This window comes from Macaca nemestrina, chromosome 2, assembly GCF_043159975.1.
Source record: "Macaca nemestrina isolate mMacNem1 chromosome 2, mMacNem.hap1, whole genome shotgun sequence".
NCBI lineage: Eukaryota > Metazoa > Chordata > Mammalia > Primates > Cercopithecidae > Macaca > Macaca nemestrina.
The window spans coordinates 201,557,276-201,701,454 of NC_092126.1; positions in this window are offsets into that span (position 1 = coordinate 201,557,276).

Sequence of the window (144,179 nt, forward strand, 5' to 3'; positions counted from 1 at the left end):
TAATCCCAGCACTTTGGGAGGCCGAGGCGGGTGGATCACGAGGTCAGGAGATCGAGACTATTCCTGGCTAACACGGTGAAACCCCGTCTCTACTAAAAATACAAAAAAATTAGCCGGGCGTGGTAGCGGGCGCCTGTAGTCCCAGCTACTTGGGAGGCTGAGTCGGGAGAATGGCGTGAACCCAGGGGGCGGAGATTGCAGTGAGCCGAGATCGCGCCACTGCACTCCAGCCTGGGAGACACAGCGAGACTCCGTCTCAAAAAAAAAAAAAAAAAAAAAAAAAAAAAAAGTATTATGAGGAATAATGTGGAAAAGAGTCAATGAAGGCATTGCTTTAAATTGGGTAGCCAAGGAGGACCTACACGAGACAGCCTGACTGATGAGGGCTGACTGATGAGGGAATGTCAACTAGAGCCAAAGCAAAAGCCCTCTGAGCAAAAGAAAGAGCAGGTACCGTCATACTTGTGGCTCCTTCTTGCGTCTGAACACTTAGAGGTCATTGTAGGGTCATTAATTGGCCTAATTTCAACATTGTATCTCAGGGAAATTGGGACCCAAAGGGTGGGGGGCGAGAAAGAGAGAGAGAGAGAGAGAGAGAGAGAGAGAGAGAGAAAGATGGGAAACAGCCAGTTGATAGAGCAGTCAGAAAACACATGTGTATGGGTGAAATTAGCCATCTTACATGGGTGAAATTCATGGCACACCAAAACAGTTACAATACTAACATCAAAGATCTCTGATCACAAATCACCAACACAGATATACAAATAGTTTTTAAAAATGAAAGACTGCAAGAATTACCAAAGTATGAACAGACATACAGAGTGAGCCCATACTATTGGAAAAATGGTGTCAATAGACTTGCTATTTCAGATGGTATTGATAAATATTTTAAAGCAGAAATCTTGTAGCTCCTGTGCGATTAAGTGAGCACACTCAGAATTGTAGAGAGAAATGGGAGATGACAGAAGGATACTTTCTGCTTTTTCTAAAGTGCTTTATTCTACAGTGAACCAGGGAGAAAAAATGACATGCACTTTTGCTTAAAAAGAAAATTCACAATATAAAAAAGAATTAGGCTTACCTTACAGATTTATGGTGCCTTTCAGAGCAAAATTATTAAATTTTATATGTTCATATTAAATAAAGTTTTAGAGTTTTCCCCTTCCATGCATTTAAGTCCTATGAATTTTTCCATTTTATATGACCTTCTTTGTGTCTAGATAGAAATAATTATATGGCTTATTTGCCTAAGCACTGCTTTTTTTCCCCTGATTTATTTTTTAATGTCTCAACTTAATAGATACATCAATAATAGGAATAATATACATTAAGAGAGAAATAATGCTCAGAGCCTAAGCAAACTTTAATAACTAATGAAGAAATCAAGGCAAAACAGTTAAAAAATAGATACTTCTAGTTGAACTGTAACAATGTCACGGCAACATTTTCTGGATTATCTCAATTTCATAAAAAGAAAAAAAAAGTTTTTTTCAATAGATGTCACAGGTGTCTTTTTTTTTATGTTTTCTGATACTTACGGCTTAAAATGTCCTATCAACAATTAAAAATTGAAAATGTCATTTTGTGAGGGCACTAAATGAAAAAAAACTAGTATTATCTTATAGAATCATAATTTTAATTATTAAAGAAGAGAATACAAGTACACGTTTTTCCTTCTGAGAAAAATACTTATTCAAACTTCTTTTTAAAGGTGTATAGTTGGGTGCTAGCTGATTTAGAATATTGACCAAGGTTATTTGAAACTGTATAATGTAAATTAAGGAAATTTGCCAAGCAGAATACACTTTACCGAATTTATCAGAAGTTATATTATAGAAAATTCAATTCACAAATTGAGTTTTATTTCGCTACATTTTTCAGACAAAAATAGCAAGTGTACAAGTGTCGATGGTTCAGAATAATAGATTTTCTTATATATAGTGCTTCTTTACAACGCCTAGTAGTGAAATTTTATAAAACAAGGTATAGATCACACCCCATCAAAAAAGTTTTCTACTCAACATGAAAAACTTAGTCAAATATATTTTTCCCTTTTTGAGGAAAATATATGCCTTTTTGCTAGATCATTTCAGACTATATGTTAGTTTTGATAATATACTTACTTTTAATTACGTTATATTAGTGACACTCAATCTCAGCTCTGCAAAATTATATGAAGGTGTTCCATTAAGACGTGATATTACTTTGTTAATTAATCTCCTGTGACAAAGCTTACAAGTGGAGATATTTCTCCTTGGCATGCTGATTCTACAAAATACCCTATCCTTCCATCAGAACTCTACAACTACTAACAAGCTTTGTCAGGCTCACTGTGTTTCTTCTATTACATTTTAAAATTTAACCATAAATATTATTATTGACAACACATTATAATTCTGAAGTGGATCAAATTATGAAATTCTATCTAATTCAATCACCTAAGGGTCGGATAATAGAGATTATGATTTTACTGTTAAAAATCCTTAAATTTATTTTCAAATTATGGAATAGAATGCTGCTATATATTTGAATCAAAAACATGTGAACCAAAATCAAAGATATATTACTTCCCCCCATCATGGAATCATGGAAGTGAAATTGACTAGGACGTTTTGCTCTGAGCATATATGTACACATCTGTACTACTGTAAAAATCAAAGCCAAAAGTGTGGATTTTTTTTTGTAATAGGTTCATGTTTAAATCTTCTATGCTCTAATTTTTATATTAAGGATGGAAAATTTTAAAGAAAATTGAGAGGTAATAAAAAAGTTGCAGATTACCTATTCAGGATAATAGTTATTGTGAATTATATTGAGAAAAAAATCATAATTTTGAATATGTCCAATCATGCCAATATTCAAATATGCATACATCAAATTAAGTTTCTCATTTATTTGAGAAATAACCCAGAACACAAAGTTAAAATACCAAAACAGAGCTCTAAATAAATGTGAGCATTAATATTATTTTTTATCATAGCTATCTAGTAGAAAACACACCATAGTCTTTCACAATTGTGATAGAATTTTTAAAAATGTTACCAGTTGTATAATTAATAAGAAAACATGTTTACATTTAAACATCTTAAGTATATCTACATTTCTTTATTATAGGAATTTCTTTATTATAGAAATTCCAGTTTCTAATTCAATATTTAAAGTACTTAGAAGTTGACATACCATCCTAAAATCAAAGCTTCCTTTAGGGAGGGTTGGGAGAAAGACTGATATTCTGCATTTTTGGCAGCATCCTAGGGTTCTTTCTTGAGACTTCACCTTAATTTAATGAGTTCTGACTAAAGTCTGACAATTGAGGGCTTATGACTCTTGGTTGCACAATTCAGGTCGGATTTTTGTTCACTTGACCTAGAACTTTTCCACTTCTATAGAAGAAATAAGAATTTAGCAGGCCTCTGCAATGAACTGAATGCTATGTACCCCCAAAAATCATATATTGAAATCCTAATCCCCAAAGTGATGATATTAGCATGTGGGGGCCTTACGGAGGTGATCAGGTCAGGCGTACACCTCCTTTATGAATGAAGTTAGTTCTTTTCTGGAGGAGGACTGGCAGAGATTTCTCATTTCATTATATGAGGTTACAGGGAGAAGACAGTCATCTGTAAAGAAACAGGCCCTCAGTGGACAGCAGATTCTCCCAGTGTCTTGACTTTGGACTTTCCAGGCTCCAGAAATGTAAGAAATAAATTTCTGTGGTTTTATAAACTACTCAGTTTATGGTACTTTGTTATACGAGCCCGAATGGACTAAGACAGAATCCTGTATATTTCACTTGTAGGAACACTACCATCAACCAGCTATGCTAGCTCTACATGCGCCAGACTCTTCTGATTGCTGTTTTCACTCTACCATCTGCTATGGTACCCACATTCTCTTTGCCTGCAGCAGCTGTGTGGTACCACTTGGCCCCTGCCACCTTGGGATCCAATTGCTTCCAATGCATTTAGGTTTCCCAATTCAGTGACTGAAGTTCCCACCGTAAGATCTTGACTGTAGAGGAGTGATCACAGAGCTCTACAAGGATGCCAAGACTCCTCTCACCAATTTATTTCTCACAGTATTGGTGAAATGTATGCCTTCTGGATCCTCCCACGGTGGTGGGTAAATCTTAAATGACGAATCTAATATTCCGATCTCCCCATGCCTTTGAATCTTCTGCTACATTAAACTAAGACAGGGCTGGCATTTCCAATTTGCTCACTGTGGACCACTTTTTTGGTTCATGCCAATGAATCAAATGGTTTTAAGCCCATTCTAACTCCCTGAGCTGCAATATTAAATACAGAGTCTCTACTTACTCAGCCCGTATCCGTAACATCAGCTGATCCAACTTTTTGTTTCTTCCACTATTATTCTTTATCCCTAGTGTGTCTGGAATTCGTGGGTTCTTTGTCTCACCCACTTCAAGAACAAAGCTGCGGACCCTCGCAGTAAGTATTACAGTTCTTTAAGATGGTGTGTCCAGAGTTTGTTCCTTTAGACATTCAGATGTGTCTGGAGCTTCTTCCTTCTGATGGGTTCATTGTCTCACTGGCTTCAGGAGTGAAGCTGCAGACCTTTGCGGTGAGTGTTACAGCTCATAATGGCAGCAGGGACCCACAGAGTGAGCAACAGCAAGATTTATTCCAAGAGCCAAAAAACAAAGCTTCCTCTGTGTGGAAAGGGACCCCAGCGGGTTGCCGCAGGTGGGCGCCGACAGCCTGCTTTTATTCCCTTATCTGCCCCCCCCCATCCTGCTGATTGGTCCATTTTACAGAGAGCTGATTGGTCTATTTTACAGAGAGCTGATTGGTCCGTTTTGACAGAGTGCTGATTGGTGTGTTTACAATCCTTGAGATAGACACAGAGTCACAGAGAGCAAGTTAGCTAGATACAGAGTTAGCTAGACACAGAGTACCGATTGGTGTGTTCACAAACCCTGAGCTAGACACTGAGTGCTGATTGGTGTATTTACAATCCTCTGGCTAGATATAAAAGTTCTCCAAGTCCCCATCTAGTTCAGGAGCCCAGCTGGCTTCACCCAGTGGATCCTGCACGAAGGCTGCAGGTAGAGCTGCCCGCCAGTCCGTAGTCGCGCCTGCACTCCTCAGCCCTTGGACTGTCCATGGGACCGGTGCCATGGAGCGGGGGGCTGCGCCCACCCTTCCGGGAGGCTCAGGCTGCGCTATAGTCCACCGCAGGTGGGGAGCTCAGACATGGCGGGCTGCAGGTCCCGAGCCCTGCCCCACAGGGAAGCAGCTAAACTCGGCCAGAATTTGAGTGCAGTGCCCATGGGCTGGCACTGCTGGGGGACCCGGTGCAACCTCTGCAGCCGCTGGCCCAGGTGCTAAGCCCCTCACTGCCCTGGGCCGGGGGTGCCTGCTGGCTGCTCCTGTGTGCTCACACAGGGCCTGCGAGTGCAGCCCTGGTTCCCACCCCCGCCTCTCCCTCCACACCTCCCCACAAGCAGAGGGAGGAGGCTCTGGCTTCAGGCAGCCCAGAGAGGGGCTCCCACGGTGCTGTGGTGGGCTGAAGGGCTCCTCAAGCACTGCCAGAGTGGAAGCCGAGGCCGGAGGCTGAGGAGGCGCTGAGAGTGAGGGCTGCTAGCACATTGTCACCTCTCACTAGTAGCCATTCCCACACATATTTTCTGGATTTGTCTTCATAAATTAGAACACTCAAGCAGTCCTTTTGGAATGTAGCATACCTCCTCATGTGTCACACTTTTTCTAGAAGAAAAGGAGAGTTGTGGGCATTCTACTCTCAAATATTTTCAAACTTTCAACATGAAGGTCTTCTGAACTAAACCAATATATGAGGGCATAGCATCTGGAAGCATATCATTTGGTATGACTTTAATTATTAGATTATGTTTATGAAAACACTTAAACTTGGTCCTGACAGGAAGGATAGAAATATGTCACAAAATAGTTTTTCCTTGTGATGATGTAGGTATGGATTCCAAAAACAAATAAACCAAAAATATTTGTTCTCTTCTTAGAATCCGCACCCAACCTGCTTCCAAATTGATAGAGAACATCATCCAAGAACATTTAGTTCAATTAAACAAACAGCAAGCATTTCTGCAGGCTAGATCACTCTTGAAACCATGCGGGAAGTGAGTTTGGGGAGTTGGGGAAGAGGGAGGCACTCTGGAAATAAAGCGACTAATTGATAGGCGATAATCTTGGTGACTTGTGAAGAACATATAAAATAATAAAGAAACAATGTGGACAGAGAGCAAAATAACTTATAGTAGACATTTTGAGTTGAGCCTTAGGGGCAGAGCCAGACTGCAGTGGATGGAGAATTTAGTATTGTTTCTAAGGGACAACCACAACAGAGACTGTGAGGAACTCAAGTTTGAAAGACACTTCTTTATGATACACTGAAGCTTGTAAGGAGATCTCATGACTCCAGTCCAGACATCTTTCCATTGCATTACCTGCTTCGACTCCTACCTATACAAGGAGAATATCTCATTTGAAGGAGAAAGAAAAGTTAATATATCCGATTATGACATGGTTTCTTGTACAACTAAATACTTCTTTAATCAGGCTATTTGTAACTATACTATTTTATATGATGTCTTCACTCTCAGAAAGAGGTTTTTAATCATCTGTTGCTCCAGTTAATTGCTATTAGACATCTGCTTTTGAATTCAAATTTTTTTGAACAGGTCACCCACAAGTTATGTTTGTATTTTTACCCAGGTAAATAATTTTCCTCCAGTCTTGTGGCACCAAATCATTAGGTACCCTGTCATTGCCTCTTATTACAAGAAAAAAAAGAAAAAAGAAAAACACATATGCATGTGTTTTATTTTGGGTTTCTTACTTCCTTGCAGCAACTTCTCATTCTTTTAACAAATATTTTTAATAGTCTATGTGTTAGTTGTTATGGCTTTTCACCAATATTCTGGGACTCGTCTCCTTCTAGGTTTGGTAGGATTGCATTCTCCTGCACAATTTGAAGTTTAGTTTGGCAATGTGACTTGCTTTGGCTAACAAAATATAAACAAAGCAATTGCTTTATTTTCAGGAAGACATTCTAACAACCAAACATGAAATCCCAATGTCCTCTTTCCTGCCACAGAGATTTTAAAAGCATGTGCAATGATAGAGTCTAATTTTGCCCAGGACCTCGTGTAATGCCTGCTTTTAAACTGCGGTGTGAGTAAGAGACTTTGGAACTATCTGCTACTAAAAAGACTAAACTTTGTACATGGAGGAGTGTTGCTCACGTGAAAAAAATTCTAAAATATGTGGTACTGTTTTTAGTGATATATTGGTGAGGAATTAGATAAAATGTGAAGGGTAGATGTAATAGGATTAGAGTTTTGAAGTAATAAAATATTGGATAAAACTGTTATATTTTGTAACTTAGAAAGAAGATCAGCCTGTAGCTCTAGAAAATGGCAGAAAACAAAGCATCTGCATTTCACAATGTTTTCAAGAAATGGATAAGCTCAGAAAAGACTTGGTAAGCTCAAGAAGGCATTGAAGGGATGGATAATATCAGGGTATTTCAGGGTTGAAAGAGGCAACTACTTCTCAACCCCAAAAGGTAGAACATAAAGATGAGAGGACCATGGATCTAAAAGGGCCTGCTCACAATTTTAGAGTTGCAGCTGAATTTGATCAAGGAAATGGCCAATAGCCTTACTAGTACCTCTTCAGATTTGGTTGTGTGGTATTCCTGAAAAAGGACCCAGGATATAATCCCAAGCAAATACTTTGAATTGGGGAAAAAAATGCTCTAGGAAAACTGACAAAGCCTATGGCTTTCCCACTGAAAAACATTATGCTCAAGGTACCTACTCATTACTAAGTCTAACAAGAGCGGATAGGGTTAAGAAAGCAAACACACATCACAAATTATGAATAATGCCTAGAAAAAAGAACACTATTCGGAAAAGAACAGTGAGCCTAGATTTTGACACATGGAGGTCACTGGAATATACTAGACAAGATTATTAAAAAGGTTTTAGAGAGAGATTTATTTATTTTTTTAACAAAGAATTAGCAGCCTCACAGAAGAGACTGATTATTTATAAGCTATAGTGAACCATGTAGTTCAGAACGTGGGCTAAGAGCTCAGGGGCAAGATGGTCACATTTGCCAATGCCTATTTCAGTTACAGCCAGAAAAATAACAGAAAAGGATGAGTTGTTAGAAGGCAGAACGAGGAGCCATAGAGAACACTAAACAAAGAAAGTTCTGTCAAGAAGTGGCTCAGGGTCTACTCAAGATACTCTCCATCCAGAAGATGGGGTTCCTCACAATGTCTATTCATCAGGATGTCAGCATTGTTACTTCCACTGTCTGTATTGTGTTTTCCTTTCCTTTGTCTGAATGGGAATATTTACTTTGGTTATTTTAGTATTACATGTATTTTGAAAATATAATACTGATTAGGCTATTAAACCTATCTGCCTACTCATTGTCTGTACCTAAACCTTGATATCAGTGGGAACAAAACAATAAACATATTTACTGATTGAGCTAATTAAAATCAAGACAATACATTTCAGTAGAACTCAACAATGCCTATTTTCACACTTTATGTAAGTAATTATTATTTTTCCTTTTACCTCGAACACTACATACTTTCTCCAGCCTCTTGCTGTCTGCTGACAAGAAAATAAACACAAACAGAAGAAAAACCTCCATCTTCGCATCATAAAATTTGAGTAGCATTTTTCTCACTCTCTCTTTCCTTTATTTTGTTATTACTGATGAATTGCCCTTCCCTCTATCAAAAGTTGATACCCCACTAGGCAAATATCCTCCCTCTCTCCTGCATCCGAAATTTCTCTCCTTCTACTAAATCATTCCTATAAGCCTTTAAATATCCAATATCCTCCATCTCCTCTCCACATATGTTTTCAATCCATATTAATAGTAAGCATTTTGAAGAGTTGTCTGTAATTCCTTTACTTCCTCATTTCGCATACTTGCTCCAGTTAAGTCCATATAGACTTTCATTCCACCTCTCTGTTGAGACTATCCATATGGACATAACTAAAGAGTCCCGGGCTGAAAAGTCCACTTGTCACTTTTTTGCTTTTTCTTAATTGAAATCTCAATATCAGTTCACTCATTTTATCATATATATATATATATATATTTTTTTTTTTTTTTTTTTTTTTTTTTTTGAGACAGAGTCTCGCTCTGTGGCCCAGGCTGGAGTGAGCGGCGCCATCTTGGCTCACTGCAAGCTCCGCCTCCCGGGTTCCCGCCATTCTCCTGCCTCAGCCTCCCGAGGAGCTGGGACCACAGGCGCCGCCACCGCGCCCGGCTAATTTTTTGTAATTTTAGTAGAGACGGGGTTTCACCGTGTTAGCCAGGATGGTCTCGATCTCCTGACCTCGTGATCCGCCCGTCTGGGCCTCCCAAAGTGCTGGGATTACAGGCGTGAGCCACCGCGCCCGGCCTTATCTTTCTTTTTTATAACTTTTCTTCTCTTGGCCTCTGTCACATCACACTTCTCAGATTTCCTCTTACCTCCAGGCACTCATTCTCAGTATCCTCTCGATCGATTCTGCTTCTCTGCTTGATCGCTAAGTGCTGGACCACTCCTCAGTTTTGGGCCTCCGTGTCTACTGCCATGCTCCCAACTAGACGATCTCATACAATCCCAGAGCTTGATATAACATCCAGATATGCTAATAGCTCCCAGATTCATGACTCTAATCCACACCCTTTCCACTAACCCTGACTAATACATTTAACTACCTATTTTATTTTCCTATGTGTATTTCTAATAAGCATCAGACACTTTATGTAGAAAAAACCAAAATCTCATTTTTTCCCCAACCAAACCTGCTCTTCTCTCAGCTTTCCCAACTCAGCAAATAATACCGCCAACCAGGTAACGCTCTGGACAAAAGCCTAAGGGGTTACCTTAACTCCTTATTTTTCCTCACTTTGTACGTCCATTCAACAGCAAAACCTATTGACAGAGTATGCACCGAAAACATATGTTAAACTAATCTGTCTGATTCTTGCTACCGCTATTATCCTAATCCAAGCCTCTATTATCTTTTGTCAGGTCCATTCCAGGAGTCTCCTAATTCTGTCTAATGCTTTCCTTCATTCGGTTCCATCACAATTAGTATCAGATATAAATACATTGCTCTGGCTTTTATAGCCCTCTATTAAATTGCACGGCTTGTCTGCCATCCTGTCTCTTTTCCTTGCTCAATGTACTCCAGCCACACTTTATTACTTTTTTTTCCTCCTACTCCTCTGACACAACAAGCTGTGTTCTTCTTCAGTGCCTCTCTACTCGCTTTTCCCACCTTCCATCTCATCATTATTCAGCTCTACGAAATATCAATTCCTCAGAGAGACTTTTGCTGGAGACCCTAACATAGCCCTCACGTGGCAATCTCTATCACATAAACTTGTTTCTGACGTATTTTCTTACTATCTAAAATGGTCAGTTTCACTTGTTTCCTCGTGTTTGATTTGACGCCCCACACTTGACTGTGAGTTCCCAGAGGTCAAAGACCTCTCAGTCTTTTTCACCAAATTTCTTCAGTGTCTATGTAGTTTGAATTTTATTTTAAATGCGTATTTCTTGATAACGGGATGGTTTGCAGATCTTTAGTACTGTTTTGTTTCAGTCCTTGAATTTCTCACAATTTGAGCCTTTCTCTGTGCCTTGATTCCTTTCTAGACTTCCATGTTTCCTGTCTACATTCTACTTCCATCTTTGCTGACTAGCTGCTTAGCCCTGGCATGAAAGTTCCTTTCATTGAGTACAACATAAAACCATCAAGAAAATAATTTTGCCATTTAAAACTGATAAGCAAGATCTCAACTTATTCCTGTTTCCAAGTCTTGTCCTAATTTTTGTTTATGCAGCAAATGAGAGAGAAAAGCAAGAAGGGAGAGGGAGAACTGAGTTTATAGAAAAAGCAAATTAGAAAGCAACTCAGAAAAGATGACAATAAAACTATTTCTATGAGTTTGTCTTAATTCAGATATTATTGTATCTTATAGGACATTTGTCAGTTTCTGAATCTCTATATCAGGGCCTTCTTTTATCTCTACAAAGTCAAGAATTTTAAAAAATATTTTACATTTGATTTTCATAATTAAAATATGTAACTATGTGAAAATGCTAAATCACAAAAGCACACAAAGAAATTACTTAGACATAATTGTTTAAAACCTACTACACCAGCACTATAACTACATGTACAGGACATACCTTTAATTTTCAAACATATACCTATTTAGCTAGGCCTATGTTGACATTAGAGAGATACGTGTTTGTAATAGTAGAGTTGATCTTAGTTTTGTACTCTTATTAAGATTTTGTTTCCATAGTAAACAATGTAATATAGTGGGAGTAGACATAGTTCCACTGTAAAGACATAGTCATCTAAGAGAAGCTTTATGACGCATGTTTTGGGTTAAATGGGTACCCTTGTCTTTATACCTAAGCAAACTGCTATCATACTAGCTTTGTACACAATACAAAGATTCCAGTACAACTAACCTTTAAGTTAATCTCAGAAATGTCCATTTGAAAATAAATACTTTAATTAAATGTTCTACTTTTGCCAACAAATGTTAACCAGCTCATTTCTTTATAAAATAGCTATCCTTTTCAAATATCTTTTGCAGCTTTGACCAAATCAAGGACATCTTGGCCCAGAACCACGGCTCACAGCCATGTTTATACATGTTGCTGACAAGGCCAAATGCATGCAGAGCACCAGGACAGAAGCAAAGATGTTACACAGCGAGAATAGGACATAGGATGAATTTTAGTGAAGGAATTTCATTTGACATTATTCTATTTTAGATTTTTCCTTTTGAAATATTAGAAAAGAAGTAGCTTTGCTGTATTAAAGGCAGTTACTTAGAAGAAACTCTCTAAATACTTAAAAAAACTTTTTTGACAATGATACAGAAAAAAAGTCAACATTGTCTGAAAAGCATTGAAGGTGAAAGGGACCATAAATTTAATTGCAAAAGAAAGTGTGACTGGGAAAATAAATCAAGGTGAGGTAGTGAACAAATTCTTGGATCACAGAAAAGAACCATATCGATATTTGTAAGAAAGACAGATGATACAGGAAAAGAAATGTTTTATATAATTATTGATACTGGATAGACATAAGGAAATAAAAATCCAAATGAGATTGTTATATTTTTTCAATGGATTAGTGACAAATTTCCTAGGTTTAAGAAATAAAAACAATTAAATGTCAAATCAAAAATTTGGAAAAGGAATATCAAGTTGAAATGAAATGAAATAGTAGTTGAAATGAAAAATGAAATACAATTTTGGACACAGCATTTCAACTTCAACTTAATGTTGGGGAATGAGGGAGAAAAAGCTGACTTTAATACAAATAAAAGTGGAATTTTAAAATGCCTTTATAAAGATTATGTGTTATTTTGCTACATAATTGATGAGAGTATAAATTGGCACAATTTTTGGATCCTTATTTGGCAACAGATGCCTAGAGATATGAAACCAAACATTTTTCACTATGCAAAAAAGAAAACCATTGAAAATATTTTCATGAAGTTATTTCCTCCCCCAAACAATATTTTCACCTTTTAGATGACAAGTATAACTGCAGAGGTGATTCATCTAGAGTATTAAAAATATTACTGAGCTTCATAGCTGCCCAAGAGGGATGCAGAGTAAACATTCTTTAAATATTTCCCCTTTTACTGCAGTACATATTTCCTTTAAAAAAAAAACTGTAGAAAACTATTCATCACAAAAAATTTACTTTGTCTTTCACAGATAAGACAGAGTTAAATAAAGGCTACTAGGAAGAATGAATAAACAGGTGTGCCTCTTCCTTTCTTTTCCTTCTTAACTCTATTTTCTTTTTAACTTTACTGTCCCATAGCCACCCCTGAACTTGGTGGTCTACACCGGATTGATACTGAATTGTTGTGATGGAAATGTATGCTTAGCCAATAGTTTAGATAAATTATATCTCCCATGCTTTCTCTGTTCTGTCCACAAAAAGATATTGAAAAATACATTGGCCACTATCTTCTTACATAAAAACACAAGAAGGTAAAACTCCCCCCCACCAAAAAAAAAAAAAAAAAAAAATACTCTCTAATACTCTCTAAATGTCAATGCCACATTTTCTGAGTTCATTTTGTATTTATTCCTTCTCTTTCTTCTTATCAAAACCATAATATAAAATAGTAACTAGAAAACAGTCTCAATGTTAACCTCCACCAAAATTTTTTTCTCAGCATAAAACAGAAATATTATGGAATTAAAGTAGTTCAGTAGGGTATCTTAGAGGAGATAATATTTAAATTTAGAAAAGAAAAAGTGAACAAGCATATTGAAGAAACAAGTTTCATAGAGCAGAGCCTTAGTCCACTTTCTATTGTTATAACAGAATACCACAGGCTGGGTAATTAATAAAGAAAAGAAATGTATTTAACTCACTGTTCTGGGGGCTGGGAAGTCCAAGAGCATGGTTCTGGCATCTGGTCAGGGCCTTCTTGCTAAATCATATTATGGTAGAGGCCAACACATGGCAAGAAGGCAACAGCACAAGAGAGAGCTTCTTTTTATAACAAAGCTATTTTCTCAATAACAAACTCACTCCTGTGATAACAACATTAATCCAGTCATAAGGGCAGAATACTCATCAATCCATTAATCCATTTATGAGGGCAGAAGGATTATGTTTCCAACAGGTGAACTTCTGGGGGACACATTCAAACTATAGCGAAGAGAAAGTACATTTAAAAAAAAAAATAGTGACTTTTAAAAAAACTATTTCCTGAGAGGCAATCAGGTGCTAGAAACTACAATGGGATGATATGCTTTTTGGTGTTTTAAAGGTATGAAAGGCCAAATTATGGAGTATCAGGAAGCCAGTAGTAGAAAGAAGGACTGAAACATACAAAATAAAGTTTCTGAAAATTCTTGAGGAAGAGATAATAATACCAAAATATTGTATTTGACACTATAACTAAGGTTCACAAACTATTGCCTGTGGGTCTACTCTGGTGCCTTCAAGCTAAGAATGCTTTGTACATTTTTAAGTGGTTAAGAAAAGAAAAACAATATTTGATGATGTGAAAATTGTGTAAAAATCAAATATCAATGTCCATAAATGACGGTTTTTGGAACACAGCCACAATTATTTCATTATGTAGTATCTGTGGCTGCCGTCACACTACCACAGCAGACGTGAGTATGTGAGCAGTGAGTTTCAGGTGTTTCCCAATAAGCAGGATCATTTCCCCCCTTTACTCAAATACTAGGCAAGTTGAGAAATAAAAGAGTAAAGCAAATGATACTCTAAGAATGTGGGTCTATTAATTAGTAAAGCTAACATTGGAGAGTAAGTCTTACATTTTTGGGCTAGTGGAAATTCCTAACAATGGATCTCATTTTAGGAATATTTATGTCAAAAGAAGTACTGGACAATATAAGCTCCCATTTCGGGGGCAGGCCCCTTTTACCACATGCCACAGACCATGGCAGGATATACATTTCCTTTAGGCAGCTATGTCCCAAAGACGAGGAAATGAAACGATCACAAGCTCTTTACGCCATTTTCTTATGATAAACTCAGCAATCAGCTAAGTGAATCCTACTTTCCAGGGGAGGAGAAATCACAGAAGTAGGAAGAATGTATGAGGGGTTTTTTTGTTTGCTTTTTAATCATGAGAATTGAAGGACTGAGAAAGTAATACTCCACTCCAGCCTTCAACTTTTTTTTTTTTTTTTTTTTTTAACCCTCTGGCCTTAAACAATAAGTCAATTGCCAACCACAGCTACGGATGTCCTCTTCACAGCAGCACCACACTACTGGTCTCAATTTATTGCATTAGTCTGTTTTCACGTTGCTAATAAAGACATACCCGAGACTGGGTAATTTCTAAAACAGAGATTTAAAGGATTCACAGTTCCACATGGCTGGGGAGGCCTCACAATCATCGTGGAAGGCAAAGGAGAAGCAAGGGCATGTCTTACATGGCAGCAGGCAGGAGGGCTTGTGCAGGGGAACTCCCATTTATAAAACAGATCTTATGAGACTTATTCACTAGCATGAGAACAGTATGGGGGAAACTGGCCCAGTGATTCAATTATCTCCACCTGGCCCTATCCTTGATATGTGGAGATCATTACAATTCAAGGTGAGATTTGGGTGGGGACAAAGCCAAACAATATCGTATAGACAGTCCTGTCCCTACCTTCCTTGATTACAAAAAGCTAATTCACTGTGGCTCCTTTTGGTATCACCAGTGCAAAGGATAGATTTTACACCTAGAAGGCTTTAAAATTTCTCAGAACAATATATTAATAAAATTAACTCTTAATATTTCCTGTGACCAAACTTTATATTCAGCCCCCACACTATTTCCTGTCCAAAAGTTTCTAGCCAAGCTGTCTGACAGAGCCTATCTGAGATTTTATAAGCAATGAAATTAAAGACACTATGACAATATTGCCACAATATGTTGAATAAATAAACTTTTGATAATAAATTACCAGGAATAAAAAGGCTGCACAATTTTAATATAAAACTCCTCTCTTCATTATCAAATTCCCAGGGAGAATCTAAATTCTGAAATTATAATTCCTCATGAGTTAAAGTCAATGTGCCTGTTGTTTGCACTCCCAAGAGTCAATATCCCTTGCCTCTTCTGTCTGATTTTTTCCCCTGTGTTTCATATCTTAATTATTTCAATCACTTATACTCTCATCTGTCACACTAGAAAACCGGTAGTTTTTACCATCATCTATGACACATTCCACAAATTTGATTGTAATTATATCTCCTAAGTCACTCTTAAATGAAATGTCCAGTTCTCCTATTTTACTTGTTACTCACCTAGGGAAAACTTTTATTGACTCTCAGGTGAACTACTGTAAAAGCTTCCTTCAGTTCTCTTGCCTTCAGTCTCCTCTCCTCCACTTGTCATTTACATTGGACAGAAATTATACCTGATTTGACCACATCTCCTATAATAGAAAGATCTTCTATATAAAAGGCTAAGTGGGCCGGGTGCAGTGGTTCACGTCTGTAATCCCAGCACTTTGGGAGGCCGAGGCGGGCAGAACACAAGGTCAGGAGTTTGAGATCAGCCTGTCCAATATGTTGAGACCCTGTTTCCACTAAAAATACAAAAATTAGCGGGGGGTGGTGGCGGGTGCCTGTAGTCCCAGCTACTTAGGGGACTGAGGCAGAAGAATTGTTTAAACCCGGGAGGCAGAGGTTGCAGTGGGCTGAGATTGTGCCACTGAACTCCAGCCTGGGTGACAGGGTGAAACTGTCTCAAAAAGAAAAAAAAAAAAAAAAAAAAGCACATTTCTATTTTAAAAAATAAAGTATCAACCCACTTATAAATAATTACAGCGGAAATAAGCTTTATGTATGCATGCATAAAATTGCATAAATGAATCCTTTAAGTACCTGGAAACACCAACAGTTTCAGTGATTTCCTCTGGGACAAAAAGATAGGAAGACTAATCTGGGGTGAGTGAATATAAAGGGGAATGTTCTATGTTATTCTACACAATTCTGCATTATTTAATTCTTCTAATAACAGAATATTGCTATGCATTGTTTTATTAGAAAAAGCAAAAAATGTCTGTAAATATGTAAAGCAACAACAGTGTAATAAATGTGGCATCTGTGTGAAGCCATGTAAGACCCTAGACACAGAGTCTAGGCAGCAGGCTTTCCGTTGCTCTGAGTGTGAGGTGGTAAACTTCTTGGTAGGGAAGCAGCAATGGGGAGTGAAAAGTGGTGTCAGAGAAAAGAGGGCAAAGCAAAAGCATATCCGCAATGGAGAAATGCAAATCCATCACCCAAGCTTAGCAGATAAAAGAGAATTAAACATCAAAGTTTACTTCAAGGTTTCCATCTTGACAGGAGTGATGATTTACAAGTGACATGAATGGTGTATATATGAATTAGACGTGCTTTTCCAGGTGATAGTTTTATTTTCATCTTAACTTGCTGAGTTTGAGGTAATGATAAGACAATCAGGTAGAGGCATTATGTCAGTAGTTAGAGTTGCAACCTTAACAGCAAAATATAAGGTGGGAGACTTCATATTGAGTATAAAGGAAATAGCTGGATTCATGAGTCCTTGTGGGGGAAGGAGCAGGAGACAGGACCAAAAGGCTGAACATAAACCTCTAAAAAGAATTATGAAAGGAGTTGAAAGGTAGCAATAAGAATAGAATAGATAAAGAATGTAGAACATACAAAGAACTCAAAAGAAGAAAACATTCCAAGCAACGCTGGAAGATCAGCATATCAGATTTTACAGTGATGTCAAGGATGAGTGTGTACAAAAAAAAGTCCTTTCAGTTACATAAGAAATAGTTATGAGTGATCTTAGAAAGAAAAGTCTCTGTAAATGTATATTTTCCCTTTTAGGAAAAAAAAATAGCCTATATTGTACAAATCAATATGCTATACCATATTCAACATACATTCCATGAGAAGAAGCTAGTACAGGCAAATGATATGAGCAGGTGATAAACAGACAGTGAAACACAAATAGCTATCAACTATATGAAGAGATCCTCAAGCTCATTTATAATCAGAGAAATGTAAATTACAGTAAAATAATTTACCACTTTACAACCATCTGATTGGCAGAAACTGGAAAGTTGAATAATAATAAGTATTAGTGGGGATGTGGAAAAACCAAACCAGCTTAATCTTGCTGAAGAGCACTCTGGCAGTACTTATTCAGATTAAAACTGCATATATCCTATGACACAGTGTTACTATTCCTGGTTATACAGCCCAAAAATATTCTCCCACGAGACAAGGAAGGAACATTTATGATGATTGTATCCCTCAAGAGAAATGAGGTGATGTTGCGGTAACTTCCACATCCCTTACACTTGAAACAACGTAAGTCTGATTTTTGTTCCCACTGCCAGTCCGTCTCAGGTTGACTCTGCTTGTTGTATTCTTCTGAGACTGATGGAGTATAACCCACCTCAATCATTGTCAATCATTGTCAGTCATTGTGAAGAGTGGAAAGATAAAGATCTGGAGGGGTCCAACACAGCAATTAAACACTCAAGGCCAGAAGTAATACATGCAGCCTTGGCCCACACTCATTAGCCTGATATATATGATCTTAGAAAGAAAAGTTTCTGTAAATGTACATTTCCCCTTGTAGGAAAAAGAAATATATATCATAATGGTCTAAACTGTACAAATCAATGTGCTATACATACATATACATATATATTATATATTTTATATATATATATATAAAATAAATGGTCAGAGATCATCATTTTCCTCCCATGTATTTATATACTGTGTATTGTGGACTGAATGATTGCATTCCCCAAATACACATGTTAAAAATTTACCTTGCAATTTGATAGAATTAGAAGGTGGAGTATTTGGGAGGTAATCAGAATTAGATGAGGTCATGAGAGCCCAGCCCTCAGATGAGAAAAGTGTCCTTATAAGAGTCCAGAGAAAGCTTGCTTCTCTCTGCCCTCTGCCAAGTCAGAATACAATGAAAAGTTGGCAGTCTACAATCCACATCAGACAACAATACAGGGAGGCATACAAATTTTAAGATACATAACAAACACATTTGAGTGAGTCGACTATGGGGTACAGAAAGGAGATGAACTTTGGAATGGGGGGAAAAGCGATAAATTAAATGAGTAAAATAAAAGGTGTCACATACTGACCTTTGATGATAGTTGCCATGAATGGAGAAATATGAGGTGCTTCACATGTGGTTGTTCATGAAAATTAAGAAGCTTATATGTAATAGAAGTTGACATGGTTTGGCTGGGTCCCCACCCAAATCTCATCTTGAATTGTAGCTCCCATAATTCCCATGTGTTGTTCACAAAAATTAAGAAGCTTACATGTAATAGAAGTTGACATGGTTTGGCTGGGTCCCCAACCAAATCTCATCTTGAATCGTAGCTCCCATAATTCCCATGTGTTGTGGGAGGGACCTAATGGGAGATAATTGAATCATGGAGGCAGTTTCCTACATATTGTTCTTGTGGTAGTGAATAAGTCTCACAAGATCTGATGGTTTTATAAGGAGTTTCTACTTTAATTTGGCTCTCATTCGCTCTTGTCTGCCACCATGTAAGACATGTCTTTTGCCTTCTGCCATAATTGTGAGGCCTCCCCAGCCACGTGGAAATGTGAGTCTGTTAAACCTATTTCTTTATAAATTACCAAATTTGGGGTTTGTCTTTATCAGTAGCATGAAAACAGACTAATAACAGAAGCCACGGCAAAACTTCAGAGCATGTATCTAAAAGTAACTAGGCAAATTGAAAACCCAGTGGGGAAGGTATTATAAAAAGCATTCTATAAAATATTGCTTGCCTATTAGAGTGAGAAACATTTTGAAAATGAAAGAGAAAATGTAGGGTGTTTTACAAGTAGATATAGGAACTGGGGTTGTGGTAAAACGGACTCATCAAGTATTGATAGGTGATAAGAGAAAGAAAAAAGATGGAGATGAAAAGGAAATGCAATGAAATTGATCCATGTTTAAGGAAATCCGTGCCTTTTTTGTCATCTTTTGTGGGGGCAAGTTTTACAAGACAGGAAAATGCTAAGAATGATAGCTCAGAATAAGACTAGTTATTATAGGCAACTGCTTATTAGACATGCTAAATCAAGAAAGAGTATTAATTGCTGTTCTTAGTTTTTAAAGAAACTATGCTTGCTAATGTAGACAGATGTGAAAGCTCAACACATAACGCACGTGTTCCCTACCACTTGCCATAAAATATAGGCTCTCCATAATGATTTGGCAATAACTTCTACCTTCAGGCCCGTCTTCATTTACTGCTGATCCTTTTTGCCTCCTTGTATTTATGACGTTTCTTCTCAAAATGAGTCACCCCTGTCTATGATTTGATTTGTGTCAGCAGGACCCATCTGCTTGTCTGTCCTCCCAGAAGTGAACAATTATGTGGTGCTATTTGATGAGTTTGAGCCTGACCTTAGACTACAGATGCCCACCTTGTCAGCACTTGAAGCCTCCCTAGCACTTCTCCTGACCCCTACCCCTTCGACATACTCAAACAGGACAACAGACCAAAACTGCCTGGGGATCTTCTCTCTCCTTCTCTTTCTCTTGTTACATGTTCAGGTCAGAAGCTTCAGTGAGCATGCATATCAAGGTGGTGGCTGCCAGAAACTCATAGTCACATTTTTAGGGAAACTGCTCATAAAGATCATTCTTTACGTTACTTTACTTTATATAATATTGTGACATTTTTTTAAAAGTGCTTTTGCATTTGTAGGAAGTTCCTGAATTTCCCAGTTAAATGAAATAAAATTTTAAAAAAGTTAAAATTGGCAAGTTGGCACAATTGCAGTGTTGAAAAGCTGAAAGTGATTTTTGTGGTTAGTCAAAGTTTCACAGTTCTCTTTTGGGAAAAGCATGACCTCTATTTTATAGATCCAGAACTTGATGCCACATTAGAAATATATTCAAAGGCAAGAAATAGTAATGAGAGGAGGAAGGGCAAAAGGACACAGTTAGTGTCATGGGCTTTTAAAATAGCCTATTATTTACTCAAATTTTTAATAATTTCACATTGCATTAAATGTTTGAAATAAAACTTACTTGAGTTAATTCTAATATTCATGGAGACCTTAATGATAATTTATTAATGCTTGGTTCACTTTTATTTAGAACTCAAAATAAATTGACATCATAAAATATGCTATTAGCTAGAGATGCATATGGTTTGGAGAGAAGATGATAGTAAACATTGATTTTTGCTGAGGTGAAGATCAAGTTAAAAATCAATCGATATTTGTTCATTTCAACAAAATCTTAATATTACCAGCATCAAAATCCGGTGAGTGTGATTCTTCAATCTTTCCACTGGAGAGCCTATGAGAAATACAGCAGCCCCTGGGGAACTGAGAAAATTATTTCTCTGAAACCTTCTTGTATCCCGTTTTGGCCATCTTCCTGCCTCCGAATGAATAGAGGCCTGTCCAGTTTCCTTGGCCGGGAATTAAATGACTAGGCTAAAAATGAGGGATGTCTTTTCTTTAAATGTCCCCTGATTCACATTAGGAGGAATAACTCTCCTTTTTGATAACTTACAAAGGGAAACAAAAATTGAAATGGAGTACTATTGAATAAACAGTGAAGAGTAAGTCAGTCATGTTTTCATGTGCTTCCTTTAAATCCTAAAGAATTTTTAATAAACCATTGTTTGTTAAATCATTGTTGTATCATTGTTTCAAAAAACTTTTAATAATAAACTATATAAAAATTGATGAAATTTTTCCCACTATCACTACAGCAGTATTATTTAATTTTTGAAACTTTAAATTATTACTTTGATGTTTTTATGCATTTTTCAGATATAGATTGATAATTACCCCCATTAGATAACTACTTTAATAATAGAAATCAATTTTTACCTGCTTTTAAATTTTTCTTTCTTCATATTGACAACCATAAAGTCACTCAAATTTCACAGAAAAAAATGTCAACTTTAAAAATAAGCAAAATGCACCACACACAGGCACACAGGCACGCACACACACACACACACGCGTGCACGCACACACACAGGCACCCACACACACAAACTTACAGACCAAACGGGGAGCATCCCAGTGTAAAGCTACAATGCCCTACCACGTGAACTATGTTTTTCCTTCTGTACACTTCCCTTCTCATCCCTTTTTGAAAAGAAAGTTCCAACAATTGATTGTGAAGGCATATGCTGTGACCAGGTGTTACCTGTTTATTAACATAAGAGATACGTCAAACCACAAAATGTTAGAGTTAGAAGTTTCCTTATGTACCTGGTTTCGCCTGCTCCTTTTACATAAAGAACGCATTCAGAAAAGTTGATACAGCCATAGAAAAGATGGAAGAGCTGGGAGTAGACAGGAGATCTCTAGTACATAACTTCTAAAAATAAGGGCCACAGCTTGTAGCTTGCATAATTTTCCAAACCAGAGATGAAAACTTGAGGTCAAATATTTCTATTAAAGAGAGATTTTGAAAAGGTGGAGAGACATTAAGAAAGGAGAAAGAAGAAAGAAGAAATTAAGAACAGCTGCTAAATTGTGATTGGAATTAATCAAGAATCACCTTGATTTTTCCAGTGGTGGGCAACCAATCCGGAAAAACAGAAAAATCTTGTTTATAGTTTCATGTGCAGTGATGTTGTTTTTCAGCCCTGTCTCCATCTTTGTCTTAAATTATTGCTGGAATCTTGTACTAAAATTTACCTTTCCTCTACTCTTCTCTATTTACCTGACTTTGTCAGAAGATTTGAAGTGGCTGACACAACTGGACTGCCATTAATCCCAGGCAGCCTTTGCTAATAAGTAAGAAACTATGGAAATTCCCTCCTCAGTGTTCACCTTGGCTTCAAGAAGCAATAAATGTGAACCCACTGTGAAAGAACAGAGTTCAAACCACGTGAGCTCCTGAACTGCCATACAAGCTCAGTCTAGTACTATCAAGAAACATTAAATTTAGTTTTCTAAATATTAATATTATGTTAGATTTAGTTTTTTAATAAGTGATTGATTTATCATGTAATTATACATTAAGCACCTCCCAGGTACCAGACCCTGCTAAATCCTGGAATTATAACAATGATTAGGATACACATTACTACAAGTTTTTGGTCTGGTAGTATTTGGTCTACAAGTATTAGCAGATAAATTCTCATGCAATATGGCTCTACTACAAAGAAACAATTCCTGTGACTACTCCAAGGACAAAACAAACAAAAACACTTCTTCAAGATTTGTCATAATGTATAAATGAGAGTTTGCCCTGTGTATCTGTGGGTGCCACATCCATAGATTTACCAGACTGTGGGTGGAAATATTCTGAAAGATAAATCCACAAAGATTCTCAAAGTAAAGTTTGAGTTTACACATGCTGAGTGCTGTGTTGTATCTGTATGAATGAAGTGATATGTAGGCATTAAATTTGGTGTTATAACTAATCTAGAACTGATTTAAAGAATATGGGAGGATGTGCATAGGTAATACTCAAATACTATGATATTTTATATGAGGAACTTGAGTATCTGGAAATTTTGGTATTCTTAGGAGTCCTAGAGCCAATTCCATGTGTATCAAAGGATAATTATATGTGGTCTGGAGTTAACAGTCATATTTTGGAAATTGCCTCTACCACTTGCCTAAGACTTAATAAATTATTCTTGTTTCTATTTTTTTTTTTTTTTTTTTTTTGCCAATGTCTCATTCTGTTGCCCATGCTGGAGCACGGTGGTGTGATCATGGCTCACCACAGATTCAACTTCCCAGGCTCAATTAATACATTCTTAAAATGGAGTCTCTTAACCAGATTTTATTAGTCCAAAGAGGGTACTTGATCTAATCTAGGCCAATTAGAGTACCCAGTTCCTTGACCACAGTTGATTGTCCACGGCTGGGCAATCATCTAAGCTGGGTTATCTTGCAAAGGGAAGCAAAGCTAAGAAGTGGTCTTGGAGGTATCTGAGTTCCAGATTCCTATTGTTTCTGTGGTTTAGCAGCATCCGTGTTTTCAGGTAATCATTTTTCTATGCTTCTTTGGATTCCTTGAGGCTAGTACACACACTTTTTGCTTAAGCTTACTCAATTTGAGTTTCAACCAAATGCATCCTGACTATTAGTGTTAGAGAAAAAAACGAATTAAGAAAGTGCGTGGTGGTCAGTGCCCCCAGATGACCCCCCAGTGATTTTCTGCCTGCTGTTTTCCACACCTTTGTGTAATCTCTTGTCCTCGAATTTGGTAGAATATATCACTTGCTTCTAACAAAGAGAATACAAAAAGATGATGAGATATGACTCCCCTTATTAGGTTACAGCAATTGAAAATTTTCAACACTGCAAGCATCGCACAAATCAGGAAAGTGAAAAAACTGTTTTTTAGTTAACTGACTGACACACTGGCTCTATGCCTTCGTATCATCATCTTGGATATAGCAACACAGTGATCGGAAGCATATTTCTAAAAGTCATTCCACACGGGCTACCTACCTAATTAGTTACAAAAAAGGCTACAAGCCACATACATATACCCCATATACCTACATTAAATATCTCCTCAACTCAACTCCCCCTAGGCAGATCCAAAAAGTGTTAATGACCACTAAAGTGCGATCAAATGAGGGGAAAAGTCTAACAAAGGGGAATTTGGAGCAAAAAGAAGCTTTAATCTTATCAATTATCATCAAAATATACCACTCCTATAAATTTTACAAAGACATATAATCATGCATCATACTGATAAGTTCCCTTGTAGTAACAAAAGAAGCATGCACAAGTAATGGGTGCTCAAACTTAACTTTCCTCTGTTTCACAGTAATATGCCTCGGATTTGTCCAAGTCACGTGATTAGTGACAGAACCTGGGCTAAAGCCCATATCTTGATGGGTTTTATCATAAAATGATGTGATCATATATGAAACAAACGGCCAAAATAACCAAAACAAACAAGAATTTGCACAAATGGAACCGCCTACTTCTCCGTGGTGAGCTGGTCTGTCACTAAGTGTATAGAGTTATGCAAAGATCAGGGCCTAGAAATCATTCTTAAATTCTCTCTAATGAGAATGTCTCCCATTTCAGGGACATAAATGCTGGGAGAAAAAAGGCCGCAATTGAAATGAGAAAGAAAAACTCTGTGATATCTTGATATGGGCGTTAGCCCAGGTTCTGTAATAATAATAGTAATATAGTCGTAATACAGTAACAGTAATAGAATCAGAGTAAGAAAGGCTAGTCATAGAGATGTATGTGTGTTAACAGCGACCTAATAAAGGATCTACTGACAGAGCCTAATTAATGATTTTCAACTCTCAAAACGATTTGTAAATTAGCTAAAGTATGCAAAAATGGTTTGTATTTATTAGAAAAAGAACTCTGGGTTATGAGTGAATAAAGCTGTAAGTGAAGATTATATTAGGAATTATATTAAGAAAGTCAGTTGAAACTTGTTTTTTGTAAATTAGTTTGGCAGGGGTATGCTTCTTGGGAAATCGGGAGTGCTTTGGAACAGTGTTGAGGGCTAGGAATCATAGTCTCTGTTGACAAAGTATTCAAAATGTAGAATCAACTCATTAATAAAGTCATGTACAGGCAAGTGTGGATGTTCTTATTCTCCCTATCTCCCCTCTCCCCAATCTTTCACTCCTGCTGTCTTCAATGGAAGAATATGTCATTACAAATAATTGGTTATAGTTATGTGGCAATGAACAGAGGTTAGGGAAGAATTGTTGGAGGCAGATTAGATCCCAAACAGGGGTAAGCATAAAAGATCAGGGTAGAGAATAAATCCTTTAGCCATATGCAATGGCTTAGAAAAGCTAAAGCAAAATTTTTAGTGCTCTGAGGAACAAGAATGAAAACAACAGGATTAATCTGAATAATCTTTTAACACAAGTTTCTACCTAAAATTATAAATGCACAATCAGCGGTCCTCTTTCTAGACTAAACAAGGAATATTACACAAATGAAGACTGATGAACTCATTTGCTCTAAATTTGCCATGATATCCTTGGGATAATATAGGCTCTCAAAAAATATCACCAGCATTAGGAATTTTATTATAAATGAAAATATGATTTTATATTAGTTATATTAATTTGAATACTGTTACAATCAGTTTCATTCTGAGTTTTTATAGTTTCAAATTATTACCTGAAAAACATTCAAACGAAAGAGTGGGAGGGTGACTTGGATATCTGAGTTTTATTAAGGATAAAATTTTATATTTATTTTCAAGGATAATCAGAGTATATTGATTGTTCTAATTTTCTATTTATCCCTTCTTGATAATATTCAGATAAAAATTTTCTGTTACATCGCTGCAAATGTGAAATCAATTATTGGTGTATCCAAAAAGCTCTGATTAAGTGTCTGGTGTATTTCTCATGTCTTATGAGAAACACATGTTTTTTTCTTCCCATTACTTGTTCATGGGTAAATTTTCTGTCAGATTCTAAGGTATTCTAATACAAATTGTATTACATTTTTGATTGTTAAAGATTCCCATATTTTTAAAGATGTTGGAGACTGACCTATAGATTTCTGTCACTCAACAAAATTGATTATGTAGATTTGGTTACATAAAAATTGTAGTGTCATTTCTATTACTAGTTTCCATAGTACTTATTTTAAAATGGTGTACAATGGTGTTATTTAACTTCTAGTAAATGAGATATAATAAGGGCATTATTTTTTATCCTAGGATTTCATATCAATAAGTCAAATCAGAATCAGATCTTTATTATACTCTGTTAGTTTTAAAACGAAAAAAGAAATGAGGTGTACAATTAAATTCAACTCCATAGGTAAGAGGCAGTTTTAAGGTTTGAATGCTTTTATTCTCTCCGAAATCCATATTGCAACTTAATCCCCAGAATAACAATATTGGGAGGTGTGGCCTTTAAGAGGTGATTAGGCCTTGAGGGATCCTTCCTCGTGAATCAGTTAGAGCCCCATCCATAGGGCTCGTGGGAGTGGGCTCTCTCTCTGTTGCACTTCTGTCATACAAGGACGGTATTTGCCTGTTTCTGCGCTTCTGCTTCCTCCATGTGAGAATGCAGCAAAAAGCCCTCGCCAGATGCTGGCACCCTGATCTTGGGCTTCCCAGCCTTTAGAACTAGGAGACATATATTTCTGTTGTGTACAAATCATGCAGTCTGGGATACTTTGTTATAGCAGCACAAAGAAACTAAGATACGCAATTTGTTGTAAAGGAAAGACTATTGGTTATGGTATCTATCAGAGTTGGGTTCTATATTGACAGGCAGGAGTGTTTGGAAGTGGCCTTTTCATTTACTTATTTGCTTGTATTATATTTTGACCTATTGATATTTAAATGACTAGATTATTTCTAGGAATGCTAAGTATGCAAAAGAGGAAATAATAAGGGAATGAATCCAAAACAGTGTCAAAAGAAGGCAATTACATAAGAGTCTCAGCTATGAGTGTTTGAATATCTAAATAGTGGCAAAAGTAGACAAGTGTTTAGTAGTTGCCTGCAGAGCAACCTGGTTGGAAGACACACAAGCAAACACAAATGAGCAAGAAAATATCACAGCTGTAACAAGTTGTATTACTGGTATGGACTCCTAGTCAGCCATGTCTTCAAGTACGAAATGAAAATGATATGATCATGTATGAAACAAATGGCCAAAATAACCAAAACAAACAAGAATTTGCACAATTGGAACCACCTGCTTCTCCATGGTGAGCTGGTCTGTCAGTCAGTGTATAGAGTTATGCAAAGATCAGGGCCTAGAAATCCATTCTGAAATTCTCTTTAATGAGGATGTCTCCCATTTCAGGGACATAAATGCTGGGAGAAAAAAAGGCTAAAATTGAAATGAGAAAGAAAAACTTCTGTGATGGTGTTTCCAGAGCAGTTTGGGCTTATAACCATGACAACATGCCTAGTTATATTGACGATGATGGTGATGAATGCAAACGCGGGGGGCAGGTTGATGGCACGAGAGATCACGAAGCTGTGTATTTCTAGTTAATAGTCTCTAAATTGAGATTAAAGAAAAATATCTCTATAAAGATAATCTTTGGCATTTATGCATAAGCCTTTAAGTTTATAAAACACTTTGGGGGTTGGTAGGTGTGATGATTAATTTTATGTCAACCACGAGGTGCCTAAACTAAACATTTGGTGGGAGGTGTGTCTGCGAGGGTGTTTCCAGCTGAGATTAGCATTGAATCACTGGACTCAGTAGAGTACACAGCCCTCCCCAGTATGAGCCACTATGAGTGGGCATCATTGAATCTGTTGAGGACCTGAATAGAACAAAAGGCAGAGGAAGAAGAAATTCACTCCTTTCTTCCTGCCTTGCTATTTGAGCTAAGACATCTCATCTCACATTCTTCTGCTCCCAGATTGGGATTTATACCATCAGCTTTCCTGTATCTCCAGCTTCCAGAAAGATCATGGGACTTCTCTGCTCAGCTTCTATAATCATGTGAGTCAGTTCCTCATAATAAATCATATATGTACATACACACACACATATACACACACACAGAGTAAGACAGAGATTATATAGATACTATATAGATACTCTCTCTCTCCGTGTGTGTGTGTGTGTGTGTGTGTGTGTGTGTGTGTATGAAACTTGTCTAATAAAATAAGGCATTGAAAAAACAAAGTTACAGATCAGTTTGAGACCTAGAAAAGTGAAATAGTTAAAAAATCTCAGAGATGGGAGTTATAGAAAAGTATAGGCCAATGATCTGGGAAGACAAGAATATCAATTAAGATGTTAGTATTGGAATTCAGAGCGATGGGACTATGTTTAGACGGTAGAGAGTACCGTGGATGGAATTTGACATTGGGAACAAAGTATAAGTAACTTCTGATTCACTGATTTGTATTACAGGTAAAAAGCTTTGTACTCTTTGGCGGTTAATGTGTTTTCATAATCGATCTTATTAACCTAAATTTTTTGAAAAACATAAATTTTCTTCACCTCATCCCTTACCATTTTCTAATTTCAATACATTGATGTTTCTGTTTTGTTTTGTTTTTGAAACGGAGACTCGCTCAGTCACCCAGGCTGGAGTGAAGTGGAGTGATCTCGGCTCACTGCAACCTCTGCCTCCTGGTTCAAGCGATTCTCTGCCTCAGGCTCCCAAGTAGCTGGGATTACAGGCATGTGCCACCGAGCCCAGCTAATTTTTGTATTTTTAGTGGAGATGGGGTTTCACCCTGTTGGCCAGGGAGGTCTCGAACACTCGACCACAGGTGATCTGCCAGCCTTGGCCTCCCAAAGTGCTGGGATTACATGCATGAGTCACTGTGCTCGGCCAATAAATTGATGTTTCTGATTTAACTGTTTGACTGTTGTGGAGGAATCCTAGTCGATACTTAAAGCTATATTAGTCTCCATTCTTCCTGTGAGTTTTCACTAAACAAATACATAATTTTTTCTGTCATGTTGTCAGTTTCACAAAATTCTGCTAACATTTTAAGATTCTTAAGTAAGGTGCATGATTATTGTTTTGAGATTTGAATTAAAGCTATAATTTTTTCAGTTATGTTTTTGTTTTCATTATGTAAAAATGTGTCAGCTTTGTTGAATTGAATTGGTTTGTAAAGCTTGCATCCTTTAGTCTTTTAATTTCATTCATGCTTCCTCATTCTATTTTTTTCATTTATAGAAGCAATGATTATAAAGCCCAGAAGAGAATATTTATAAGTCCCCCAAAACCATCTGCGTTCCCCAAAATATTCTAGAAAATTTTAACCATTTTTACTTTACTTTATGTTGATACGTTTTCTGACTCTAAAATTACTTGAAACACTTATTTAAAAATAAATAAATAAATAAAACCCCATAGCCTCATTCCCTATATAATTCTCAGGATGGGCCAAATTTGGGAATCATCACGTCATACATCTCTTTATTCTGTGAACAGAGACATAATAAATCAGGAGGATAATTTTTACCTAGTCAGTCTTTGCACAATCTATTTTATCAATAGTATCATTAGGGGACTTGATTTATCCAGAAAATTTACTTCAGTGATAAACTTGATTGAAAAGGAGTTTCAGTGGAACTTATGATATTACTCTACTAACCGCTGGGAGCACATTAATTTAAAACCTTTAGTAAGCAGAAATCTTCAGTACGGCGAGTGATTCCAGTTGGAATTACAACTGCAACATCTCACTGTTGAGATCAGCACTGCATGGCAACATACAGAAAAATTTTTCACAACTTTCATTTAAAGAGATTAATTTAAAATTATTACTAAAGAATGTCCCAGTGTCTTTTGGCTCAAATTAGATTAAGAGATTGAGAAGTGATTCATTTTTAAATAAAGAGGTTTACGATTAAAGCATGAAGCATGGTATCATTTATTTGTATATCTCAAGGCTTAGGAAAAAGTGTTCACTTTGAAGTTAAGGAACTGCCTCTTGAGTCAGATTCAGATTGTAGCATGACCCCCTTGTTCACTCCTACCACCAAGATACCCTTAGGACAATGCATGTGTGAATCATCCAGGATTTCTTGAACTGCAAAATCCAGGCAAAATCACTAACATTGATAAGTTGTCCAAAACCATATTCCTATCATCTTCTTTTGAGACTGCTCTTTCTTTCTTCTGGCACTTTCCTACTCCTTACAGCAAACCCGCCCGTAACCCCAACAAGCAGTGGTGTCTGAAGCATATTTTATTAACAATTGCGCTAGTGGCCAGGACCACATCTGGTTTAGCACCTGGGACTACTTTTCATTCTTCTTATCTCAGCCCAAAATGTTGGCTGCAGCAGGCAGTAGAGAGGCTCAAAGACTCAGTGGAGAGAAGCAGTATCTGTCAATCACATAAATCAAAACTAAGAATTCTAGCTCTATTCATCTGTTCTTACAGTGGTATAAAGATACTACCTGAGACTGGGTAATTTATAAAGGAAAGAGGTTTAATTGACTCACAGTTCCACATGACTGGGGAAGCCTCAGCAAATTTAAAACCATAGCAAAGGTGAAGGTGAAGAAAGGACCTTCTTCAGAAGGCGGCAAGAGAGAGAAGTGCAAGCAAGGGAAATGCCAGATGCTTATAAAACCATCAGATCTCATGAGAACTCACTCACTTTAATGAGAACAGCATAGGGAAAACAGCACCCATGATCCAATCACCTCCCTCCCTTGACACATGGGGATTACGGGCCCCTCTCTCGACTCGTGGAGATTACAATTAGAGATGAGATTTGGGTGGGGACAGAGAGCCAAACCATATCACTAGGAATGTAGATATTACCTTTCTAGCAACACGGACTTTAAGAACCAGATTTTATTTTCAACATAATACTGCTTACTATGTGCCTGATACTCTTCTAAGTACTTAACACATAATAATATTTAATTCTAAAAACTATGCCATCCAGTAGGTAACATAACTATTATCCTTATTTTACAATGCGGCAGAGATAATTAAGAAAGGTGCTCGGAATAGGAAGAACAAATAAATTACAGGGCCAGTATTTGAGACCAGGAAAACTGGCTTCAAGTCTGAGCTCTTGATTACTACAAAGTGCTGCCACTCATGAGATTATACAGGGTGACACAAAGTTCGTGGCACGTCCCGGCTACCTATGTATAAAGATGACACTCCAGTAGGGCTGAGTGTCCTGTAAGTTCAAGGTATCCTCAGGTTATCAGGTCACATGATACGCCATGGCATAGCAGGTATGAAGCAACATCCCCCTGTCCCCGCTACATAACGTGAAAAGCATCGAATGTCGTAAAGATTTTCCTTCCAATCTCCTCACGTTATTTCCCGACTAACTTCTTTTGAGAAAACCACCCGCTAGAAGGCTTTTTATGTTTCAAATCAACCAGCTAATCTTTAAGGAGACTGTCATAATAGAGACGTTTTTGGTGCTTGGCTCATACTGAAAAGTGACTTGTGATGAATTCCTTTGAGTTTTGAAAGAAAATAGAACAGGGGCTCACCACTAGCCATCTAGTTCCAACCGGAAGAGACAACTGGTCCTACACCTCAGGTCATTCGGTGCTCTCTTGTAGATTTAAGTCGCCTTGTCGCACTGTTGAGACCAGGGATTCTTGCCACTTTAGAGTCATGGCCTTATTTGAGAAATAGATTAAAAAGTATGGATCCGCTCTCCAGAAAGATTCACAGATGGACGCAGAGGGCAAAAGTTGTCTGCAATGTTTACAAACATCACCCTTATCCCCTCCAAGTCCAGTGATGGAATCCTTGAGGTCCTTGAACTGTAGTTAAATGGCTTCACTTCATAGGAATTGGGAAATGTCCCCTTGACTTGTGATTGTAATTGGAAGACCCGTTCTTTTTTGATAACCTTGTCTTCTTTTGTAGAAAGGTCATTGATCACTGATGTCTCCAGTGATAAACCCTCAATATAGGCATTTTTGGTTTTTTCTCAGGAACGTTAACTTTAAGCTAATCTATCTCTGTGTCTGTCTATATCTCTACCCCAGGATCTATGTGAAGTAATAAAATACTACATATCGAAGAAATTAACTTAATTAGCATTGGGTGCAAAATGGCAAAACAATTAAATCTCTAAGTTGCTGCACGTAGAGAAGATAATTAGAAGGTTTTAAAAATAGTTAGCAAGGAGCATAACTTGCTCCCTCAACTCTCACCCAAATAAAAGGGGCTTTTACCCATGAAAAGATTGGAAAGTAAAATATATGTGCAAAGAGGGAATGTAGAAAGCATTGAAAACAAACTGGAAATGGGACAGAGAAAGCTCAAATTAAGCCATTCTTTCATTTAAAAAGAATTTATTGAGCACTGAAACTATTTGCATAAAGACCTTCAGCCATACAAGAAGAAAGTAAGCCATTAGGTTAGGTAACTTGACCCTGTTATGTATTTTCAAGGCCACCTACACTTGGACTATTATAGTACTTATTAATTTGTATTTATTTTATTTTGTAATTGTGTGATTTTGCTGCTAAACCATGCATTTCAAGATGGTAGGGATCACATATACTATTTTAATGTCAGTGCCTTACCCTACTTGTAGTTCTTATTAGGGAATATATAATGATAATAAAAATAATAGAATTTGAAGTGTGTTTCCAGCACTGTACTAAGTACATTTCCACTTATATTTCTTTTAATTGCAATAGCTATGAAAATGTTTTGGTAATTTGAAGTAAGTATAATAGTATATACATGATCTATGTATGGATGCATTATTAACTGATCTATTAATGCATTTTTCAGAATTCATAACAATTTTACTTAGCATTGTGACAGTAATTTAAGTAAATTTCAAGCAATCTTTTTTGCAATTAGTAACTGGGATCTATATACGGAAGGTCTATAACTAAACATATTGCTATTGCACAAGACAAACATAAGAGGTGTAAATCAAATCAAACAATGCAAAAAAAGAAATCCAAATCCAAAAAATCTAAGGCAGAGATTATTCTCTTGGTCATATCTTGGCAAGTATTATCATCATTTCCTTGGTGAAGAGGATGTGAAAGATCACCCCAAACTCCACTGAATATCATCTACCCTTTAGATAAGCAGTTTTTGCTTTGGTTAACCTTATTGTAAATTATACCTATTTATCAACCCAAATGCAGGTGTATTTGTTCATAACCAATCCCCTGCTTGATTTCATAAAATCCCAAGTTAAGAAACTGTTCCTTGTGTTGGCTTAGTGGATATTAATTATTATATTGAGTTTCTGGGCCTCAAATGAAGAGATGTTTACCCTTTCAAGAGGACTGTCTTAAATAGACCTGTTTCAGCTCATATGTGCCATATATTACAAGATCTACAAAGTGCACAAAATGTCCTTACATCTAGAGGAGACCATCAAGTAGTTTCACATAATTCTAATCATAATGGAGATACACATTTAATAACCTGCTTTATTTCCTCTTCTCACAGTACAAGCTGTTGGGAGACATGTCTCACTCAAGCAATTGTCTTTTGTTTGCAGAACTAGTAACTCTTTTCAAATTTAAATCCTACAAACAAGCTGAATTTGATTAAGTATTCTTCAGGTGGCTCTATGAAATAATCTTGTATAATACGAATATGAAGGTATGGCTTTCAATGAAACTTCAGCATTCAATTTCAACCCAAACTATACTATCAAACTATAAAAAAGATATTTTCTTACTTGCTCCACTTGCCCTATTTCAGCTCCTCTAAAACTCTTTTGTCTTCTAAATGCTGAATGCATGATAGAGGCACTGCATTCATTTTCAAATTCCCAGAATGATGTTGAGCTAGGGAAGAGAAGAAAGACAGCCATCTGCATTACCAAGGCAAAATTGACTTCTGAGATCAATAAAAATTATAATTAAGCTGTGGAAATTTATCCCTCTTAAAGCATTCCATTTCTCAAATATTTAAATGATGACTTTGCAATACGACTTTCACTTCATCAGTGTCTCTGCGGAAATTGGAAATTACAGTATGTGATACAATTAAAATGTATATCCACAACCACTCAGAATAATCATGGCTAATTAGAAATTATGAATCATTAAAATAACATGGTTTTCTGTCAGTATGTGTGCACAGCACATTCATGTCTTCTAACTTCCCAATTCAATCTCAGTAAACCTAAGGAGGTACATTTGTTATAATATTTCTATTAAGCCTTTCCATTAGGTAAATTACCATTACAGCCAAAGTTTAAAGGTTATCTGGGCTAGCAAACTACTCAACATAGCTAATGTGTATAATTAGCTGTGGTTAGATTCCACATTAAACTTTTCCACTGCTATTTAGTGAATTTTCAAGAACAAATCATTTATGCAGGCTTATCAAGGTTGCTGCAGTACTCCTGATAGAATTCAGAATATCTTTGTTGTCATAAAATACTAATTTCTATTTTTTCTTTTATCTATCAATTTTAAGGCTGACTATAAAATCATCCAAATATTTCAGTATTTGTGATACATTGTTTGAAATATCCTATGGAGAAAGTAAATGTATATTGAAAGAAAAGAAAACAAGTAGAATTAAATTCAAACAATAATTTCTTTGAAAATTAAAAAACTGGTATTTTTTAAAAACCAAATGTTCAGTATGAACTGAAAGGAAACAAAACTCCTGTAAAAAATTGTTTCTGTTTAAATATGCTAGATTTTAACATTATTCTCAGAGAACTTCAAATGCTCAGTTTTTGTAATAAATTCCCCGATATAGGAGAGAGATTAGGGTGAGAAATTCCAAGAAAGATAGCTACAAAAGAAGTCTTCACTCCAATTGTCAATATATTCTTTGTCAGGCCAAAGTACAGAGATGAGACTAGTACAGCTTCTTTTGAAGCTGCAACCATTGAGGCAGAGGGAAAAAATACTATGAAAGAAAATGATGAACCTGGTTGTACCTGTTCTCTCAGAAGAAACTGCTGGTAGTTCCAAATTTAGAATCTAAAGAAAAGCTTCAGAAATTTCACTTTCTGAAAACATGGTGAATATGCTCCAAAGTTTAAGTAGAATATGATTCTAGAAATATCTAACCAGAATAGAAAGAACTTGGTGTCAAACTACAAAGTTTAAAGAAACTAGTGGTGAGAGGGCTGGGCGCGGTGGCTCACGCCTGTAATCCCAGCACTTTGGGAGGCCGAGGCGGGCGGATCACGGGGTCAGGAGATGGAGACCATCCCGGCTAACACGGCGAAACCCCGTCTCTACTAAAAATACAAAAACTAGCCGGGCGTGGTGGCGGCGCCTGTGGTCCCAGCTCCTCGGGAGGCTGAGGCAGGAGAATGGCGGGAACCCGGGGGGCGGAGCTTGCAGGGAGCCAAGATGGCGCCGCTCACTCCAGCCTGGGCCACAGAGCCAGACTCCGTCTCAAAAAAAAAAAAAAAAAAAACTAGTGGTGAAAAAGGATTGAGTGCAACAGATAGCCGGTGGCAATTTGCACATAGATGTATGTGTTCTAATTACTATTCTATCTAGAGATACAGATAAAACCCACTGTGGATGCATAAAATATTCTCCAGTTGATGCAGAATTGATGTTGCCATCGATGTGCTGATTATCAAGCTGTTGTCTCACAGCTTCAAAGCCACCCTTTTATGCTCTTCTTTGTGGCACTGTGTCTGGGGAATTATAAACCACATTTCTACTGTGCCACCTGGGATCTCTTCAGGCTCTGCCAATAGGGGGAACTAGAAAGGGACTGGAAGGCGGGAAGAGGAAGAAGAAACTTACTTCGTGCTCTGCATTCTCTTCCTTTCAGCGTTACTTCAACAGTAATCTTTAACATCTGTTTCCAGGTCAGTTTTTTGTATCTCAAGAACAAGTGTCTATGGCCCCCCACAGATACCAGCACTAGTGGGCTAATACTCCCTCCCCCCAGTTCTGGGTTCTCCATCTGACCCAGTCTTCTAGCTTTTACTTTTTTTTGTATGAATAAGTTAATCTTTTTAAAACAATTTAATTGACAAGTAAAAATGGTATATGTTTATAATATACAACATAATCTTTTGATATATGTATACTTTGTGAGATGACAAAATCAAGCTATTTAATATACCTGCTATCTCACTTATTTTTTGGTGATAAAAACACTTAAAATCTACTCTCAGTAATTTTCAAATACAAAATATATTGTTATTAACTGCAGTTATCACAATTTACAATAGATCTTTTGAAGTTATTCCTTCTTTCTAACTGAATTTTTTTGTCCTTTCACCAGTTCCTCCACAATCCTCTCCTGGCCCCTCCATCCCTATCCAGCCTCTGGTAACCAACATTTTATTCTCTGTTTCCATGGGTCTGACTCTTTTATATTCCACCTGTAAGTGAGATCACATGGTATATTGTCTTTTTGTGCCTGGTTTATTTCATTTAACATAGAAGTCCTTTAGGTTTATCCACATATGGGACGTGACAGAATTTCCTTCTTTTTCAAGGGTGAATAGTACTCAATTGTGTGTGTGTGTGTGTGTGTGTGTATTACACTTTAAAAAATCCATTCTTGCATTGAAAAATATTTAGATTGTTTACATATCTTGGCTATTGTGAATAATGCTGTAATGAACATGGGTGTGCAAAAATCTTTTTGACAAACTAATTTTATGGTTTTTGGATACATACCCAGTAGTAGGACTGCTGAATAATACAGTGGTTCTATTTTTAACTTTCTGAGGGACCTCCAGGCTCTTTTCCACAATGGCTGTACTAATTTACCTTCCCGCCAATACTGTGCAAGTGTCCCTTCCAGCAGACCCTCACCAACATTTATCTTTTAACTTTTTGATCATAGCTGTTTTAATAGTTGTGAGGTGATATTTCATTGTGGTTTTAATTTGCATATCCCTGATGATTAATGATGTGGAGCATTTTTTCGTATACTTGTTGGCTCTTCTAGCTTCTAATAATCCCAGCTTTTTATTGTTAAGGTGGATTTTTTCAGACTTAGAGATGATAGCTGCTTCTTGCATTCCCCCTCTCCGATACTTCAGTGTTGCCTTTGTTTTTTCAGCCTTTTAGTACTGATTTAACTAATTCTCTACATTAATTTTTTTCTGTTAAAATAATTACTGGTGTCACTTTCTGACTGGACCCGAATATATTGTTGTAGTACTAAATAACGATTTTAATATTGATACATACCGGGTTGCTTTGTAATTTCTAGTTCTGGCTTGTAATTTAAGTTCCGGCCACAGTGAACATGAACAGTGTGTCCAGCAGCTTTTCCTTGGAGGAAACACCCCATTGTTAATGCCTTGGTTCTAGTGGGGTGTGTTAGTCCGTTGTCATACTGCTCTAAAGAACTACCTGAGACTGGGTAATTTTTAAATAAAAGAAGTTTAATGGACTCACAGTTCAACAGGGCTGGGGAAGCCTCAGGAAACTCACAATCATGGCAGAAGGTGAAGCAGAAGCAAGGCACCTTCTTCAAAAGGAGGCAGGAAGGAGAAATGCCGAGCGAATGGGAAAGAGCCCCTTAAAAAATCATCAGATCTCATGAAAACTCACTCGCTCTCATAAGAACAGCATGGGGAAAACCAACCCCATGATTCAGTTTACTTCCACCTAGTTTTTCCCTTGATACCTGGGAATACCTACAAGTCAAGATGGGATTTGAGTGGGGATACAAAACCTAACTGTACCATGAGGGTAGTGGTGCTGCTAAAGTTGGTATCCCATCCCCATGACACGAGTGGACTTATGAACCACGTTGACCAATGAGATCTTCTCAATCCTATACTACAGAGATTGGTTGGGGGTAGGCATGAGATGTAGTTAGGCTAATCACAGTCTTCCCTGGGACTTTTCTACCTACACAAATTATATAAAATTGAAGAAAAAAGACAGTGTAGTAAATTCAAGTGTGATGCAGCTCTCTTTTCCACAATGATAGTTGGTGAAGTTACACAATGAGAGTTGGTGAAGTTACAGTAGTGGGAGAATTAGAAGCTGTAGCAGCTAGCTTTCCACTTACCCTCTTGTTTGGAATTTTCATCCACAGTAGAAGGAAATAGAAAAGGAAAAAGGAGAGATAGAGGTAGAACTAGAGATAGAGATAGAGATACAGCAAGTAAAAACAAACTTCATCTGAATTCTCATCCAGTCATTGATTATTAGTCACCCAGCACCTTCTCAGGCATCATTTTATTCTATCACTTGTAAGCAAAAGTTGTCTAACAAATATGCATCAGCAAGGGTCAGGTGAAGGTCTAAATAAACATTAGTGCTGGGCCAAACAACCATGACAACAAAAATCTTATGTTGAAATAGCCAGAAAACATATACTTCAAGTTGTAGAGCCTGTAATCAAGGTATTTTCATATTTATTATTTTAAAAACAAGCACGAATGTATTGCCAATATTTAGGAGGCTGGTGTAGTCTTTTGGCTTACAAATGAAATTGGTAGAAAAGGTACTCTGTTGACTATTTATTTTTCAAGGTTTTTGGTATATTGTTAATTAGTATATACAAAACTAATTATAATTCAGCATTTCATCTTGCTTGAAGGGATGTAGTGAAGAGTCGAAGAGTAACAATTTTTTTGGCTTTACATGTCTCATATGACCCATTACAAACCATCAGAGAATCACATTTAATGTGTCAGTGTTTCAGGAAATAAACAAATTAGAACAGCTAACCTAAATTTAAAAAGTACCAGCTTTAGAGGTCTCCTGATACTTGAATTTTCAGTACAGACACATGTCAAGTAAATAGTTATTTCCTGTACACACTTCTCTTAAAAGCTGATGGTCTGTTTCCTTTCGTTTGACCTTGAGCAGCAAAGAGACACAAAGAAGTTCAGGAAGGCTTGTGATTTCTTCTTGGGGTACAGATATTTTCCCTGGCTCTTAGAAAAGGGCCTGCTCCAGGTGTGAAAGAAACTTCTCCTTAGAGGTATGCAGCCAGACAGGATTTTTATTTCATCTCAAAGGCAAAGACTCCAAGAAATTGAACCTCAGTTCTGACTGTTCTTTCACCACTGGAATGGTCCACCAGAACACATCATCCACAGGTGATTTTTCTTCTCACTCTGACAGCATCAGCTGCCCCTCAGAGATCTTCAATGTAAAAGCCAAGAGGAATTCTAGCAGCCCACAAACTTTGTGTGATTTATGATATCCAAAAGCCCATTTTTATTTAGTTCTGTTGCCATTATTTCCAAGACTATTTACATAAAGCTTATGGTCGAGTTGATGCAAGTGAGGACACATTGCTGGATCTTGGGTTAGAAGCGTGAGGATCAGATTTCCAGTTTTCACTGAATTTTCCAGGCTTCCCCAAATTGGCTCTCTCAGATACGTTTTCCTCTTTAATCATCCAATAAATGTTAATCCTGCAATTTATTTTTATTTTAACATAATATTTACATATACAATTATATATCTGTTTATATTCATGCAACTGTGGTCGTCAGGAAAATTTGCAAAATGCATGACTGTGCTTTTTTCTTCTTTCCTCTCTGCCCATTATTTAATTATTTATTCCTCTCCTCCAATATACATATACCATGGTTGAGATGGCTGCATTGAGCTAGCATAATAGAATCGTGTTATTTGGTTTCTCTTATGGTCATATACAAATGAAATTTTTCTCTAGTCTTAGAGGTATTCATACTGATGTTCTAGTCCTTAATTGGGCCATGAATATGTTAAACAACTCATCTCCATTCTTTGATTTGGGTATCACTTTCTCCTTGTATTTTCTCTATCATTGTGGAAAAGAGAGCTGCGTCACACTTGAATTTACTACACTGTCTTTTTTCTTCAATTTTACATAATTTGTGTAGGTACATATTAGGTGTATATATTTATGGGGTGCATGAGATGTTTTCATACAGGTATGCAGTGGGAAATAAGCACATTATAGAGAAGGGGCCATCCATTCCCTCAAGCATTTCTTCTTTGAGTTACAAACAATCCAGTTACACTTTAAAGTTATTTTAAAATGTACAATTAAGTCATTATTGACTGTAGTCTATTAAATAGTCTATTAAATATTGACTGTTGTGCTCTTAAATAGCAGGTCTTATTCATTCTTTTTGTCTTGACGAAAAACCTTTCCCAATGGTTTTGCAGTTAACAGTGTGTTTCAAATTTGAGGGTTTTTTGTTGTTGTTGTTGTTATTGTTGTTAATCAAAAAGTGTTAGGAGATTCAAGGAAGGAAACAAAGGCTTAACCATCTGCATGCATACAATCAATTGAGTAAGCCACATGTTACAGTCACACAACCTTTTCAAACATCTAAAAATACATCTGAGTCACTTTTTTGCTGTATTAGAATATTTTGCTATCGTTGTTGTGTAGACATTACCATAATCAAGTAAACTAAATTGAACAATTCATAGTGTTTATCAGTATTTAGCACATAGTAAATGCCGGTCAATGTCAACTGTCAATATTGTCATATTAATTAGCCACCTTTAAAATGCTTGCCAGCACTTTGGGAGGCCAAGGCAGGAGGATCACCTTAGGTCAGGAGTTCTAGACCAGCCTGGCCAACATGGTAAAACCCTCTCTCTACTTAAAAATACAAAAATTAGCCAGGCGTGGTGGTGTGCGTCTGTAATCCCAGCTACTCAGGAAGCTGAGGCAAGAGAATCATTTGAATCTAGGAGGTAGAGGTTGCAGTGAGCCATCCCACTCCAGCCTGGGCGACAGAGTAAGACTCTGTCTCAAAAAAAAAAAAAAAAAAAAAAAAAAAACCCTTTACTGACGTGACAAAGAGTGATTTTCTTTCTTTTTATAATGAAAACTTTATATGTGAATTACAATTCATTTTTCCTGTATAACCTTCATAAAGGTACCCTGAAACCACTCAACACTGTACCAGGACAACTCATACCATATCAGATATGGGGGATGTATCTCATATAACACTTCAAGTTTCTTAAAACTGGTTTTCCATGCTCCAAAAAATATCTTTTAAGCATTCTGCATTATTTTACTCATTAAATTGTCTCTTCAGCATAGCAAAATTGAGCAAAATGTTCTCTTAAATATCCAGAGTCAAACATCTACAATAATGATCAAACAAGTTTGTCCTCTCTCTGAGGATAATGAAGTGTTCACTAACTTGTAAACTTTATGTGTGCAGACATAGTGATATCATGTAGTTCACTTAGCCATAATGCTTGATACGCACATCTCTGGGGATTATCTCTATGACTGAGGCACTACAAATATTATATACAATATGTAAAACTTTATTAAAAATAATTTATTTTCACTTGTGTGTTACCTCATTTTAAAATATAATGGGTGGTAAAAAGAATTTGTATATATTAAAAAAATTAAATGTTACATTGATTTTGCTTATGATCTTAAAGGTTGATTAAATTTATATATCATGGGATAGTTACATAACTTTTTAATAAAGACAAAGGAGTAAATGCAGTGATGAAGTTAGCACTACTAACCCATCATACAATGTAACTGATACTTCTTTTATTGCAATGTAATAATATTTAAAATATGGTAGTAAAACATAACTAGGTACTGAATATTGTCCTGTCAGAAATTAAAACTTATGTACATAGGGACTAAAAGTGCGCGAGAATTATATCAAAAATAAAAATCTTTTGAGTAAATTATGTTCATTTGTTTATCTCACAATTGGTATGACATGAGTTTTAAATATATAAAAATAGTTTTACATGCCATACTGTATAAGATTTAATTTATTTATACCACATTTTATTTTACATTTAAAAAAAGACATTTTATTGGGTAAGAACAATTGATTTCTCTTAATAAGATTGTTCTCAGAAAACAAGAATGTCCTACTAAAATCATTTACTTCCCTTTTTAATCTATTATGTATTTATGGATTTAAATTACACTTGAAAGTGTTTTTATTTGCATGAATTTCCGTTATAGCATATTGCATTTTGGTCACATTTGATTACCACATTCACAAACTACATGAGTGAATACTTTTCCCAACAAATTACTTCAAATATGGATGGATGTTTGATCATCCATATTACCAGTATGCATTAATTTTCCCTGTATCCTATCTAGCTGTCTATGTTAGGCTGTGATAGCTGACTCCTCACATGAAAATTGAATTCAGGTGGAAATTATATTGGAAGAAAATAACCCATAAAATACAAAATCCATTTATATGAAATACATAATTCAATACTTGGAAGTCACACAAAGCTTTGGGTGCATATAAGCAGATGCCATTGCTATTTATTATTTAAAGCTATAGAGATCAATAGTGAGCACAGATCCATTCATCTAATTAATGATAGATTTGCTAAATCAAAACTATAATAAGTTCTGGGGCTTAAAATATTCTTTAAGTAAGCAGTTAACATGTTCCTTTAAAAATAGAAAAGTTAGATAATTCTATTACTATTTACGTTGGATTATATTGTCATCAAATTTATAAAAATAATCAACAGCATTTTAGTGAAAAATACCTTTGATTGTATCTTGGATCTACTGTGGGTACAACAAAAAATATGACTCTAGTAACTTCAGAAACACTGACCTAACAGAAATATTTCAGAATCTAATAAAAATTGTTTTAAATCACAGATGAAACTACAATTTTTTTTCCAAAGGGCAAACCAATCTAATTCTAAAGAGAACAAATTCACCAGCTATAAAAGCTATAGCCAATTGCCCAGAAGTGATAAAACTTGGAAGAAGATAATTTAAATACTATAAATATAACTCAAAAAATGATGTAATTTTAATCCATTTTCATGAATTTCCAAGTAGCCCAGGAAGGCAGTTGAATATAATTTAATATGAAAAGGAGGTAGAGTTGGAGGTCTACATCTCTTTCTACCTTATGGAGAATCAACAGCAAATACTTGGTTCCTGGAATACAAGAAGGTCTGAGGATAGATTATTAAGAATAGAAATAAATGGGAGATATTAATGTAAATATTTCTATGTATATAGTTTAGTGCCAGTAAGGTTATTATAAATGCAAATATTTTCATAAAATGATGTAAAGGCTAAATATATATCATATGATGGTTGTCTTTACTGACCATTCTGTCAAAAAAAAAAAAATCAGGTTAAAAGATCCAAATTACACCAATTTAATTATTACATAAATAAACAGAAACTGGTTTAGGCAAACAAATCATTTCTCACTCAAGACAGCAAATCTTGAGGACAGGAGTTCGAGACAAGCCTGGCAACATGGCAAAGTCCCGTGTTTACTAAAACTACAAAAATTAACTGGACATGGTGGTGGACGCCTGTAAGCCAAGCTACCCGTGAGGGTGAGACACAAGAATCGCTTGAACCTAGGTGGAGGTGGAGGTTGCAGTGAGCCGAGACTGCGCCATTGCACTCCAGGCTGGGCGACACGGTGCGACCCTGTCTCGAAAAAAGAAAAAGAAAAAAACAACAACAAGCACATGGGATATAGATGGAATATTTATTGATAGGATATTTATTGTGTATCATTTTAGATGCTGATTTTTTTCTGGAATCCTTAGACAAAGGATTAAAATCAAATATTCATCCTTTATGCCTCTCTTAGAGAAGCAAATTATTTTTAACACTTTGGCTGTTTTTTTTATGTTTGTCCAGATATTAACTGTCATGTTTTATTGTTTTTCCTCATTTTCTGAGCTCTAATTTGTTGACCTCCTAAATATAGGAAGAATATTTAGCTCTTATTCATGCTCCACATTTTGTACACAGAAATAAATTCACAAATACGCAAATACACATAAACACCCAAAATCCCCTGAGTCCCATAGCTTACCAGATTTATTGCATTATTATTTTTCATTAATAATTGAGATTTATATTATTTCATCTTTGTAAGTTTTATTTACAGATAATCTGTAACATGTAACCTCATTGCATTTCCTTTCTTTTATCATTATCATGTTGGAGTTGATAACTAAAGTAATTCTTATTTACTTAGTTTTTGCATTCATCCTCAAATCTTTGTCAGAAGTTTAAACTCCTCTAACATACAATATATATCCCAAGGAATCTATTCACCCTTTTTCTTTTTTCTTGAGATCTCTTTCCTTGAATTGCCAGCCTTCTGCTTCAGTTTGGATTGGTTGATTTCCTGGCATGCCATAGGAGTTTGTTGATATTTTCTCTAATTTCTCGGGAATGCCATTCATCTATAACCTGGGTTGAACAATTAACTTCTTCAATCTCATGTCTTTCTATTTCTTAGGAGAAAATCCAACAGGAGTATGATGGAAAAACAAATGAACCATGAATCCAAATTCTCCATGACATTTAGCCTGGAAGATAGAAAAGTGGGTGCCAAAATAGAAGGACACACAGTGGCAATTTAATATGCTAGTCATATTCTATTAATCTGATTGATAAGAACTTTAAGACCATTTAGTTATTGTTAAATTACACACACACACACACACACACACACACATATTTAAATCACCTTTTAAAAGTTCAATATATTTCACAATTTTAAACAAAAATTCCAAAGAATTTGATCCAGCTTATGCTAGAAAACTTAAAATATAGGAATTTGGGTAATCTATGTCTTTTTTTCAATTAGAAACCAAGAGATGAAATTGATCCTGAAGGCCTGACCCTGCTTTTAGAGCCCATTTATGTTGGAAATTTGCCCAGACTACTTTGGGGAGATAGTCTTACATTGTTAAAAATTCTTGACATATTTACCTTCAAAATATCACATTAAGATATAATTTCACCACAGTTAAAATGGCTTTTATCAAAAATGCAAACAACAATGAATGCTGATGAAGACATGGAGAAAGGGGAACATTCATACTCCATTGGGAGCAATGTAAATTAGTGCAGACACTAAAAAACAGTATGGAAGTTCCTCAAAAAGCCAAAAACAAAACTGCCGTATGATCCAGCAATTCTACCACTGAATATACATTATTAAAAAAGGAAATCAGTGAATCAAAGATATATCTGCACTCCCGTGGTCATTGCAGCACTATTCACAATAGCCAAGATAGAAAATCAATCAAAGTGTCCATCATCAGATGAATGGATAAAGAAAATGTGGCACATATATACAATGGAATGTTATTTACCCATAAAAAATGAATGGAATTTCATTATTTGCAACAACATAGATAGAACTGAAGGCCGTTTTGTTAAGTGAAATAAGCCAAGCAACACTGTCAGATGCAACAGTGGAACAGTGAAAGACAAATACTGCATGTTCTCACTTCTAAGTGAATGCTGAAAAATCAATCTCCTGGAGACAGAGAGTAGAATTATGGTTACCAACGCCTGGGAAGAGTGGTGGGCTGGGGGAAATAAAAGGGGCTGATTAATGGGTAGAAAAATTCAATTAGAAAAAATAAGATCTAGTGTTTGGTATCACAATAGGATTACTATAGCTAACAATCATTTATTGTAGTTTTCAAATTAATTAAAGAAGTGGAATTAGAGTGGAATATTCCACTTCTTTATGGAATGATAAAGAAGAAATGATAAATGATAAAGAAATGATAAACATTTTAGATGATGGATTTCCTGATTACCCTAATTTGATCATTACACATTGTGTCCTTGTATCAAAATATCATATGTACCCCTTAAGTATGTACAGCTATTGTGTATTCATAAAAATTTTAAAAATTAAAATAAAATTATTTTTCCACTGAATTAGTTAAGATTTGAAAAATTAAAGTATTGAATGATGGAAGAAACAGTATGGAGATCAAGATTTTAAAAATACTTTTATCTTTGAGTTACAAAGAGCTAAACATTCATATTTTAAAGGTAACTTACTTAGTTTGGGAATATAAATAGAATGAAAAGGAAACTAAAGCAGTATTTTTGGAATATGTAAACTATCGAGAGTAGAATTGAATTGAAAAGCACATGAATACCACCTTATATTAATGTAACAAAATGAAAAGTACTCAAGTACAACATAAAATTGCAATTGGAATAAAACTCCATGATTTTAACAAAAGTATAGTTTTACAAGGGATAAGTGTTTAAAGATGATGTGTTGCCAATTCCTTCAGCATATTAATAGTAATCTCTCAAAAAAGTATTAATTTATAATGTAAGTTTAATACACCTCATCTCCAACATATTCTTAAAGAGAAAATGTAGGAAATATTTTGTTGTAAATAATCCAGATACTATTGACTTATAAAAATATTGTATTAGTTAGTAGAGAAATAACATAAAGCAACTTGAAATTATGCAACCTGACCTCTTCTATATATTAACATGTGCACAAATTTTATTATACTCTTACACTTAAAAACATGTCAGATTATATATCAAAATTATGAGATAATAAAATTAGAAAAGTAATTTATCCATTTTTATACAAGCATTCTTGAGTTTATATTTTGGGCAAGTGATAAACTAGTATATCATTCTAATCTCCATGGTTTCATCGAAGACAAGGGAGGAATGTTTCAAGTTGAAAAGAGTCAACAGTGTCAGATGCAACAGAGGAACAGGGAAAGAAAACCTTAAAGACAACTGAATTAATTGGCAAGTCAGTCATTGAGGATGTTTGCCTGACAGTATCATTGAGGGGTGAGGTGAGAAGGCTGACTTCAACCTCCTCTTGTGCATGGGGGAGATAAATGAGAACATTTCATGACAAATAAAATCTCCAGGAGCCTCGCCACGGAGGGACATAGACATTAAGAGATGTGAGAGGAGTTTGGTGTTTTAAGCTTTTTTAAAATTCTGGATCCAAATCACAATAGAAATACTAAAGTGCATTTAAAATATTTGTATTTTTGTTAATCATATTCAATACCATTTTTTCATGTGTAAAATTATTTGATATGTATCTCTAGCCATAAAAATTATTTTACTCAAATCTATTTTACTGTTGAATAGAAACAATTTAAAATTAGGCACTGGATCGTCCTGATCTGTATCCCAACCACTTTGGCTACTCATGCATACATACATATATGTATATATGTATACACGTGTGTGTGTGTGCACTTATGTGCTTCATTATGTGTTGTTGAATTAAATTAGATAACAAAAATAAAATTGTGTATTCCTCTATCCAGATTCTCCCAGTAAACCTAATAGAAATATTTTAACCTAATAGAAGTATTTTAACCTCATAGGAATAATTCAGTAAAATGGTGTAGGTTGTAGACAGGCATGTCAGGTTACTGAGAAAAGCATCCTTGCCACATATTTGCTTTTTCCTCGGTGTGTTATGGCATTTTTTTTAAAACCCCGGCATTTCTTTAGTTCATCATGTCATCAAATATTATCTGTAATATAAGAACAATTCACCATGCCAAAATATTTACCCCGCCTTATAAAATGATGTGGCAACCCAAGTTTTTCTAAGTACATTTAAGATTAATACATTAATTACTCGTTACCCAGGGGTGACTTAACATTGAGAATTGGCATGAAAAGGCATGCCTCCGCTCCCAAACAAGGCTGTCCTTCAAAATATCCCCAATTTCAAATTAATAGCCAGCAAGACAGGAAGACCAGGAAGGATGTGGTAATTTCCGGAGGCCACTATATAAAATTGACGCAAACCCAGTGCCTTAAAATAACTAAAATTTATTCTTTCACAGTTCCTGGAAGCTAGTAGGTTGCAGCAAAAGTGATTCCAGCTTTTGCCATTACATTTGGTTGTATTTAGGGCCCATCTGGGTAACAGAAGGGAATCACCTCATATCATATCAAAATTCTTAATTATATTTGCAATGACACTTTTTCCGTTTAGGTCACATTTAAAAATTCCAGGAATTAGGACTAGATATCTGTGTATGACCATTATCCAATGTACTACAAAAGGAATTTTAAAAATGAATATTAGGGGGGAGGGTAAGATAGGCCGAATGGGAACAGCCCCGGTTTGCAGCTCCCAGCGAGACCAATGCAGAGGACTAGGGATTTCTGCATTTACAACTAAGGTACCAGGCTCATCTCATTGGGACTGGTTAGACAGTGGGTGCATCCTGCGGAGGGCAAGCGGAAGCAAGGCGAGGTGTTGCCTCACCTGGGAAGCACAAGGGGTCAGGGAATTCACTCCATTAGCCAAGGAAGCCATGAGGGACTGTGCTGTGAGGAACTCACTCCATTAGCCAAGGAAGCCATGAGGGACTGTGCTGTGAGGAACAGGGCACTCCGGCCCAATACTACACTTTTCCCATGATGTTAGCAACCCACAGACCAGGAGATTCCCTCGGGTGCCTACACCACCAGGGCTGTGAGTTTCAAGCACAAAACTGAGCGGCCATTTTGACAGACACCGAACTAACTGCAAGAGTTTATTTTCATACCCCAGTGGCTCCTGGAAAGCCAGCAAGACAGAACCATTCACTCCCCTGGAAATGGGGCTGAAGCCCGGGAGCCAAGTGGTCTAGCTCAGCGGATCCCACCTCCACGGAGTCCAGCAAGCTAAGATCCACTGGCTTGAAATTCATGCTTCCAGCACAGCAGTCTGAAGTTGACCTGGGACACTCAAGCTTGGTGAGGGGCAGGGTATCCACCATTACTGAGGCTTGAGTAGGTGGTTTCCCCTCACAGTCACTCAAAAACCTCCTGAAGTTCAAACTGGACGGAGCACACCACAGCTCTGCAAAGCCACTGTAGCCAGACTGCCTGTCTAGATTCCTTCTCTCTGGGCAGGGCATCTCTGAAAGAAAGGCAGTAGCCCTAGTAAGGGGCTTATAGATGAAACTCCCATCTTCCTGAGACAGAGCATCTGGGTGAAAGTGTGGCTGTGGGCACAACTTCAGCAGACTTAAACATTCCTGCCTGCCAGGTCTGAAGAGAAAAGCAGATGTCCCAGCACAGCGCTCGAGCTCTGCTAAGGGACAGACTGCATCCTCAAGTGGGTCCCTGACTCCCATGACTCCTGACTGAGAGACACCTCCCAACACCAAATACAGTAGAGCTCCAGATGGCATATGACAGGTGCCCCTCTGGGATGAAGCTTCCAGAGAAACGAACAGGCAGCAATCTTTCCTGTTCTGCAGCCTCCGCTGGTGAAACCCAGGCAAACAGGGCCTGGAGTGGACCGCCAGCAAACTCCAGCAGACCTGCAGCAAAGGGGTTTGACTGTTAGAAGGAAAACTAACAAACAGAAAGGAATAGCATCAACATAAACAAAAAGGACATTTACACAGAAACCCCATCTGAAGGTCACCAACATCAAAAATCAAAGGTAGATAAATCCATGAAAATGAGAAAACAAAACAAAACAAATCAAAAGCACAAAAAGGCTGAAAATCCCAAAAAACTGAATGCCTCTTCTTCTCCAAAGGATCACAGCTCCTCAGTAGGAAGGGAACAAAACTGGATAGAGAATGAGTTTGATGAATTGACAGAAGTAGGCTTCAGAAAGTGGGTAATAACAAACTACTTCAAGCTGAAGGAGCATGTTCTAACCCAATGCAAGAAACCAAAGAACCTTGAAAAAAAGGTTAGAGGGATTGCTAACTATAATAACCAGTTTAGTGAAGAACATAAATGACCTAATAGAGCTAATAAAAAACAGCATCAGAATTTCACAAAGCATAGACAAGTATCAATAGCCGAATCGATCAAGTGAAAGAAAAGGATCAGAGATTGAAAATCAACTTAATGAAATAAAGCATGAAGACAAGATTAGAGAAAAAAGAATGAAAATGTACTAACAAAACCTCCAAGAAATATGGGACTACATGAAAAGACCAAACCTATGTTGGATTGGTTTACCTGAAAGTGATGGGGAGAATGGAATCAAGTTGGAAAACACTCTTCAGGATATTATCCAGGAGAACTTCCCCAGCCTAGCAAGACAGGCCAACATTCAAAATCAGGAAATACAGAGACCACCACAAAGATTCTCCTCAAGAGGTGTAACCCCAAAACAGATAATCATCAGAGTCACCAAGGTTGAAATGGAGGAAAAAATGTTAAGGGCATCCAGAGAGAAAGGTCGGGTTGCCCACAAAGGGAAGCCCATCACACTAACAGCAGATCTCTCAGCAGAAACCCTACAAGCCAGAAGAGAGTGGAGGCCAATATTCAACATTCTTAAAGAAAAGAATTTTCAACCCAGAATTTCATATCCAGCCAAACTAAGCTTCATAAGTGAAGAAGAAATGAAATCCTCTACAGACAAGCAAATGCTGAAAGATTTTGTCATCACCAGGCCTGACTTACAAGAGCTCATGAAGGAAGCACTAAACATGGAAAGGAAAAACCCATACCATCCACTGCAAAAACATATCAAATTGTAAAGACCATCAACACTACGACAAAACTGCATCAATTAATGGGCAAAATAATCAGTTAGCATCATAACGACATAATCAGACACCCCCAAATTAAGGGACAATCTACAAAATAACTGGGCAGTACTTATTCAAAGTGTCTTGAAAGACAGGAAAGTCTGAGGTGCTAAGCTTGGAGGGCACTAAAGAGATATGCAGCTAAATGCAGTGTAGAACACTGGATTGTCTTCAGAAATAATTTTTAAAAAGTGGTAAAGAAAAGCTGGTGAAACTCAAATATAATTTGTAGTGTAATAGTATCGTACCAATGTCAATTTCATAGTTCTGATAATTGTATGATTATTCTGTAAGTATTTAACATTAGGGAAAGCCTGGTGATAGGTATATGAGAATGTTCTCCACTAGTTTCCAAATAATTAGGTCAAAAAATTACTACAATATAAAAAGTAAGGAAAAAAAAAGAACTGTTTAGCTCTTACACAAATAATGTTTTAGTGGGTATGGGCACAGCTGTTGACTGGAAGACATGACCAGTGTATTAGTTTGTTCTCACCGTGCTATAAAAATATTACCTGAGACTGGGTAACTTGTACAGAAAACAGTTGACTCACAGTTTTGCATGCCTGAGGAGGTCTCAGGAAACTTACAATCGTGGCAGAAGACAAAGGAGAAGCAAGGCACATCTTACATGGTGGCAGGTGAGAGAGAGCAAGGGGGCAAGTGCCACACACTTTCCAACAACCAGATCTTGTCGGAACTCACTACCACAAGAACAACAAGGGGGAAATTTGTTATGACCTAAACAGCTCTCATGAGACCCCTCCGCCGACACATGGGGATTACAATTCTTGATGAGATTAGGGTGGGGACACAGAGCCAAACCATATCACCCAGTGTACCCTATCACCTGTCCCATCAGCCATTTTCATATAGCAGTGTGATACCCAGTCTTTGATGGGCTACATTTTAACAAAAGCCCTAATTTTCATCTTAGTCACTCCATAAATGATAGACGATGATGGATGGATAGATAGATAGATAGATAGATAGATAGATAGATAGATAGATAGATATGAAAGCAAACTGATTTTATTGCCAAGTAATATTTGAAATGGACATCCATTTTATCCTGTGCTGATGATATTGCCAAACTCTTCTTTAATCATAATTTGAGGAGATTAGGTGAAACATTCTTAGAGACAAATTGGGTTCTAGTGGATTTATAATAAATTATGTATGATTTTGTTTTTCATGTTATCAAAGTAATGCATACATAATATTTAAAACAATGTTTTAAATGCATAGGATTGAACAAAAAGATACTGTTTCTCCTCATCAGGGCGGGGCATAGAGAAGGTCAGGTTTGTGTTGCTTACATGCATTTGTAAACATAAACCATAACATTACATTTGGTTTAAAGATGCACTCTACTTCACAATCGTTAGGAGTATTCCAATGCTGCATCCTCAGAGGATTCTACTTTAGCTGAGATCACATGCTTCTTGCCATATAGTATTGTTACACCGTTATATGGGGAGTCTTCCAAGGGACAAGTGAAGGGAGAGGTTTGCCGGCTGTTCAACTCTGTCTTTGCTCCTGCACGCCATGGCATGGCAGGGTACTGAATGCAATGTACTCTGCCAATTTTTAAGCATATGCATTTGCTTCACTGCCACCCACTACCCATAACTCCCAGGTCCAGAAATGAAGATCTTTGGCACAGAGCCAACAAATTATTTGGCGAGATTGTTCTGGTCTCTTGAGATCTCAGGCACTGGGTAGTCGTTGAATGCTCAAAGATAAAGAGTAGCAGGAAAAGATCCAAAATCTTGATGCAAAAGTGCCATCAAAGTGACCATAACATTTGTTTCGGAGCTAGGCACTCCGTAATGGACACATGAGGGCTTTAACTGCGCATTCTCAGAGGGGGCCTGATGCCAGACCTACAGCTACAGAGAAACCTGATCACTATCCCTTAATTTTAATGCTGTCCTTAGCAACTATTTCTATCTACTTTGTGTATTCAAAACCCTTCTGGCTGACGTTATTTTCCAGGAGCAGAACAGGGCAATAACAGAGAGTTATTCAAGGGGCAATAACAGAGAGTTATAGAATCAGTTTGAAGAAGCACTTGTCATCAGTTAATTTAATAACACTTAAATATTCAAATTTTCTGCTACATAACTTATGCCCTAATTTCAAGCAACTTGTTTTACAATCCCCAGACCTAACACACACTTGAGTAGTATACTATCTAAGTTCACAGTGGCCTCGTCCACTAGAGTGTAATGCAAAATCAGTTCCTTGGAAACTTTTTGTAACCCCTATAGATTAAGTATGTACTTGAATCAGTCAAATGTGTGCAAAATGCTTTCTATACATTGGCTTCTTAATTCCCATAATGGGGCTCAGCTACAGTTCCAAAGGTTAAGGAATTGCTCAAGGTTACACAGCTGGTCAGAGGCAGAACCCAGGTATTTTGCTATAAAATCTCTTCTCTTTACCTTTCCCATTGTTTCTCATTCTTACATAAGTGTCAAGCTTTATAGTTTGTACATTTTTCAACTGAAAAAAATGTAAAGAGTAAAAGAAAGGCAAGTGAGATTATTTCCATGCAAACAGTATCCTCCTTCTTCAATCAGTTTCCACTATATGACCAATTGGAAAGTGTTGTTCTGTGTCGGAGGGTCCCTATATCTCAATCACATGGTGAGATCTTCCAGATTCTGGAGGATTTCATGGGTGAGAAGAGTTCCTATTGGAATCGGAATGAGTCCTTTTGGTGGTAGGCTTGGCAAAACACTCAAGATGCTTACCAGTGACCAGGATGAGCTCATTCCTAAAATGTATACATTCTGGGCTAGTGTTTTATACTACTCAAAAAGCCAAGAGTAAGAAACAAAGATTCTGCTAAACTTTACCAAGGCACTGACCCCTTTGCTTTCCATGTATAATAGCACTTCCCCAAAATTGTGGGAGACAAGGATTTACTGATGGTTACACAATTTACTCACAATCAGAGGCATGTGACTTGCTTTAGTTTAATGACATTCAATGCTTTTCTTTCAGAAGACACCTGTCATTAACTGCTTCTGCCTTATGACTGCTATGGTAAGTTTCCTTAAATACAGTGTTTTATTCTAATAAATTTGCAGGTGGTACAATAAAAACCCTGATGTTGTAGTAAATGAATATTTCCTAGGGAATGAGCTGTCCATGTCTCTGCAACGAATGCTTTCACAGAAAACTTCCCTCAGTGGGATTCTGGCATCTGGGATAGTTTATTTCACTTAATAGGAATGTGCAGTTTACTGTCATGGAGGAGTTTATGCAACATGTGATCAACTGTTACACTATTTCTTAAGATGAAATAAACACATATAAGATTTCACAGAAGATCTCTCTGTGTGAGTATAAATTCTCGATATTTACTGGCTGTTTCCAAGTGTGGGAGAAAAAGCCGCCACTGTGGTCGTAAGGGTAGATGCACTTACCATAAAGAAGGGATTGTACCGAATATGCGGGAGCTGAACTGATGATTTACAGTTTATCAGAATATGACAGGAGTCCTCAGTAACCACTCTGAGCTATGTGTAATAAATAATCTCGCGTAATGTTTGTCTATGTTGTGCTTCATCATGTTGCTCTAATTCCTGGCAAATCCTCTATGATTGTTTTACACTACAAAGTGTTTCATTAATGTTCATGTTAACATTTTCCACAATGTTAGTAGTAACCTGGACTTATTAAAGAGATTGAATTTTTACTTTTAGCTTTTTACAGAAACTTAATATTTGGATTCTAAAATGAAGTCTCTGTCCAAGTTTGCAACATTGATACCTTTACCCTAATGTACCCCATGGGAAAAAATCAATCAGCTGAATTAAGTTTCTTTTTACAGGAAAAAATGTATAAATAAATTCATGAAACCACACTGTTATAAGAAACCATATATCTTATCTATCTCTCTCTGTATAGATATGCCACTTATAAGCAAAGTAGATAATAGACTGTTTACTCACAAAACATTTCATATCTTTGCCTCATATCACATGCAGTATGGTGAAATAAGAATAGTTTTAATCTTAGGATCAGATACTTGATTCAAATCTCAACTTTACCACTTACAAACTTTGTAAACTTGGGTTTTATTTATCTGCTTATTCATTTACTTTACCATTTGAAGCATCAGATTATATTACAATAAAATTAGTAGTAATTCATAATGTACATAATGATCTGTAGATTTTAGAATGACAGTAAAAAATGTCTCACACAATGATTGGAGCATAACAGAGATTAAATAAGTCTTAATTCTTTTTTTCTTCCCTTCTTCCACAAGTGAGTAGCTTACACATTTTCCATTGTGAATACTTGATAAATACATTTTTACTTGGTTTACTAAACAGTTAAATACACAATATTGACCAATGTATTTCAAAAAAAGTAGTAAAGGTATTTTCATAGATTAAATTTAGAAAAATGTGATCTCATTTTTTTAAATCATCTTCTGACATTTAGTCAATAATTCTTGTGTATTGTCAGGAATTGAATGAAATAATATATTTATTTCACATAGTGCATTGAATGAAATACATATGTAATTATTCAACTACATATTATTTATGATACATACTACATTTTGTAAATTAAACAAAAGTTTACCTGAGAGTAAAAATCTATAAACAAGAATTCTTACTGTAACATTTTTACTAGTAGTAAAAAACTTAAAATAATCCAAATACATGTACAAAAACATGATCACACAGAAATAATATTATTTCCCCCCCCATTACTAAGGGGAGAAAAATTTATAACAAATTTTTCATAGTATGTGGAGAATAGAATCCATTATTGTTACATTTTTGTAAATAGTAAAAAGAATGAAAATATATATGGCTATTATGTGTAGAAAAAGGAAGAAAGAGAACTGAAAACAGTTACTGGAAGGAGAAGGTGATTATGTGGGTCTATCTCTTCCTGTATCATATATTTCTCTACTGCTTAAGCTTTGTAATACATTGTATATTATAGTATATGTTAATATCATCCTATGCAAAAAATATAACCTTCTGACTAAAAATGAAGAAAATAATTTGAGAGCTTGACTATTAAGGCAAATGGCCAAGGTGATTTAACTGTATCTCTCTCAGTTTTCTCATCTAACAAACATCTAATCTGCTTTGTAGAATTCTGGAAATAATGCAAGAGAGACCATCTGCAATATATAGTGCAATCTCATAATTCGAAATCCAAAGATGGATTTGCTTTGAACTGTTGATAAGATTATCTTGCCCACCTCTAATTCAAGGTGGAAGACAGTGCAGTAAACGGCTCTTTCAGAGATAAAACAATGCCTTCCTTAGCAGCTAGGTTTAACTCCTTCAGAGACAGGCTATTGTCGTCAGTCAGTGTTGAAAAATAAATCTCACACTTTCAAAAGAAAAGCTCAGTTACCATGTCGCAGCAAATCTAAAGAATAATCCCATGAAACAATGGCCATCAGACCATTTTTTATTGAAATGATTCATTATTCATATGTAAGACAATTCTAAATATTCATTTTGATGTCCTAGAGAACTGAAGCAAGACAGACTGAGCCACTTTGTTATAAAGGTATCATAAAGTTTTCTAGAAGAGCATAGCAAAGGACTTTGTAGAAGTAGGTTAGCTCATTTACAAAGAGTGTTCTTTTCCAGTTTTTTAGCAATGACAATGAAAAAACAGAGGCAGTGTGGCAGCTTCCTTAGCAGCCTGTGGCAGATTGAGGCAGTTAGAACCTCACAAATAAGGACCACATTAGTTGTACTAATATTTGCTGCCCTTCACCCAATAAAATTTCCATAATTATGATCATGTATTTACATCACCAAATGAAGCTCAGTATTTGCATTGTGGCTTAAAATGCATACTGATTGTGATTTGATTAATCATTAGCATACCAAATATAGAAAACCTGGGCTATGGAAATGTTGGAAACTGAATTTCACTGTCCTCAAACTAGATTATTTGTATCTTTTTTTAAAAAAAAAAAACCTACTCATCATGACCTTTTATGTGTACATTTCTCAGATTTGCCTCTCCTTCAATTAAAATCCAGGTTTAGACAAGATGTCCTACATTTCAGTTCAATAAGAAGAGCTAAAACTTTCATATATATCATAATTTGTCTATCCTCCAAGTAAATCTCAATTATAATTAGAAAATCAAATACAACTTTCTTAACAGAAGAGTGAAATTTGACATTTTTTTAAACCTAGTAAACATTTAGATCCACAATATCTTATAATTTAGTTCTTTGAGTTCTTTTTTCTCAAACTGGTAGGTGTTAAAAATAGTTTGGAAAACCTTGAGAATAAATAAAAACCTAGAAGCTAATTAAGATGAAATTACAGTATTTTAACTAAATGCAACACAGCAAATAACATTTTGAATGTCAATGATGTGCCATTTATATAGGAAATCACACAAAAAAAGAGAGATTGAATGAAAGAGACAATCTTTGACTTCAGGGAGCTTATTATTCAGTAAGGAGGTACCATGCAAAAGTATTGATAAAACAAATATTTACAATTTATTGGGCACTTATAATTTTAAAAGCAGTACTTTTACTATGATCTCTAAAATACCAACACTAATCATGGTAAGGACAATTTTTCTTTTTTTTAGTGCAGAAACGCAGTCTCATTATGTTGGCCATGCTGGTCTCAAACTCTTAGCCTCAAGCAATCCTCCCACCTCAGCCTTCCAAAGTGCTGAGATTACAGGCGTGATGCTTACTATATGTTAGGCATCATCCAAGGCACTCTAAACATTATCTTGTTTAACCTGTCCACAAACAGTAAACTGAGATTTAAATCTGTACATAAACTAGAAAACAAAATAATTTGTCTGGTTCTAAGATTCTGTTGAACACAGAAACCCCATGAAATTATCAACAATATATACAAGACAATACATGATACATTCTGCAAGAGAATTCAAGCAAAGGATGGAAGTGCCAAAATGGCAGGCAGCTTTATCCGTTTGCTCCCTGATTTATACCAACTTCCTAGAACTATATCTCGTGAATAAAAGACGCTCAAAAAATATGTGTGGGATTGAATTAAATTTCAGGGAAATAAGTTTGCAGTCACTGGGTGTAGAGATTAGGATGGGAATTAGATCAAGAGTCAAAAAATGCTATCTGAAGGCAGTTTTAAAGCTCTCACTGGCGTTGGAACTGTCGTTAAGGTCCTTCCAGTCAAATCTTCTCCCATTGCAGCTTGTCTAATTGTAAGATGATCATCGAAGTCCTTTTGAACACTCTTCATGTTAAGAGTATCTCTAAAATTACTTTCTAAATGTAGTAATACTTAGATGAGCATGGTTAGATGCAAGTAAGAGCATGTCACCTATGAGAAAATACAACATTTCAGTGTTCGTGAACTTGGAGGGTTATATGGTTATGCTTGTGGCTGGTAAAAATTAAATTACTGGAGTCAAGGAGACAGAAAAACTGTGAAGCGATTGAATTATACTCTACAGTCATAAACTTTGCAGGAGGCAAGGCAGAGGGTGAAAATATAGACCAGGTGCTGAAATCACTGAGGAAAGAGGAGGAATGTCTGGGGAGCTCAGTAAATGACTGCATTAAAGGACAGAAAGCAAATTCTGTCAAGATAAACTGAAGAAGAGGATGAAATTACTGCATCTGGCCACTTGCAGCGAGCAAAGAAAGTGCAAATGCTTTTCTGCTACTATGGATTCCTGGGGAGCACTTTGTCAACCAGATATAGTGTTTTGGGGAAAGGCAAAAACAAAAGTGATATTCAAGGAAAAGTCTAAGAATAAAACCCTACAGCACGTATTTACTGATTAAGCGCCTACACTCTGCCAGTCTCTTTGCTAGGCACTTTGGATGTAGAATTGTTTTTATCCTCAAGACAGAAAGCATTTCAAAGGGAATATTTCAAATGGAAGTTAATACGTGACGAACGGAACACACACAAGTCAGGTGATTTTGATGAGAGCAGGACTGAGCGAATTCTGATCCAGCACAGAGGCAATATTGAGGGAGGAGCCATGGGCAAAGTCAGGGAGACAAAGCAAGAGGTTTAGGAAGTATGAGGCTATAGGATGGACATGTTGCAATAGAAAAATATAGAATTTAAAATAATATATTTTAAAAATTGACCAGCCTAAGCAAAATAGAGAGACCCCATTTCTACAAATAAATAAATAAATCGCCAATCTTAGCAGCTCATACCTGTAATTACAGCTACTCAAGAGGATAATGTGGAGGATCACTGAAGCCCAGCAGTTCGAGATTACAGTGAGCTACGATCTTACCACTGCATTCCAGTCTGGGCTACAGAGTGCATCCCTGTCCCTAATGAAAATAAAAAAAAAGAAAAGAAAAATTAAGTAAAGATTAGTCCACCTAATTTTAATATTTGGATTGCCACCAGATATAATCATAAAATTGTTAGCTACCAAATAGTTTTCAAAACCACAGGTGTCAACTATAACTTAGTATGATTTTACGAAAGTTAATCACCCCAGAACAATTTAACATTTTTGTGATAGTGATGGTTAAAAAAAAGGCAAGACATTGAATAGATCTGGATCTTAGTAAGGACTCTGACACAGACTCACATGACATTTTTCATGAAGAAATTTGGAAAATTTTGTAAGGTCAATGTATGACTGATGGGAAGGTCATACCCGTAGGTGACGATCAATTATGATGGGATAAACTAGGGTCGCATATTGAGAGCTGTCCCACTGGGGTCAGTTCTCAGGCCTACTATTGTCATAGACTTTATCAACGGCTTGGAAGATAATCTCATCCACCAGCTTAATGAGAACATTATCTGTCCTAATCTTGGAAGGCTGCCAACACTGCAAAGCACAAGAATAGAATCCAAGTGTCCCTGATTAATTTTGGTCCATCAAAACTGTGACTTAAACCATAGGGACAGACCCTCTATATTGAAGGGCTGCACACTAGCTACTTGACTATAAGCATAAACACACTGGCATAGCCCCAGACCATAAGTAAAGACAAAGGGATTCCTTTATTGACCATTGTGAATTATAATAGTATTCAGTTTATTAAGAGTATCACAATGCCTCCTATGTCCTAATTGGAGCATTGTTTCCTTTCTTTCCATTTTAAAAAGGATACCACACACAGAAATACCCAACAAATGTTAACTGATAGAATATAAAAATTAACAGATATAATTTATTTAATTACTAATTTAATTTTGTGTAACATAAATTAATTTTATTACAAATAAATGTTTTACATTCTCTTACTCCACAGTAAGCATTGATGCAATATTTGTTAAATAAATTGATAATCTGAAAAGAAAACTTGAGAAGCAACAGATAATTTAAGAAAAATTTATTTATTTATATTAATTTATATTTACCATTCATTTAACTGGCATCTGTTGTGCTTTTACTATTTGTCAGATATGTGTAAGGCAATGGGAATATAGTAATGAATGAATCATTGAGGCTGAAGAACAAACAGCCTAGTTTAAGAAAAAAAAGAAAGAAAAAAAGCAATGAGTATATGATATGTGACAACTACTGGAAGACACACATGGCAGGTCATTATGGACAGCGGAGAATGAGAGGCTGTCCAAATTGTGACACGAAGTTGATCTGAATAAGATAAAATTTAAATAATGTTTTGAACTGAAGTTTTAAGGATGAGTGAGTCTTAAGTATGGGGTATGGGTGTGTATGTGTGTTGTAGGAAAGGAAACTACAGTTGACCTTCAGTGTTCATGGATGTGTGTGTGTGTCTGTGTGTGTATTTGTGTGTGTTGTAGGAAAGGAAACCACACATCCTGGCTAACACGGTGAAACTCCGTCTCTACTAAAAAAATACAAAAAATTAGCCGGGCATGGTGGCGAACTCCTGTAGTCCCAGTTACTCGGGAGGCTGAGGGAGGAGAATGGTGTGAACCCAGGAGGCAGAGCTTGCAGTGAGCCTAGATTGTGCCACTGCACTCCAGCCTGGGCGACAGAGCGAGACTCCATCTCAAAAAAGAAAAATAAAAAAGAAAAAGGAAAGGAAACTACAATTGACCTTCAGTTTTCATAGGTAATTGTTTCCAGGACCCCCATCAGATAACAAGACTGGCAAATGTCCAAACGTCTTATATAAAATGCTGTGATATTTGTATGTAACCTATGAATATGCTCCTGTATACTTTTTATTCTCTCTAGATTACTTATAATGCCTAAATGCAGAGCCTACACATCATTTAATTATCATGGATTCAACATAGAATTCGGTGCATGGAAAATTCAAGTGTTGCTTTTTGAAATGCTGCAGCTTAAATAAAATCAAATGGAATTGAAGCTAAGCATCACAGTTTCTGTCAGTGTTTTAACAGTAGAACAGAATGTTCACACAATATTGATATTTATTGAAAGTTATTAAAATGGAATTTAAAAAATCAATCTTTGCTTATTTTATATAGGAAACAAAGATTTAAGAGCTAGAATTGCTATCTAAAGTCTTCTCTTGCTTTGAAATGAAATATGGTGCTTGAATTATGAGTGAGAAAACACATTTATTGAGCATTTATTTCATGTCTGGCATGAATATACATTTTTACAGCTAGGATACTTACAGCTTTCACATATGATCACTAGTTTAATCCAATAAAAGGTTATTTCTCTTTTACACGACCATGCCAGTTACTAGAAGACGTTACTCCCTGTATTTATGTGAAGATTCATGCGGAGAAAAGCTTTCGAGGTCATAACTAAGAAGAGTACATGGAGAATTGAGTGCTGGTTTGTCACACTTCACACGTCACTGCTGCTCACATTTAGAAGCAAGGCCCAAAGCTACACCTGTTGTCAAAAATAAAAATACAGGGCAACCATGTGTCAGGAAGTGAAAAATAAGAGACACCACAGAAGAGGTGCTGCACAGCCCAAGTGAACAGAAACGTGGGTGGGGAAGTGAGTATCACTATGAGCAGCCGCTTCCTCTTGAATTGGTGCCGTCTATGAGCATCTACTCTGCTTATGTCTTGGCCACGGTGTCACTTAGCACAGGTTTCACTGCTACTTCTTGTGTTCTCTGTGGCCCTTAGGGGATCCCTAAAGGAATGGAGACAAAGAGGTGGAGGTGAGACAAGACAAAGAGGAAGGAAGACAGAGAACAGGAGGGTACCTCTGACCAGACTGCCTTTTTATGTTGATGATTTCTTCTTATTAATAAAACTGTGTGAGACAGGGAGACACCTTCATTGGAGCTGAAGAAAGGGTAACATTGGATCCCTCCCTGGTGTTTAAATTGCTCTTCACACAGCCGCATGGAGGTTATCTTACAGCAGAATAAACACTACCTTGTAAGAACAGGGAAGAAAGAAGTTTTGGCTTGCTGGCCGTGGTGGCTCACACCTGTAATCCCAGCATTTTGAGAGGGCGGATCTCCTGAGGTCAGGAGTTCAGACCAGCCTGGCCAACATGACGAAACCCCATATCTACTAAAAATACAAAGATTAGCCGAGTGTGGTGGCAGTGCCTGTAGTCCCAGCTACTCAGGAGGCTGAGACAGGGGAATCCCTTGAACCTGGGAGGTGGGATGTTGCAGTGAACCAAGATTGCGCCACTGCACTCCAGCCTGGGTGACAGAATGAGACTCCGTCGTCTCAAAAAAGCAAATAATAAATAAGTTGTAACTGACCAAGTGAAAAATAAAAATAAAAATCTCCATTTCGTTAAATTAATAGATGAATAAGCAGTTCAACTGTAGACTATCAACTCACAAAACAAGCAAGTTTGCAGTTAACACATCACATCTGTTCCTGACTTAAAACTTAGATTTCAAATTTACTGAGGATTAGATGATGACCTTGTTAGGAATTAAACTGAGCCAGTTGTTGTTAGGAAACAGCAATTCCTGCCAAAAATCTAAATTATTTCTCTCCTCATATGCTTAAGTCAACTCAAATATTATCAGCAGCATCAGCATTAGCGTTATTATTTTGTTAAATGCATCTAATCATAGAATTAAAACTTTAAAAGGTAATTGCTCTATACTACATGTTAACTAGAAATAAGCTTATAGATGTATTGTAATATGGAAATATATATGGAAATGTGTATTTAGGTAATTGCATTTATTCATATACATTTACTTATAGATATTCTTGGAAAGATTATATACATATATAAATTTTATCAGCATATTAATATTTTTCTACATTTCAATGTATTTCCAATAATAAGGAAGCCAGTGTCCCTGGTCTGCTTTTCAAATTCAAGATGGAATCATCCTTGATAACATATATTGGAGTGAATGTCTTGATCTAGGAATACACATGACTCATTATTTCTGACATCATACAATATTTTGAGAGACAGCAGCTGCTGAATAAAATTATCACACAATAGTCTGCAAAAACATCATCAAGGCAATTATTTCTCCCTTCCACCCACATTCTCTTTAAATTGTTTTTCATGTGACTGTATGTTTTGTCCAAGACTGTCTTGATTTTACCCAAAGCAATTTAAAAGTGTTTGAGAATTTTGAAAATAATATACTGAAAACAGTATATTATTTTTCTGGCTTCAACTGAATTTTGTCACTGATAATAAAATTTACACATCATGTCTATGAAAGGTACTTTTAATATCTGTGTACTAATTCAAATGGAGAATCTCACAAGGCATTTATATTTTAAGAAATCATATATAGTCATGTCTGAAATGAACTACCTTCTTTAAATAATGCAATTAGTCTTGTTGTAGACAGTTTAAAATACACAGTAGCCATGTCTATGGTTGATTAGATGTTTCAGTTATGAGGGTGGCCATAGATAAGGCCAAAGTGACTGCATATCCACTAAAGAGCGTCCGCTGCCCTATGTGGCCTTTCTGTTTCACACACGTGACTTCCCTTAACTTTGAAAAAGTGCACAGGTATACATTTGTATACATATCCATGTCCTCAGGCCTTTGAAACGCTATTTGAAGAACCGAAGCTAGGTTTTCATAGCCTCAACTCTCTGAGTAATTGGTTAAATTGTCTTGAAAGAAAATTTCTTAGCCTATGTACATCAGCCATTATATCCATGGTGACATGGCCCAAGCGATACAAATCCAGGAGGTGAAAGGACTGAGTGGCTTTGAATCCTTCTCAGCTTCTAGTAGCTAGAATCAGAATTTGATATCTACCACAGGTTTTCCTTGTGACCTACTCCAGATAGGTTGTTCTGTGCCTCAGTTTCCTTATTTGTGAAATGTACTGTGAAAATAAAGCCAGTCCCAGGTGGCAGAGCTATCGTTAGGTTCACATGGTCAAGTGTCGTTAGGTTCACATGGTCAAGTGTCGTTAGGTTCACATGGTCAAGTGTCGTCTGAGCGAATCCTCCTTATGCACTTTACGGCCCAATTATGCTCACGCTATGAAAAAACAGCCCATTTGTAGATTTGCACAGGTATCGAATCTCACACATGAAAGTGAAGGTCAGAAACATTTTCTAACTTTTATTTTTGAGGATGATTAAGTACTAAGTTATCTCACATCCACCTTGTAATTTTCTGCACTTTCATAGGCATGGTACACTTAGTCAATAACATAGGATATTAGTCTGACTTTAATTTATAATAAAATTGGACTAAATGCACTCACTTCTTCATTTCTATTATTTATTGCAGTGTCTGCCACATGAAATGTATTGAGTTTTGTGCCAACCTCTGTTCTTGTCACAATTTTAGTCAGGCAAATTAGCTTTCTAAATGCAGTAGCCTCAGTATACTTGGCAAAATATATTGGCGTGCCTTTACAATTTGACCTTTGTGTCTTCTGAGGAGCTGGGTCATTTCAGGGCTGAAAGCCATATTTTGTACTTCACTTTTCTCATTCATGTTTCACTTTTATTGAGCTCTACACAAGGTGAGGCATGCATTTTGCATAAAACTTTCTTTGACTGTTGTTATTGAACACAGGTAGTTCAAATACAGACTTTGAATTATTTAATCATGGCTCAAGTATCTTTTAGAGTGTGGTTAAACTGAGGACATTTGTTCATAGAAAGAAATGAGGGAAAGGAGAAAACCTATTATGAGTTTAATAAAAATTCAGAAGGTACCTGAAAGATGAAATAATTATTTGCTACCAATATAGAGAGATGTTGAGGTAGGTTTTATGTAGAATTTTCTAGAAGTTCAATGTCCACTGTCATGAAGCAACGTAGAAAACTGAGAATGCATGTCTGCAGTTCAGTAAAGTATGTTCTGAATGACCATATTAGCCATGGGTATTAATTAGCTACGAAGTACCCACCTACAATGCACTCTGCTTGGAGGTACAGTATCTCAACCACCTGGTTCTTCATTCATTTAAACACATTTATTAAGTACCTTCATTTGCTAAGCTCTGTTTTTTTTTTAATTACTCTTAGTTTATATCTTTGGAATATCTATTTTTTAGATACAAGAAGATTTTGTTGTTATTATTGCCTCGACATAGACGCCCAACCCCCAGGGCTGCCCATTTCCCCTCTAAGAGGCTCTGGCCCTAGCTCACCACCAGAACAGGAGAAAGCAGGGCCAAATTTCCCACAGGACTAGGGCACATCTGTCACGCAGGCCTGCCTGCCAGCCCCTCCCAGTGCACCTGGCTGGCTGCCTCACAGGTGTGTGTGTACATAGTGCAGCCTCTGCTGCCCAGCTTGGGTGCTTGGCTCCACCTCAGTGCATTCCAGCAGCCTGGAAGCCCTTCAGATCTCCCAGTGCACCTGGAACCCAACCCTGAGAGTTCAGAGGAGGAAGCCATGAGCAGATCCTGGTGCCCTAAGGCTGTGACTCATATCTCTGGAGTGCCAAACCAGGATCTGTGCCCAGCACTTGGGTGGAGAAACTCACACTCTCAGAAAACTGAGAGCAGTGAGTCACACAGGTTCATGGGCTGGTGTGGGAACTGACATGCCTCTCTCCACAGGGCTGTTCTGGTAAGCGTGTGGCCAATCTCTCCCAGCTGGACCACTGTCTGAGGGAGTCCCATGGCCTAAAACACCTAACAACAAAAACACAAAACATGGGCACAATGTTAGTGATCAGAGATAGCTCCCCCAAGGCTCAGGAGTGGAAGTGATGGAGAAGTCACCTCTCTTCCCTTCACACCACAAAGCACAGCTGCGAAAATGAGGATGCACAAAGTAGCCACATGACTGAGTAAGAGCCTATATACTGTCCGTTGCTCTCAAGCATCATCTAATGGATCACAGCCCAAGCTATGACATAAAAAAATAAATAAATAAATAAAAATTTAAAAAAATGCTAATTCACTCTCCTACAAAACCAAAGGCAAGAATGTAATAGCATGCAAAGAAACAACATTTCTTTGAAAACTTCCAGAAATGAAGCCAACTAACTATACTCAATTTATGCCACAATTAAAGGAAATGACCGCCCCCACTCCAAGGAGAGAAAAAATCAGCACAAGAATTCAAAACGCCAGAGTATCCCCTTACCTCAAAAATGAGCCCACTAGCTCCTCAGCAGTGGGTTCTTAGTTAGTCTGAAATTACTGAAATGACAGACATGGAATTCAGAATCTGGATGACAAGGAAGATCAATAAGATCCAGAAGAAAGTTGAAACCCAATTCAAGGAAGGCAAGCAATCCAATAAAACAATTCAAGAGATGCAAAACAAAATAGTTGCTTTAAGAAAGACCCAAACTAAACTTCTTGAGCTGAAATACTCACTACAAGAATTTCAGAATGAAATCAGAAGTATTGACAGCAGAATAGACCAAGTCAAGGAAAAAAATCTCAAAGTTCAAAGACCAACCAGAAGCTCAAATCAACTCAAGCAGACAAAAATAAAGAAATTTTTTTTCACAAAATGAACAAAATCTCCAATAAATATGGGATTATGTTAAGATACCAAATCTGTGACTCACGAGCATCCCTGAAAAAGAAGGAGAGAGAATAACTTGGAAAATATATTTTAGGATACAGTAAAAAAAAAAAAAAAATCTCCTTAATCTCGTAAGAGTGATTGAGGGGTAAATTCAAGAAATATAGAGAACTCCTGCTAGATACTATACAAGATGACCATCCCCAAGACACATAGTCATCAGATTCACTGAGATCAATGCAAATAAAAAACTCTTAAAGGCAGCTAGTGAAGGATCAGGTAATGTACAAAGAGAATCTCATCAGACTGGCAGTGAACCTCTCAGCAGAAACTTTACAAGCCAGAAGATGTTGGGGACCTGTTTTCAGCATCCTTAAAGAAAAGAAATCCCAAACAGGAATTTCATACCCTGCCAAACTAAACTTCATAAATGAAAGAGAAATACAATCCTTCTCAGACAAGAAAATGTTAAGAGAATTTGTTTCAACTAGACCAGGCTTACAAGATGTCCTCAAGGGACTGTTAAACGTGGAATCGAAAGCAATTTGAAACCTGCTACCACAAATACTCATGTAAGCACATAGTCCACAGACACTATTGAGAAACTACACAACCAAGTCTGTGTAACAATCAGCTAAAAACATGATGACAGGACCAATATCTAATTTATTAAAACTAACTTTGAATGTAAATGGACAAATTGCTTCATGTAAAAGACATGAAGTGGCAAGCTGGATAAAAGACAAGACCCAACCATCTGCTATCTTCAAAAGATCCATCTCACATGTAATGATCTCAGAGGCTCAAAGTAAGTGTTGAAAAAAAAAATATATATCCTCTAAAAGAAAAAAAAAAAAGAGCAGGAGTCACTATTCTTATGTTAGATAAAACAGACGTTAAACCTCTAACAATTAAGAAGAACAAAGAAAGATATTACATAACGATAAAGGGTACAATCCAACAAGAAAACTTAACTATCCTAAATACACATGCACCCAACAGTGGACCACCCAGTTTCATAAAACAGGTTCTTCTTCATCTACAAAATAGATCACAATAATAGTGGGAAACTTCAACACCCCACTGACAGCATTAGACAGATTAGTGAGGCAGAAAACTAACAAAGAAACTCTGGACTTAAACATAACACCTGACCAATTGGATCTAGTAGATATCTAAAGAACACTTCACATGACAACCAGAAAATATGTCTTCTGGCATACTTCGTGAAGTTTTCAAAAAAGAAAACTTCAGGCCATTATCTGTGATGAACGTAGACATAAAAATCCTCAACAAAATATTATCAAATCCTCAACAAAATATTATCAAACTGCATCCAGCAGCACGTCAACGAGTTAATAAAACACAGTCAAGTAGGCTTTATTTCTGGGATGCAAGACTGGTTCAACGTATGCAAATCAATAAATGCAATTCACCACATAAGTAAAATTTAAAGCAAAAATCCTATGATCATATCAGTAGATGCACAAAAAGCTTTCTATAAAATCCAATATCCCTGCAAAATAGAAACTCTCAACAGATTAGGCATTGAATTAACATACCTAAAAATAATAGGAATAATCTATGACAGACTTACAGCCAACATCATACTGAATGGGCAAAAGCTGGAAGCATTCCCCTTGAAATTGGAAAAAGACAAGGCTGCCCACTCTCACCACTCCTGTTCAACATAGGACTGGAAGTCACAACCAGAGCAATCAAGCAAAATAAAGAAACAAAAGGCATTCAAATAATAAAAGAAAAAGTCAAACTATCTCTGTTCACTGACAATATGATTCTATACCTTGAAAACCCTAAAGACCTTGTTAAAAGGCTCCTAGAACTGATAAACAACTTTAATAAAGGAAATAAATCAATGTACAACAATCAGTAGCATTTCTACACCAACAACATCAAGGCTGAGAGTGAAATCAAGAACACAATCCCACTTACAGTAGCCACAAAGAAAATGAAATACCTAAGAATACAGCTAACCAAAGAAGTGAAAGATTTCTCAAAGGAAGACTACAAAACACTGCTGAAACAAATGAGACATGACAGAAAAAAGTGAAAAAACATTCATTGTTCATGGATTGAAAGAATCGATATTGTTAAAATGTCCATACTTCCCAAAGCAATTTACAAATTCAGTGCTACTCTTATCAAATTGCCAGTATCATTCTTCACAGAATTAGGAAAAAAAATTCTAAACTTCATGTGAAACTGAAAAGAGCCTGAATAGCCAAAGCAATCCTAAGCAAAAAGAACAAAGCTGGAGGCATCACACTACCCAACTTTAAACTATACTCTAAAGCTACAGAAACCAAAACAGCATAGTACTGGTGGGGAAAAAAAAAAAAGACACATAGTCAATGGAACAGAAGAGAATACAGACACAAAGCCAATGGAACAGAATAGAAAACTCAGGAATAAGGCCGCACACCTACAACCATCTGATCTTCAACAAGACCAACAAAAACAAGCAATGGGGAGAGAACTCCCTATTCAATAAATGACAACTGGCTAGCTATACGCAGAAGATCAAAACTGGACCACTACCTTTCACCATACCGTATACAAAAATTAACTCAAAGTGGATGAAAGATTTAAATGTAAGACCTCAAACTATAAAACTCCTAGAAAACAACCTAGGAATTTTTCTTCTTGACATTGATTTTAACAAAAAAATTTTGGCTAAATCTCCAAAAGCAATTGCAATAAAAACAAAATATACAAGTGGGACTTAATTATACTAAAGTGCTTCTGCACAGCAAAAGAAACGATCATCAGAGTAAACAGCATACAGAATGAGAGAAAATGTTCACAAGTTATACATCTAAGGTTTAATATCTGGAATCTATAAAGAACTTAACCAATTCAAGAAGTTAAAATCAAATAACCTCATTAAAAACTGGGCAAAAGACATAAAAAGACACTTTTAAAACAAGACATACAGGCAGCCAACAAACATTTGAGAAAATGATAAACATCACTAATCATCACAGAATGCAAATCAAAACCACAATGATATACCATCTAACAACAGTCAAAATGGATACTATTAAAAGACCAAAAGACAACAGATGTTGGTGAGGCTGAGGAGAAAACAGAACTCTGTTGGTAAGAATGTAAATACACTGTTGGTAAGAATGTAAATTAGTCCAGTCACTGTGGAAAACAGTCTGGAGACTTCTCAACTGAAAACATGACTGCCATTTGATCCAGAATTTAATTACTGTGTATATATCCCAAAGAAAATAAATCATTTGACCAAAAAGATGCATGCACTTGTATGTACATTGAATCACTATTCACAATAGCAAAGACCTGGAATCAACCAAGATGCCTACCAATGGAGGAATGGATACAGAAAATGTGGTATATATCCACCATGAAATATTGTACAGCCATAAAAATAATGAAATAATGTCCTTTGCGGCAATATAATGCAACTGGAGGCAATTATCCTAAGTAAATTAACGCAGGAACAGAAAACCAAATGCCACATGTTCTCTTATAAGTGGGAGCTAAACATTGGGTACACATGGACATAAAGATGGTAATAATAGACACTGAGACTACTAGAGTGGGGAGAGAGGGAAGGGGATAAGTGTTGAAAAGCTAACTGTGAGGTACTATGCTCACTACCTGGGTAATGGAATCATTGTATCCCAAACTTCAGCATCGTGTAATATACCCATGTAACAAATCTGCACCTGTACTCACTGAGTCTAATATAAAAGTTGGAATTTAACAAATAATTACATAAAACAGTCAAAAAATTAAAAGTAGCATAATTAAATAAAACAGTCAAAAAAAAAGTAGCTTATCTTTATATAGCAATAAGTGCCACAGGATTATTCAGTAAATATGGAGAGTCCCTGCTGTAGTAATCTTGAAAGTCTTTGTGAAGGAGATGAATCTTGAGAAGTACTCAGTGAAGGATAGACATTTAAAGCTAAAGGAAATAGCTAAAGGAGAAGAGGAAAAGGTCTACCAAACAGATACAATAGCACTGGTATAGGATGAAGTAGAACAGGAAGGCAAGGTTTTCCACTCAAGAAAAAAAGAAGCATAATAAGATATGGACTTATGTATTAGTCTCAAATCTGCCCGTGTCCAGAAAATAAATAAAAAATTGATAAAATTTAAGGTACACACTATCCTAGATGAACATGTGTCTACATCTGAACTGCTGTTTCCAATCAAGAGTACAAATTCTTGGGGAGTTCTGGGACACTGAGGGAGGATAGTAGTGAGCTGGGTAAGTAGCCTACACATTTGACACCACAGGTGGTGTATTAGTCAGTGTTCTCTAGAGGGACAGAACTAATATGATAGAGGAGTTTAGTCAGGAGTTTTGACTCATGCAATAACAAGGTGAGGTCCCACAATAGGCTGTCTGTAAGTTGAGGAGATAGGAAGCCAGTCCGAGTCCCAAAACCTCAAAAGTATGGAAGCCCACAGTGCAGCTTTCAGTCTGTGGTTGAGGGTCCAAGAGTCCCAAAGCTGATTAACTTGGAGTCTGATGTTCAAGGGCAGGAGGCATCCAATGGGGAGAAAGATGGAGGCTGAGAAACTAAGCCAGTCTGGTCTCTCCAGGTTCTTCTGTCTGCTTTTATTCTGGCCACACTGGCAACTGATTCGGTGGTGCCCACTCAGATTGAGGGTGCATCTGCCTCCCCCAGCCCACTGACTAAAATGTTAATCTCCTTTGGCAACCCCCTCACAGACGCACCCAGGAACAATACTTCACATCCTTCAATCCAATCAAATTGACACTCAATGTTAATTTTCATAGGTGGTAATGGAGAATAGAAGTGATTTGGCTGGTATCTGTGGCTTCTACAGTAAGATCTAATGGCATGGGATAATTTGCATTTTATCCCATGAAAATCCCATCAGGGCAGCCTACTTTTATGAACAACACCATTAATGTTAAGTATTGGAAAGATTCATTGACATTTCTGGGACTGTTGCTATTACTTTCATTCCTCACAGCTTACCCCCAGTCTTTCTTTCAGATTCTCTCTCTTTCTCTCTCCCCACCTACTTAATTTTTCCTCTCCGCCTAGGAGCTGGTCTTCCTCTGCTTCACCCCTGTATCGCTAGGTACCAAATTCTGATACTCTTTTTTTACAAGTGTAGTTTTTAACCTAAATCAGTGTCCCTTTCGTTACTAATCTGTGTGATTTGCTTACATAGAAAGAGATTTATTAGAGTCTTAGAGAACAGGAATAATCTCCAAGAAGGACAGTAACAACAGAAATTAAGAAAAAGCTCAATCATATTTAATTATCTTCAAATGAAAGCCCAACACTATTTTTTATAGTACTAGGCACTAAGAATTTTAAGAATTATATGCTAGGACTTCCACTAGACCAGAATACAAGGCATAAACCCACTGAACCTGTGCTACATGCTTTCTAAAGAAGCCAACATCCCTCAATATAGTTGCTTCCTCTCATTCATTGCTTGCTTCCTTCCTCTGATTTGATGTAGTTATAACTACTTAGAGGAACCACAGCTGTGTGGGAGTCCATCTGCAAAAGAATCTGAAAATGGTAATTATCTATGTATGTATGTGTTCATCTATTTATCTATTGATAATTTGTTCATTTCTTTTTAGTTTACCAGATTTTTTATTAAAGAAAATTGTATTAGAAAGTGGTTGAAATGAATATTGACTCAATTTATAGTACTCTCAATATATCTCATTCTAATTTGTTTGAAGTGATGATTTAATCCTGAAAAATCTTTTAAAAAAATTTATGAATATATATTTAAAGTGTTTCCAACAGCAAAAATAACCAAATAATTTGATGAATCATGATAGCTACAAAAGAACATTAAGCATCTCATTTAGTAGCCCTAGATAATATTTAACACTTTTATTTTCACAGTATTTTGAAAAGACTTACTTTTTTTCCATGTAACAGTGATATCAGAAATGCATTTCCTTGAGCTACTTTGAAAAACATATTTTAGAATTTTTTTTTAAATTATACTTTAAGTTCTAGGGTACATGTGCACAACGTGCAGGTTTGTTACATATGTATATAGGTGCCATGTTGGTGTGTTGCACCCATTAACTTGTCATTTGCATTAGGTATATCTCCTAATGCTATCTGTTCCTCCACCCTCCACCCCATGACAGGCCCCGGTGTGTGATGTTCCCCTTCCTGTGTCCAAGTGTTCTCATTGTTCAATTCCCACCTATGAGTGAGAACATGCAGTGTTTGGTTTTCTGTTCTTGCAATAGTTTGCTGAGAATGATGGTTTTCAGCTGCATCCATGTCCCTACAAAGGACATGAACACATCCTTTTTAATGGCTACATAGTATTCCATGGTGTATATGTGCCACATTTTCTTAATCCAGTCTGTCATTGATGGATATTTGGGTTGGTTACAAGATTTTGCTATTGTGAATAGTACCACAAGAAACATATGTGTGCACGTGTCTTTAGGCAGCATGATTTATAATCCTTTGGGTATATACCCAGTAATGGGATGGCTGGGTCAAATGGTATTTCTAGTTCTAGATCCTTGAGGAATGGCCACACTGTCTTCCACAATGGTTAAACTAGTTTACAGTCCCAACAACAGTGTAAAAGTGTTCCTAATTCTCCACATCCTCTCCAGCGCCTGTTGTTTCCTGACATTTTAATAATTGCCATTCTAACTGGTGAGAGATGGTATCTCACTGTGGTTTTGATGTGCATTTCTCTGAAGGCAAGTGATGATGAACATTTTTTCATGTGTCTGTTGGTTGCATAAATGTCTTCTTTTGAGAAATGTCTGTTCATATCCTTTGCCCACTTTTTGATGGGGTTGTTTTTTTCCTGTAAATTTGTTTGAGTTCTTTGTAGGTTCAGGATATTAGCCCTATGTCAGATGAGTAGATTGCAAAAATTTTCTCCCATTCTATAGGTTGCCTGTTCACTCTGATGGTAGTTTCTTTTGCTGTGCAGAAGCTCTTCAGTTTAATTAGATCCCAGTTGTCAATTTTGGCTTTTGTTGCCATTGCTTGTTGTGTTTTAGACATGAGGCCCTTGCCCATGCCTATGTCCTGAATGGTATTGCCTAGGTTTTCTTCTAGGGTTCTTATGGTTTAGGTCTAACATTTAAGTCTCTAATCCATCTTGAATTAATTTTTGTATAATGTGTAAGGAAGGGATCCAGTTTCAGCTTTCTACATATGGCTAGCCAGTTTTCCCTGCACCATGTATTAAATAGGAAATCCTTTCCCCATTTCTTGTTTTTGTCAGATTTGTCAAAGATCAGATGGTTGTAGATATGTGGTATTATTTCTGAGGGCTCTGTTCTGTTCCATTGGTCTATATCTCTGTTTTGGTACCTGTACCATGCTGTTTTGGTTACTGTAGCCTTGTAGTATAGTTTGAAGTCAGGTAGCGTGATGCCTCCAGCTTTGTTCTTTTGGCTTAGGATTGTCTTGGCATGTGAGCTCTTTTTTGGTTCCATATGAACTTCAAAGTAGTTTTTTTCCAATTCTGTGAAGAAAGTCATTGGTAGCTTAATGGAGATGGCATTGAATCTATAAATTACCTTGGGCAGTATGGCCATTTTCATGATATTGACTCTTCCTATCCATGAGCATGGAATATTCTTCCATTTGTTTATGTCCTCTTTTATTTCATTGAGCAGTGGTTTGTAGTTCTCCTTGAAGAGGTCCTTCACATCCCTTGTAAGTTGGGTTCCTAGGTATTTTATTCTCTTTGAAGCTATTGTGAATGGGAGTTCATTCATGATTTGGCTCTCTGTTTGTCTGTTACTGGTGTATAAGAATGTTTGTGATTTTTTCACATTGATTTTGTATCCTGAGACTTTGCTGAAGTTGCTTATCAGTTTAAGGAGATTTTGGGCTGAGATGATGGGGTTTTCTAAATATACAATCATGTCATCTGCAAACAAGGACAATTTGACTTCCTCTTTTCCTAATTGAATAACCTTTATTTCTTTCTCTTGCCTGATTGACCCGGCCAGATCTTCCAACACTATGTTGGATAGGAGTGGAGAGAGGGGGCATCCCTGTCTTGTGCCAGTTTTCAAAGGGAATGCTTCCAGTTTTTGCCCATTCAGTGTGATATTGGCTGTGGGTTTGTCATAAATAGCTCTTATTATTTTGAGATACATTCCATCAATACAGAATTTATTGAGAGTTTTTAGCATGAAGGGCTGTTGAATTTTGTCAAAGACCTTTTCTGCATCTATTGATAAAATCATGTGGTTTTTCTCTTTGGTTCTGTTTATATGCTGGATTATGTTTATTGATTTGCATATGTTGAACCAGCCTTGCATCCCAGGGATGAAGCCCACTTGATCTTGGTGGATAAGCTTTTTGATGTACTGCTGGATTCAGTTTGCCAGTATTTTATTGAGGATTTTTGCATCAATGATCATCAGGGATATTGGTGTAAGGTTCTCTTTTTTTGTTGTGTCTCTGCCAGGCTTTGGTATCTGGATGATGTTGGCCTCATAAAATGAGTTAGGGAGGATTCCCTCTTTTTCTATCAATTGGAATACTTTCAGAAGGAATGGTACCAGCTCCTCCTTGTACCTCTGGTAGAATTTGGCTGTGAATCCGTCTGGTCCTGGACTTTTTTTGGTTGGTAGGCTATTAATTATTGCTTCAATTTTAAAGCCTGTTATTGGTCTATTCAGGGATTCAACTTCTTCCTGGTTTAGTCTTGGGAGAGTGTATGTGTCCAGGTATTTATCCATTTCTTCTAGGTTTTCTAGTTTATTTGCATAGAGGTATTTATAGTATTCTCTGGTGGTAGTTTGTATTTCTGTGGGGTCAGTGATGATATTCCCTTTATCATTTTTTATTGCATCTATTTGAGTCTTCTCTCTTTCCTCTTTATTAGTCTTGCTAGCAGTCTATCAATTTTGTTGATCTTTTCAAAAAACCAGCTCCTGCATTCATTGATTTTTTGAAGGATTTTTTGTGTCTCTGTCTCCTTCAGTTCTGCTCTGATCTTAGTTATTTCTTGCCTTCTGCTAGTTTTTTAATGTGTTTGCTCTTGCTTCTCTAGTTCTTTTAATTGCGATGTTAGGGCGTCAATTTTAGATCTCTTTCAGCTTTCTCTTGTGGGCATTTAGTGCTATAAATTTCCCTACACACACTGCTTTAAATGTGTCCCAGAGATTCTGGTATGTTGTATCTTTGTTCTCATTGGTTTCAAAAAACATCTTTATTTCTGCCTTCATTTTGTTATGTACCCAGTAGTCATTCAGGAGCAGGTTATTCAGTTTCCATGTAGTTGAGCAGTTTTGAGTGAGTTTCTTAATCCTGAGTTCTAGTTTGATTGCACTGTAGTCTGAGAGACAGTTTGTTACAGTGTCTGTTCTTTTACATTTGCTGAGGAGTGCTTTACTTCCAACTATGTGGTTAATTTTGAAGTAAGTGCGATGTAGTGCTGAGAAGAATATATATCTGTTGATTTGGGGTGGAGAGTTCTGTAGATGTCTAATAGGTCCGCTTGGTGCAGAGTTGAGTTCAATTCCTGGATATCCTTGTTAACTTTCTGTCTCATTGATCTAATGTTGACAGTGGGGTGTTAAAGTCTCCCATTATTATTGTGTGGGAGTCTAAGTCTCCTTGTAAGTCTCTAAGGACTTGCTTTATGAATCTGGGAGCTCCTGTATTGGGTGCATATATATTTGGGATAGTTAGCTCTTCTTGTTGAATTGATCCCTTTACCATTATGTAATGGCCTTCTTTGTCTCTTTTGATCTTTGTTAGTTTAAAGTCTGTTTTATCAGAGACTAGGATTGCAACCCCTGCCTTTTTTTGTTTTGTATTTGCTTGATAGATCTTTCTCCATCCCTTTATTTTGAGCCTATGTGTGTCTCTGCATGTGAGATGGGTCTCCTGAATACAGCACACTGATGGGTCTTGACTCTACCCAATTTGCCAGTCTCTGCCTTTTAATTGGAGCATTTAGCCCATTTACATTTAAGGTTAATATTGTTATGTGTGAATTTGATCCTGTCATTATGATGTTAGCTGGTAATTTTGCTCATTGGTTGATGCAGTTTCTTCCTAGCATAGATAGTCTTTACATTTTGGTATGTTTTTGCAGTGACTGGTACCGGTTGTTCCTTTCCATGTTTAGTGCTTCCTTCAGGAGCTCTTGTAGGGCAGGCCTGGTGGTGACAAAATATCTCAGCATTTGCTTGTCTGTAAAGGATTTTATTTCTCCTTCACTTATGAAACTTAGTTTGGCTGGATATAAAATTCTGGGTTGGAAATTCTTTTCTTTAAGAATGTTGAATATTGGCCCCCACTCTCTTCTGGCTTGTAGAGTTTCCACTGAGAGATCCGCTCTTAGTCTGATGGGCTTCCCTTTGTGGGTAACCCGACCTTTCTCTCTGGCTGCCCTTAACATTTTTTCCTTCATTTCAACTTTGGTGAATCTGACAATTATGTGTCTTGGAGTTGCTCTTCTCGAGGAGTATCTTTGTGGCATTCTCCATATTTCCTAAATCTGAATGTTGGCCTGCCTTGCTAGATTGGGAAAGTTCTCCTGGATAATATGCTGCAGAGTGTTTTCCAACTTGGTTCCATTTTCCCTGTCACTTTCTAGTACACCAATCAGACATAGATTTGGTCTTTTCACATAGTCCCATATTTCTTGGAGGTTTTGTTCATTTCTATTTACTCTTTTTTCTCTAAACTTCTCTTCTCGCTTCATTTCATTCATTTGACCTTCAATCACTGATACCCTTCCTTCCAGTTGATCAAATCAGTTACTGAAGCTTGTGCATTTGTCACATCATTCTCGTGCCATGGTTTTCAGCTCTATCAGGTCATTTAAGGACTCCTCTACATTGGTTATTCTAGTTAGCCATTCGTCTAATCTTTTTTCAAGGCTTTTAGCTTCTTTGCGATGGGTTTGAACTTCCTCCTTTAGCTCAGAGAAGTTTGATCATCTGAAGCCTTCTTCTCTCAACTCATCAAAGTCATTCTCAGTTCAGCTTTGTTCCATTGCTGGTGAGAAGTTGCGTTCCTTTGGAGGTAGAGAGGTGCTCTAATTTTTAGAATTTTCAGCTTTTCTGCTCTGTTTTTTCCCCATCTTTGTGGTTTTATCTACCTTTGGTCTTTGATGATGGTGACATACAGATGGGGTTTTGGTGTGGATGTCCTTTCTGTTTGTTAGTTTTCCTTCTAACAGTCAAGACCCTCAGCTGGAGGTCTGTTGGAATTTGCTGGAGGTCCACTCCAGACCTTGTTTGCCTGGGTATCAGCAGCAGAGGCTGCAGAAGAGTGAATATTGCTGAACGGCAAGTGTTGCTGCCTGATTGTTCCTCTGGAAGCTTCATCTCAGAGGGGTACCTGGCTGTGGGAGGTGTCAGTCTGCCCCTACTGGGGGGTGCCTCCCCATTAGGCTACTCAGGAGTCAGGGACCCACTTGAGGAGGCAATCTGTCCGTTCTCAGATCTCAACCTCTGTGCTGGGAGAACCACTACTCTCTTCAAAGTTGTCAGACAGGGACATTTTCATCTGCAGAGGTTTCTGTTGCCTTTTGTTTGGCTATGCCCTGTCCCCAGAGGTGGAGTCTACAGAGGCAGGCAGGCCTCTTTGAGCTGCAGTGGGTACCACCCAGTTCGAGCTTCCCAGACACTTTGTTTACCTACTCAAGTCTCAGCAATGGTGAGCACCGCTCCCCCAGCCTCCCTGCTGCCTTGCAGTTAGATCTCAGACTGCTGTGCTGGCAATGAGGGAGGCTCCATGGGCATGGGACCCTCCAAGCCAGGCACGGGATATAATCTCCTGGTGTGCCATTTGCTAAGAAAAGCACATTATTAGGGTGGGAGTGACGAGATTTTCCAGGTGCTGTGTGTCATGGTTTCCCTTGGCTAGGAAAGGGAATTCCCTTCCCTTCTGCACTTCCCCGGTGAGGCGATGCCTCGCCCTGCTTTGGCTTTCACTCATTGGGCTGCACCCACTGTCTTGCACCCACTGTCCGACACGTCCCAGTGAGATGAACCTGGTACTTCAGTTGGAAATGCAGAAATCACCCATCTTCTGTGTCTCTCACACTGTGAGCTGTCGCCTGGAGCTGTTCCTATTCGGCCATCTTGGAACCCGATAACACATTTTATACCTACATTAGCTGCCTTTAGATAGTTTTACAAACATAATATAGTTCGTTAAAATCTAGCATTACATGGAATAATAAAATGCATTTCATTTTTCTGCCAGCAGTTGCCTAAATAGAGGTTTAACATTTGGTGCAAGGGATGAATTTACTAAATCACCCTTCTGGGAGAGGTGTCCCAGAAGATGCATAAAGTTTGTTTGCCTTCATGCAGACTTATGTTCTTTCTGGACTTTCAGGGTGTAGAAGTAGCAAAAGTTAAAAATAGCATTCACAAAGAGTGGAGGAAAAGACCATAAATGTAAAATATATCAGTGTAATTATCTTTAATGCAGAATTTAAGATAATGAAGTTAACTAAAGAGATTCAGTCTGAAACTTATTCAGATAAAACAAAATTCCAAAAGAGTATTACATGGGCCCTACAGTAATTTATTTATTTTTTTTAGTGGTGTGTAAAATGTCTTACAATTGTTTTTCATCAGTACTTTTCTTTTTCTACCCTCAGGACACATGGGATGAAAATTAAGTAATTTAAAATTTCAATGAATACGTGTACCACGGTATTCAGTTTGTTTTTTCCTATCCAAACTAAAATGAAAACATTCAAGGTCATTTTATTTTCAGAATAAACCCTCAAAACAGCAAAGTTCTAACAAATGATTGAAATAATTGCTCAATTATTAAAACAAATGACAGTTGTAAGTTTTTACTGAAAAATGAATATTCCTAATAACCTTCAAAAATAAAGAATGAGGATGCTATAGATAATCGTTTCACTCAAGAGTGCAGGTGCCGGATTCCAGGTGAAGGGGTTGGGCCCTATGGTATAAACCTGGTTATGGCCAAATGGAGCCAATAGGTGTTGGGTTCTGCCTTTTTAATTTATTTTTTGACTTTTATATAATTAAAGAAAATATTATATATCCAGGAAAATATATGCTTTCAATTTCTTTCTGCCACAGGTTTCTTCAGCCTGGTCTTTGATTCATTACAATATTTTCTGTCTTGTTATCTTAAAAATACTATAACATTATTTTATGTTGCAGCATGGAAATCCAAAATCCAATTATAACTTTGTGTTCTCAGAAATGAGCTGTGTTTCAATACCAAATATTTTAGGCTTGTTTAAAAGAATAATAAAAGGAGGAGAAAAACAAGAACAAGAAAAAAACCGTAAAGGAACAGAGGATAGTAGTCGTCATGTCAGTGGTAATCAGAAGAGAGGGCTTCACTTCTTTCTCCCGGTCTCAATCTGTACCTCTCTCTGGATTTGTATTGATCTTTATGTTCTACCCTCTTTCATTTTCAGGGATGTGTCACATTTCCCCCAAATCTAATGTTCAGCCTGTCGCAGGGAAAAATGGGGAGGCACCTTTTCCCATCTCTTTCACTATCACGGATTTTGCTTCACAGGTCATCTGCTACCTTATCTGGGACTCCAACTTTCCCATTCTATTTCCTTCCTGTTCGAAGTAAACATCTCTACATTTCTACAAGCTCAGAAAACAAATAAAGACACATAACAATTTTTATTTAATCTTTACATACCTGCAACCTACTACGCTACATAATTATTCTCCTTCACACCAATGTTCCAAATAGTATTTTCCTCTTCCCATTTCACATTTCTATTCCCACTCTTAAAACTTGTGGTCATTTAGAAAAAGGAGGTGGTCCACAGTGTTAAGAATCCTAGGATGGTGAATAGAGACAAGCCATTTTTAAAAGTCTTTTCAATTTCTCTTAAATAATAATTGGTGACATTTGGAAGAGTAGGTTTATTAGAGTGGGAGTTATTTTTAATAAACTCTGGGTTATAACTTTTTAAAATTTTATCACAGCTGATGACTTGCAAAAACAAGATAAAAGAATAAAATTTCCCAAATTTTCAATATGGCTTTTTAGTCTAACATAAAACACTTTATTTGCTACTAAAATAGTACAAGTAAATAAGGAAAATAGAGAAACTGAAGTCATTTTAATAATTATTTCAATATGAATAGAATAAAACATAATGAGGAACACATGTTTGCTTGGTGCTAATGATATAACGTTTTGCAGTTTTATAGATAAAGCAAAATGTGTAATTTGAACCAGATGTTGAAATACTTTAGGATTAGTATCCAAGGGCAAATATTTTGGAAAATATGTGGAAAGGTAAACCACATATTTGCTACTGGGAGTCCTTTATGTATGTGTCTTTAGATTGCACTTTACTTGGTTACTCAAAATGAAATTGTGATCTGTTCTCAATACTCCATATCTTTAAAAAGTCCCACAGAAGCAGTTCAACAAAGGGGTGAAGAGCTCAGGCTCTGCGTCACATTTTTGGCTTCATCATTTCCCGGCTACAGGATCTCGGGAAACTTAACTTTTCTGAGCCTCAGATTCCTCATTTGTAAAATGAGAACGGTAACATTGAAACAACCTCATAGGACCCATGTGCTGTTCAGGTGAAGATAATGCCTGTATTTTCAATGGAACATGGTGTGCTGTTTAGGTTCAGATAATGCCGTACTTTCAATGGAACACAGTGAGCATTCACTATAAAGAGGTCAGCACTGTGGTCATTGTTATTATCACTACTATTTTTCATTATTAATACCAATAAAACTAACACTTTTCAAATTTATTCACTATTAATCTGAGCATCCTTTCAGTCTCACTGTCAATTGTTTGCCTCCTGAGAAGTGTATCAAATAGGTTCTTTTAAGTTGCATAGCACAGAATCATATTCAGTTTTTCTCAGGTGATGGGAACATATTTTAACAATTTATTGGTAAATAAGGAAATATAAGAGCAGGCCTTAGAAGCCACTTGGGGCCTGAAATGTCCATTTCTTACAGTACTCATACAACCCCAGCTCTATTGGTCTGGATGTGCTGAATCAGAAGCAGCTCTACCGGTCATTTCTGCTAAAACAGGTGTTGTCTGGGCTCTATGGAAATCATTTTACCTATCTGATGTCCAGCTATTACTGTACAGCCTGCTGCACCTGCACTGACTCTAATGTCAAGGTAACCGATTTCAACTCAAACTCATCTGGAAAAGAATGCATTGATGAGTTAACCGGCACAATCCAGCATAGTGTGTCGCTGGTATGTGGGGTTCTCCCCTTGATCCCCTTAGACTGTGCTGGGGAGGAATCCCTTGTAAATCAACTGCATAGCCAATGCAAAGGGAACAGAACTTGACTAGATCGATATAGACCTGGTTGTTATGTGGAGGCTCCTGGAAGGGATTAATGTAACTGGCAGATGCCTTGCATAGCATTCCAACATGGAAAGCACATTAGGTGGCAAAGCAAGACTTTTTAACTCATTGGTCTCCCTATTAATTCATTTTGGAATTTCAAAATACAGAATTTGCATTCATTATTGATTTCTCATGGGAGCTCCCTCTGACTAGTCTTTTCATACCACCCTTATTTGGGAGCGGCTTCCCCCGTTTCACCACAGGAGGGCAGTAGTCAGTCCGGGAAGCTGTTTTGTGCAGCATGGCCCTGTCCTCTCACCAGGCCTGACAGGGCAGGGCCATCGGAGTCCATCCCCCAAAGACGGTGACTTAGCCTAAGCTATTCATGGTTCAATCCCTAGGAATTTGAAGTTGAGACTGAAAAAGAGAAGTCTGCTCCAGGGAGCAACATGTCAACCGGGGGTTCATCAGCAGCCATGTTTTGTTGTTGTTAGTGTTGTTTGGCTGTGTGGTCAGGAAAACTGGAATCAGCTGATCCTTGAGAAGGAGGAAATTGAAACACACACAAAGAGAGCATAAAACTTCCTAGTTCCTGTTTTCAGGCAATTCCAGAGAACTAAATTTATGCCTACCCTTCAATTCTATGAGATATTCTAGCATCATTGTAATAAATACTCCATATTGCTTAAGCTAGTGCCTGTGAGTACCTGTAATTTGAAACTGAGTCTAAACCAGTACAAAGGTAAACTAATTTGTTCTCCCAAGGATGTGAATTAGGCACTAAAATAGCGTAAATTTTATACTAAAATTCCAAAATAAATTTTGTAACCATTCTGCAATATTGAAAGAGGGACAAAAAACTTGGATCATTAAATTCTGGGAATAGTACAGTTTTGATGACCTCAGCTATTAAATTATTTTAAAGGTTTTTGTCTGTTTGTCTCATCCTTATTACCGAAATTTTAAATTCTTAACATACTTGACACGTACTAGAGAAAATAAATATTCAATTATCTTAGGATCTTCAATTCAAATAAATAGTAATTTCATAGTTAGAAATATAGGTAAAAATGAAGACAATAGAAGAGGTGATGAAGGTTTGCTCTAAATCTGGGAGATATGTATGTGTGTGATTGTATGTGTGTGTGTGTGTGTGTGTGTGTGTGTATCTAAAGAATATCTGAAGACGAGTATGTATTATGACTAAACTCAAACTCAAAATATAAATTTGTTTTCTTGTCATTTGTCTTTTTCTCTAAGGTAGTACACCCACCCACCCACCGACACACACACACACAACTACTTTTAAATTTTCTGTAATTAAGGCTGCATACACATATATTCCCATCATTCCGGGGCGCAGGCATGGAGCTGACCAGGTGGATGATACTCGTGTTTCTAGTGATTACAGTCTGGCCTCGGTCATTCTAAAATCACATTCCCAAAACCATTTCAGACTTGCGCTAATAGTTGCCTTTGAATATTAGGGGCTTAACTGGAAGCAACCGATTCTGGCCAGTTGGATCCTGATGAGGCTTGAACTCCTGAAACAGATTGACATTTCTGAGAGTTCTCTTTCCCAAGAATTGTCCTTTTCCTTTGTATGATTCATCTGTTGCACGGATGTATGGTTGTCCCTCATCCATGCTCTTTTCTCAAATGTACCAGTCATTATTGCTATATAACAAATGCGCCCTAATTTAGTGGCCTGAAAAAAAACCACCATTTGATTATATTAATTAATTGCTTCTGTGGATCAGGAATTCAGACAGTGTCCAACAAAAATGACTGGTCTCTGGTCTATGATTTTGGTGCCTCTTTCACTTCCTTGTGTGGTGCCTGATTTAATCTTCCTCAGCTGGGACTGTAAGCCGGATACCCACACAGGGCCTCCTTAGGTGGTTTAGGTTTCTCTTCTCATGGCAGCTGGATTCTGAGATACCCAAGAGGAAGCACCTGGAAAGTGATTGTCCTAGGAGAACAAGGTAAAAGCTGCATGGAAATTGTATGCCTAGCCTTGGAAGTTACATAGCATCACTTCCTCACTGAATTTATAGGGCAGGGGGAATAGACCCCACTCTCAATGGAAGGAATGTCAAAGAATTTGCAGCCGTCTTAAATCCAATCGACTAACAGCAGCCAGAAGACGCCAAATCAGAATCTAAGTATACATTATTGGTAAAACTAGATCGGAAAATACCTCAGGGATATTTTGCTTATCCCACTCTTATTTGAGTTTGCCTACCTAGATGCAGATAAAACTTCAAAACAGCAGCTTCTTCCTCATCTTTCCACCCTATTGTAAGAGAGGATAGATCCCCAAAGATTTATTACACTTGAAGAGGAAAAAGAGAAGAATTTACTCTGCTTGAAGGCAGTCAAGGGAGAAAAGAGAGCTTTTGAAACACCAACCGATTACGTGGACAAATGAGATACTCCTTCCTCGTCCTGCAGAGGGAGTCAGGAGTGGACAGTAGAATAATGAGAAGGGCCCTGAACGAGATACCCAGGAAAGTATAAATGCTGGTGCATTTTTCTTTCTTTGCAAAGCTAACACTTTGAGGACAAATTTTTTCCCTAATAATTCCCTACCTCACTCCCTCATAATCTCTCAATATATATGTTCCTCAAACCTAAAGATATAAAACCACATAGTATGGAATCCCAAATGGTGTAAAAGTTCTGTGCAAAGTCATCGGAGATAGAAGGAAATAGCCTGGCTTGTTTAGCTCTCAAAATTAAATAGAAAAACAATCAGAGATTTTTACATAGCTAGGATATTAGTTTTGTTTCTTAATGTCAGTTTTATGCATTTAACAAAATACAGACGAGATATCATGTGCATTATTAAATAGCTCCTCTTATGGAGATGTGATAGTCAATATTATAATCATCCAGGATTGTAATCTTGAAATAGAAACGCTTAGCAATGTATTTGTTTTCTCTTTTGTTGTCCATGTAGAGCTTACCATGCAGTATTTCTTCATCATAATACTTACTATAATTTTAATGAATGAATTATGCTGTAATTACTTATTTACTGTGTGATATCCTTCTAGGAGTCAAAGATTGTGTTAATGGCTCCAATACTTCACAATTCCTCTGATTAAAGCTATTGCCTTGAGATTTTGCAGTTTTTTCCACAAAAAAGGATATTTCTCTGTCCCTTCATTTGGGGTTTGGTCATCTAACTAACTTGCTTTGACTAATGGAATAAAGCAGAACTTATGGAGAGCTAGTTCCAAGTCAAGAATCCAAGAGACCTTGTGTAAAATGCTGTTCTACATGAGCTGATGCCATCGTCATGAGAAAGACACACCTGGTCTAGCCTATCAGTCTGTGGGAGAGAACGAAAACCACGTGAAACAGAACTCTCCCGTCTAAAGGAAACCTGCCGAATCCAGCCAAGAGCAGAGCCCACGTGTCTAGCGTTACTCCTGTGTTTGCAGTTAGCTGCTTACTTGTGCATTTGCAAATACCAACAGGGACTCGCTCTAGGCTGCATTTGGCTGGGGCAGCTTACCTGGTGTTATGGTCTGAGTGTATCCCCTAAACTTTGTGTGTTGGAAACATAATCCTCAAGGCAAGTATTGAGAGGATGGGTCTTTGGGGAGGAGTTTAGGTCATGAGGGTTCTGCCCTCATGAATGGATTAATGTCATTATGCAAGGACTCAGTGGAGGGAGTTTGCCCCTCTCTCTTTTGCCCTTCTGTGCCTTCCACCTCTTCTGCTTGGTGAGGACACAACCTTCCTCTTCTTCAGAGGATGCAGCAACGAGGCACCAACTTGGAAGCAGAGATTGGGCCGTTACTAGATCTGAACCTGCTGGTGCCTTGATCATGGGTTCCAGCCTCCATGAAAAATACGTTTCTGTTCTCTATAAATTAGCTAGTTTAAAGTATTTTGTTATAACAACACAACCAAAGTAAGACATCTGGTATGTCTCTCCTCTACAGCCCATCCATCCTCCTTTTGGGAGGCTGACGCAGACATGTTCTATTCACAGTGATTGCAGAAATGCTAAAAAGCAGATAGAAATGCATGAGGTGCTTACTTCAGCAGCGTATACACTAAAATTGAAATGATGCGGAGATTAGCATAGCCTCTGCACAAACTCGTGAAGCATTGCAGACTTTTGTAACACAGAAAATAAATGCTTAAGGAGATGCATACCTCATTTCCCATAATGTGATTATTATACACTGCCTGCCTCTATCAACACATCTCTCATACCTCATGAGATATTTAAACATCTAGTATGTACCCACAAAAATTTAAAATGAAATAAAAAAAAATGTATAAGGGCCTTTGAAGCCTAGGCTTTGAACAGACATACCTTCATTTCTGCCTCATTCTATTAACCAAAACAGGTCATATAGGGAGCTAGATTCTGCCTTTATCAGAGAAACTCTAAAGTCATATGACAAAGGGCTCAGAGAGAGGAGTGAAAAATAAAGATTATGAATAAAAATTCATTTCTAGCCTTTCCCATATCAGCCTAGATTAAGAAATAGAATATTACTAGGACCTTAGAAGTCGCTCTGATGTCCTCACTCAATTATCTCTAGCCTTCCTCCTCCATGTTAAGAATTATCTTGACTCCTATCTACATAGATCAATTTTGCTAACTTTTATAAAATGGAATCAAAAAATCTATATTTATCTGTGTTAGGACTCTATTTCAACAAAATTCTGTGAGATTCATGCATATTGTTATAGGTAGCCCTAGTGAGTTAATTTTCATGGTGATTTAGTGTTATATTTTGGGAATATACCATAATTTGTTTATTATCAGTCATCTACTATTGATGGATATTTAGGCTGTTTTCAATTCGGGGATATTACAAATAATGCTGCTGCAAACACTTGGCGAACAACTGTAAGGTTCTCTTTTGCCTGTTTACTAACGGTGGGTTTGCTACAGGCTAAAAGACTTCCGATTACTCCACATTCTCTCTGACACTTAGAACTGTTACTATTTATTTTATTTTAGTTACTGTTTTTCCTTTTAGACGGAGTCTCGCTCTGTCACCCAGGCTGGAGTGCAGTGGCACAATCTCTGCTCACTACGGTCTCCGCCTCCTGGTTCAAGCAATTCTCCTGCCTCAGCCTCCCAAGTAGCTGGGATGACAGGCATGCACCACCACGCCTGGCTAATTTTTGTATTTTTAGTAGAGACGGAGCTGGCCAAGCTGGTCTCGAACTCCTGACCTCAGGTGATCCGCCTGCCTCGGCCTCCCAAAGTGCTAGGATTACAAGCATGAGCCACCCCTCCCAGCCTATTTTATTTTATTATTTTTTTAGAGACAAGGTCTTGCTCTGTCACCCAGGCTGGAGTACAGTGTGCAATCATGGTTCACTGCAGCCTCGACCTTCCAGGCAGAAGTGATAGTCCTACTTCAGGCTCCCAAGTAGCTGGGCCTACAGGTGTGTGCCACCATGCCTGGCCAGTATTTTAAATTTTAGTCATTTTGGTGGATATTCATTAAGTTTCTTATATTAGCTATAATTTTTATGCTTTTATAAGTGGTATGACTTTTAAACATAATTTGACTTGTTTATTGCTGGTATATAGAAGCATAATTAATATTGATCTTGAATTCTCTGACCTTGCTAAACATACCTATTAATTTTAAGTTCATATGTAGATTCATTTACATATTTTACCTACACAGTTATGTCACAAAAATAATGAGCTTTCTACTTCCTTTTCATTTTTATACCTTTTGTTTCTTTATTGCACTGGCTAGAACCTCTAATATGATGTTGAAAATAAATAGTAATAGAAGATATTCTCATTCATTTCCAAGCTCTCAGAGAAAAAATATTTTATTATTTCCCAATAACTGTAATAATTGATGTAGTTTTTGGTAGCTACCCTTTATTGCTTAATTCCATTCTCCTGTTTAGCATGCAAGCTATATATTCTTTAAATCTCCATTTGGAGTTGTCCTAGTGATTTCAAAGTGATTTTTGTCCTGTTAAAATCTAATATTATTCATACTATTACCACTTCTGAGAAAACATAAGGACCGTATTACTTTAATTTCATTTTTTCCTCCCATCTTTTGTGCTATTATTATCATGTGATATATGTATTGCCAAAATGCTTGTTTTATCATTGCCTTATACAGCCAATATCCATTTCCATTTACCTGTATGTTTACATTTGAATTGGTCTCAGCCTTTCAGCTGCTGCTTTTAAGTAAGCAAATGACTAGGGGCAGGGGACATAGTAGCAAATGTCCACAGAGAGCTTCTCCTTGAGAACCTGGACTTTGCCACTCTGTGGGATTGTGTTCTAATTTCTTGATGCCTTGGTAGATCTCTAATCTCTACCAATAGCTATAATTTTATGTGTTTTTATATTTTGTCTAGTTTCTGTCTGTTTTTAATGGGAAATTTTTTCCAAAACAAGGTCATCTAGTACTTCTGGAAATACAGAATTCCAATATGTGTCTCACTTCCTAAGATTTCAAAACCTGAGGACTTCCATTTCTAGCCACACTGCAGACTGGATACTAAACTCCTGCTGAAATCGACAAATAATCCTGTGCTTGTGTATGTGTAAAAATGTATATATACATTTGTATATATACAGTATACTTATAAGATGTCCATCTGGCAGGAAATCTTCTAATGTCCAGTAATGCTCAGTAAAAGAAGAATCTCAAATAGATGGGTGTAAAAGTGAACCAGCCTTCAACTGAATTCCTTTGTCAAGTTAAATATACTAGAACTTTTACGCTCTTGGCTTTGTGGTTGTGGCCTTTGGAGAGAGACCAGAGATTAACAACCTAAAATGACATGGTATAGAGTATAAATGTAATACAATGGAATAAAAATATGAGACTGCGTTGAATGAGGATTACTTCTGATGTTTGTGAAACTTTTGATTTATTTGATTTCCAAGTAAAATGAATTTCTTGTTTTGTGTGGGGGTCAAATATTAGGCCGTAATAACTGTATATAACTAGAAACAGCCACCTGTATATAACCAGGAGAAAACTGTGACAATGTTTAAGTAGCACTGTTTGCATTAAGAAAAAAATGAACACATTCAAATATCTATAAACAGAAGAATGATAAATAAATTGTGTTATATCCAAAAATTGAATACTAGGTAGAAGAAGAACCAGTGAATAATGGCTAAATGGAACAATACGGTCAAATCTTAGAGACAATTAATTTAACGAGCCTGTATTCAAAGAATATTTATGGCATGATTTCATTTATATGCATTCAAAAACATGCAAAACTGAACAAAACATTTAAGAATAGAAACACACGCAGTAAAACTTTTGAAAGTCTATAGAATGATCAACACAAATTTTAGAAGGCTCAGAAGGCCTACATTTTTGGGGTCTCTGCTCACCAGTAAATAGTCTCCTGACACAACTGCGTTATGTGACCCTGAAAATTCAAAATGCCTCACAGCTTGGTTTACTACTGCCCAAGTCTTAAATTCACTCAGTGCAGGTGAAATGTTTATGTATTACTTTATTCTTTAATGGCCAGTTGTTATCTATCTCTTAGTGTTTCTCAAAAAAAAAAAAAAGAAGAAGAAGATGTAAGGGTTTGTAAATCCCAGTGTATGAAAATCTTTCTTTCTACTTCATGGAATATAGTTGCTCCAGTAAACACTAGGCATAGCGGGGAAATCAAAATTAAGAAATTTAGAAGACACAAAACAAAAAAGGAGAGTCACATCAAACGAGTGCCTTATTGTACTCCCTTTTCTTCTTATAAATCTAGGAAAACGCAATAGTTTTATGAGTGCCATTTCTTCTTTGAGAGAGGCAATAGTATGTACTGGTAATATTGCTCCCCTGTAGAAGTGATAAAATCAGATACCATGGTTATCCCTGACAGGGAGAATTCTGTCAGTTGAGTTTACATTCACAGGTCCTGGGCTCTGGGTCATAGCCCTGAACAACTAGCATATCAGCAAGGGTGAAATCAAGGTTTTTCCTTTTCTGTCTAACCTCCATCCTGCATATAATCTCATGCTCTTTCTCTTTGGCAAATTTTTCTTCTGTGAACCAAATTTTTCTCCAAAAACTACTTTATGAGTACACAATTGCCACCAGGGAGAGCCAAATCATGAACCCAGACAGTCAGAATAAAGAGTGGGGTAATCACTATATCATGCAAAAATAGATTTTTTAAAGGGAACATTTTACTTTAAATTTCACTTCTTCCTTATCTAATGAAAGAAACAGAGATTGTGTTTTAAAGCACTTTGATGTTATATGAATTTATTAGGCGTAAAACAGCTTTTAAAAGGAAATTATTAAAATGATGAGTCAGCTTCAAAAATCTAAGTGTTTTGGTTCAACTGAGTGCAATTACTCACATTTGATAATTCATTATAAATGCTAGGTTCTGTATCTCATTTTTCTTCCAACTCTTCAAATTTTATATTCATCCAACAGCTGTATTCAAGGTAAATCTGCAAACTGTGGATCATTTTCTATGCTTCTCGGTACCAGTTGCTAGGAATGATGCTTCATTGTTTTTCTCTTCAATGGCATCATTAAAACTCTAGTCAGTTAATCATCAAAAGAATTACACAAACAACTTTTTCAATTGCACCAAACATAACAAAGCTTGTCAAATTTATTTTTATACACAATTTCCATGACAATAATGAAGCAAACACCGATGTCTGTGAGGCATCACAGTTTCTGCGTCAGTTCTATATTTATCCATCCTGAACTTGTCAAAATATCATGACCATTCCTATGCAAATTTATTTGCTTGAAATTTTGTGTGTACTTTTACCAAAAAAAAAAGGATGCTTGAACAATATGCATATCCTTGAACGTTGAAACCTAAATGATAACTAAATGTTACCGGGAATAGAATTCTGTTTTTTAAATTTTTATGGGTATGTAGTGGGTATTTTGTACTTCATGTGAAATCTCTTTTAAAATGCTCTCATATATTAAGTCATTAATACAGTCTTATAAATCATCCATTGCCAATTAACTTATGAGACATTTCTCTGATTCTGTATCCTATGATATTAAAGGAGAAAAGGAAAAAGAAGGATTAAGTGAATTTCTTGTACCTTTTTTCTTACCACGAGGCCCCGGAATGTGATCAGTACCTATGATCAACAATAGATTCCAAACTGAAAATGAAAGAATACATCAGACAGGGATCCGAGAAGGTGAAAGAAAGTCCTCAGCTTAGGCAACATCCAAACCCACATTCTAATTTGTTTACTAAATTGAGGGTATTTGAATATAATAAGGGTTTGTCAACTAATTGGCCCACAGACAAACAACATTGATCTGGGTAAATTGATGCTATTTCTCTATATTTGTGCTCCAAAAGATTATTTCTTGGTTTTCCATTCCGATATGAGTTAACTCTTCAGTGTATAGATAGGCTATTTTTAACAGCAGACTCAATAAAGTTTTTTTCTTTTTACATTCCTCATCAAATTAAGTAGATTATACTAGTAGAGTTTAACATAAGGTATACTTCTGTATTTTTCTCTTGCCTTAGACAGCATTAAAATTTTAAAATATTGGAGGTAAAAGCCTCTTCTCTGAAATAAAAAAATCACATTTTCAAGCACGTAATAGAGTGAAAAACAATTTCCTCCTTATTATTCAAAATAGTGTAATAACAAATCTTAATATTAAAATTAATGTGCCATAATCAAAATAAATCACGAAGTAACAGTGATTAAAGCTATATTGAAATATAGTACCAGAAATTCATACTGGAAATTAACTGCTTTGTCCTGTCTTAAGAAGGTTTTAACAATAACTAGTACAAGTTATAATGCTTTACCAATTTGGTTAAATTTGCCATTGGCAAATGCTCAGAAAATATATGATGTTCCATACTAAATAAATACTAATGTGTTTGTTCTGTTTGGATCTTTTTGTATTAATATTTTCTATTGTAATGCATTATTTATGCATAAACAATATTATACTTAAGTTACTAAGAAAATAATATGAAGCATAACATTAAGCCCATCACTCAGCCTTCAAACAAGACCATTTCCAATAACTTGCATTGATCATTTCCAATAACTTTCATCTACCATTGTGCCATTCTCCTATCCCAACCCCCTTGCATCTTTTTTAAAAGATAACTGCTATTCTGCATTCTGTGTTTCCCAGCTTCTTGCTCTAGTTTTATCATGTGCCTAACGAGTATATTGAAGAATTTGGGGATTGTTTTTAAATTTTATATTAGGTATAATAGTGTGAACTTCCAAGACTTACTAGTTTGTCCTGATGCTTCCAAAGGTTCATCCCTGATATCATGTTTAGCTACAGGTCATTTTTTTTATGGCTGCATATATTAAATTGTGTGAATGCATTCCAACTATTTATTCATTTCTCTATCAAAGTGCTTTTGAATCATTTCCAGTTTTAGGAGTCATATTTCTTCCCGTTCCCCTTCTTTCTCTCTTTTTTTCACACAAACATTGTTTCTGTGCTTTCTAGGGTGTACGCGTAAACTCTTCATTAAATACGTGTTTCTTCTTTATACTGGGCACACAGCTAGACTACAGTTTTCAAATCTCCTTGGAATAGCCATGTGACTGAGTTGTAGCCAATGTAATGTGAGTCAAAGTCTGGTACCTCTGAGATACAGCTTTCAAGTCACGTGTGTGCGCTTCCAATGGCCACAGCAGAACAGCGTCTCTTTCCTTTGACTCTTTCCCTCTCCACCAGCAGAAAATAAGAGGCTCGGAATATATTGGAGGCACAATGTGCAAATAACCTGGGTCTCTGAATGTTCACCTGGAAAAAGTCTCTCATGGCAAGTGATACATATTTGGACTATTATTTGAATGAGAAATAAGCTTTTATATTATAGATCCCATTTATACATTTTGTAATGTAGTTGATAAAACTATTCGTATTCCTCTAACTTAGTGGTTCAGTGAGTAGAATTTTTTTAGCCCTTAAAGGAACATTTGACATTATCTGTCACACATGGAACCACAGTGAGGTGAGGCACAATCCGAGAGCACATTACATTCTGTGCCCTGAGCACCTCACTCTTACAGGGGCTTGCTCCCGGCATCTAGTGAGTAGAAACCAGGATGCTGCTAAACATCCTAAAATGCAGTCCCCCACAGCAAAGAATTATCTTACCCAGAATATCAACAGTGCCAAGGGTGAGAAAACCTGCGCTAATTAATATACAAGCAGATAGCAAATGAGAACTGAATGAGTGGTAGTTACTACTACAGCTTAAAGTCAGCTCTTCAGATGACATTTCTGTGGCCATCTGATTTCATCCAATAGTTCAACAATCCAAATTCACCACAGTGGGCCAATTAATCAAGTAAAGAATATCTCTTTAATGTATGGGTTTTTTGTTTTACTTTTTCAAATTACACACATGCTCTTAGAAAGTACAAAATGCAAGTGAATTGAAAAACAATTACTCTCTTTTTAGGAGTGTTTTATCATATATATTTAACCAACCAACAGATCAGGAACTAAAATGTAAATACTGATCTTTGGTAATCCACAAATTGCTTAATGTTCACAAAATGGAAATTACTAGACTAAGAAAATTAAAGTGGTTGAAGTATGATATAAAAGACAAAAACAACCTGCTCCCATAATCTGTCCGTATCTTACCATGTGCTTCCAATATGTTGTTCCAACAGGAATTCCTGGGTCAACTAAGCCTTAGGTTTGGTGTCTGCCCAGACAGTAATCCGATTTATTAATTTTCCTGGCTGGCCTTGATGTTTGGCTAGAAATCAAGCTCTCTTCCTACTGTTGTGCTTCCATTTCTCTGCTTCCTATGCCAGGCTCCGTTAAATATTCATTATATTCAGGGGGTCCAAAGGGAGGCAGTATAGCAGGGGCAGAAGCTCTGACTCAAATATAATCTTTACCGCTTTCTAAAATAGAGACTTTAAACAAGATGGAGTCTTCTCGTGACTTACATTCCTCTCTGTAACATGCTAACAGTAGCATAATGTGAGGGGCAAAGAGAAGTAACACATGTGAAAGTCTTAGAGCAATATCTACACATAAAAAGCACTCCCAAAAAGGCCGTCTTTATTATGCTCAAGTACTCCATTGGCTATCTTGCTTTCATATTTTGGGGTTTTCTTATTCTTGTCTGTGTGACTGCTTGTTTGATTTATATTTTACCAACTAGTTTGACTTCTAGTTCCTGATCTTTCTTCTTGGCCATCATCTTCTGTTTAACTATCTGCTCTATTTTTTGTTCTCATGTTGTATATATTATTGATTCACCCATTCATTAAACAAATGTCTCTTGGGCACCAACTATATTCTACTGTAATTACTGCAGTGAATAAAGCAGACAAAAATATCTGCTCTCATAGAACTTAAATTCTATGAACTCATAGAACTATCCTCATAGAGCTTAAATTTTAGTGGACCTCCATCTGTATCTTGAATCATGACAAGACTCTTGATTTCTTCATGGTTACAGATCTGATTTCCTTAGCTGAGCTTTTAAATTCAGTGTATCCGTTGGCTGTTCTCAGTGTGCCTTCTAGCCCTGTCAGATATAAATAAATGACAACAGTTGACCAAGTCTTGGTTCCAATTCCATAAGTTGCAAAAATCACTGCACAGAAATTAAAACTAAGGCAGTGCTGGGTGATCATTTGTCTGATTCTTGAGACAAGTTTATTCAATATTTCACTAGGGTTGAAGCAGATAAAAAGTGCTAGAGGTAACAGACTACATGAAAAGTCCAAGAAATGTTCAGGGGGAAGTTTAGCCTGGGATTCTAAACATTGCGAGTTACCAAGATCAAAAGGAGGACTTTTCTGGGTGTACCATTGGGTACAGGGCATTTGGAAATTTTCTTATCATTTGTAGATGTCCTAAAGATATTCCTACACTTCTGACATTGTATTTTTATGTCATTGTTGTCCAGGATCCCAGTAAAAATCCCACTCTGACAAGGGTTTTTTAATTATATTTATGGTGATTATATAAAATACAAAAACAAGCTGGATAGAGTATATGTCTGATAAAATACACCAATTCTTACAAAAATTATGTTCGAAATCCTTTGCTATTATAAAGCTATCTAAAAGTTAATTTCCCTTTTCAAGCTTTGGTTTTATGCATTTTAATGTTTCGATTTTGAAAAACAATCTTAAATTACACAACTGGCTTTAAAAATGAATAATCATGCATTTTCTACATCAGAGATATGGGGCCTTAAACATATCTTTGAAACAAACAGAAGATCTTTACTTCACTACTGACTAATGCCAGATGCCTTTTCAGTACACAAGGGAAGGATTAACAATATGTAGGAACATGTAAATGGAGAAAATCAGTCACAAGTGCCAAAGGCACCATAATGATTGCCTTCCTATGAAACAATAATCCCAATGTTCTTCAAATAGAAATTGGGGTTCCTCTTGGGAATATAAAAATCAAGTTTTGTAACAGTTAAGGGCTATTTTGTGAGAAAATTTCAAATGACTAGATGGAAGAAAAGCATGCATGCTCCATCATTTATATCAGAATAGTTGTGCTTCAATATAAAGATACTGAGCATCGAAACCTACCAAGTGAAACTTCCAAATTCTGAGCAGGAAGTAGTAGAGTCAGATGATGCTGAGTACTTTTTTGTTTGCTTCTGATGTGGACATTATGTGTATTTTCTTTCAAATTTGTATAACTTTTGGATTAGCTATGTCAATTTATAGGTGGAAATTATTTTCCAAGTGAATGATAAGGCTCAAAAACTGACGTAATTATACCATATTTAATTAAGGTGAAGTACTTTGTAATCCACATATTTGAAATTTATGTATGCCAAGGATTAGAGTAACATTCCTCCCTAGTTCCAACTAGTTCAATAATGAATTTTATTAACTCTTCATGCAGCAAATTAATGCACTACTGGAAGAGTTTAGTCATGTTAGGGTGCGTGTCAGCCAGATGACTGTTTAAGATATGACATGTGAATCTCTCACTTTGTCAATTACATAAATTGCTTTTAAATTATGCTGTAGATCTGGAAACTATCTTACAAAAAACAGCAAAGACACTTGCTAAGCATCAGAGGCCACAAACTATGGATTATGCGACTTAGCTTTTAGTAAAAGCAGACATACAAAGGTGGCACATCCAAAGTTTTTTTTCTGTCTCATATAGAAAACCATATGAATTTAATCTGCTTTTGGATATTCGTGTGAAATTTGAGCAACCTAGGTTACATACACGCCTATAAATCTATCTTTGAAATAGGAGTCTCAATATTTCATTTCAAGGACATGTGAAATCCTAGAATCTTGGTCTATCTAGCATCTGAATTAGGCTTGTTGTAGAAATGTTTAAAAGTATTCCATCTAGACTACCCTTGTATGGATAGCCTTCACACAACTGAAAATGACGAATGCAACATGTAAGAGTGTTTCAAGAACCATCTTTGTTTAGTTAGTGCTCCTGTAAGTCCTACATTTCTAAGCACCCCAATTTTAAGCTTTTAACTAAAAATATAGAAATAAAATGTTTTAACACAGTTACCCTTTCGTTATTTTGCTAACCGGTTAAAGCAAAGTGATGGAAGGATTCTTCAGGGTAGTGAACTTTCTGTTCCTTAATGAAAGATTGACTGGATATAGGCTGCTGCCAATAAAGTAAAGAGACTGGCTTCATTCAAAAACAGCAGCTGTAGCCAATAAAGTAGTTTAAAATAGAATAAAACTACTATGTCTGCCTTTCATTGCCTTTGATTCGTCTCAATAAAATTTGCATTTAAACATGGTAGAATTAGCTTGCTTTGGTATGCTTCATATAAAGAACGTTTCCCCATACAAAGAAAGTTTAATTTCTTTTCCAACATTTATTTTCATTATACTTTATTACCACTGTGTATGTTGGCACTTTGCATAAACATTCATTAGCTATGGTACAAAAAAAGTATGTGTGTGGTCAATCTAAATAAAAGGTAAATATTGGTTTCAAATGCTAGTTTCATTTGCATTAAATATTTATCTTTCATATACAGCAACCAGATGTAACCTAGGTTTAGTCTCTTTCCAGTATGCAGTATTTAATTACAATGTTGCCTTAAAATCTTACTGTCTGTAAAAAACAATCTACCTTCTGAATTTAAAATATTAATTTAGATTCCATTAACTAGGTTGTTGGTTTATATGTGACATAATTTTGCTATTAGAGCCTTGGCAAAGTAACTATATGGAAGAGTCATCGTATTATTTATGTTAAAGAAAGTCTTCAAAGTGAAGCTATTTAGCCTTCTCTAATAAAGCAAATAATCACTTCTTAAATATAAAAATTGTATGAAAGAAGTAGTAAGTGTTCATAACAGTATAATACTCATCTATTAGAACATAGCCAATGAGTGTATAACAACTGCAAAGCAGATGAGTACTGATAGGTTTTACAAGATCAAACTGTATAACTGTAGAATAACTGATGGAAGAAAAAATATTCAGTCCACTTGGTTATGCATTAGCATTATTTAAATTGTATTATTTAATCTTCATTTTAATTTATAAAATTGTATTGGGGGAGTCACTTTTTTTTAAATTACCTAACCATATTTTACCGTATTAGGAGTGTTAAACTGATTCTAAATTCACTAGGATACAATAAAAACATGTAAATTACATAAAGCAAAAATTATAAATTTCGGAGTAACTTACGAATTCAGATTGTATTTTCAGGCATTGATTGATGCTTTCACTGCAGGAGAATGGGAGAGATGAAAGGGTATGAAAAGAATGAGTTATCTAGTTTGGCTCTATATGACTGAAATTCACTAAAGGTAATTGACAACTTTTCCTTTGTCATGCCCAGCCTGGATCTCAAACCAGTTAGTTTAAATCATTCCACGTGGTGAAGTTTATCCATTTATAACACACTTAAATCTGGGAAATCCACAGCTACATAGCATTAACAGCAGGTCAACAGAGAATTACACCTGAAATGCAAAATAAACGGAAAAAAACCAGTCAATCTTAGGCTCGTTAAGTGCATTTTTATTGATTGTGTTTTCTTCCTTCAGCATGAATCCAAAGGACAAAAACTGGTCCTATGGCTTTTACTCTTTCATTATCCCAGACAAGAAAGAAAGGATAGTGTAGAAAACAGGAACATAAAATAGCTGTTTCTGCAAAAATGATCACCTTCCTCATAGCTTCATAATTTACTCCCAGTCCATAAGGTCCTCAGTTCCCGTGATCGCAATGATGGATGACTCCACTTCAGCTACAGCAGGCAAAGATGCTGCCATGTATCACTCTGCAGGATACACAATAGAACCAACGAACCAGCAGGACTGAGTGGCACGCAGGGGTGCCAAGGGAATTCTCTTCAGTGGAAGAGTAGATAGTCATTCCCTGGAATTATGTAAAATGCAGCTTGTAAATACTGCTCCCATTGTGGACACGTGTGTGTGCAACTTGACAGAAAAGGGCAATGCTGGCACAGAAGAATGCAAAAATATTTTCCACTTCAGTGCCTGTATTTTTCACACGGCCAGATTCTACATTAAACAAAGCCCTAGCTCGATGCCCCATGAATTGTTGAGAATGTGAGTCTATATATTTGAGGACAGAGGAAAACCATTAATGGTTTCATCATTGAGATTTGGTTTACTCTGGAGCTTGTAATTCGATACTAAGGTAACGCTAAATTGTTTGGTGATACTTGCTTAAATCACATTTCTGAGATCACCACATAGCTTGTCACAAGTCAATATTAGATTTGAACTGACTAAATTAGTATGTGAAAAAATACCCAGCAAATTTTAGCTGTTCTATCCATTCCACCATCTGTGAACAAAAGAAGCCTGGAATTTCCAGACTCTGCAGGGCTATATACTCACTCCCACCCCTGTCCTGAGCAGCTTGTACAGGAAAGAAAAACGCAAACTACCCATGCTTTACACATTCCCACATGATCTAATAGAAATGTGCCCTGTACGGAAAAAGGTTTAACACCTATGTCCTAATAGGACCTTCATAGCTAAGGCCTCGCAGCAGCAAGGGATAAGACTAGCTGTTAGTAATTCCTCTGAATTACTAGCAACCAGCAAGAACAACTTCTCAGCCAGCTCTTATGACCAATTGACAAATCCTTTTTGCCAGGTTCTTCTGTATCTTTCTTGTATGAAAGCTTTTGTTCTACAGGGAGCCCTGGGGATTTTTTTGTTTGTTTAGTTAGTTGGTATTTTTTTTTTCTTTTAACTTCTATGCAAGAAACTTTCTCTTCCTCTTCCATACTGACAGAGGCAGAGGCAGAAAAGAAAGTAAAACTCATAAAAAGTGGTCTAATGACTTTCCAGGTGTCTATACAGTCCAGGCACCACATACAGTCCTGACACTTTTAATTTACACTGCACAGACACACAACAGACTATCAGTCTGTGTGTGGTGTGTGTATTAGGGATGGGAGATAATCTATAATCTTACTTAAAGTGATTGGTTCTCATGACAGATGACCTCTAAAAGTGAATGAATCCAAGATGTGAGTTTCGTCTTTTACATACTGAAGTAGCTACTTTTTTTTTTTTTTAAGTATTTGTGTGTTTTTAATTTGTTTTTATTTTTTGGTTCAGGAAAAATAAATGCCACTAAAGATGAACTGGTAATCATAAATGATACTTTGCACCTTTTTTATTCTCAGAGAAGAGATATGAAACTTCTGCTTGAGAATGGATAACAGAACTCTGCTTAGCTCTCCGAACACAAGCTACACGTTAACTCAATATTTACAACTGTGTTTTATGAAATGCTAATATTTGAAAATGGGGTTTTGCTGTCAAGCAAGTTTGGGAAACACTCGTGAAACAAAGTTACGTATCTTTACTGAATAACTTCACAGAACCTGTCATATGATCAGTCACTGCAAATATCGAGAAGGGATACTGTATGCCATTGTTTCATTTTTTTTTTGTTTCTGCTTTTTGTTTTTTTAACTTTTAATTTCAGGAGCACATATGCAGGTTTGTAACATAGATAAACTTGTGCCATGGGGATTTGTTGCACTGATTACTTCCTCATCCAGGTATTAAGCCTACTACCCATTAGTTATTTTTCCTGATTCTCTAACTCCTCCCACCCTCCAGCCTCCAACAGGCCTGAGTGTGTGTTGGTTCAAAGTGTTCTCGTCTTTTAGCTCCCACATACAAGTGAGAATATGTGGTATTTGTGGTTTTGTTCCCGCATCCGTTCACTAAAGGTAATGGCTTCCAGCTCCTTTCAAGTCCCTGCAAAGGACATGATCTCATTCTTTTTCATGGTTGCATAGCATGCCAGGGTATGTATGTACCACCTTTTTTTATCCAGTCTTATCATTACATATATTTGAACTGGGCACTTTTGTTTTCACTTAAAATCTTTTAATATAATGAGGAACTTACATTCTGAATAGTGTATTTTGAAAAACGGTACCTTAATGTTGCATTCATAAGTATAACCAAGCGTCTTTGATCTTATACTTTAAACATTATTGTCCGTGTTTTGCTACAACGCAATGCCATGACCTGAACAAGCTTCTGTTTATATATTTTATGTCCTTTCCCTTCTGCTGATTTATAGAATTCGAATTTTGTCTGAGTTGTCCTTTTCTTTATCTGAAAAACTTCTAAATCTCTTGGTGACCCCTGGTGACTAAGACATGTGGAATGAATTCTAACTCCCTTACAACTACAAGAGCACAGGCTCCGTGTTGTAATCCAGCACTCTGGATTGTTTTCAGACCACTTTCTAAAAGAAATGCATCCCATTACAAATTGTAAAAGCAGGCCGGACGCAGTGGCTCACGCCTACAATCCCATCACTTTGGGAGGCCTAAGCAGGTAGATCATTTGAAGTCAGAAGTTCAATGCCAGCCTAACCAACATGGTGAAACCCTGTCTCTACTAAAAACACAGCATTAACCAGGCGTGGCGGCACATGCCTGTAATCCCAGCTATTTGGGAGGCTGAGGCAGGAGAATCACTTAAACTCGGGAGGCAGAGGTTGCCGTGAGCCAAGATCGCGCCGTTGCACTGCAGCCTGGGCAACAAGAGCGAAACTTCGTCTCAAAAAAAAAAAAAAAAAAAGGTATAAGGAGTTGTCGAACTTTAATTCTTTAATTTAGACTGTTACTTATTAAAATACATCTTTTCATTTTACATTCAGAGACTCAAAGTCAGTGAAAGAAGGTGACCGCATGTAGCGGAAATAGCATTGGACTGAGAATCAGGGAACTAATATTTAATCATTAATAACAGTACAACCCCAAAAAGATACATTCAGGTCCTCAGTTGCTCATATGTAAGATTAAAAGTGTATGATTCATGCATTTGGAGCATGAAATGGGAAATTGAAACTTAATAAAGATTAAATTATAGTGGCTAGTCCTTACTTACATATATAAGACATTCTTACTGAAAATGGAAGTCATTTAACAGCAAAATTTTATTTCCTTTTTTTCTTAAATTTTACTTAAAAATATATAAACAGAATATATATAATTAGTCTGTTTGGTGACACCTAGAATAATTAAGGCAATGTTCTTGCTCTGTTTTGAAATTATAATAGGATAATTATACGTGCTGCTTACTACAAAATGGGCAAGAAGATCAAAGCCCTTTGTTTTTAGCATGAGTGTTAATCTACAGGCTTTTTTCCCATTAAAAACAGCCGTTACTCTAATAGAGTCAGAATTTCATTGCATATCTTTCAACACATCAATCTACCAACACAATGCTTTTTAGTGCCTTTCTGTTTGAAGACGAATGTGTACCTACTTGTTAGAAATCTTGGCACCAACTCTTCTCTGTATGTAGAAGATATAATAGCTTGACACTGAAAGAACTTAGCTTTAACAAAATATACCCATTATGTGTCACAGCTAAATTCTTCTTGGCAAAGAAAAAAGGCATAAAAAAGAAAAGTGTGAGTTCATGAGAAGAACTCAAATTAAGCCTTTTAAAATTCCTTTGGTTTAACTACCTATGTTTCATCCATCGTTCAGTAACAGACATTCATTATACCTTTTTATGATTCATTGCTATAAATTTTTTTTATTTTAAATGTGTGTCAATGTTACCCTCCTAACTTGCATGTGAAATCCTTTATACCATTACAATATTTTAAGAGAAAACATCACCTTGTATATTTTGAAGATGTACTTCAAAATTTGTGCTTAAAACCTACTGACAAAAAATTAAAATGTTTGCCACTTCTGTGGTTCGTGAAAAGGTTTAGTACAAACCTCAATATAAAAAATAAATATATTTTATCTTGAAAGGGTAGAAAGACAATTTGTTGAGCAAAATCAAATATTTTTTATTTTGAACATGAAGGAAATGTTTTGCTTTATTTTTTGGGTCACTACATGGTGAATCTGTTCAGGTTCTGGTGTAGCATTTCACTTCAACCTTACAGAGGCATAATGAGTAGGGTTAGGGGCTGCAGTAAGCTTGTTGGAGATGTTAGTTCCTGCTTCAGGGCATGCAGATAGACTCCCGGGAGCCCCGCGACACTGAGTCTTGTTCTACCCGCAGACACTAAAGCAGGTGCGTGCGGCTGATGGGGCTGCTCCGAATGGAACATACCACAGGTGATGCTAATTAAGGAAGCTCAGGGACTCGGAAGGAGTGCACAGTTTACTGCTGGTGGTGGCGTGCCAAAGGTTAGTGAAAAGCAGGATTGTCTGCTGGCCTGGGGAAGATAAGAACACAAAGGGCACAGAAAAGGATTTGAATATAGGCACTTATCAGTGTGCCTTTTAAACTACATAATGCTGCATACATTGCTGTGCTTTTAGCAGTAAAATTGGGAGTTCTTTTATGAAGGTACTAATTTATTAACATCAATTTGTGTTACCATTTAAGTAGTTACACTCTCATTTTTGTTTTGTCTTAAAACAGGAGCATCAAGAAAACATTAGGCCAACCTCAAACAAGCTCTGATTAAAAGAAATATCAGATGTATCATATCATGACAAATAGTTTTATATAGTGCAACTTCACGTCCACATTAAGAAGAAAAAAATTAATTTTAACAGCATACGAATTAATTTTTCATCTTTCCCTAATGTACTAGTTATTTTAAAAAATATTTATTTAGAGAAGTGAACACTACATTCCACAGAACAGAACTGCATTTTTATTGGCATTACGATCAAATGGCTAATTCTAATAATTATAAACCAGAATTAATTCGTGTTAAATTTATTGTAGATAATTTTAAATTGTATATATACTACTTCATTATTTTACTTTGAATAAATTAACCTGCAAGAAAGATGATCTAAAGAACAATGAATGTGAAAATAAGGCAGGTATATAGTGTGAACATTACAGGTTTCAGCCCGGTTTACCATAGAGAAGCCAGCTGATGATGAGCCACGCACAGATTACCTAAAGTACACGTGGTATAACTGATCATTCTCAATTTAATTAGTGTCAAGTTTGTTTTTGTTATCTATTGTGGCTCCACAGACGAACCTAACATTTGATGGCTTTAAACCAGAACCATTTCATTTGCTTAAGATTCTGTGGGTCAGGAATTTAGGGGGTGGGTGTGTCTGCCTGAGCATTTCCTCCACTCCTTGTCGCATTTCCTTACTCATTTGGCGGCATTCAGCTGGGTTATCAGCTGGAGGTCAGGTTCAGTTGGAGTACCGGGCTGACTGGTGGATGAATTCAGCCATGTCTAGGGTGTCTCAGCTTGAATGGCTAGAACAGCTCAGGGCTGGCTGTGCCCCTTACTCTCTATGGCTCTCCAGTAGAAGATGGATGAGAACCCCAAGAAAACGGAGTTTCAAGCTGCAGATAAGACTTGGCCTCAGGGGTTACACAGCGTCATTTCCGCTGCCTTCTATTGGTCAAAGCCAGTCACTAGTAAGCCCAGATTCAAGAGGAGGGGCCTAATCGATTCTAAAGCTTGATGTGGGAGTGGAATGGGAGATATTATAGTGACCGTCTTTAGAAACACAATCTAAATAAGTTGAGTATCTTTTGTTTGCTACCATAAGACGCCATATATTTCCTGGAATTAGCATTCATAACTATATTAGACCTTACAAACACTAAATCCTGAAACATTGGAAATATCCCAGAATATTTCCTCATTAAATATATAAATTTGAAACCATACTAAAAATAGTTAAATAGGAAGTCAGACTCTACACCCCATTACCCTGAAGCAGTGCAGCAAGAGTTGTTTCAACAGGGGGCACATGTTCACCATTACAACGCCAAACCTCAGTGCACCTGGCCTCTTAAAGAAGTCTAAACTAGAGTGAATGAGATAAGCTGCTACGGGTGAGAATTTTCACCCACCACTTAGGAATGGCTGTTACTTAGAAACAAACTACTGGCATCTGGCCAGGCCATATTGGGAAGTACCTCATTGCACTTGAGCGCAGTCATTTCAGGGACTTTCTGGGAACGCATCACTGAAATCACAGTGGCACCAATTTCCTAAAGGGCCTAAAAGAAGGAACTTCAACACCCACAGGGTGAAACATATTTTGTCTAAGATTATTGCAAATAATTGAACTAAAACAGTGAACAGTAATAAAGTAAATAAAAGAGACTGTACGAAGAGAATTTGATGTTCATCTATTGTAACATTCTCACTTCATTGGTTAAAACAGTGAAGCTTTGAGAAGAGGAAGAACCCACCAATTGTCAAGCCAAGATGCTTGACCTGATTCCTTTCTACCTCTCACTGCATCATATTGGCTCAGGCAACTTGTCTCTGTGTCTCTACACCTGGGACTGGCAAACTGTGGTCCGTTTTGTAGAGTTGTCATCTAAGGATGTTTATTTTTCTCATTTTCAATAGCGGAAAAAAGTAAAAAGAAAAAATATTTTGTGACTTGTTTTGTGACATACAAAACTTAAATGTTAATGTTTATGCATAAAGTTTTATGGCAACATTGTCACACTAATTTATGTATTTCTTGGGGCAGCGTTCACACTACAAAGGCAGAGTTGGGCAGTTTGACAGAGCTCCCTTTTGATTCGTAAAGCCTAAAATATTTACTATCTGGTCACTTGGAGAAAAAGTTTCCCTAACCCTGCTCTAGGCTTTTCCTTCTTTTGATCTATTATCCATTCTCTCTTTCCCTGCCCTTTGTTTCCTCTCTTTTGCAATTTCTGTTTCTCTCTCTGTCTCTTTTGTTCCTTTCTTTCTTCATTTCTTCCTTTTGTTTCCCTCAGACTTTCCCTTTTTTATGGTAACAAGCTGCTCCACAGCTTTTCCTTTGACTTTTGCATATGCTTGTGTCCTATGCAGGGTTCTTTACATCTATTATACCCAAACAAAGACTTTGTCCATTATTTTTCAAAATGGCGCTCAACCCCTGAAGCAGACATTTGTTCCCTTATTCTATATATGGAACAATTTACTCAGCAGTCTCTTCCACATCGGAAAATTCACCTGACTCAGAAACACGTTAAACCATATCATGTTAACCAAAACAGAACAGTACTTCCTCCTGGGCTTTAAGAATGTGCATGGTACGGTTCGTCACCTTCCGCGGCCTTTGCTGACTGTCCCCCTTTCAGCGGGATTTTTCCTCACTACTTTATCGAAAGGTGCAGAGCCCCCCACTCTCTTTCTCCTTCTTTGTTTAAATTTCCTCCATTGTGCATATATCTGAAACATATAACTAATTTACTTATTTTCTTTCTTCCCCACTAGAATGTGAGAGCTTCATGAGGTTAGATATTTGGATCCGTTTTGCTAAATGTTATGACCTATTGCCTGGAACCAAACAAGCCCTCGGTCAGTATTTCTTTAATGAATAAAATAATAAATATTCAGCTTATATGCAAATATAACAAAGTCTTAATAAATTAAAAACTACATTACTTACTTGACTTAGTCAAAACTAATTTTTAAATGTTAGAATAATGACATTTCTAAAACTGAAAAATAAAATTGTAAGAGTTAAGCCCAAAAAAGCTCTATATCTTCTAACTAGACTTACATTTCCATTTCCTCAAGTAAAATAAAATAATACTGCATTATTTTACTATACCTTAAAATATTTAATGTGCTCAAGTGACAAGACAATCAATGCTTTAACATTTGCTCACTCATTTTAAATGTCAAGAAATAGGGAAAGAGGCTAGGTATGGTGGCTCATGCCTGAAATCTCAGCACTTTGGGAGGCCAAGGTGGGCAGATAGCTTGGGCCCAGGTGTTTAAGACCAGCTTGGGCAACATGGGGAAGCTCTGTCTCTATCATAAATACGTGTATTAGCTAGGCATGGTAGCACATGCCCGTAGTGCCAGCTACTCAGGAGGCTGAGTTGGGAGGTTCACCTGAGCCCAGGGAGGTCGAGGCTTCAGTAAGCCATAATTGTGCTACTTCCAACCTGGGCATCAGAGCAAGATCCTGTAAGAAAGAAAGAAAAAAAAAACAAAGAGAGAGAGAGAAAGAAAGAGGGAGGGAGGGAGAGAAGGAAGGAAGGAAGGAAGGAAGGAAGGAAGGAAGGAAGGAAGGAAGGAAGGAAGGAAGGAAGGAGGGAAGGAAGGAAGGAAGGAAAGAAGGGAGGGGAAGGGAGGGAGAGAAAAATATTGAGAGAGAAAGAAAGAGAGAGAAAGAAAAGAAAGAAGGAAAGAAAGAAAGAAAGAGAAAAGAAAGAAAGAGAAAAGAAAGAAAGAAAGAAGAAAGAAAGAAAGAAAGAAAGAAAGAAAGAAAGAAAGAAAGAAAGAAAGAAAGAAAGAAAGAAAGAAAGAAAGAAAGAAAGAAAGAAAGAAAGAAAGAAAGAAAGAAAGAAAGAAAGAAAGAAAGGGAAGGAGGGGGGAGGGAGGGAAGGAAGGAAGGAAGGAAGGAAGGAAGGAAGGAAGGAAAGAAGGAAGGAAGGAAAGGAAGTAAGTCAATAAATGAGAAGAGACATATGATCTCAAACTTATAGAAAAACTATAAGTACAGTAAAAATCACTGTATTTTCTGATCAATAGCTCTAAAAATGTCTTTACAGCCAACAGATCTATTTCAGAGTCAGGCATTGCATTTGGTTGTCTTGCGCTACTTCCTTCAGCCTGGAACAACCTATTTATTTTTATTTAATTTCTTACCTTGATACTTTTGAAGTTTACAGACCAGTTATTTTGCACAATGTTCCTCTTTTGGGTGTGTCTAATGTATTTTTATTTTCAAAATCATGTTATGTGCAGGAATATCATAGAAATGATGCTATTTTCTTTTCATTACATTCCATCCAGTATTATCTGATTTCAATTTTCCCCCTTGTTGCTAAAGATAAACTTTGTTCACTTGCTTAAGGTGACATCTGTCAGCTTCTCCATTATAAACCTGCATATTCTTTTTTTGTCATTTTTAAGAGTTTTGGGAGAGGGTTATTGTGAAACTATGCAAATATCTCATATTCATATTCCTTATCAAAGTTTTCAATTAGTTATTTATTTAATGTATCAGTATGGGTTTGTAGTTTACTAATATAGTCATTGGGCTATAATCTATTAGTAACATGATTTGTTTTGATACCTAATGTGTTGCATATTTGTTCAATGAGAATGCTTCAGGTTAGCCGTTGTACAGTTTTGATGTTTCCATAATGCTTGGAGCATGTCATTGCTTTCTGGCATAATAGGCTATGCCAGGCTCATCTTGTGTGTTCCCTCTCCTAGCCCTGGTATCATGTCTATCATTTCCATTGGGTTGTCACTGCTTCCGGTTTCTCTCAGCAGACACAACTAGGTGTATATGTGGATATATACAAAATCCGTGTTACCATGACTTTTCTTTCCACATGAGACTCTGCATGTCCAACAAACTTGGGTTGCTCCATTACTCGGTAACAATCTGTTCTTTTAGAGCTCTCAGAAGTGCAATTAGTCACTATCACTTGCTCTTTCAGTAAAAGAGGTGAGTGGTCAATTTCACCTGCAATTAACAAATTACTGCATGGTTTCATTTGCCATGCTTGAGCCCATGTATTTTTTAAACATTATGTATACTGCATTCAAAACATCCAGATGAAGGTCAGGGACAAGTTTCAGACCATAAATTAATGAATTTGAGGCAGCACATGTCTTCTTCCAGAAAAGAAACTGAGCATTTAGAAATAAACATAACAGAATATATATATATGTAAGATATATTATATATACATATGTGTGTGTATATATGTAAGATATATGTACATACGTGTGTGTATATATGTAAGATATATTATATATACGTGTGTGTGTGTATATATATGTAAGAAGCACAGAATGCCCACATAGTGAAGTGCAGAATTGCAGAGTGGAGTATCAAGGTCAGCACCTATAAGGCTCCTTGGCTTCTGCAAGGGCTCTCATTTCATAGACCATTTATTGCAGTGTCTCCACTAAGCATGTTTTAAGGAATGAATATCAGTGTCCCTATTTTCTTTTCTTTCTTTCTTTTTTTTTTTTTTTGAGACGGAGTCTGGCTTTGTGGCCCAGGCTGGAGTGAGCGGCGCCATCTTGGCTCACTGCAAGCTCCGCCCCCCGGGTTCCCGCCATTCTCCTGCCTCAGCCTCCCGAGGAGCTGGGACCACAGGCGCCGCCACCACGCCCGGCTCATTTTTTGTATTTTTAGTAGAGATGGGGTTTCACCGTGTTAGCCAGGATGGTCTCCATCTCCTGACCTCGTGATCCGCCCATCTCGGCTTCCCAAAGTGCTGGGATTACAGGCGTGAGCCACCGCGCCCGGCCCCTATTTTCTGTTTTATTTTTAAAGGAACAATAGATAGATATGACCTTTAGATAGATGATAAAGATAGATAGATAGATAGATAGATAGATAGATAGATAGATAGATAGATAGATAGATAGATAATTGAAAAAGATGGTCACTAGATTTTTAAAAATATTTTTTCATAATAAATTTAACATTACTGAAATATTTCATTTTCAGTGAAAATCCAACCTCAATTGTACAATTAAAACAACTTATTTTAAATTTAATATAGAAAGAATAATTGTTTTGGGGTTCCTCTTTGCTGTCATCCCTGTGCCCACCATGACCAAACCTAATCAACACCCTGTATCCCGAGCCCATCTCAGATACAAGATTTAGATTCTCTCATTTCAGTAACTTGTATAATGACAGTGAGAGAATGACGCTATAAACGGTTGATTGTGCAAGGTAGTGCTTGAACTTTGCTGCCTTACAGTTTAAAGAGCAGCTTTGGTCATTTGCCATGTGATGAAACGTCCTTCATATGAGAAAAATGGGATTTGATCCACTGTTCTAGGAAAGTGTGTGATGGCATGGCTTGGGTTTGTCCTTTCACTGCTCAGAGAGAAATTTTAAACATTACAGCAAAGAGACGAAAGCATGAGATATTCTTTAAAGTCTTCGTATTTAGCCCGATTTCTCAAGAATTAGGGAACATTACAATTTTGGATGAAAGTATTCAAAATCATTAAATTGTTTTTTAAAAACTTATTTTTATATTACATTTTGTAAAATTACTGGCAATTCACTTTTTTACCACAAAGGGTAGAAGAGTCTTTAGAATTTGCCTGATGAGGTCATGTCTTTAAAAAGTTGTATAACTCCTATTTCTAGCTACTCTTGCAACTAAAGGTGACTGTGCACAGAATAACTCTATTCCTCTATATCCTGTTTGGACAAACCATCTTTCCATTGATTTAAGCACACCTTCAGAATGAAACATAATTTCTTATCTCAGGAATTCCAAAGTCTAATTGAAGAGGCAAGCTTATATTGAATAATTTAGCAAAGCAGATTTTGATTGGCAATAATAAAGTAATTCAGTATATAAAAAATAAGAAAAGAAGGAAATATCTGTTTCATAGTTGTAATAAATAGAACTTTACCATGCAGAATAGAGAGGCATTCCTCAAAAGATTGAGAGACGTATAAAGTGAACGTAAATGTAAACTATAGGGGTTTTCTTAGGCAGAGTCATGCTTTAGGATGATGAAGGTGATGCTAGTAGTTAGGTTCCTTTGGAGAAGGCAAGACTAAAAGTAGAGTTATCATTTATGAGGTCCAAGAAGCCCAAGAAAAGGAAATAAGAGCCCGAGCCACAGCAGGCACAGGCTGTTTTCCTAAATAAAAAGGAACGAATAGCTAAATGTGACACAAGTCAAGGTATCTTTTAGGCAAGTTACACTTCCTCTGAACCCCAACAGAAATCAAAGACAGTCACCCTACTGCACTCCTTGCCTCTCTTCCAAGGATAGAGATATGTATTGTTTTTTTAAAAGGTAAAGGGAATATATCACTTGACTATGTCTCTATCCAAGGTGAATTTATCCAAAAGCACAATTTTGGGGTACTTGTATGGGATATAGTTTAAACCTCACTGAATTTGATTTCTCACCCTCCCAAACACTTACCTTTATTTTTTTCTCTATATTGGTTTGTTTTTGTTTCCTTAATATATTCCGGGAAATTTATTTTTAGGTTGTCCTACAGGAGAAGTTATGATGAATAGAAAAGTGTGAAGAAGAACCTTCTATTCTCCCAAGAGTATAGGGCAAAGAGGGTGCAATTGCACCCAAAATATCAGTGTGGAAGGGTCACATAACTGATACTATCAAGTAACACATTCTCATTGTTAGGCTAAAAAATTACCTTCCTCATCAAACTTACCTGAATGCATGTTTGATGTTGTTTGAGTAAAATATAATACTCTTTTATTTCTCAAATACACACACACACACACACACATACACACACATATATTATATTATATTTTGGGAAATATGTGTGCTATAAAATCTACATTTATTCACTTGTAAAAATTGTACTTAATCAAAAATGACAAAAAAATTGCCAAAAAGAGTTGGTAAAATGATCACCTGTATTCAGTCACATAACTATTATTTAGTCTTAGTAATGAAAATAGAAAAAAAAAAAAAAACTGCAAAAATTTTCTCCCATTCTGTAGGTTGCCTGTTCACTCTGATGGTAGTTTCTTTTGCTGTGCAGAAGCTCTTTAGTTTAATTAGATCCCATTTGTCGGAACTGAACAATGAGATCACTTGGACTCGGGAAGGGGAACATCACACACCGGGGCCTATCATAGGGAGGGGGGAGGGGGGAGGGATTGCATTGGGAGTTATACCTGATGTAAATGACGAGTTGATGGGTGCAGCACACCAACATGGCACAAGTATGCATATGTAACAAACCTGCACGTTATGCACATGTACCCTACAACTTAAAGTATAATAATAATAAATAATTTTTTTTAAAAAAAGTGAAATAAATAAATAAATAAATAAAATACTTTTACATCAAATTTTCTATGCCTTGATTTATTTTTATTCCTTAAAAAAAAAAAAAAAAAAAAAAAAACTGCTGGGCACAGTGGCTCACGCCTATAATCCCAGCATTTTGGGAGGCCAAGGCGGGTGGATCACCTGAGGTCAGGAGTTCTAGACCAGCCTGGCCAACATGGTGAAACCCCATCTCTGTCAAAAATACAAAAATTAACTGAGCATGGTGGCGCGTACCTGTAATCCCAGCTACTCGGGAAGCTGAGGTGACAGAATCGCTTGAACCCGGAAGGCAGAGGTTGCAGTGAGCTGAGATAGCACCGCTGCACTCCAGCCTGGGTGACAGAGTGAGACTCCACCTCAGAAAAATAAAAAAATAAAAAAGAAAGAAAGAAAATAGAAAAAACCAACAGACACTAAAAGATAAGAAAATCGTGTATTCATTTTGGTATCTAATTCGAAATTTATTATAATGAATTTTAACAGACATCAAATGCGTGTGTTGAAGTTCACTGAATGTTATTCAATATTTGAGAATTGTAGACAACACAAATATTTTGTTTGTAGCAACGTTTGATTTGCTTTGCATCTATATATTTGCGTTTATTTAAAACAAAAAACATCCAAATATATTTCATCTGTTATTTGGAAAAAACATTGAGCAACTAATTGTCCAAATATTTCGCTCTATTTTGTAATTTTTAGTTAAAATGCTTCTTATTTTAAAAAACAACTTATTTCAAAATAACTGACATTTAACGTTTTTACATTTTTTGGAAAAAAGTGTTCATACACATCTATTTAATTTCTAGATGCCATGAGGGAATCGTCACTGTATCTGGAAGCCAGATGCCAAAGATGTTCGGTTATTATCAATGTATCTATGCATGAAGGATTAAAAATTATATTTCATGCCATAATTTATCTAAATGTTCATTCCTTTGGAACACTGCTTTCCACTGATAGTAACAAGACTTGGAACAAAATGAAATAGCAACATGATATGCATTTTCTATTTCTGCACTTTCCACTTCTGGAAATAGTCATAGGATCATTTTGTGACAGATTAATATCATCCATGATCCTAAGTCGCTAAGAATAAAAGTGTTAGATTCTTTGGATTAAATTGCCATAAGGACCAAATTTATTTTTTTAACTGATTCCCCAGAGAATCAACTGATTTTTAGTTTTACAGCATATGTATCACATCTCCATTTATTTTGCCTTAATGCTCGTTCTTTTTATCCTTCAATAGTGAGGATGAGAAAACCTGGATGCATATGGCTATGGTTGATTTGAAAAGTACTTTTTAAACATTTGGAAGTTTTTCAAAACCAAAAACATATTTGCCAAGTGATCTTTTTCCCCTACATTTGAAATCCATGTTCAACTTAAAAGAAACTTAGACCATATGTAGTTCATATTCGCTTATATTAAAATCATGAAAATTATATTTAATAGCTCTTTGACACACAGGGAGTGTTTGAATTAAGCTTCTCTAAATTTTATATTTTTCAAAATACACTATGTTTTCTATCTACCCTCAACCACTCCTCACTACTCTCCAAGAAAATATCAGTTTTAATTCAGGAGATGTAAGTTGGATGTTTTCAGACCATCAACAATGATGAAGTAATAAAAGAAAAAAAAAGCATTTCTTTTTTCCCCAATTTTTCTCTAGTTTTTGTTTGTTTGCTTGTTTAAATATCTCTGTGCAAGTTCTGAACAGTTTTATTTATATCAGAATCAATAATCTGAGGAATGAAATAAATTGCTGCCTTTGTTGCAATAAATGAGTTTATGCTTAGTTTAAAGAACATTAAGCACCTGAACTTTTAAAAACGTTTTAATGTTTCATTGTAAATGATACTGGAGCCTTGTATTAGAATAAATAAGGTAAACTTATATAAAGAAAAACTAAAAATCTTCTCCTTCTCATCCTCTGCATTTGCAACCCCACCTGCACTGAAGTAATCAATGTCAGTGGTTTTGTGTCCGTTCTACCACACCTCTAATGGATGGGATTTATGTGGTGTGATTCTTTGTCAGGTACAACTACACATGAATAAAATTAGGTGTGATTTAGAACTCAAGATTAGGATTTTAAACTAGTAGTGAAATGGGAAGAAAAAAGGAAAAGTAAAGTACACATCAACTAATGGCAGAATGGGGTATAGAAGGGAGTCACCTGTCTATAAGACATCTGTTGACCCAACCACTCAGCTACCCCATCCACACATGAAATAACAAATAGACAAGTGCAATGAAATTTGTAAGTGTGATGGAAAGGTCACCAGGTGATTGCTACTATTATAGCATTTTATTATTTTGTTCTCCCAACGATGTATAGATCAAATTTATACTACAGGTTGTTCATATCCTTTAACGAAATATGCATTAATTTATGAATTTGATAAAATTCTAACTTACTACAATGCCCTACAAATAATAGTTTGGCCTGTCTGTGGTGATGCCTGTTCCTGAAGACCTTTCTGATGTTGAATTACTAATATTGTTTTTCAATGTTACTATTAGGTGGGTGCAAAAATAATTGCGATTTTTGCCATTAACTGCAATTACTTTTGCACTAACCTAATAGTAATTTAACGTTCTGTATCTAATGTTTGTGGACATTGATTGAATATGCAGCGTTCTGGGGAGAAGTTGGTGGAAGAGATGCGTGTTGTTTTGTGAATGTATTCTGAGGGAGAACAGAAAACAGATATACATGTAAGAAAATAATGGATCTTAATCAAATGCACCCTCATTCCTATAGACAAGAAGTCTACTCTGTGTTACTGAGCAAATCAACTTACATGAAATCAACTAATTCAGAAGAATTCACCATCTAGAGAAATTCCCATTTGTAATAATAAATAGTTTTCTTAACCACAGAAATTTCATATCTTTTTTTATTTTATAGCTGTAAATGTAGAGTTATAACATCTAAATACAGACAAGCCTACCCAGTGTTTGATTATATTCAATGATGTTTAAAAGTAATCACCTCTCTTTTGTTCTTACTGGGAACATTATCATTAGCACAGTGCTTCATGCAGGCTCTTATTATTCTATCACCCATTGTTATGATTGGCAAAGCACAAAACTATACTCAAATAGGAATGCTTTGGCACATTGCAGCATTTATCCTAGGGTGGACTGGATACTCAGTTTCTTAATTTATAAATCTTTCCTTCCAGTGCAAAATTTGTGAAGCCTTAATGCTGGGAAAATGTCTGAATGGCTATCAATTCCCTTCCTAATTCCCTCCCCTCGATGCACACCCATTTTTCTGACTCATTCTTAGAAGTGCAGCAGTTCTTGGATCTTTGATGGGTTGAAGCTAATCCAAATTTGGATTTTTCAATCTGATATAATTGCCAAGATTCTACCCTTCAAAACATGTGTTTCTTTCTCTTTTTCTCTTACATTTTCTTAAAGAAAAGTAGTGAAAAAAACAATTTTTTAATTTGATCTGAAATTTTATGAGGACAGGAGGAAATTTAAAGACTTGTTCATCCACGTTAGATTTGGTGAATGCCTGGAATATATATTTTTTTCTCTCTGCACAGTGCAAAGTAGCTGCACTCACAAAGTATCAATTAGAAAAAAGAATTCTTCCCACGTTTCATCAGAATTTTAAGCGGTTACACTACAATAATTGCAAGTTATTTGGGAAATGGTGAAACAAAACTTTGAAGATGAAACCATCATTACTATTTTCACTAAAACTTAAAAAGTCATCCACAATATGTCAAACCAGTTGGAACAGGACTTCCCTCCTCTAATTTAGTTTTTACTGCTGGATAGCTGATGGGCTACTTGCTATATCAGGTGTCTCATAGGGCAAATTGTACCTGGAGATAATGTGAATATTGGCTCTGTGAAAATACCTATCAGTCTGAACCAATGTAAATATTCTATGAGTCATTCTGAATACTATCAGTCTGCTTGCTTCTCAGCCTTTAAATTTAGTAATAATACCAAAAATAGCCAACATTTGTTAAGGACTAACTATGTTCCAGACTTTACTAAGAACTTTATCTGCAACATTTTATTTAATGCTCATCACCAATCTGTGAGAAAGATGTTATTGTTTTGCTCACGTTTACACAAAGGAAGTAGGGCTTAAAGACGCAAAGTAGCTTGACTATGATTACATAGCTAATAAATTTTGGAAAATGCCATGATTTAAAACTGTGATTGTCGAAATTATAGCAAAACATCAGAGTCTCTTATTATTCACCTCCCCTCTTTCTTTCGAAGTGGTCAATCTGTACATATATGCGTACATTTTTTCTCCTATCAAAATCGCTTCATAAAATTTGGTAACAACTAAGGAAATATAAACAATGTATGGACTTTAATTAATATCAGATAGCAATATTGGTTTGTTAGTTTTGAAAAGATACCATACCAGTATAAGAAGTTACTGAGAGAGGAAACTGGATGTGGGGTATGTGAGAACACTCTGTGTTATAGTCAATTTTCTAGAAATCTAGAGCTATTCTAAAATTAAAATTCTATCTTAAAAAATGACTACATATACATACCCAGCCAGTGTTTAAAATGATCCATCCATACAACTAACAGACATCTTCAGTCACAATTTTATGATGGTTTTGCTAACGAGGGGCAAAATATACTCAGAAACCAAATGAGCTGATTTCATTAAACCCATTCTTCTTAATATCAGAAGCCCTTATTCCATGTTTTCAAAATTCAAGATATTATAAGGATTATGAAAAACCACAAAAGCAAATTAAAGTAGTCAAAGGGAAAGTATTTACAAAAATGTTATTTACAAAACAATCCATCTATAAAAATGTGAACATATTTTAATAGCCTTGAACATGGCAGGAAGAGTTGTAATATAAAAAGAGATTTACATGTACAACAGCTGAGGGAACAAGTTTCAGCTTCAAGCATTAATGTCTTAGTTCGTAAATCTGAAGGAAAATAAAGAGAACATAAAAGCATTAATAGATATGAAAGAATGTAAAAGAATAAATGTTTCTTTTATGAATCTTTGTGAATATATGACAGCATACAAGCTACAGAAAATCAGTTTACTGTTTGAAAAATTAATGTTAGTTCAGAAGGACTAATATGGCATTTTCAAGTCAGTGGAAAATAAGTCTACAGTGTTTATGCAATAAATTATAGTATCCTGACTGCATTAAAAGGGATTTTAGAACATAAGTTTTATTACTGAAACACATTCTGCAGCTCTGAAAATGTAAGGCGTTTTTACAATGGATTAGGAAGATTATCAAATACGTAACAATAAATTACTCTTAATAATCAAATTAAAACCTGTTTTTACATAGTTTATTAGAAAGTATTTGTTCTTGTGCTCTTAATGGTTGATTAAAATTTAAGCGATATTCATCTTAAAATGTGCTTGAGATATAAACTAGATTTAATACATACAAAATTCTTATTTTCCCATTCAATTTAGTAAAAATTCCAAAAGATCGTTTTCTTTTCAAAAAGAAACTTGTTGAAATAATTACCTATTGAGGACCAGAAATCCCAAAGGATTAGTTATGGATATAGCGCTTTCAAGTTTCTAGGTCACTGAATGGAATCTGAAACCAACCCCATGGTGACTGAAGGGTATTATCAGGAAAAACTGTTAAATGACCTTTATCAAATGGTCTCAGTGGGAGACAGGTGTCCACTGCTGCTGACCATCTGGGTTTAAAAGAGAGAACATAAAAAGGGATGATTGCCTCTAAAAAATTATCTCCAGGGATTTGGTTTAGGCCAAACATTGAGGGTGAACAAGTCTACGGCACAGTGAGTTAACATAATTTCCTGCACCCCACTCTCCACACACCCAACCTCAACCAACCACCCCCCAACACACACACGCACACACACACATCCTGCATAAGCTTCCTGAAAAGGTATTTACTATGAAAATGATTCAAGGAAAGGGAGAAGTATTACTTTTGCCTTGGAAAGGAAAAGGTAAATTTTCTCAAGAGGTATTAACATTTGGATCAACAGAGAGAAGAGGGGGATATATTAAAGACATATATACAAAAGAAAATGTGTACATTAATTACACAGATTTTGAAATTATGAAGACCAATGCTGAACTTATTTTGAAATGGCTTCAAATTGCATAGTTTCATTGGTTGATTTTCCATTGTTTTGGGAAATGTGGGCCATTGTCAAGATATGTCTAAAAAGCTGCGGTGGGTAGAAAAGGTTATGTAATGTGGGATTGGAGAGAGTAAAAAGAACAGAGGGCCAAGTGCAAAATGAATGATGAAATGAAATCAAATATATTTCATTTGTTACTGTAATAAATTGTTTTCATAATCAGAAAATAAAATTGAATTTTTATGTTTACTATCAAATGCAAATATCAATAAAATTTCTGTACCAATTTTGGGAGTGAGGTAGTGGTGACAGCTCTCCCCATCTCTCCATCACCTGACCAAGAGAAAGAACAAATTCAAGGCACAGTCTGTGTTACTCACTTTGGCCACAATCAGTATGGAGACTTGTGTCTGGTATTGAAATCAACTTTCTATGGAGCATAGTAATTTTAGCTAAGCTCCTTCTTTGAAAAATGTGCTTTAAAAAATTAGAGCTGCTATACAAAGACTTGAGAGTGAGATGGAGAAACAGAGCCTGTGGTTGATGAAATGCAAATGAGGCTTGGCTCAGACAGCTGGCTGCATTGGGATGACATGGGTGATAAATGGTTCTTAAAACATGAGCAGGCATTAGACTCCTGATTCGGTGTCAGACTGGCAAAAACAGCAGTATTACTAGATGCTTCCTTTAATTAATGCAACACTACTGCATTAGTCCAGACACTGCCGATAAATGGGAAAGAACTGATATCGGAGGTAATATCAGAAATCTTTCAACCTTGAAGCTGGGATGTGTTGGGCAAAAGCTGCAATATCATAAGAGGTTTAATTGTATTTGTAATGTACCAGTGCACCATGACAAAACTGGGGAGATAGTGTAGTCAGGACCGGGAAAGGCTGTGATAAATGAGAGAGAATGAGTGATTACACAGCCGGGAGGAGTGTGAAAACAGACAAAGAACAAGCAATAGAGAGGGGGAAAGCAGCCACCACCGTAATTTGAACAGTAAAACTCAGAGGAACTTTGAAGTGCAAAGGAGTGTAGTATTTATTTGGTCCTTCGGGATTTGTCAGGGCTGGAGGACGCACACAACAAATAATAATTTAAGGTGCTCTGAAATATGGTCAGACAGCATATGCCTTGTAGTTATGTCTACACTTTGTACTTGATCCAAACATATATATTATTGGGGGAATATCTGACTGATACCTTTTAAACACACACACACACACACACACACACACACACACACACACACACACACACGATATTTTATAGAAAATATATCTGGGCCTAGCTACATTTCCAGAGCGTCCCATTTCTCTTGGTTCAAATTTCCCCCTAGAAATCAAGTTAAATCTTTGGGATGACACTAATGTTATAAAGATGCTGCATCAAAATAAGGTTTTCTAAAGTAGATAAGCCATTCAATAATTTTCTACAAGTGAATGACAGAAGCATTGACCTCAGATTTCACAATGGACTCCAGTGAGAATTCCCTGAAATCATGTCTCTTTTCTCTTTCATTAAGTACAACCACAATATTACAACCACAGCAACAACCACACCTACACAATTTCCTCAGGTGATCAACTGTACCTTCCTGCTCTAGTCTAACGTCTTCCAGCCACGCCTTCCCTACAGCACTCTACAGCAAGGGCCAGCAAACATTTTCTAAAATGAGCCGGACAGTAAGTATGTTAAGTTTTATGTGCTGTAATGTCTCTCTCAACTGCTCACCTCTGCTAATGTGGAGGAAGAGCAGCAATAGGCAATATGTAATGAGAGATACGGCTGTCTTCTCCAGTGAAACTTAATAAACAGTGGCAGCAGGCTACATTTGGCTTATGGGCTACAGTTTGTCAATCCATGATGGAACGTTTAAAATGTCCATGGTTACTTTAACTACAGAAGTGAGGCTTGCCTGTTATATTTTACCTCTTCCAGAAGGGCGTACACAGGCAAGCGAGTCAGAACACTTCCTCTTGACATTTACATACTCAGAAGTATGCTGGTGTGTCACTACAGTACATCATGGATAGTATCCTCTCCTCCCTTTTGGTTCTCATCTTTTGTCTTAGATTAATAGAGAACATCAAATACTGTTTCCACATAGAAAAACTAACAACCGCCTAAACCCAGTCTCTCCTACCTCTTAACATTAGTGTTGAACTTTTCTTATGCACAGACAGCAAAGATGCTTCAACACTTCTGTAAGTTTCTCCTGTGAGACACTGTGTTTCATTTTATCATCTGCAAAAAGCAGGGGAGAGAGTTTACAATTGTGTATTGGTTGTCAACTGCAGCATCACAAACCACCTCCCAACTCAAAAAAAAAAAAAAAATTCATTTATCCTTTCAGCTCAAGTATCCGGACACATCTAAGAGCAAATTGATCTAGGTTGAACCTAGTTGGACTTGACTGAACTTGTGCTTCTGCAGTTTACTGACTGGAGGGAGCTCTATTCTTTACTGGCTTGCATTGGGCAAATTATCTAATGAGGATCTGCACCACCTTTCTTTCGTCTTCCTGGAACCAAGAGACTAGCTGAGATATGTTTGTCTCACGGTAGTGAAAGAGGCACAAATCAAGTCTAGTTATGCAAACTCCATTTAAGCCTTGGCTTGTGTCATGCCTGCTGAAGTTCCACTGGTCAAAGCAAGCCCCAGGAGTAAACCTAGGTCACCAAGCCATAGTAGAAGGACACTGCACATGGATTCAGAGAAGTGTGAACGTTTTAGTCAGATGTGCGATCTCCCAAAGACTGGCACAAAGGTGGGTGTCAGTAAAAGCCCAGCTTAATTCCAGCTACATGATGTTGAGTTCAGTTATTCAGATGTAAAGAAGAGAAGATGATGCCACCACAGAAGATCATTTGTGCGATGACAAAGATTAAATAAGAATGTGAGAAATGTGTGAAGTGCCTATTGCAAAGTTAATCTGTAAATGTTCTATATTTTTCATATAACCTTGGGCTTAAAAAAAGATTAATTCTAAGCTTTTTAATATTATCCTGGCATAATTGCATAGTTTGGTGGGCCTATCAGCATGTATAAGCAAATGTTAATCCAAAATTCTCTGCCTACGTAACATGAAATTTATATTAATTGAGTCCACAACAAGTTGAGAAGATCTGATTTTCTGTAGCATGATTAGTTTAGGAGCTGATCATTTGAAAATTTACTCCTCTGAGTAAATAAGAACAGCAACTTGAACATCTACCCATAAATTTGTTAGTCTAGAAGGTAATTCTGTGGTCTTTACTGAAATAGTAATCAATTATTATTTAGCCTACAATTGATTCTTTCCCAACAACTTTTAATTTTTACTCTTAAACTACAAAATCCCTTCACTGTGATCTAAAAGCAAGATATTTGAATTATCACATAGATTTTATGCAATTATGAAGTGTTCAATAAAGCTCAGACAAATGATGCATTATCTTTAATTCTTGGTCTCATAATGACCATGATTAATTAAACATATGAAAAAATGTATTAGATCTCTTTCCACAGGCTTAAGACTCACATCTATCTCTTGGATTTCAATCAATATCCATGATTTTAGAACTGAATGCATTATTCCTGATGTAGAATCATTCATCTCTAGCGTACAGATTTTTCTCATGGCTCTAGCTGAGACCAAGCAGCGTTTTTCATTCCTGGAGAACTTTCCCTGTGCTACTTTAAAACTTATTTTAAGAAGTTGGAGTGACTGAAAAGCCAAGGATTTTTTTTTTTTTTCTCTCACTTAAAATGGCTCCTCAGAGAAGATGGATTACAGTGGGGTGGGTTATAATTCTTTTCTCCACAATGTTCATGACATGCACTAATGAAAATGTTCACCTTTATGTTCCTCTTGATTATAACCAAGGAATTTCTGATGCTACATAGGCATAAATTTTTGTTTCTTGATCGGAAAAGGGCAGGCTGGTTGTGAGGTCTAATTGCTAAAAGATGAAATTTAAGAACTGAAGGTCATTTTGAAGTTATAATTCTTTTCCATGTCCTGACAAATAACTAAAATTCAATTTTTTAAAATTTGAGGTTAAACTTTATTTTCTGAGGTCACTTCATGCATTAGCACTTTCTAAAACATCTATGTGGATAGTGAACCCTAACAGAAAACTCATCTTCCAACATGATGCAAACATACCTCTAAAGTTGGCCAAAGATCACTTTTCTGTGGTCTGCAGTAGTAAAGAGCCAAACAAAAGAAAAAACCTAACAATGCTGTTTTGAGACTTCTACTGTTGAAAATGATGCATTAATTAGCAGAAGACATTAGAGATTTGGTTGAGACTCAGAAACATGACCAATGTTTGATGTTTTCCCTTTCCATGTTTTCCATGTGTAGATGAATCCATGAGAGATTTGGATTCATCTACACATGGAAAACTTAACTAGGATCAAAATGAAGTCAATTATAGGGAAAGAAATTTTATCATAACCAATTCCTACTGCACATTTTACCAATTTCTACTGTGGCAAAATATGTACTTTGTGATATTGGAGGATCTCCAAACTTCTCTAAGCTTCAAAACCTTACATGAGTCTATTTACCTTTCTATGTGTCTATCTAATATACATGGGACACAAATTTTCTTTATATAAGACTTGATCAAAATATAATAATGTTTATTAAGTACTCAACTTTCTAGAGCAGGTGACTGAGAAGTTAGTTGCTTCTCCAAACTGTTAAAAAAAAAAGAAGACAGAATTTTCCTACCTTTCTTGCCTCACAATCTTATTCTGAGGATCAAATGAAACAATTAACAATAGCAACATTTTGTAAACTGTGAGGTCTGAGATATTTTCATATAAAGATCGTGCTTTGTGTTTTAATTTTTATGATATAAAGAGTACAGGTTCTGGAGTTAAATTAGTTCTCTCATCTGTAAAATGGAAACAGAAACATATATTTGGATTAGAAATAGTTTTTAGAAAGTACCTAACACCTTTTCTGGGATAAAACATGTAAAAAGTAAAGTAGAGATTCCTCTTCAAAGACTTTCCACCCCATTTAATTAGGAATAAATAGTAACTTCTCTTAGAAGCAAAATTGATTCAAAGACCTGTGCTAACATTCTTAAATATCTGCTAGCTTTGGAGAAAAAAAAAAAAATCAATGTACTTTATATTCTTAGCTCCTACAATTTAGCCTAAATATTTGTCCAGGCATACTTATACTGGTCCAAGCAAGCAGTAGGTCATAGCCTGTTCCTCTTCCTTATTTGAAGGTGTTTTTTTACCTTTCTCAGCATTCCACAAGTTACTTCCTCCTTCCTTTGTTCTCCTCTGCCTTTGTCCTCCTCTGCCTTTGTCTCTTTTAAAAAGTTCCAAGTTGCTAGCCAATCTGGACAAATACAGAATGTGAGGTCCCATTCCAGCCAATGGAAACTGGACACAGCAGTAGTGGGGACGCATCAGGTTATAAATGACCCTGTCTTCTTTGTTCGGTGTACACTTGTGGCAAAACTGCTGGCGAGTGTACCCTTTCTGCAGGAAGTAAAAATGGCCTTGCTGAGTAAATTAATGTTCAAGTGCTATTTCTTTATGGCACCAGGCAACAAGCATTTCAAACAAATACATGCCCAACAAATGGTCATTATTATTACTATCAATATATCAAAATGGATGAAGACCTGACCTAAGTGAGGAGACACAGCAGCAGGCAATTTCTAGGCACATGCACTATTCAAAATTAGCCAGGTTCATATAACAATCATCAAAAATCTCTATTTAGAAGAACCATGGTCAATAGCCAAGAAAATATGAGAACAGATCTAGTCCCTCAATAGGGAAAGAATTGGGAAGAGTTAAGGAGTTCAGGGAAGGCCTGATTTCTGTAATAAGGAAACCAAAATACAAATCAGAAAAAAAAAATTGTTGAAGACTTTCGTAGTCACTGCACAAACATGACCAGGGTTGGAAGGAAGGAAATGTTGAGATATCTGTGGTCCTGAATATTCCTCTAGTTTAGTCTAAGTCCATTAGTATCTGACAAAGAAAGAAATCTACTTAATGACAATATACACATAATTTTACATGATTACATAAATGAATGTTATGGACATTGAGTACACATATACCCACATGCAATATATTTAGATATTACCTCAATGTTCACAGCTGTATATATTTCACAGTCCATTGTTATGACCACCTTTCATTCCTTATTCTTTGCAAGAGTCAGGCTAACTACCTGCTATCACCTGCATTAATTCTTGCCTTCACTCTTGCTATCCACCTGCATTAAATACTCTACTTTTATCTAGGTTTATTCAACTCCTACCATCTTTTCAAGCCCTAACTGAAAGCTAAGTTATTTCATGGAACTTTCTCTGAATTCTCCATCACACTCTAATCTCCTTTTTCTCTGATCTTCTGCTGAACTTAAGCTGTAACACTCAATTTAGCACATGCCCCATCTCTAATCTTGTCACATTATGTTAATCTTGTCATTCTATTAAGCTTGTAAACCCCTTGTGTGCACAGACTATGGTAAAGGGTGAGAATTGGCTCTCAACATCCATTCTAACTCCATTCAAGTTGAAGAAATTCAAAAGCTAAAAACATTCCCAGATCACTTTGCTACTAAGATTCCAGAAGAGAATCAGGTTTCACTAATTAGATTTACTTGAAGAAGAATTGGAGGGTGGGAATGAAGCAGGAGTCATTTTTTGTGCCTCTTTGATTATGCTGATAGTAATGTTCTAGTCATATGCTGTTTCCCTGCAGTGAAATTCTTGTGTCCTTTCTCCACTTTACCAGATGTTCAGACAAGGTCTATAGGAGCAGCAGTGGCTGTGGGTCACTTTTTTATGCCATCTTCATTCACTCACAGAGGTGTCCTTTTGAACTCCTGATACCAATCATGGCCTCAAACAGCAGCCCCTAAGGGTTCTGCCTTGACCATGCACTTCAAGTTTTTCAGTATTTTTCTAAGCATCTATAACCTTTTATCAAACATTTCCAGTTAAAAATTCCTACAGTGGCTTCTGTTTTCAGAATTGAGACCTGACTTATACAGAGGTCAGATATTATGCTCTATCTCTGATAGCACCTTGACCAAGGTAGGATATCTGGTAAGATATTAATAAACCCTTGAATGATTATAGTAGCTATTAATTGCTATGTAACAAATTACCACAAAACATGGCACCTTAAAACAAGAAACTTATTTTATCACATGGTTTATGAGAGTCAGGAATCAGGCAGTGGTTTCCCCAAATAGTTTTGGCTCAGAATGTTTTCAGAAGGCTGCAGTCAAGGTTTAGGATGAAATGTGCAGAAAGTTAGTCTGAGAGTGGCGGACCTATTTCCAAGTACATTCAGTAGCCATCAGTAGTATTTCTCACTGACCACAGATCAGAGGCCTCAGTTTCTTAACACATAGGCCTCTCGGTGATGCTGCTCATGACATACCAGGCTGACTGTCACCAGAGTAAGTGATGTGAGGAAAGGAGAGAGAGATGAGAGACAAAACAAACTTGGGGGGTGGAGGGTGAGGGGATTGAGAATGCCAAGATAAAAGTCACAGTTTCATTTGTAATCTATCTCAAAAGTGAAATGTCATCACTTCTAATATATTCTATTTGTCACAGACCCCATCCCCATTACAATGTGGAAAAAAACTACAAAAAAATCTCATTTCTAGAACTTGGGGATTTGGGGGGCCATCTTGAAGGATGGCTACCACAGTCTAACTTCTTTGCACCAATCATTTATGACTATCTTACATGCAAAATATTCTCATCCCCTCCCAGGGACCCCAAAGTCTCATCTCATTCAATTTCAGTGTGACATCCAGAATCTTATCATCTACATCAATTCCGGGTGCAAAGGAGTCTATTTCTGTGTAATTCCTTAAGAAAGCACCTTGTGTCCAGATATTTTTCAATCTGGAGTCTTGTGAGCTAAAGAGATAATGACACTCGCCTTCCAACACACACACGACCAACACACAGTGGTGGGACAAGCTCAGAAGAGCTGAAGGAGGAACTCCCATTGGAACTAGAGAAAACAAGAGTTACACCTACTGGTCCACAGCGAGGCTTAAATCCATCCAGGCACGTGTTGAAAGTTCCTTGATTAGGACTCAGTCAAACTGCTGCCTGCAAATGATTCACTGTGGTTCTTCTTCACCCTCTAGGATCCTGGTTCTGACCTGAGTTATCCTTTCTTTTTCACAAAAGGAAATATGTGTTTGCAGCTGCCTCCTACTTGCAGAAATCTGGAAGTCCCGGGCTTTAATTTTCTACTCTCTGTCCCTTTCCATCAAGCTCTCTGTGATTCTTTAAATATAACCTTCTGTAAAAATATGTTTTGTCTCCTTGAACCTTATTGAGGTTCACTCCATTAAACAAAAGCCAGAGTTACAAATTGCTTTGAGGTAACTTTTTATCCACTATGGGCTTCTATTAAAATAGCCAAAGGACAACTTCCGTAAACTTTTTAAAGGCCTTATGATTTGATTGAAGGAATCTGTGAATCTGTATCTTTCTGCCATATTCTATTGGTCGCACAGACTAATCGTGGTTTCATGTAGGAAGAAGCTACATAGGAGTATGAGTACCATTTGGGAGCTGGGATCATTGGGATCCATCTTGAAGTTTGACTACTATAATGATTGAAAGCTTCCCAAATAATGCATGTCATATGTTTGTTGTTAAATGTTAAATATCCTAAGGGTTTGTTGACTGCATGTATCTACTCTGAATTTTTAGAAGTAAACATCTTTAATTAGTCACGTACTTTATGAGTCATATATACTAGTCAGGGTTCTCTAGAGAAACAAAACCAATAGAATAGGTGTGTGCATGTGTGTGCGCATATATATATATATATATATATATAAAATATATATATGGGGGATAAAAAGAGAGAGAATAATTGATTTTAAGTAATTAGCTCATGCAGTGATAGGGTTTGGCTGTGTCCCCACCCAAATCTCATCTTGAATTGTAGCTCCCATAATTCCCACATGTTGTGGGAGGGACCTGGTGGGAGATAATTATATCATGGGGGCAATTTCCCCCACACTGTTCTTGTGGTAGTGAATAAGTCTCATGAGATCTAACATTTTTATAAGGGGTTTCCCCTTTTTCATGGCTCTCATTCTCTCTTGCCTGCTGCCATGGAAGACGTGCCTTTCACCTTCTGCCGTGGTTTGGAGGCCTCCCCAGCCACGTGGAACTGAGAGTCCATTAAATCTCTTTTTCTTTATGAATTACCCAGTCTTGGATATGTCTTTATCAACAGCATGAAAATGGACTAATACGTGCAGTTTATAAAGGCTGGAAAGTTGAAGGACAGGCCGGCAGACTGGAGATGCAGAATGCAGTGTCAGTCTACTCAGGCTACTATCGCAAAATACCATAGACTGAGTAGCTCAGAAATAACAGAAATCTTTTTCTCGCAGTTCTGGATACTGGGATGTCCAAAATCAAGGCAGATTCATTGTCGAGTGAGGGCCCGTTCCTGGATTACAGAAGGTACTTTCTAGCTGTATTATCATATGGTCCTCATATAGCTCTCTGGGCTTCTTTTATAAAACCTCAATCCCATTCATAAAGGCTCCTGCCTTATGACCTAATCACCTCCCAAGGGCCCCACCACCTAATACCATCATACTGGGGCTTTGAATTTTAGCATATGACTTTTGAGGGGACACAAACCTTTAAACCATAGTATTCAATGAAAAGTCAGTGCTGTGGCTCACAAGTCTGAATGCTGCCTGCTGCGGAAGCACGTTGCAGGAAATCATTCTGTTGTTTTACTCAGGCCTTCAATTTACTGGATGAGGCCCACCCCCATTATGGAGGGCAATTTGCTTTACTCAAAGTGTACCAATGTAAATACCACTCTCATCGAGAAACACTCACACAGAAACGGCCAGAATGATGTTTGACCACATATCTGGGTGCCAGGCCTAGCCAAGCCGACAAATAAAATTAGCCATCACATCATAAAAGTACTATATTCATATTTAAGCAAGGAGCTGAGATACAGTATTTTGGCATGAGTTAGAATGGTTCATATCAGTATCTACATGCACTGATTTTCCTTCTAACTGAGGCTTACTTTCAGTTCTGGGGTGGTGGGAAGGTAAGTTTTAATCATGTTCAGAGTATAAAAAGCAGCTTACAATCGTGTGTACTGTTGCAATTCACAGAGCATGACTCTCAGACTGAGGTGAGAAAACAGAAGCAAGATTTTAAGACAGACTAGAAGGGGACATAGGAGAAAACTATCAAAAGAGAAATAAAAACCTACACTATCAAGCATCTTACCTAAAAAGATTGGGCATTTAGCAGAGAGTGGTGGATTCAGGTACGGTGAGATGGTAGGCACAGTAATCTATTGCATTTAATTCCCTTAGCACTTATTCTGAACCAGACACTTAATCAGACACTGGGATCCTTTGTTTTTAAGGATCTACCTGGTTTGCTTGAGGCGAAATACTTCTGTAACCCACATAACTGTGTTTAGGCGACGGGCTCTAGTCTCACACAACCGCTAGCCAGCTCTAATGAGGTATCCCTTCCGAGCAAAAAGAGTAAAATGGTCCATATAGTAAGTATTTTTGGTTTTTAGGGCCATGTAGTCTCTGCTGCAATGACCCGACTCTGCCGTTGTATCAGGAAAGCAGCCACAGTGTGTTTAAAGTGGCTATTTTCCAATATACATTGTTTCTATCACCTGGCATCAGGCATGATTTACCCCCAAAATTGCCCGCTCCTGTTCTGTAGTCACCAGAAGATACTTTGATGCCTGTGTGTGTATAGTCTAAAGACATCTCCTTTTCCTTGGTTAAAGATACACTTATTTCAGAAATTTTTAAAATCCAAGCAGATAGACTAGATAGATAGATACATAGATTAGATAGATAGATAGATATAGATAGATAGATAGATAGATAGATAGATAGATAGATAGATAAAAAACTAACTCTGTATCTCAGTTTTTGCAATAAAGACCTGTTAGTATTTTATCATTTTACATATCATCTTTCCAGGCTTAAAAAAGAAGAAAGTGAAATATAAATTATATACAAAATAACACCCCTTTTGATTAAGACCCCAAATCATATTCTCTTTACCCTCCCTCTTCTTAGGACAATCAGTCTGATAATTTTGATGGTTATATTTTTGCACTTTAAAAATATTTAAAATGCAAATTTATAGAAATACAAACATATCTAGAATATACCCATCCATAATATATAGATTTTATTTATACATGTGGGCATGGCTATCTGCCATTCATTTTTTATCTATAGCAATGTATACCCCCACCATCAGTATTTGTTTCCTCATATCCCAGCCAACTTTTGATATGGTCAAATTTTTAACCTTTGCCAATTCAATGGATGAAACAAAATACAACTTACAACCTGTTCAGTGGTTTTAATTCAATTTCATGTCATTGCTTACATGTACGTTTTCTGATTACAAATTAGTTTAAACTGAATGTCAAATGGTTTTGAATGTGGTAGGCAGAATAATGTGCTCCCCATCCAATGCAACAAAGATATCCATGCCCCAGTTCCCGGAACCTGTGAATATGTTATCATACATTGGTAAAGGGATTTTGCAGATGTGATTAAGGTTAAACAGCTTGAGACAGGAAGATTATCCTGAACCTGGGTTTTCCCAATGTAATCATAAGAGCTCTTAAAAGCATACAAGACGGCAGCAGAGTCAGAGAAATTCAGTGGAGGAAGAACTCCATTCATCGTTACTGGCTTTGAAGATGGAAAATAAATACCACATGCCAAGGAACGTGGCATCCTCTAGAAGCTGTAAGTGACTCTCAGTTCATAGCCCGCAGGCAAACAGGGACTGCGGTAACACAACCTCAAGGAACTGAATTTCACCAACGATCTGAAAGAAGAAGGAACGAATTCTCCCTTAGAGCCTCTGGAAAGCAATGCAGCCTGCTGACAACTTGATGTTAGGGTGTTGAGAACTGTTTCAAACCACTGACCTCAAGAAGTATAAGATAATAAGTGTGTTTTGTTTAAGCCATAAATTTTGTGGTAATTTGTCATGACAATTATAGAAGTCTGACATTAATATTTACTTTTTAATGGCTACCTGTTCATATTTGACCATTTTTCTAGTGGGCTGTTGAATTTTGCTTATTAATTTGTAGTTTCTTATACATTTTGTTTAATAATCTCTCGTGTTATAGTCTCTGTTATATGAGTCACAAAATCTCTATGTCTAGCACTTGTCTCTTAACTTAGATTATGGTTGTCTTAAAATACAAATGGCTTTAATATAATGTGGTAAAATTTACCAAAATATCCACTAAAGTTTACGTTTTTGTTGTCTGAAGAAAGTACTTTTTCTCTTTCATTATTAAATGATAACCAGACAATATACTGATTTGTTCAGTAAGACTACTAGGCTGAGTGCTGATAATGTAAATTGGCTTCTTATAATTGCATGTAATAAGATTCAGAAAAGGAGAGATGAGCAAAATGTGAAATTTCCATTTGTAGTAGTTTCCACAATTACATTTAGTTTCCTCTTCTTAAATCTCAAACAATATAAAACTGATGTATTGGGGTCAAAAAACAGCAGAATATTAACAATTTTACATGACACAACATACATATTCTCTGCCAAATTATTCAAATAATTTGATGGGATCTTGTCAAGGTTTATAGTTTTTATATGGGTCATGAAAAATGTTTCACTTTACTTTTGTTGTTGTTGTTTTTATTTTGTATTTTTTTAATACTTTAAGTTCTGGGATATGTGTACAGAATGTGCAGGTTTGTTACATAGGTATACACATGCCACGGTGGTTTGCTGCACCCATCAACCCGTCATCTACATTAGGTATTTCTCCTAATGCTATCACTCCCCTAACCCCCCACTCCCTGACAGGCCCCAGCATGTGATGTTCCCCTTCCTGTGTCCATGTGTTCTCACTGTTCAACTCACACTTATGAGTGAGAACATGCAGTGCTTGGTTTTCTGTTCCTGAGTTACTTTGCTGAGAATACTGGTTTCCAGCTTCATCCATGTGCCTGCAAAGGATATAAACTCATTCTTTTTTATGGCTGCGTAGTATTCCATGGTGTATATGTGTCACATTTTCTTTATCCAGTCTCTCTTTGATAAGCATTTGGACTGGTTCCAAGTCTTTGCTATTGTGAACAGTGCTGCAATAAACATACATGTGCATATGTCTTTATAGTAGAATAATTTATAATCCTTTTGGTAGATATCCAGTAGTTTGATTGCTGAGTCAAATGGTATTTCTGGTTCTAGATTCTTGAGGAATCACCACACTCTCTTCCAAATGGTCGAAATAATTTACACTCCCACCAACAGTGTAAAAGTGTTCCTACTTCTCCACATCCTCATCAGCATCAGCTGTCTCCTGACTTTTTAATGTTCGCCATTCTAACTGGTGTGAAATTGTATCTCATTGCGGTTTTGATTTGCATTTCTCTAATGACCAGTGATGATGAGCTTTTTTTCATATGTTTGTTAGTCACATAAATGTCTTCTTTTGAGAAGTGTCTGTTCATATCTTTTGCCCACTTTTTAATGGGATCATTTTTTCTTGTAAATTTGTTTAAGATTCTCATGGATTCTGGATATTAGCCCTTTGTCAGATGGATAGATTGTAAAAGTTTTCTTCCATTCTGTAGGTTAACTGTGCACTCTTATGATAGTTTCTTTTTGCTATGCAGAAGTTCTTTAGTTTAATTAGATCCCATTTGTCAATTTTGGCTTTTGTTGCCATTGCTTTTGGTGTTTTAGTCATGAAGTCTTTGCCCATGCCTATGTCCTGAATGGTATTGCCTAGGTTTTCTTCTAAGGTTTTTATGGTTTCAGGTCTTACATTTAAGTCTTTAATCCATCTTGAGTCAATTTTTTGTATAAGGTGAAGGAAGGGGTCGAGTTTCCATTTTTCTGCATATGGCTAGCCAGTTTTCCGAACACCATTTATTAAATAGGGATTCCTTTCCCCATTGCTTATTTTTATCAGGTTTGTCAATGATCAGATGGTTGTAGATGTGTGGCATTATTTCTGAGGCCTCTGTTATGTTCCATTGGTCTATATATCAGTTTTGGTACCAGTACCATGCTGTTTTGGTTACTGTAGCCTTGTAGTATAGTTTGAAGTCAGGTAGCATGATGCCTCCAGCTTTGTTCTTTTCGCTTAGGATTGTCTTGACTATATGGGCTCTTTTTTGGTTCCATATAAAATTTAAAATATTTTTTTCTAATTCTGTGAAGAAAGTCAATGGTCGTTTGATGGAGATAGAATTGAATCTATAAATTACTATGGACAGGATGGCCATTTTCATGATATTGATTCTTCCTATCCATTAGCATGGAAGGTTTTCCATTTGTTTGTGTCCTCTCTTATTTCCTTGAGCAGTGGTTTGCTGCTCTCCTTGAAGAGGTCCTTCACATCCTTGTAAGTTGGATTCCTAGGTATTTTATTCTATTTGAAGCAATTGTGAATGGGAGTTCACTCATGATTTGGCTCTCTATTTGTCTATTATTGGTGTATAGGAATGCGTGTGATTTTGGGGCACATGATTTTGTATCCTGAGGGGGGCACATGATTTTGTATCCTGAGACTTTGCTGAAGTTGTTTATTAGCTTAAGGAGATTTTGAGCTTACATGATGGGGTTTTCTAAATATACAATCATGTCATCTGCAAACAGAGGCAATTTGACTTCCTCCCTTCCTATCTGAATACCTTTACTTCTTTCTTCACCTGATGGCCCTACCCAGAATTTACAACACTATGTTAAATAGGAGTGGTCAGAGAGGTTATGGTTGTCTTGTGCCAGTTTTCAAAAGGAATGCTTCCAGCTTTTGCCCATTCAGTGTAATATTGACTGTGAGTTTGTCATAAATAGCTCTTATTATTTTGAGATATGTTGCATCAGTATGTAGTTTATTGAGAGTTTTTAACGTGAAGAGTTGTTGAATTTTATCAAAGACCTTTTCTGCATCTACTGAGATAATCATGTGGTTTTTGTTATTGGTTCTGTTTATGTGATGGATTACATTTATTGATTTATGTATGTTGAACCAGCCTTGCATCCCAGGGATGAAGCTGACTTGATCATGGTGGATAATCTTTTTGATGTGCTGCTACATTCAGTTTTCCAGTATTTTACTGAGGATTTTCACATCAATGGTCATTAGGGATACTGGCCTGAAATTTTCTTTGTTGTATCTCTGCCAGGTTTTGGTATCAGGATCGTACTGGTCTCATAAAATGAGTTAAGGAAGAGTCCCTCTATTTCTATTGTTTTAAATAGTTTCAGAAGCAATGGTACCAGATCCTATTTGTCCCTCTGATAGAATTCGGTTGTGAATCCATCTGGTCCCGGGCTTTTTTGGTTGGTAGGCTATGAATAACTGCCTCAATATGAGAACTTGTTATTGTTCTCTACAGGTATTCGACTTTTCCTGGTTTAGTCTTGGGAGGGTGTATGTGTCCAGGAATTTATCTGTTTCTTCTAGGTTTTCTAGTTTATTTGTGTAGAGATGTTTATAGTATTCTCTGATGGTAGTTTGTATTTCTGTGAGATCAGTGGTGTTATCCCCTTTATCCTTTTTTATTGTGTCTATTTGATTCTTCTCTCTTTTCTTCTTTATTGCTCCAGCCAGTGGTCTATCTATTTTGTTAATCTTATCAAAAAAACAGTCCCTGGATTCATTGATTTTTTGAAGGGTTTTTTATGGCTCTATCTCCTTCAGTTCTGCTCTGGTCTTAGTTATTTCTTGTCTTCTGCTAGCTTTAGAATTTGTTTGCTCTTGCTTTTCTAGTTCTTTTTGTTGTGATGTTAGGGTGTCGATTTTAGATTTTCCCTCTTTCTCTTATGGGCATTTAGTGCTATAAATTTCCCTCTAAACACTACTTTAGCTGTGTCCCAAAGATTCTGGTACATTGTGTCTTTGTTCTCATTGATTTCAAAGAACGTATTTATTTCTGCCTTAATTTTGTTATTTACCCAGTAGTCATTCAGGAGCAGGTTGTTCAGTTTCCATGTACTTGTGCATTTTTGAGCGAGTTTCTTAATCCTGAGTTCTTATTTGATTGCATGGTGGTCTGAGAAACTGCTTGTTATGATTTCTGTTCTTTTGCATTTGCTGAGGAGTGTTTTACTTCCAATTACGTGCTCAATTTTAGAATAAGTGTGATGTGGTGCTAAGAAGAATGTAATTTTTGTTGATATGGGGTGTATAATTATGTAGATGTCTATTAGATCCACTTGATCCAGAGCTGAGTTCAAGTCCTGAATATCCTTGTTGATTTTCTGTCTCGCTGATTTGTCTAATATTGACAGTGGGATGTTAAAGCCCCCCACTGTTGCTGTGTGGGAGTCTGAGTCTCTGTAGGTCTCTAAGAACTTGCTTTATGAATCTGGGTGCTCCTGTATTGGCTGCATATATATTTAGGATAGTTAGCTCTTCTTGTTGCATTAATCTCTTTACCATTATGTAATGCCCTTCTGTTATCTTTTTTGATCTTTGTTGGTTTGAAGCCTGTTTTATCAGAGACTAGGATTGCAACCCTGCATTTTTTTGCTTCCCATTTGCTTGGAAAATCTTCCTCCATCCCTTTATTTTGAGTCTACATGTGTATTTGCACATGAGATGCGTCTCCTGAACACAGCACACTGATGGGTCTTGATTCTTTATCCAATTTGCCAGTCGGTCTTTTAATTGGAGCATTTAGCCCATTTATATTTAAGGTTAAAATTGTTATGTGTGAATTTGATCCTGTCGTTATGATGTTAGCTGGTTATTTTGCTCATTAGTTGATGTAGTTTCTTCCTAGCATAGACGTCCTTTACATTTTGATATGTTTTTGCAGTGGCTGGTACTGGTTGTTCCTTTCCATGTTTAGTGCTTCCTTCAGGAGCTCTTGTAGGGCAGGCCTGGTGGTGACAAAATCTCTAAGCATTTGCTTGTCTGTAAAGGATTTTATTTCTCCTTCACTTATGAAACTTAGTTTGGCTGGATATGAAATTCTGGGTAGAAAATTCTTTCTTTAAGAATGTTGAATATTGGCCTCTACTGTCTTCTGGCTTGTAGAGTTTCCATCAAGAGATCCGCTGTTAGTCTGATGGGCTTCCCTTTGTGGGTAACCTGACCTTTCTCTCTGGCTGCCCTTAACATTTTTTCTTTTGTTTCAACCTTGGTGAATCTGACTATTATTTGTCTTGAGGTTGCTCTTCTCAAGGAATATCTTTGTGGTGTTCTTTGTATTTCCTGAATTTGAATGTTGACCTGTCTTGCTAGGTTGGGGAAGTTCTCCTGGATAATATCCTGAAGAGTGTTTTCCAACTTGGTTCCATTCTCCCTATCACTTTCAGGTACACCAATCAAACACAGGTTTGGTCTTTTCACACAGTCCCATATTTCTTGGAGCCTTTGTTTTTTCCTTATAATTTTTTTTCTCTAATCTTGTCTTCATGAATTATTTCATTAAGTTGATCTTCAATCTCTGATATCCTTTCTTCTGCTTGATCAATTTGGCTATTGATACTTGTGTATGCTTCACGAAGTTCTCTTGCTGTGTTTTCAGCTCCATCAAGTATTTTATGTTCTTCTCTAAACTGGTTATTCTAGTTAGCAATTTTTCTAACCTTTCTTCAAGGTTCTTAGTTTCCTTGCATTGGGTTAGAACATGCTCCTTTAGCTCAGAGGAGTTTATTATTATCCACTTTCTGAAGCCTACTTCTGTCAGTTTGTCAAATTCATTCTCTGTCCAGTTTTTCTCCCTTGCTGGTGAGGAGTTGTGATCCTTTGGAGGAGAAGAGGTGTTCTTGCTTTTGGAATTTTTGGTTCTTTTGCACTTCTTTTCTCATTTTCATGGATTTATCTAACTTTCATCTTTGATGTTGGTGACCTTTAAATGGGGTTTCTGTGAGGACATCCTTTTTGTTGATGTTGATGCTATTCCTTTCTGTTTGTTAGTTTTCCTTCTAACAATCAAACCCCTTTGCTGCAGGTCTGCTGGAGTTTGCTGGAGGTCCACTCCAGACCCTATTTGCCTGGGTATCACCAGCAGAGGCTGCAGAACAGCAAAGACTGCTGCCTGTTCCTTCCTCTGGAAGCTTTGTCTCAGAGGGACGCCGGCCAGATGCCAGCCAGAGCTCTCCTGCATGAGGTGTCTGTCATCCCCTGCTGGGAGGTGTCTCCTAGTCAGGAGGCATGGGGGTCAGGAATCTCCTTGATGAGGCAATCTCTCCCTTAACAGAGCTCCAGTGCTGTTCTGGGAGATCTGCTGCTCTCTTCAGAGCCAGCAGGCAGGAATGCTTAAGTCTGCTGAAGCTGTGCCCACAGCTACCCCTTTCCCCAGATGCTCTGTCCCAGGGAAATGGGAGTTTGATCTATTAGTCCCTGAGTGGGGCTGCTGCCTTTCTTTCAAGGATGCCCTGACCAGAGAGTAGGAATCTAGAGAGGTATTCTGGCTACAGTGGCTTTGCAGAGCTGCAGTGGGCTCCACCCAGTTCAAACTTCCTAGCAGCTTTGTTTACACTGTGAGGGGAAAACCACCTACTCAAGCTTCAGTAATGGCGGACACTCCTCCCCCGCCAAGCTCAAGTATCCCAGGTTGACTTCAGACTGCCCTGCTCTCAGCGAGAATTTCAAGCCAGTGGATCTTAGCTTGTTGGACTCTGTTGGGGTGGGAGCTGCTGAGCTAGACCACTTGGCTCCCAGGCTTCAGCCCTTTCTCCAGGGGAGTGAATGGTTCTGCCTCTCTGGCATTCCAGGTGCCACTGGGGTATGAAAAACAACTCCTGCAACTAGCTCAGTGTCTCCCCAAATGGCTGCCCAGTTTTGTGCTTGAAACCCAGCACCCTGGTGGTGGTGTAGGCACCTGAGGGAATCTCCTGGTCTGCAGGTTGCTAAAACCGTGGGAAAAGCATAGTATCTGGGTCAGAGTGCACCGTTCCTCAGGGCACATTCCCTCATGGCTTCCCTTGTCTAGGGGAGGGACTTCCCCAACCCCTTGTGCTTCCTGGGTGAGGCAATGCCCATCCTTGCTTCAGCTCACCCTCCGTGAGCTACCCCCACTCTCTAACCAGTCCCAGTGAGCCAGTCCTAGTGAGATGAGTCGGGGCCTCAGTTGGAAACGCAGAAATTACCCACCTTCTGTGTTGATCTTTCTGGGAGCTGCGGGCTGGAGCCGTTCCGATTCAGCCATCTCGCCGGCCACTGTCACAACAATTTCCACACTAGATTTAACCATTGCATAGATTATTAGAATAGTTATATAAACTAATTTCAAAGTTACCATTAAAGAATATGCAGAGAAACACGCAACATTGTCAGGCAAGATGTCTCCGAGAGACATTCACATAGTTCCTGGGCTTTAGGTCACACAGCCTGAGCTAAAGCTAGAGTCGCAGAAAATTAAAATAGCTTTTTGCCTGGCCTGAGTATCTTACCTAAATCATATCTGTATATTACCTAAATCATATCTGTATATTACCTAAATCATATTTGTATATTACCTAAATCATATCTGTATATTACTATTATGCAGCCTTGTAATTTTCCATAGCAGACTTTCCCAGTTTTCTAGTTCATTTGTCAGCACATGCTCTAGGTAGCTTTTTCTTTTCTGCTTTGCATGGATGTGAAAGAGCACCAGAGCTGGTGTCAGCATAGTATTCAGTTGGAACATCTTTGCATTGCACTCTTTTGTTGTTTTTTTGTTTGTTTGTTTTTTGTTTTTTGAGACACAGTCTCGCTCTTTCGCCCAGACCGGACTGCAGTGGCACGATCTCGGCTCCCTGCAAGCTCCGCCTCCCGGGTTCCTGCCATTCTCCTGCCTCAGCCTCCCGAGTAGCTGGGGCTACAGGCGCCCACCACCAAGCCTGACTAATTTTTTGTATTTTTAGTAGAGACGGGGTTTCACCGTGTTAACCAGGATGGTCTCGATCTCCCGACCTCGTGATCTGCCTGCCTTGGCCTCCCAAAGTGCTGGGATTACAGGTGTGAGACACAGAGCCCGGCCTTTGCATTCTTGCAGAGGTTGCAGGCTATCATTACTTAAAAACTGGCTTTAAATTTTTCGTGTCATTGTTATTACTGCTGCTTTTTTTTTTTTTTTAATCGAAATGAATCAAAGAGAGGAGTTGAATCCAAACATGAGGCCTTGCTGACTGCTTGGTAGACAGTGACCTTCGGCCTGTCTCGTACAACATCTTATGATACTGTGTGGATTTAGGAATGTAAATACAATTTCTGTATCTAGCACAATCTTTTATATATTAAACCAGTGGGAGGCAAAGGCTATGGAGAGCTTTCTACATTTAATGAAGCTCTTTGTTATCCAGGGATGTGATCTAGGAAATACCTAATACATTTGCTTCAAAGTCCAAATTTTGTGGTGGCAGATGGGATTAGTCTAAGAATACCCAAAGCCAGTTCTCTTTCTGAGGAAATAATAATGATGATGAATATTGCTATTACAATGATTTATTTCATCTAAGCTCTAAGTATTTTACTACCCAGAGTTACAGCTTGATATAATTTCAAGGTAGAAATGGAGCTCTTTTTCCCCCAGCTAACAAAGATTTCTTGGTTGCAATTAAAGCATATTTTAATCACGAATTTCTTCCACAGGTTAGACAAAAGGGAAAGGTTAGCCAGAATATAGATAACAACCAGTACACAATTCATTTATTTGAGATTGTTTAACATCATGAGGCCAGTCAAATACCATTTAGTCTACTCATTAGTGAATCAATAAACAAAGGCAACCTTCAAGACTTAATGGGTGAATTGAGGAACATTCATTTCAGTGTTCTGAAGTATGTTCTTCAGAACATTTCTCTCTATGATACCCTAAGGAGAAAAAAAAAAACTAGTTCTATAGTCAAATACGCATTTGAAAACTGTTCTCTCTATAAAATAGATTGTGTGTGTGTGTGTGTGTGTGTGTGTGTGTAGAGAGAGATACACACTACATATATGTAGTCACTGTCCACATAAGCATTTAAAGGTTCTGAAAAGTACTACAATAAAGAAATCTGTATGATGTTTAAACTAGTTTTTCCCAAATTTATTTGATCACAGAGCTTTTGTCTTGAATAATGAATACTGGCATATTTTAAAACTACATTTCCAGAAAATACATACTGCAAAACTCTGATTTCCTTATGTATTACATATTTGCAAAATCAGGATTCTAAAGATTTAAATTATTGTTTTAGATTTTTAAAATACATATATTTTGTTTTAAATTCTGTCCATGATCCACATAGAATGAAGATAATATATGCCAAAATATTTTTGCCTCCTCCCTTTCTTTTTCAAGAAATATCATTCCAAGAATGAAATTGGCCACATCTGTTACACTGCTCTCTACCACTTTAAGTGAGGGGAAGAAAATGACCTTTTTTCTTCTTTAAAAAGAAAACAAACAAGAAAGAAAGTCCATCAAATATCTCCCCATCTGTTTACCAATTATACATAATGGTGCGTCATTTTTTTCCTGTGAACAACATAATTACCAATGCATAAACACAAAATATGTCTGCTTTTAATCAAGAATCTGAACTCTGCCAGCATATTCTCAGATATCTTTTTTATTAATACTATGACAAGGCTTTTTAAAGAGGTTAGGCAATATGTATGTATATATCTAGCTATCCTCATTTTTCTTTTTAGAATCAGATTTGAAAATATAGTTTAGATGCCAAACACTAAAAGAGATTTATTATGTGCATGACTATCATAATCCATATGCACAAACTTACCTGTCTCCAAATTACAGAGAGGATGAGCCCAATTAGGAAGAAAATTATGATTGCAGTCTTTTCCAAAGCATGAAGTCATTTTTCTTTGAAAGTTCAAAAACATTACAAAAGAAGTTAATAAAGAACATTTTTCTTCGTTCATTCAAAAACTATTAAAGCATAGGCACAATTATAAGGCAGTATGTTAAATATTAGTTGAGTATGTAATTAAAAGAGACAGTGATAGTTGTATCTGGTTGTATCCCAGGTTCTTGAACTCACCACGCAGCTACAAACGTGCAGGTATCCTTATGTGGAAGACATTATATGGAAAACTTACTGTCCAGGCTTTGACCTGCAATTTCCTTTTTCCTTTTTTTTTGTATTGACCTAAGCGCTAATTACATTCAGTGTTCTTTTTTTCTTCAACTGTTATTTAATAAGTTCGGATGTACATGTGCAGGATGTGCAGGTGTGTTATGTAGGTAAATGTGTGCCATGGATATTTGCACAGATCATCCCATCTCGTAGGTATTAACCCCATCCTCTATTAGCTGTTCTTCCTGATACACTCCCTCTCCCAACACCCTGATAGTCCCCAGTATATGTTATTCCCCAAAATGTGTGCATGTGTTCTCATGATCCAGCCCCCACTTATAAGTGAGAACATGTGTTTGGTTTTCTGTTCTTGCATTAGTTTGCTGAGGATAATGACTTCCAGCTCCATCCTTGTCTCTGCAAAGGACATGATCTCATTCCTTTTGGTGGCTACATAGTATTCCATGATGTATATGTACCACATTTTCTTTATCCAGTCTATCATTCATGGGCATTTTGGTTGACTCCATGTCTGCTATTGTAAATAGTGCTGCAACGAGCATGTGTGTGCATGTATCTTTAAAATAGAATTATTTACATTATTTTGGGTATATACCCAGTAACGGATTGCTGGGCCAAATGGCATTTCTGCCTCTAGGTCTTTGAGGAATGGCCACTGTCTTCCACAAAGTTTGAACTAATTTACACTTCTACCACCAACAGTGTAAAAGTATTAGTTTTTCTCCTAAACCTTGCCAGCATCTGTTTTTTTGTTTGTTTGTTTGTTTTTGACTTTTTAATATTGGCTATTCTGACTGGTGCGAGATAATATCTCATTGTGGTTTTGATTTGCATTTCTCTAATGATCAGTGATATTGAGCTTTTTTTCATATGTTTCTTGGCCACATGTATGTCTTCTTTCAAGAAGTTGGCCTGCAATTTCTTTGTGCTTTGCTACTTCAACACACTGGACTTAACCATTTGTGAACTTGGACTGGAACAGAGAAAGAGACTAACATCCTCAGTCTCCAACATGATTTTGGCCCCCCAAATTCCACCATTTTAATGAGTAGTACAGTCAGTCACAAAGGAAAGAAAATAGTTTTTTGTTCGTTTGTTTGTTTACAAAATACAAAGACCTAATTGAACCAATCTAATTCTCACCTCCCTTGAACTGGATCTGCTCTAATTCTGCCAGGTCTTCCAAGTGTTTCAGTTCATTGTGGTTTGAAGTTCTCCTCCAAAATGGGAGAAAGTCATTGTATTTCTTAAGGGTTTCAAGAGAGAAGAGTAAATGAAATACAGGTTTAAACAGTGAAATGGCCACTTAATGAGGAAGTTAGACCTCCTTCTTTCTTAGTCTGAAAACTTTGCTACCTACCACTATGGCCTGCTTATGTCCTTCAAACCAGAATTATAAGTGGGGAAATGGAAAGTCATTGAGTTTCACTGAAGGCCATATGGATCTGTGTGTCCCTTTTGGGAGCTTATATTATTCTAAGAGTGGTTAGCAGTTGTCAAATGAGGCTGCACTTCGGATTCTATAAATAAAAATGAGTCCCAAACCCCACTCCAGACATTCATATTTTTCTATAACACATTTAGGTGATTTCTAAATCTGCAATCTTTGCTATAACAGACATTGAGTTGCCCCGATGACTTTAATATAAAACAAACTATTATGACAGTCACCAAGGAAGTCCAGAGAATAATACCAGTGCACCATACTTGAGCAATTAAAAGAAAGGCAGGCTACTTGAGGACATCAAATAACCTAAACCAAGCCCAAGACTAAACACCAGAGTGGTTAAGGAACTTAGAGAATCGATATAGCTAGTACTAGAAATACAATCATGTGTACCTGGGAGGATGTCTAAGAGATACAACAGCCTCAGTAACATTTTCATAAATGTTTTACATCAAGGGCTCCAAACAGTAATAAGACATGGGATCCGAAAAATTTGCACAAGGCTATTTTTATTCAGAGCCGTAGTTTGCAGGAAATAGAATACCATTCAAAGAAACTTGAACCAAAGCAGATAATTCATTAGAAATAATAAAAAGGTATCTCATAAAACACAGGGTAGACAATATGTAGCCAGGCTTTAAGAAGAACTAGAAAGGATCAAGGAACTTGAGTAACATTCTCTTTTTCTTCTCAGTGCCAAACATCTTATCTTTGCTTTCTTTGTGGTCTCGTATTTGTTTCTAAGACCAGTATTATTTGCTTCTCCTTGTCCAAGACATATCCTGGCTTTTTAAATGTCCACAGTGATACACCAATGTCACAAAACCCAGTTCCATGTATGCAAGAAAGATAATTTGATTGGCTAGCTTGGGTCACATGCTCATTGATGGCTGTATCACCCGTGGACATAAAAGAAAAACATGCCTACAGGTACCCTACCCTGTAAATGGGAGTGAGTAGTAGAGGTAGTGCTTAAAGGGACATAATTTGGCCAGTTTCAAAAGAAAAAAATCAATATTCTGCATTTTGATTTATAGTGAATTGTGTAATATCAATTTATTTTTAATTTGGATCAGTGGAGTTGGGGTTCACAGGTTAATTAATCCAATGATGTTGAGGCAATCCAACCTCATATACTAAAAATAATTTACCACCTAAGCTAAGTAAACATGTTTTCTACAAATAACGTACTTGTGAATTTAGCTTTCTATATCAAATATTCATACCCTTAAAGTTTATGTCAACTAACCTTCTAACAACAATAAAAAAATTCAAAATTATAGGAAAGTCTTTTATCATTTGGCAAACAGACTTAAAAGTTAAAATTTCTAATGATAAGGCACAAAATATGTATGACTCTACATAAATACATTGTACCTGATACATAAACCTTTGTTAGCCTCTTCTCTTATCAACATAAACAGAGGCTTATTGTTAATCCAGTAATTTTTATTTTCAAAATCACTTGTATTTTCTCAAAACTTCTTTCAGTTAAGTTTCTCTCAACCTAATTTTAATCAAGGAACAATTAAAAATATTTGGGACTTCTATTTTTTATTATTGTAAAAGTTACACCAAAAAGTATTTACAACATGTTATCCACAAAACGGAGAAGGATGAGTTGCCTATATCAAGACTGTTAAACAGACAAGGGCCTAAACAAGTCATACCATGTTTTAGAAGTTGTAGGAAAGTTCATTAACCCAAACCAAGCTAAGAAACCAGATGTTAGGGATAGGGCTAGAGCTCAGAACAAGGCCCTACTACTGAGCTGAGTCTTTGTAATTACTCAAGTGGGTGTATGGAAGAAAAAAATAAAATAAAATTCACTAAATGCAAAAAACTACACTGAGCATAACGTAAACTTTCATTCATAATTAATGGCCGCTGTATCTTCAATATGAGCATCAATTCTTACGTACACACTTCAAGGTGGTAAACTAGAAGAGACCATTCTCCAATCTGCCTCTTTTCATAACATATCCATGTAACAAATGCTTATATACAACAGAAAAACCAGAGAGTACTGAAGGATAATGTGAAAACGTGAACAACTGACTCATAATTTTAATGCATTTTTACTGTCTAATATTGAAAGGGGACAGGAGGCTCACACCTGTAATCCCAGCACTTTTAGAGGCCGAGGTGGGTGCATCACTTGAGATCAGGAGTTCAAAACCAGCCTGACCAACATGGTGAAAACCTGTCTCTACCGAAAATACAACATTTACTGGGCCTGGTGACCCATGCCTGTAATTCCAGCTACTTGGGAGGCTGAAGCAGGACAATTGCTTGAACCCAGGAGGTGGAGGTTGCAGTGAGCCGAGATCACACTATTGCACTCCAGCCTGGGCAACAAGAGTGAAACTCAATCCCCCCCAAAAACGAAAGAGGACAGAAACTTCCGGAACATAAAATTTAAATACAGTATTTTATTTATATATAATGCAATTATACATATTTTGTTATTTTTATTAGCATAGAGGCACTGGAGTGATGTTGTAAGTTAGCCGGGATGTAGTGACACTACAGTGAAGAAAATACACCTTTTATGGGGGACATTTCCCTAATTTTAATGTCACTGAAAGTAAATCTATGGTATAGTTCTAAATTAAAAACCTAGTACCTCTTGACTCAAATTTCAGTGGCAAAATTTTAGGAACATTGTGGGACTGTCTATATAACGCATGTGACAATTTTAATAGGAAAAATAAATCGTTCACAGAGTTCACCCGGAAAGAAAGTCAGCAAGGAGCTGCCATGGGAAACGGCTCCACGGATGACTCAGAACTGGAGCAAGTTCACAGATGTTTGGTCTCTGATAAGAAAGAGGTGCCAGTTATAATTTGCCTGAGGTGACCTTTTAAAATCATGTCAGGTCCCAAAGAACTACCACCATCTGGATGGCTGCTGGCTCTAAGATGTGGATCCGAATTAGGCATAAAAAGTAAACCAGGATTATTTTAAACAGTGGCAAACCATTCTTAATTTGTAAGAGTCACTTTTTGGCTCCCTGGTTTAGACCCATTACTGTCTTTATGTGGTTCCTAATCTCCTGGGTGATACTAAACATGGGCCTTTATGGTGACTCTCATCATAAGCCAACTTACACAAAGAACAAGGAGAATGAGCCTCTGCTCATTTCCTAGTCTCAAATTTCTTCTAGAGGAAGAATCATGTCTGCAGAATAGGACACATAATATGTGATAGACAACTACACGATTAATTGTCTATATCTCATTCTAGCAAAGTTATTTGGGAGAAACAATAGTTATATACTATACCTGGGAACACTCAAGCATGCAAGAATAGAGGGACTTTTCACATACAATACATTCTATCCCATAGAACAAAACTCTCCCCAGATTATTTTCAGGCATTCAACAACGACAGAACTAGCTAGACAACATGTGGCTCCAGTATTAACTACCATTTATTTCTTTTTGTTGTTCTCAATAATAATATTTTTCGTAACACCCTGGTCCTGTGTCCGATAATCAGGATGGATGTATTGCTCATGTGATCCTTACTGAAATTTTAACCCTGATTGGATAAACTCCATTGTGTTCTCGAAACACTCCACTGCTGCAATCAAAGAAACAAAGTAACAAAAACACAAGACATCTCATAGTTTTTCCCGCTTTGCCTCCTATTTTGCCTGTTTTCCCCAAAATCCTTGGAAACCTACATCCTTTTTTTTCTGGATGCATTGACAACTTATTTTATCCTTGCTAAGTACTCAAAACATCTTTTCCGCTTCCTATTATTACTCAGTAAGGTCAATTCAACAGTATCTGTATTTTTAATTGCTTAATTTTGAGTTTCAAATAAAATTAGCTCTAAAAATATTAGTAATGATTGTTTTCATCTTAATGTTATTAAACACACGCAGACACAGAATTGGCTAGAAAATGTGTT